Source organism: Dama dama, chromosome 5 (assembly GCF_033118175.1).
Source record: "Dama dama isolate Ldn47 chromosome 5, ASM3311817v1, whole genome shotgun sequence".
Lineage (NCBI taxonomy): Eukaryota > Metazoa > Chordata > Mammalia > Artiodactyla > Cervidae > Dama > Dama dama.
Window position 1 is genome coordinate 106,853,550 of NC_083685.1, and position 142,556 is coordinate 106,996,105.

The 142,556-nt window shown below is 44.6% G+C and overlaps 4 protein-coding genes and 1 long non-coding RNA gene across 19 annotated transcripts; 3 read left to right on the forward strand and 2 right to left on the reverse strand.

Annotated features, from left to right (window-relative positions):
• Positions 1-7,345: 7,345 nt before the first annotated feature.
• On the reverse strand, positions 7,346-17,467 carry LOC133057353 (uncharacterized). The gene is made up of 3 exons (XR_009693005.1): positions 17,348-17,467; positions 11,636-11,864; positions 7,346-10,407 (listed from the first exon to the last, which is right to left on the reverse strand). It is a non-coding gene; the product is annotated as an uncharacterized LOC133057353 (long non-coding RNA).
• A 379-nt stretch (positions 17,468-17,846) lies between these two features.
• On the forward strand, positions 17,847-88,145 carry ZNF652 (zinc finger protein 652). 4 transcript variants are annotated; one of them, XM_061143785.1, is made up of 7 exons: positions 17,933-17,979; positions 55,498-55,594; positions 59,015-60,185; positions 63,354-63,501; positions 63,835-63,950; positions 64,407-64,551; positions 71,832-77,986. In XM_061143785.1, exons 3-7 carry the CDS (start codon positions 59,283-59,285, stop codon positions 72,341-72,343), a joined length of 1,824 nt encoding a protein of 607 aa, XP_060999768.1. In that variant the 5' UTR covers positions 17,933-17,979; positions 55,498-55,594; positions 59,015-59,282; the 3' UTR covers positions 72,344-77,986. The 4 variants fall into 4 exon arrangements, with proteins under 4 accessions (XP_060999771.1, XP_060999767.1, XP_060999768.1 ...); XM_061143788.1 differs by lacking the exons at positions 55,498-55,594; positions 71,832-77,986 and adding an exon at positions 87,713-88,145 and having other exon boundaries at positions 17,847-17,979; XM_061143784.1 differs by lacking the exon at positions 55,498-55,594 and having other exon boundaries at positions 17,847-17,979.
• A 29,251-nt stretch (positions 88,146-117,396) lies between these two features.
• Positions 117,397-123,536, forward strand: PHOSPHO1 (phosphoethanolamine/phosphocholine phosphatase 1). 9 transcript variants are annotated; one of them, XM_061143793.1, is made up of 4 exons: positions 117,397-117,576; positions 118,965-119,063; positions 120,852-120,962; positions 122,609-123,536. In XM_061143793.1, exon 4 carries the CDS (start codon positions 122,616-122,618, stop codon positions 123,486-123,488), a length of 873 nt encoding a protein of 290 aa, XP_060999776.1. In that variant the 5' UTR covers positions 117,397-117,576; positions 118,965-119,063; positions 120,852-120,962; positions 122,609-122,615; the 3' UTR covers positions 123,489-123,536. The 9 variants fall into 9 exon arrangements, with proteins under 9 accessions (XP_060999776.1, XP_060999781.1, XP_060999775.1 ...); XM_061143792.1 differs by lacking the exon at positions 117,397-117,576 and adding an exon at positions 117,603-117,738; XM_061143791.1 differs by lacking the exon at positions 117,397-117,576 and adding an exon at positions 117,621-117,871.
• Positions 123,537-124,714: 1,178 nt separating this feature from the next.
• Positions 124,715-134,202, reverse strand: ABI3 (ABI family member 3). The gene is made up of 8 exons (XM_061143789.1): positions 133,854-134,202; positions 129,402-129,569; positions 128,291-128,467; positions 126,742-126,827; positions 126,456-126,551; positions 126,171-126,295; positions 125,502-125,639; positions 124,715-125,193 (listed from the first exon to the last, which is right to left on the reverse strand). Exons 1-8 carry the CDS (start codon positions 133,968-133,970, stop codon positions 125,030-125,032), a joined length of 1,071 nt encoding a protein of 356 aa, XP_060999772.1. The 5' UTR covers positions 133,971-134,202; the 3' UTR covers positions 124,715-125,029.
• Positions 134,203-134,421: 219 nt separating this feature from the next.
• On the forward strand, positions 134,422-138,780 carry GNGT2 (G protein subunit gamma transducin 2). 4 transcript variants are annotated; one of them, XM_061141108.1, is made up of 3 exons: positions 134,422-134,815; positions 136,504-136,609; positions 137,069-138,780. In XM_061141108.1, the coding sequence occupies exons 2-3, from the start codon at positions 136,526-136,528 to the stop codon at positions 137,192-137,194; spliced, it is 210 nt and encodes a 69-aa protein (XP_060997091.1). In that variant the 5' UTR covers positions 134,422-134,815; positions 136,504-136,525; the 3' UTR covers positions 137,195-138,780. The 4 variants fall into 4 exon arrangements, with proteins under 4 accessions (XP_060997091.1, XP_060997093.1, XP_060997095.1 ...); XM_061141110.1 differs by having other exon boundaries at positions 134,422-134,633; XM_061141112.1 differs by lacking the exon at positions 134,422-134,815 and adding an exon at positions 135,317-135,339.
• The last annotated feature ends 3,776 nt before the right edge of the window (positions 138,781-142,556 follow it).

Sequence of the window (142,556 nt, forward strand, 5' to 3'; positions counted from 1 at the left end):
AACTAAGATCCTGAAAGCCCCATGGGACAGTCAAAAAAAAAAAAGAGAGAAAGAAAGAGTGAGTCTTCCCTGATGGTCCAGTGATTAAGAATCTGCCTGCCAATCCAGGGGACATAGGTTCGATTCCTAGTCTGTGAAGATGCTACAAACTGTGGAGCAAGTAAGCCCGTGTGCCACAGCTATTCAGCCCATGCTCTAGAGCTCATGAAGCAACTACTGAGCCCACAGGCTACAACCAGAAAATGTCTGCCTGAAGCAATGAAGACCGAGGGCAGCCAAAAATAAATAAATCACTAAACAGTTTTTAAAAAAGAAAAAAAAAAAGGTGAGCTTGAGATGGCTGGGATAGCCAAGAGGGGCTTGGAGATGGAGGAAATGGTAGTTCAGTGATGGAAATGAGGTGCAGTTGCAGAAGACTCCCTTTAGACTGAATCAAGCAAGTTAGGACACGAAGCCAGAGGCCATGGTAGACACCGGGGGGCTGCTGGGAGAGGCGCGGAGGCATGTCAGAGGGATTGACACCAGAGGGCATGATACCAGAGGGGCTGACACCAGAGGGGCTGACACCAGAGGGCTGATATCAGAGAGGCTGACACCAGAGGGGTTGACACAAGATGGGCTGTTACCAGAGGGCCTGACACCAGAGGGCTGACACCAGAGGGTTGACACCAGAGGGCATGATACCAGAGGGGCTGACACCAGAGGGCTGATATCAGAGAGGCTGACACCAGAGGGGTTGACACAAGATGGGCTGTTACCAGAGGGCCTGACACCAGAGGGCTGACACCAGAGGGTTGACACCAGAGGGCATGATACCAGAGGGGCTGACACCAGAGGGCTGATATCAGAGAGGCTGACACCAGAGGGGTTGACACAAGATGGGCTGTTACCAGAGGGCCTGACACCAGAGGGCTGACACCAGAGGGTTGACACCAGAGGGCATGATACCAGAGGGGCTGAAACCAGAGGGGCTGACACCAGAGGGGCTGACACCAGAGAGGCTGACACCAGAGGGGTTGACACAAGATGGGCTGTTACCAGAGGGCCTGACACCAGAGGGCTGACACCAGAGGGGTTGACACCAGAGGGCATGATATCAGAGGGGCTGATACCAGAGTGGCTGACACCAGAGGGCTGACACGAGAGGAGCTAATACGAGAGGGGTTGACACCAGAGGGGCTGACAGGGCTCCCTGAATCCTTAGCTCATAGCTAGAAAACCACAAAGTATTAATATCACAGTTTCCATTGCCTGGTTAAACAATGTTTTGGATTATATTATCCAACTTGAACTAAATTAATTTCACAAAATGGACATGGGAATTAAAATGACTCCTGCAAAGGCGCTGCAGGTTAAGGATCTCTGTAACTCAGCAAGCTCCAGCACACAAGAAAGTGGCCCCACTGGTGCTTCTCACAGGAGCTCTTGGTCAGCCCCATCCGGAGGGTAACACAGGGACAATCTGATCAGGTCTAACACAATGATGGCCACCGAACTTGCTTTATAATTTGTAATTATCAAGGTCACTGTTTGAAATGTGAATTACACTTCCTACCATTGTTAAAAACAGACCTCACCCAAGTGTATTTTGTGTCTTGAAATACAATGATAGTGGGTTGTGTGTATGATTTGTAAGTGATTGAACTTATGTTAAGGGTGCGTTCTCAAAATTTATTACTGATGAGATGTAACTTCTCAGTATGAGAGCTGTCATCTCACACAGGCTTTGATTTGCGAGAAAATGCTTAAGTCATAGGTTCCAGGTTCCAGGACATGAACAGGTTTCCTACTTTATCAGTTCCACACATCTGAAATGCTACATCTTACATTTACCTCTTAGAACAAAGGATGCTTGTACTCAAAGTGTGGCCCCAGTGGTTCACTTTTTCATCGCCTTGGTCCTTCTCTTCCTTCTGGAGATGAGGGAAAGATTAGTTGAGCTCCCTGGAGAAAAGCATTAAGTAAATATAAGGCGTTGCCGAAGTTACATTACTATTAATATTATTCACAACACTAAACAGGCAGCAGCAGTGAACGCTGCTCCAAGGTGTTCTCACAAGGATCCAGCTGAGAGGGTTCTAAACATATCCAACCACTCATCTCTTTACAACACTTGAATCTAGGGGTCCTGCTGGTGTATAAGTCCCATGGGGCATAGAGGCTGCTAAGGTTCAGAAGCCCCAAAGGGATGGGATTGCTATTCTCTGAGGAGGGAAGTGCTCATCTCCTTTGAGCCAGAATCCAAGACCAGACTAGACCAGACTGGTTAAGGAAAGCCTTCCACCTATTGGCCCAACACCAGGGAGCTAATGCCTTCCCCAGCCACTTGGGTACCTGCATCCCACTGCCCCTGAGAAAGCTGGGGAGAACACACATGCATACAATTTTATGTCAAAATAACTACTTTTACTTTTTCAAAGCACATTTGTGTGGGGAAATTAATAGGGTGGGGATGATTATTTCCCACAATTTATGCCCAACACGCTTATCAAGCATGTGTTGTGTATGCAGGGTGCTATACAAGGCACCAGGAGGACCCAGAGATGGAGACTCCAGCACATCAATGATTCAGTGAGCAAATTGAGATCTGCACATACCACGGTACAGGGCAGACCCAGGGGCTTGAGGCTCAGACAAAGAGGAACAAGCGTTCTAAGGTGGGTGAGGAGTCAGGCATAGTCATGGAGGTGATGTCCCTGGCTTGGACCTCAAAGGCTAGGAAGTCCTGACAAGGTAGAAACAGAGCAAATGACATTCCCAAAGAAGGACAGAAGTTCTGGAATGGGAAGGCATGGGATATGCATGACCAGCAGAGAGGAGTCACCCCTGGCTGGCATCTAGAGAATGAACAGTGGGGTTGGAAAAGTGATTTAAAACCAGATTTTCAACAGCCACATGTTGGACTACAAGATTCAGTTTGTCTGCAGTGAGCAAGGGGCAGGTGAGGTAGTGGACACAAAATGTTGAAATCAAAACAAAACTCGTCCAGGGTCCTATGGTGAGTTAATCTGTGGCCCAGCCAGGACTTGAATGCAGATTTATATTGACACAGGCAAAGCTCCTAGACCTGACGCTAATCAGACAGAAATGGGTCTGTGGGAAAGTGCTTCAGGCCAGGGATGGCCAGATGCTTCTCTGGGAAACCCAGGAGCCTGAGTCTCCAAGGAGGCGGGCGTCCTACCTTCGACAAGTGGGTCTTGTCGAGCTCACTCTTCCCATGGGGCTTGAGTGAGCAGGTAGCTGGACTGCAGTCCTTGGGAACCCACATAGGTTAGGCTGGGAATGGCTGAGTACGGGATCACTGCAATAAAATGAAGGGAGAGGAGCCCTCAGAGTGTCTCGGGGTGTGGGGAGCACAGGGCGTGGGCCTCGCATTCCCGGGTAGTTGAGACGCCACAGCTGATGATTATCATTATTATTCCTGCTCTGGCTTCTCTGAGCTTTCATCCTGTAGGACCCTGCCTTGCTGGCCTGGCGTCACCAACTAGCAAGGCCTCCTGGGGCAGGGCGGGGCGGGCAGGTCTTGGCTGCAAGGGAACACAACACTAGTTTGGGTTTCTTCCCCAGTGAGACCAGGGAACTAACTCCCTAACCCTGGAACCAGGGGCAGACTTTCTCAGGGGGGAAACTGAGGCACGGAGCCAGGGAATGATTTGACCAAGATCCTGGGGGTCCTCACTCTCCTGGCCCTACTCACCAGACCAGGCTTATCCTTCCCCAGATGAGGCAGGTCCTGTCGGCCTGGAGGAGAGCCAGGGAAGGTGAAGGTGTGGATGCCAGAAGAGAGAACTGGGTCTGGGCCAGGACAGCAGAGCTGGTACCCTCCTTGCCAGGTGCTGCGGGCGTCATGAGGTCAGACTCCTGGTTTGGCGTCTCTCTGGAAGGTTCCTCCTTATGGGTGGATCAACCCAAGCCCCTGAGGGAGGCCAACGCCACAGATGCAGACCTGCAAAATGCCTGGTTCTCTAGAATCAGACACTGCATTCAGCACCGGGAGAGGAAGAGCCCGAGTCTCATAAAGATGGGCCAGGCCAGGGGTGGAGGGCCAGAGGAGGCTCTGAGACAGGGAGAGGGGCGTGTGTGCATACACACACGCGTTCGTTAAGGCCAGGCTTCTAGCAGTGGCATGTCCCTGCCTGCCCAGAGGAGATCGAAGAGCACAAGATGTGAACAACAATCTGATGACTGGGTGGGGGGCTGAGTGGGATCTTATTGGCAGTGGGAGCCCCCAGGAGAAGGGAGGGAATGGCCTGATCAGTTGAGGCTAAGATCCAGCTGGTGCTGTCCACTGAGAGAGCGGTGAGCTTTGGGAACGTCTTCTGGCTTAATGCAGAGGTGGGACCCCAGAGGGCAGGCTGAGAAGGATGAAGAGAGGATGGTAAATGCAGCTGTGGAGGCCTCCACGAGCTCTCGCGTCCTCAGTGACTCCCAGAGCCAGCCAACTACCCAAGCACTCATTGTGTGCCGTCTTGTCCGACTCTTGGCGGTCCCATGAACTACAGCCTGCCAGGCTTCTCTGTCCACGGGATTCTCCAAGCAGGGATACTGGTGTGGGTTGCCATGCCCTTCTCCAGGCGACCTTCCCGACCTAGGGATTGAACCCGCGTCTCCAGTGGGTTGGCAGGCAGATTCTTTACCACTGAGCCACTGGGAAGCCCATTTCATTCATTATCAAGCATGTATTAAGCAGCTATGATGTGTCAGGTGCTCTGCTCTGAGCCGTGGGTTTGATCCTTAAGCCATGGCCTCTGCCTTCAGAATAAAGACAAATCTTCCTACTTGGTTTCACCCCCCACTCCACGTAGTACAATACCAGGATCCTCGGCTGAGTCCTGAGGCATCTTCCTCTTTGGCCATTTTTGACCATGACTGCACTTGCTTGCTTCTGTTCCCAATGCCAGCTGTGAATTCACTCAGGAACAAGGCTCACTAGAATTCCTACCACCTTCTTGACACTCACCTAGCTAAAATATTCACCCTTCAGTCACAAAAGTCATCTCTGGAGCTTACAACTATGGTTAGACTTCTTCAAGAAGATGTACTTGTTCTTCAGGTGACCCTACCCTCTTCCAGATCAAATACAGCCTGCAAAGTCCCCACTCCCAGGGGTCACCTATGGTTGGGAAAGATTGAGGGCAGAAGAAGAAGAGGGTGTCAGAGGATAAGATGGCTGGTTGGCATCACTGATGCAACGGACATGAACTTGGGTAAACTTCAGGAGATGGTGAAGCACAGGAAGGCCTGGCGTGCTACAGTCCATGGGTTTGCAAAGAGTCAGGTACAACTGGGCAACTGAACAACGACAACACAGCCCCCACCAGCTCGCCATCTCCTGTTGGTGACCTAAAGAATTTGCAGAGGTTCCCTGTTGCTTAGTAGATACAACTGGAACATTTAGGAGCCCTCCCACACAATTCTAGCTCCTTTTATTATAACCCAAGGGTGTCCCTTCTCACCACCAGCACACTCGTCTTCTAACTCAGTAGCTGAGAAAAAGCAAAGAGCTCTTTAAGGGAACCACTTCCACATTTATAGTTGATTTATTCAACAAATATTTACTAACAGTCACTCTGTACCAGGCACTGTGATGTACTAAGACGGCTCTGATGATGACTAGGGCAGATATGCCTCCTGTCCTGGGGGAACCCATGAACAGACAGGACAGACACTAATAATGAAAACAGAATGGGATGTGTGATCAGACTGGATGACCATCTAGGGTTCCTGAGAGTCTGGGCATCTCCACTGTGGCTGCACAGATCACTTTTACTTCCTGCCTGGATTATTCACAGAGCAGAGTGTGCTTTGCTGGGGAGCAGTGGAGAATGTGCCAACAGGATGTCTAAATGGTAAGAGCCCAAAGACATCAGTCCCCATTCTGTTCTCCCCCCTCCCTTGGGGAGGAGGTCCCGCCCTCCTTGAATTCAGTCTCCTAGGGAAGTGACACAGGAAGCAGGGACAGAATTAAGAGCTTAAGAATTCCGTGTCCAAACAAACCATGAAAGTGAGAAGGGCTGCAAAAGACACTTCCCAATTTCACCGTGCTGGGAAATACCAGATCCTGCCACTTCTCCAGAAAGCAGCCACTTTGTTAAGGGTGAAATTCACTCTCCTCTGTCCTCTGACTACATCGCCCATGAGAGGTGGTGACGCTGCTTCATTTTGAAACTTGTCCATGAATGAAGGCTCTGAGCTCTTATGTAGTTGTTGGACGTTGAGTCAGTACTTAACCACTATAATTGGCAGAAAAGTCCTCCAACAATCTAACCAAGACGAGACACTGCATATTCCACTTGGCTTGCTTGTCCACTGCTCTCTGTGGAATGGGGAAAATAAGGAAAAGTTATGAAGTATCCCCTACTCCTAATGTTTTCAGAAAACATCTATAAAACTGACAAAAGTAAAAGGGTTTCAGAGCTGATGACCGTCATTCTCTGTAAAGGTCAGGATCCTGTGCAGAAACTTTTTTAGAGGACGTGATGGTGGGGTAAGAGGGTGGGGGCAGAGAGCTCCCATATTCTTGAATATAAGCCTACTGGGTGCTTCCCCGGGGACTTCTCGTGGGTGGGGGTCTCCCCATTTGGTGCCTCTATCATCTGGTTGTGGAACTGGAGTGGGCCCTAAGAATGTTCTGGAGGTGGTGGGTGGGGTGGGGCTGGCCTGTGCAAGGCAGCAGTAGAGAGTTCCTTTTTAGATGTGCCTGGCAGAAGTGAAAGTGGCGTGAGCGCTAAAACAAGAAAAGCATCAGAAGAAAACTTTCAAAGGCTGCTGCCCTAAGTCTGTGGGGGTTTCCTAAACCAACAGGCGAATCCCTACATTAGAAAGTTTCTTTCCCTCCATCTTTCCTGCCTCCCCCCTTCTTTATTTCCATCCTTCCTTTTGTTTCTCCTTCAATGGAAACACCTTCTTCCTCTCTTCCAGCCTCAATTCTACCATCTTTTCAGGTCAAGCTAAAGGCTAACCTCTTTCACACACCTTTCCCATCCAGTCAATCTCCGGCTGTCCACTCCTTTTCTCTGAATCGCTTGGTATGACTACACAGTGTCTGGTGCTCCCCAGCTGTTTTGTCTACAAGTCTTCTTTCTCCAACCAGGTTGAAAACGTCTAGAGGGCAGGGGCCATTCCTTACATTTATTTATTTTTTCCATGTATTTTTATTAGTTGGAGGCTAATTATTTTACCATATTGTAGTGGTTTTTGCCATACATTGACATGAATCAGTCATGGATTTACATGTATTCCCCCTCCCGATCCCCCCTCCCACCTCCCTCTCCACCCGATCCCTCTGGGTCTTCCCAGTGCACCAGCCCCGAGCACTTGTCTCATGCATCCAACCTGGGCTGGTGATCTGTTTCACCCTTGATAATATACATGTTTCGACGCTGTTCTCTCGAAACACCCCACCCTTGCCTTCTCCCACAGAGTCCGAAAGTCTGTTCTGTACATCTGTGTCTCTTTTTCTGTTTTGCATATAGGGTTATCGTTACCATCTTTCTAAATTCCACATATATGCATTAGTATACTATATTGGTCTTTATCTTTCTGGCTTACTTCACTCTGTATAATGGGCTCCAGTTTCATCCATCTCATTAGAACTGATTCAAATGAATTCTTTTTAATGTCTGAGTAATATTCCATGGTGTATATGTACCACAGCTTCCTTATCCATTCGTCTGCTGATGGACCTCTAGGTTGCTTCCATGTCCTGGCTACATTCCTTACATTTTAGAGTCCCTCAGCCCAGAGCTGGGTATCTAATAGGCCTTTATTGAGACCTCCACTTGCCCTTTACTTCTCATTAAACATCAGAGAATTCACATGGGAAAATAAAAACAATAAAAGTGAATAAGCCTTCATTTGGGTGGCGTTGTCAACCATTTTACACATCAGAGAACTCCTACTGGAGAGAAGCCCCGTATCTGATGCGTCTGGGGGAGAGCCCTCGGGTGAGTCTGGAGGCTTGGAAGGCTCATCTGACTCAGTGTTCTGGAACTCAGTTACACAGAACGTGACGTGGGGAAACCTTCGCTCAAGAGACCCAGCCTTGGCGTGCACATCAGAGAGAAGTGATGAATCCAAAGAATGTGGAAAAACCTCCCCCAAGACCTTTACCAACCAACATCAGAGGATTCACCCGAGTCAAGAGCAGGGTAGATGCGGGGGATACAATAGGATGCAAAGTGGCCACAGCTCTTCGTCTCTGATTCATTTCTCAGCTGAAAAAATTGAGACTTGGACAGGAAGCATTTTCTACTGTAGGTACAGCTGGAATATCACAAAACTTTGTTGAGTGCTACTTTTTAAAGAAAACTTGAAACACTTCCATGTCTGATTTTCTTTGTCATTATTTCTCAGCAGGGAAGGGAAGGGATGACATCCTGAAATGCTTGTTACTGATGGTGAAATGGGGTTGGAGGGGCTGCATCACGGGTGTAGGCACAGGTCAGGATATGAGTTCTGTTCTCTGGGGACTCTTCTTTGATGTGCTGGGGACCATGCTAGGTGCTAAGGGAGATCAAAGCTGAAAAGAGAGGTCCTTGCCCTCAAATAGCTCATAACCCAGGAAGGGAACAGACGAGTTCTTACAATCTGCTTTAATGGGAGTGAACATGAAAAACAGCAGAGGCATGAGATACAGGAAAGGAGTCCCATGTTCCTTCGGGGGAAGTAGGATAAGCCTCACAGAGGAGGTATTGTTTTTTTTTTTTGTTTTTTTGTTTTTTTTTTTTTTTGAGGTATTATTTTATAATAGCTGAGACATAAAGGGTGAGGAGTTTGCCAGACAAACAAGTGAGGAGAGAGTGTTCCAGGCAAAGGCATAAGGAAGGGTATGGCTATTGAGGATCATGAAGCAATTCAATCTGTAAAGAATGGTGAGGGTGGCACAGGGGTGGGGTGGGCATAAGCTAGCCAGGCAGTCAGATGAGGGGAAGATAGCATGAGGCCCCTGAATGTCCTGCAAAGCAGTTCAGATTTCCCCTTAAACAATGGAAGCTGAATTAGTTTCCTACTGCTGCTGTAACAAATTACCACAAACTTGGCAGCATAAAACCACACAGATTTATTATCTAACAGTTCGGGAGGTCAAGAGCTTCACTGGGCCAAAGTCAAGGTGTCAGCAGACTGTGTTCCTTCTGGGGGCTCCAGGAGAAAGCTCTTTGCTTATTCTAGTTTCTAGAAGCTGCCAACATTCCTTGGCGCTTGTCCCTCTCCCATTTTCAAAGCCAGCGATCACAACATTCTGACCTCCGCTTCCTGGTCACTTCTCCTCTGACTCTAATGTTCTTGCCTCTTGTTCTTGTTCTCTTCTAAAGATCTTTGTGATTAGATTGGACCCACTGGATAATGGGGCTTCCATGGCAGATGGTAAAGAGTCTACCAGCAATGCAGGAGACCCAGGTTTAATCCCTGGGTCAGGAAGATCCCCTGGAGAAGGAAATGGCAACCCACTCGAGTATTCTTGCCTGGGAAATCCCATGGTGTCCATGGGGTCGCAAAGAGTCAGACACAACTGAGTGACTTCACTTTCTTTCTTTCTTTCTTTTACTGGATAATCCAGGTTAAGGTCTGCATTTCAAGATCCTTAACTTAATCCCATCTGCAAAGTCTGTTTCACCAACATAAGGTAATATATTCACAGCTTCCAGGTTTAGGATGTGGACATATTTAGAAGGCTATTATTCTGCTTATCACAGGAGCCATTCCAGAATTCTGAGCAGAAGCGTGAGGTAATTGGAGTGTTGGGTAGTACAGCACCATGGTTGAAAGAGCAGCAGTAGGCATCTGACCTCTTGGATTCAATCCTGACTCCATCATGAAAGACTTATGTGACCTTATGTCACTTGATGCTGGGAGGGATGGGGGGTAGGAGGAGAAGGGGACGACAGAGGATGAGATGGCTGGATGACATCACCGACTCGACGGGCATGAGTTTGAGCAAACTCCGGGAGTTTGTGATGGACAGGGAGGCCTGGCGTGCTGAGATTCATGGGGTGGCAAAGAGTCAGACACGACTGAGCAACTGAACTGAACTGAACTGAACTGGTATTACTTCCTACTTCATTTCTCTCTGTCTTTGTTTCCTCATCTGTGAAATGAGGACACCTACCTCTAAAGGTATAGTCGGAAGGATTCAGCACACTAACAGAGGTGCAACACTTATGACAGTGGAACGCACTCAATAAGCTGGGGACATCTTGGTGCTCAGTACATGTTAAGAACAGCAATCTGACCAGGAAAAAGACTGCAGTCAATGCCTTGCAGAGCAGAACGTAGCTTCCACAGGACTATCAAGACGATAGGAAGGAGGTCTCCAAGCTGCAGGGGATTCTATGGCACAGAGGAATCACGCAGGCCCTCTGAATGGCAACACGTTGCTCAGTGGAGCTCTCAGCTTCTTCCTGTCTGCTGGCAAAATGAAATGAGCGATAGGAGTTGCACCAATCTGTTCCTATCCTTAGGTGGGGTTCCATCTGTGTTGGATAATATTAGAGTGGAGGTGATACTTTGTCTTAAGTTCTTCCCTGAGATCCATGGAACAAGTGTTTGATTTGACACGGAGCCAGTGAAAGACCTGGCGATATCTCAGCCACATACCCAGTGTGCCCATGAGTGTGTTTCTGAGTTGATGGACAACTGGTTTGGGGCCTCTTCTTCCCTATCTTCTCTGTCCCCATTTTCTGGTACCAATGAACCTAAGCTATAAAAAAACACAACTCTCCTTTCTGTTGCTTTTTTTCTTTATGGAACTCTAAAGGAGCAGTTTTGGATTGCCTAGAAGTTTACCTGCAAATGGATAAAATACAGGACACCCAGTTAAACCTGAATTTTTATATAAACAATGAATGATTTTAGTATGTCTCAAATGTTGCTATATGTTTAGTAATACTTTAAAAACCAGATTATTTGATTAACCAGAATACTCTGTTCCCTAAATTCATCATATAACACTTTATGTTCTTTGATGTAATCTACAAACGAGATTGGTATTCAAGCCCTGAAAGTTCTCGTACCTTCTGCAGGTAGACATTCTCTGTACTAACACAGGGAAAGGAGGGAAGACTGTTTCCAGAGGGATGGCAAGGGTGCAAATAGTAAGGACTGGTCCCTCTTATTTCTCTGATATGAATGGTGATAGCTGTGATTCAGTTTCTTCTTCTGCCCAACTCTGAGATTCAGAGAAGCTCAGTTCCTGTTCCATATCGCACATGCCCTCTACATTAGTGGGGAGGATCATCCCTGCTGCTCCAGGACCCAAGGGTGACCAGGACACCCATTTTGCTTAAGTATATTGAGATTATATTGCTAATAAGACTATATTGCTGTCTTTGATCTGGACTAGGATAATGATGATGACTCTCACCAACTACAGGATGTAAGTGAGAGTCTGTCTCTGGATTGGGTGTGTATAATTCACAGTCACTGTTATATAAAGCACATAAATGAAAGAATAGCTGAAATCTGCAAGGCTAGTCACTGTTGACACTAGGTTTGCTCAAGCTTTGGCTCTCAGGCTCCATCCCATGTAACTCCTCCAATCTAGAATGACCTTCCTTTTTTTATTCACCTTGAGCCCTCTAAACTTCCGTCTGTGGCGGGGAGTGGGGGGGTAAACACCTGAAATCTTCCAACTTACCTTGTTTGCAGGCTGAAGCTCAGCCCTGCCACCAGTTAGGACTTCAAGCAGATGATCACTTCCAGGTCGCTCCCTGGTCATCTGCAGCCACTCTCCACTGCAGCATATTGTTCAGCCTGGTGCCGTCAGGTGGGACTTGAGTTTTCACATCCAAGTTGTTTAGACGTGTTGTGATGGCTGGTTTCTACATTTCTGTACTCACTCCCATTTCAGCATCATTTCAGAAACTCTAAGTAAATGCAAAAGGTTATAACACTTTATGAAACAGGAAGGAATTTTACCCCCTCTGGATGTGAACTGACCCACCCAGCTGATGGCAGGAGGCCTAACCACACAGGATTAACTGTGTTCTCTAGCACCTGCATTACTTCTAGAAAAAGTGGCCCTAAGGGGCCAGAGGAATTAATGACTTAATGCCTACAAAGCTCTAGGAACAACTTGCTGCAGATAAGGCCTCATTATCGTTAATTGTTGTTATTATTTTTGTTATTGTTGTTCTTAACCCAGCTCCTGTGAAAAGCTGCCACAGCTCTCTCAGTGACCTCAGGTCAGGGGTTTAATGAATACCTCTTCTGACTGCCAGAGGCCCCAGGCACGGTGTTCCCGCCCCCACATCCAGGCTCCACCTCCTCGGAGCTCCGCCTTCAGGGTCCTTGCAACCTGGCAGATCTTCCCAGGCCCTATCGGAGGGACCCCATCATTCTTCAGTCCCGCAAACACTCCAGCTCCCGCTGCTCCCAGCTCCAGACACCCACATCCCCTTCGCCACCTCTCCCCCATGTAATCTCACACACCTCTCTTGACCTTGTCTCCCCTTTCCTGCAGTTTCCTAGCACCCCCAACACATTTCTTTTGACTCCCAAACTGCCCTCCAGAGCCAAGGCTTTTGAGGATCACGAAAGTTAAGAGGGGGTTCCCTGAGCCCTGTCCTTCACCCTTGCGTTCCCCACGTCCTACACTGCATCCTAGGTCTCGCATCCCACCTTCGTGAGACCTTCAGGATTGTTCCTCAGGTGGCGAGGCCGGTTGGGTGGGTTGGCTGGTTTAGGGTTACAGAGTTTGGCACTAACTCACAGCCCCGTGCAGCTGCCTTCTTTAATTAATTACTTCCAATTTTTGAAAAATCATCTCTTCATTTGGACCTCAGTGCATGCCTCTGGGGCACATGTCACATCAATTACACACAACAATTAAGTCTGCTGCCTAAAGAAGCTGTGAGCCTCTTAAACAACTCAAACACAGTTCGAGCCTAACTGCCTTAGATCACTCAGCTGTACATGGCCCTTGAGGCAGAACCCCCAGGGGAGGAATCGAGCTGCAGCAGTCCACGTGGGAAAGGAAGATGTTCTCTTGTTGTGGGTCCCTGCCCTGGGCCACCCACGCTCCCTAACCCCAGGGTTCCTCTTGGCCTTTGCTTAAATAGTCAGGAAGCTCAGGTGGTTTCTCTAGGGTAGTAACAACCTCTCTCAAATTCCAAAGCCCACCTCTCTACTGTCCTAATTGGCCATCTTGCGTGGATAAAGATGAATCCGAGGCCCTCACACAACAGGATGGGGACTAAGTTAATCTGTCCTTCCACCCATAGAGATGGTAGACACAGACTTAACTAATGCTTTCACAATGGTTTGGATTAGGAAAACGGTCACAGATGTTGCTTGAGGGTAGAGAGAATTTCTTAATGGTCCTTGATTCCCACCTTGCATGACACACACTTGGTAGATATTTCAGGAAGGTTCATAGAATGCTGAAGACAGAAAGGGGAAAGAGCATGCAGTACATCCACAGTTTTCCACCTGCAAAGAAAGTAGGCAGATGGGACTGGCCTAAAACCTTAGCCTCATTAACATTGTCCTTTCTACCCAACTGGAATTAAACAAACAAACAAACACATTAGAAGGCCAGGTAAAAGTGGCTTTCCTTATCTATTTAACTCATTTCTTTATTGGCATATGTGAGTCGCCTGTGAGTCTTTTTGTCCTTTTATGTTTGCCAGAATCGCGGCTGGCCATTTGAGTCCAAACTTCCAGAGAGCAGAGACCACATGTGTTCCATTTGCTTTGTATGGTATCCAGCAAAGGGCTGCAGTACAGTATCACAGACAAGTCCTGGACTTGGACCCTAGAGACCCAGGATTTCATTCTGGCCATGTTACCCTTAAAATCTGGACCTTGTTTTTAATATACTGTTTTGAAAAAATTAGCAGAAACAAACATTTTCTGCCCTTCCTACCTTCCGGTGTTGAGGGAAGAATTAAGTGAAATATTGTAAAAGAAAGATTTGTAGACGTTGTCACATAAGTGTGCTTTTTGAAAAAAAATTATATGGAGAAAGAAATGGCAGCCCACTCCAGTATTCTTGCCTGGAAAAGTCCGTGGACAGAGGAGCCTGACAGGCTGCAGTCCATGGGGTTACATGACTGAGCATGAGGGTGGAGGGAGATGGATTGATAGCAATAAACTAGTAAAACTAAAAAAAAAAAAAAAAATTATAAAATGCCTTTTGATGATAAGGACACCAGAGTAATTGTGACCCAAACTCTGAGATGTTTCAGTTGGAGAAGCTGATGTGTAGAGACCACAGCTGTATGGGGCTCTGAACCAGATGATGGTCCCAGACCATGCTGCAGCTAAATCAGCTGAGATCAAAGTGGCCAATAGCCTCAAGAGCCTCCCTCATCTTTGTCCCCAAAGCAAAAGAGCTCCACTCACATACCTGACCTTTTAGTGCATTCTGGCATTTGTTTTAACTTTTCATTGGAATTTTAGTGGGGGTGGTGCAAGTTGAGAGGGCACAGAATGAAAGCGCCCATGGACCTTATATACACATACACACAAGCGCACACACACAAGCCCCTTGGCAGACAAGCCAAGAGTCCAGCTTTCTGGGTTGTCTCTAGACATTATCACTTGAGAAAAAAGTGGCTACCAAAGGGAAGTCCAGGACCACTGTATCCATTCTGTAAAAGGGGCAAGTTTCCTATAGTAAGGGCTTCGAGATGAGAAATTGGATAGTAACTCTTAGGAAAGGAATGGAGTTACAAGGTATTAAGGGACACAGTCAACTTTCTAAAGGAGAATCCTAGGTATTACATCTGAAAGGCTCTAAGAGCCATATAACCCCCTCTTCTTACAAAACCTCAAAGGTGGAGCGATTGAGCAAAGGTCACAGCACCACAAGTATGAGGGCCTAGGAAACCCCGAACAGAACTCTGGCCCCAAGTCTGGTGCAATACATGGGGTAACACTAGTCAGTGGGTAGGCAGGGAGCAACAACCACTGCCCCTCCACGTGGAAAGAACTAGTACTGACTAGGGCTACACCCCTGGAAACTTGGGGAGCAAAGAAATGCAGTGAATAGGGAGCTTGTACCAGGCTGTCCAGGTCACCTTATAGGAGCCAGATGGCTCTGCTGCTATTTAAATTAAATCTGTAAGGTTTTCAGAGCTGTCAAAATATACAGAACTTTTTACTAAAATTTTTAAATAAAAAAAAAAAAAAATGGTGGGGGTTCCCTGGTTGCCTAATGGTTAGGGTTCTGGGCTCTCACTGCCATGGCCCTCGTTCAATCCCTGGGGAACCAAGATTCCACAAGCTACATGGCATGGCCAATAAAAGGGTGGGGGCAAAGGAGTTTTGCTGGTTTTGGCTGATGGCTTTAATGAGATAGTGAAGAATTATCCAGGGCCAGGAGACCAGGATAACAGAAGTCTCATTTTCCAATTAGGCCAGATGTGGGTGCTAAATATTGCCTGTAATGACTGCTGACAGCACTTCTGGTAGGTTCTCAAGGGGGAAGAGTTAAGGGGGAGCAGAGGAACTGGGATCACCATGCCAGGCCCAAGGCCTTCCAAAGTACCTGTCACCAAGGCTTCAAATACACTGGTCAAGTTCCAAGTGCCTGGAGAGAGCGAAGAGGGAAAAGACATGAAATAAAGGAGATACGTAAAACTGAATATTAGAACTATTATCCCTCACATGGTGAGGCTACTTGTTTTCACTCCATGGGAAAACGCAGCCATTTCTCCAAGAAGGCCTGTTAAACCCTTTGAGAGGACAACATGTTGGGAGTCAGAAGACTGAGTGCTGCCTGCCTCCATTGTTGACTGGGCTGGGTGACTTAGGCTGAGCCAGTAGACACACCTTGGCTTGAATTGCCTTCATTGGGAATAATACCAGTTCTGCTTGCATCATGGGGTTGCTGGAAAATCTGATAATGGATATAATCTGTCTGCAAAAACCATAAAGCACTCTTCAAGTGGAAGGTGATAATATTACTATTCCAATGACTAGGAGCCTTTCATGGGTAGAAACTCCTAGAGACCTGGTTCTTCAGCCATCACTCTACATATCCCTCTTTCAAGAGGCAGAATTGGAGAAGAGATGGAACAAATGTCCAAGAAGGCAAAGTTATACATCTCAGTGAGATGTTCTAGGCTCACTGGCCTCCATGGATGCCAAGGTTTTTCTCACATTGAATCTTAAGTTTTTCCTTTTACTACTTATTCTTGTTTTCTCCTGTTTTTCTTGAAGATTTTCTCTCACCTGCTTCAATATGACATTATTTTTAGTGTTTATCCACTGAAGACACTCACTATTGAAGAACATGACCCAAAGTTGCTAAATTGATCCCTGGAGTCCAAGTGTAATAAAAACGAAGCATCTGTTTTGAGAAGTAGCCAAGGATAGAGTTAGCCCTGGAACCCTTTTATTTATAAAGTTTCAATCTCTTCCCTTTTCCCAGACTCAGGTCATTTTATTCCCTACAGGAATTTTTGGGGGTGCAATTTTTGGAGAAGTAGCTGCATACATATTCATTAAAATGTTGAGAGCTTAGATTTAGTGCAAGAACATTTATTAAGTGTAGTGTAAGGATAATAAAGAATTCCCATTAAGATAAAATTTGGAAAATAGCAGGGAACTTTGGTTTATGGTGGGAAAGGTCATGACTTGGTTCTACTCCACTGGAGGCCTTTACTTTGCCTGGTTCATTTCCCCTCCCTGTACTCCAAGCACTTTCAATTATGGACAGCTTCTCTTGGCGATGAACTTGGATAAATGCTACCTTGTTAGCTAATAGTACCATTAATTATATTAATGATTAATAGCTAATTAGTCATGATGCTGTAATGCTTAAATGGAGGCTTCCTTTCTTTCGGCAGCTCCATATCTCAAGGACAATCGCGCACACGCGCGCGCGCGCCTACACACACACACACACACACACACACACACACACACACACACACACACACACACACACTCCCCTTCCCTATTTTTGGCCGCAGAACAAGCAGGGTTCTAAATTTGTTTTTCTGACAAGTCTGGGCGATCTCTAAATTTCTCGTTTTTATTAGCTGTCCCATTCATCAGACAAATAACCCCCTACTGCTTACATTCTGTCTTTTTTATTTGTCTTCTGTCATCCACACCGCCCTTCAGTAACAAGGGGGCCAGAGTCAAATTGTTTTTTGATTGTTTACCTTATAAACCAAAAAACCTCCTTGACTTCTACTAAATCTCGCTTGGACCTGCTTTTCTACTTTGGCCCCCTTTCTGAACTTCACTTTCCCTAATCTTAACCCGCTCTCTACTTCGTGGAACACCCCCAGTCTCCAGCCCCAAGCTCCCTCCTACTCTACATTTCGGCTTCCTTTCAGCAGCCACGCCCCCAGACCCAAGGAGAGCGTCGCGCACGCGCACTCCACGCCTTTACCTGGGCGCTCGGCAGTGGGCGGAGTAGGGGAGGCGGGGGTGGAGCGGGAGTCGGCGGTCGTGTGGGAGGCGAAGCGCTCACAATGTGGCAGGAGGGAGGAAAGGTGCGCCAGGGCCGGCCCCGAGGGCTGCGCATGCGCGCCGCCGCGCCCAGCGGCCGGGATGCCAGGGGGCGGGAGGAGGGAGGTGTCGGGCTCCCTGTTGGGCGGGCGGGCGGGCGGGGAGGGGGGGGGCCGGCAAGGGAAGGGGCCGCGGGCGCGCGCGCGCTCTCGCCGCCGCTCGCCCTCCCTCTCTCCCTGCCCCCCTCTCTGCACACAGAACCACACACGCACACCCCCCCTCCCCTGCCTCCCTCCCCGCGCGCCGCCCGCCCCGCCAGCCCCGCTCGCCCTCGCGCGCTCGGAAGGGAGTCGCGAGACGTCGGAGCGGCGGCCACGTAGCGCTGCGGCGGCGGCGGCGGCGGCGGCCGAGGCCGGGTCTGCGGAGCGGCCCTGAGGACAGACGTTGGGCAGGGGGGAGGGGCCGGCCCGGCCGGCGGTTGTTACTCGAGCGCCGCGGCTACAGGCCCCCCGCCGCAGGGATGGACCGCCGAGGCGGCGGTCGGGGCGGCGGAGGCGGAGGCGGCCGGCCAGGGTGAGTAGGGGCCCCTGCCCCCCACGCACACGCCACAGTCGCGGCTGCGCCCCTGGCAGCAGCCCTTCCTCTCTGCCGCCCGCCGAGCCGACAGGGGCTCTGGGCGCCGGGTTAACCCTTCGCCGAGGCAGCTGCGTGCACTAGGCCGGAGCAGCCCCCATCCGGCTGGGAGGCCCCGGGCGCTGAGCTCTTCTGGCCCCGAGCCTGGCTGGAGGCGCCCGCTTCTGTCCCTTCGCCCCCTCTTTCTCGGACCCGGGCTGGGCTCCAGTTTTGCAGAGTGCGCTCGCCCGGAGGCCCGAGGGGAAGCTGGGGTTGCACGGGGTAGCGGGCCGAGGGAAGGTTTGCACCGGTCCTCCTTCGAGCATTCTCCTGCTCCGCTGCTGGTGGCTTGCACCCACTGCCTCCCCTGCCCTGCGGCTGCGCCCAAACCACCAACCCCCGGGAGTATTGTGCCGCCTGAGATAAAAATGCATCTAAGTGTACACCCGCCCAATACTCACCCAGAGGGTAATACAGACCTTTCTCCACCCCCACCACAGCCTCCCCTCCAATCAGGCTCTGCTTAAGATTTTTAGATGGGAGCCACTAAAGGTAGTGACACCCCCGTTACATCTGCACAGAACATGTTCATTGTCGAGGAATGTCTCCTCCAGAAATGAAAAATAACCCCTGCTTCACCCTGGAACACTGTCTTCACGATTTAAGATCCCGTCTGCCCTTCTTGAAGAGGGCCAGTCTTTGATCACATCTAGCACATCCCTCCCCCACAACGCGCGCGCGCACACACACACACACACACACACACACACACACACACACTTCCTGATTGCTGAACAGTCCCTGTCATCGCGAATCCATTGTCAGGAATGGCTTGTGCCAATCAAAGGAATGTGCTTTTGCCTTTGGAGAAGGGTGCTTTCCACAACCATGTTCTCAGGATGTTGCCGTGTGAGTCTGTCTTTGATTGTCCTCAGGTTGCCTCTGTGTTCAAGTATCATCTTTCCAGTGTTTCCCCTATATACATTACATCTCCCGTGGATCCCCAGTAATCCCTGAGTGAAGGGTTTTTTTCCCCAGCTAATTACGTATGGTGTGTGGGAATTTCATTTTTTTAAAAATTTCGTTTGTTTTGTTGTAATGTTTAACATCTGTGGTCAAGGCATAGTAAATATATAGGGTAATATTTTGGGACGAATGTGTTTGTTTTCTTTTCCAGAAATGGCATGGTCCGTATTGTTCTGGGAATGGCAAATAGCACATGCTTTGTTGACAACATGTGTGTGCTTAGGGAATGAAGAGCTGCAGTGGCTGGCGTGTGAGAGTGTGTGCCCTGAATGCTGGTTGTGTTCCCATGTAGGGCTGATTTGAGAGTGGTGAGCTATATACTGTGTGTGATAGGGCTGGCAGGCATTTGAGATGTTTGTATCAGGACTGTGCACATGTATTCAGATAGATACTGCCTTTAGTATAATTTTGTTGAAAATGTACACTGCTGCGTTTTCGGGATTCTGAAAATGTCTGTTTTAGTGGTTCCTAACCTCTCTTTGGATTTATGGAAGCCTTTAGGACCCTCTTCCAGGGGAAATAGACACTCATAATTGTGTATGCAGTTACCATCATCTTGAGCCTGGTCCTGGGCCCTGAGGTTAAAAATCTGTATTGAAAGGACTTTGAGTTTTGTGTTTTGCTTTCTTCCTTTCTTGAGGATTGGCATTACTTTGGTCCTGAGCAGTAAGCAACAAACTAGATGAAATATGCATCCTCGTGTTTTGTTCTTTAATTACAGTGAGTTAGGTATTTGTATGGTATCATTTCCCTGCCTTTCAGTAAAGAAATGTATGTGAGAATTTCAGAAAAAGTTAAAACTGGAGTCAAAGTAACTTGTCTAAATGTGTCTAAATGTGCCTGGCACTATCTTCTAAATGTAGCAGATTTCAACAGCAGAATCAGTGGTCTGTTTTCTAATGCCTATCTGGAATCATTTTGTGTTGTTTGAGGTTGATCTGATCTCTTAAAAGAAGGCCTTATCTTTCCCATGGTAGAGTACCTGCTCTGTGAAGATTTTTCAGCTTTATTAAATGTGATTTCATGTCTTTTTTTCAGGGTGATATTACCATCAGAATCATCCATTTTTAAATTTTGTTTTAATGGAAGGATTTTAATTATAATAAGGAAATTCAGTCTCCATGTTTAAAATCTAGAACTAGGTATGAATGTTGCACCATTCTACAATAAGCAGGGCATAAATATTAACTATTCTTGTTTAAGTCACCCTGCCCTCAGCCTTTGCCTTTTGACCATATCTCAGTCAGGAGACAGTGTGTGATAGTGTTATGATGGGCAGTGAGATAAAAGAAACAGGTCCCCAGCTCTCCAGGAGCTTGTAATTCTGATAATATTTTTCGCTTACAAAATCCTTTAGGACTTTCATATTTTTGGTATTTTGGAGTTTCTGAGAGGCTAAGGAATTTATGGTATTAACAGCATTTTGGATGGCAAGGGAGCCTTGGAATCTTGCATAAAACCTGTTTCATTCACCTGAAGGATAGCATTTATTCTAATAATTATGCAGTGTATCCTATGAAATTTCAAAGCATGCTGAGATTGCAAATATTGCATTTTTATTATCTAATAAACATGATTGAGGTGGCATATATTGCAGGTTATATATTTTTTTTCATGTCATGCCTAAAGTTTTACTGTCAGAAATTATTTGCCTATTGTAAGCCCAAGGAATTTCACAATTGCAAATATGTTACTTTTCTGTCTCTGTAGTATATGACAAATCATTAAAATCTCAGGGGACAGTGTGCTTCCTTGATTTAACATCACAGAACCTCTTCTAACCAGTCACTTACCTAGGTAAACACCCACACACCACAAAGCAGCTGATCATATAACTCATATGGCTGTGAGAACAGCATTCTCTCTGCCAAATTCAGAGCTTGGAAGCTGGAAAACAATTGCATAGCAGTGAAACCCGGAGTAGTGGTGCCGGCAGCTCACTCTCATTAACACAAACAGCTTGCTGTAGTTTTTTCAACGCTCTTCTTCAGACACCCTTCCCTTAGGAGGTTTCAGATCAGCAGCTTCTACTCAAGGGAAACAGCACCTACTTTCTGCAACTGTGGCCTCAAGATCTGATGCGTGACACCCAGAGCTGTTTCCATTTCTGCTCTCAGTATGGGAAGTAATCTTGTAGTGTGGTAAGAAAATACTTTTCAAGTCTGTAGAAAAAAGTTGATTAGTAATGCTGATGTGATTTTGTTTTTGAATGTCTGAAACCTTTCGAAGAAGCAAACTTGTAAAAGTGAACTGTTTAAAAAACAAATCACCCTTTTCTCAAGAGTTTCAGAAAATTTCACCAAAATGTAAATATACTCTTGAGTTTCATTTCCCTTGTTCTAAAAAGTCAGTTGAGAGACAACCAGAAGCAAAAAAGAACTCAACTGGATTCTCTCGTATTTTGAATCATAGCCTTTGGAACTAAAGGTGGTGACTGCATTTCCTCGCCAGGAATTCCTGAGTCTTAACGCTACTGTTTTAGGTATGATGTTTTTCTCATCTGTTATCATCATTTCAGACAGCATTTTGATACAATGATTTTGATAAGCAGAATTTATTTTAATAAAAGTTAGTTGGTGTTGGAGTTAGTGACTTTTGCTGAGGGAGGATCAGGGAGATGGTTCTTTGGAGCCAGGCAGAACTAGGTTTGAATAAAGCTCCGCTGCCTTTACAGCATTGGACTCGTCACCTTGACCTCTCTCTAGCCTCAGTTTCCTCATCAGAAGAATGGGGTTTGTTATGATATTAGAGGTAATATATGTGAACTTCTGGAACACAGGCACATGTACACATTCAGGACTCAATAGTAGGACAGGAGTGATGTGGGAGTGAAACTACTGATCATTTTGGCTTACAGGATTTAGAAGTCTGGTGCTGCTATCTGCGTACTTTAATTTGTGCCAATTTGAGATGAAAAAATTGCAAATATTTAACTTGGTGCATACCTAAGTCTTGCAGGTGCACCGTGCTTGTTGGAACTTTGATTTGTTGCTCTATGGCTGGCTGAACTTGGTAGAGACAATAAAACTTAGCTCCAAATTCAACAGTGTTAACCCACAGGCTGTGCTTGTTTTAAGCCTTTTCAGAGCTTACGTGGTGAAAGGGGTGTTTTAGGACACTAATGTAGCTCAATGAGTTCTGTGTCCAGAGTTGAATCACGTGCAAAGCCTTGTGTAAATTTTCATGGTTAATGCAAGTCATAAATGCTTGGTGGAATCAGTGAAGACATCAGATGCTTATTTTAGTTAATCTGTTTGTTTATGTAGCAGTTATCTTTGATATTTGAAAAAACTTATGAACATTTTTTTCTTAAAAAATTCTCAAAAAAAAAAAAACACAACAAATTCTCATTGTTCTTCTGAGGTTTTGATCATGAACTGTTATTATTAGGCTATAAGTTTGAGTGCCTAAGGCATTTTTGCTTTAATGGGTGAAGAAAAGAAAAGTAAGGTCCCTTACCTGTCAAATTTGATCAGCTCTCCACTTTAGACCTATACCTTTAGGTTGTGTATATAGTTCCCAGCATTGTTTTTAGTCAAAAAGGCAAGTTTATGGTAAAATACATTATTTTTTTTTAAATGGCAACCCACTCCAGGACTCTTGCCTGGAAAATCCCATGGACGGATGGAGGAGCCTGGTAGGCTACAGTCCATGGGGTCGCAAAGAGTCAGACACGACTGGGCGACTTCACATACATAAACATAGTTTAAGATTCTAGTTACTTTGAAAAGTAGTTTCAGGGAACATATACAGTTTTATTCAATACACAGAACTTTTAAAATAGGGTTTCTTGAGTTCTATAGAATTAAATTATTCTGTCATTTTTGCAGACTATCACTATGATAAGTCCATAACCCAAGAGTTAGCTAGAGACTTTTCCAATAAGGTAGGGACATCAGTAATGCATTAGGAAATAGCTCAAGGGAATCTGCTAAGCCTTATTTTCTTTTATCATTGAGCCACTTAGGGGTTTGCCCATCAGTGGAATCAGTCACTAGTATTGGATTGCTGATAAAGAGGAATTGGCAAGTAATGGTCTTAGACTCACCTTAGACTTTGCAGAACACTTGAAAAAAACTTAGCCTTGGCCAGAATGTGTAACAGCAGCATTTATACTTTGTGAACCCACTGACTAAATAAGGTTTAGATGATTGAGTTAACATAATTTTTTCTCAACTATAATATATTTTGCTAAGTAAACTTTTTTTTGGAAGTGGTGCTGTTTGTTTGTTTTTTTTTTTTTTTCTGTCTAGTTTGCTGGAGTCAAATGGCTCAGTAAATGGCTTGTTGCTTTTGTCAGTTTCTTGATACGCCAGTTGGTATGTGGTGAGAAGGGATTGTTGGAAGAGAATAAGAATGGAAATAATGCAAAGAATGGCTCCTGAGCATGATTTTTGGTCTTTTCCATGGATGTAAAGACCATGGTATCAGAATTGTGACTCTACCTGGATTTCGCCAAGATAGGCAGTGTGGGTGATTCCTTTTGACTGCAATGCTAGTGTAGAATATAATCTTCAACACATTTATACCTTCAGCTTTGTGATTTAGATTCAGTTCGGGGGATTCAATGGAATATAACTTCTTTTTTTAAATAATCTTTTTAAAATTTTTTGTTTATTTTTTGCTGCGCCGGGTCTTAGTTGCTGCCTGTGGGCTTTCTCTAGTTGCGTTGAGCAGGGACTGCTCTAGAGTTGTGGTGCATGGGATTCTCACTGTGGTGATTTCTCTCAGGGAGCAGAAGCTCTAGGTGCAGGGGCTTCAGTAGTTGTGGCGCACAGGCTTAGTTGCTCCACAGCGTGTGGGATCTTCCTGGACCAGGGATTAAGCTTGTGTCCTCTGCATTGGCAAGTGAATTCTTAACCACTGGACCACCAGGGAAGTCCCAGAATATAACTTCTTAATTATACTGTGTGAGCTATAAAATGAGATTTATAACTAGGCCCTTATAAATTGTTTTTACCCTTTTGAATATATCATTTTAATATATCTAGAATAACATCAGTGGCCTATGAATATTGAAATGCAAAAAATAGTACAATAAAGTGCTGTTTTGTTTCTTGAGGGGTTGGCAGGGAGAGCACTTGTGACCTCAGTTTTGTAGATAAATCTGGTTTTTTTCCCCCAGTTCCTCTTAAAACTATGTCCCAGCTGCCCATGGAGTTTTCCTATATTAATATACTAACAGCTGGAGTTTGAACAAAAAAGATCTTAATGACCTGGATAACCACAATTGTGTGATCACTCACCTAGAGCCAGACATCCTGGAGTGTGAAGTCAAGTGAGCCTTTGGAAGCATCACTACAAAGATAGTGGAGGTGATGGAATTCCAGCTGAATTATTTCAAATCCTCAAAGATGATGCTGTTAAAGTGCTGCACTCAATATGCCAGCAAATTTGGAAAACTCAGCAGTGACCACAGGACTGGAAAAGGTCATTTTTCATTCCAGTCCCAAAGAAGGTCAATGCCAAAGAATGTTCAAACTACCACAGAATTGCACTCATTTCACATGCTGGAAAAGTAATGCTCAAAATCCTTTAAGCTTGGCTTCAACAGTTTGTGAACCAAGAAATTCCAGATGTACAAGCTGGATTTAGAAAAGGCAGAAGAATCAGAGATCAAATTGCCAACATCCATTGGATCATAGAAAAAGCAAGAGAATTCCAGAAAAACATCTTACTTCTGCTTCATTGACTACACTAAAGCGTTTGACTGTGTAGATCACAACAAACTGGAAAATTCTTAAAGAAATGGGAATACAAGACCACTTTACCTGTCTCTTGAGAAACCTATATGCAGGTCAAGAAGCAACAGTTAGAACCAGACACGGAAAAACAGATTGGTTCAAAATTGGGAAAGGAGTATGTTAAGGCTATATATTATCAACCTGCTTATTTAACTTATGTGCAGAGTACATCATGTGAAATGCCTGGCTGAATGAATCATAAGCTGGAATCAGGATTGAGGGGAGAAATATCAATAACCTCAGATATACCGATGACGGCACCCTTATGGCAGAAAGGGAAGAAGAATTAAAGAGATTAAAGAGCATCTTGATAAAGGTGAAAGTGGAGAGTGAAAAAGCTAGCTTGAAACTCAACATTCAAAAAATTAAGATCATGGCCTCTGGTCCCATCACTTCATGGCAAATAGATGGGGAAGCAGTGGAAACAGTAGACTCCAAAATCACTGCAGATAGTGACTGTAGCCATAAAATTAAAAGCCACTTGCTCCTTGGAAGAAAAACAATGACAAACATAGACAGTGTCTTGAAAAGCAGAGACATTACTGTGCCTCTAAAGATCTGTTTAGTCAAAGCTATGGTTTTTCCAGTAGTCATGTATGAATGTGAGAGCTGGACCATAAAGAAGGCTGAGTGCCAAAGAATTGATGCCTTAGAATTGTGGTGCTGGAGAAGACTTTTGAGAGTCCCTTGGACAGCAAGTAGACCAAACCAGTCAATCCTAAAGGAAATCAACCCTGAATATTCATTGGAAGGACTGTTGCTGAAGCTGGTGCTCCAATACTTTGGCCATCTGATTTGAAGAGCCAACTCATTGGAAAAGACCCTAATGATGGGAAAGATTGAAGGCAGGCAGAGAAGGGGACAACAGAATATGAGATGATTGATTGGCATCACCAACTCAATGGACATGAGTTTGGGGAAACTCCAGGAGATGGTGAAGGACAGGGAAGCCTGGTGTGCTGCAGTCCATGGGGTTACAAAGAGTCAGACATGAATGAGTGATTGAACAAGAGTTTGAACTTAACCTTGCCTGAAGCATCTTGAGCTCTTCAGTTTTCTTCAGCATACCAGGCATATGCACTAGGCATACAAAGTCATTTAAATTAACTCAGTAAGTGTTTAGGAAAATCCTAAATCCTTATAGTAAGAATTGGATACATAAGTTAGTGTATATTCATGCAATTGAGTAAATTTTATATGGCTACAAAAAAGAATGAAGAAGTGATATATTATTGTGAAAAATCTCTAAGCCATATGTAAGTGTAATACAGTATGTACTCATTTGAGTATGGCTTATAAGATTCACTCATATTGTGTGTAACAATACTTCATTTATTCTCATATAATATTTCATTGTATACATACATTATAATTTATTTCTCCATTCTACCATCAAGGGACATTTGGATTGTTTCTGGTGTAGCTGTCATGAGTAATGCTGCTGTATTCACTATATTCTCTTCTGTACTTAAAAAATTTTTGATCCTTGCACGTGTATACTAAATAATTTTTCTAATTTAAAAATTATATCATTTCAATTTGCTAGTTTCCTCCTGTCAGATTGTGGTAAACAACCTATACACTTATGCATCCATTCCAACTTGTAAGGAATTGAAACTGTATCCAAAAGGTAGTTTTTTCTGCCTTTCAGAAACTCCTCAGCCTTTTCATCACCTCAAATGGAAAGTTAGATTTTTTTCTTTAAAGATGACTTGTGTCTCTAAGGTCAGGTGGTACAGAGTCCTAAAGACATGTCCACAGGAGCCAGCTGTTGCAGGGTTGGACTCTTCTAAATCTAGAACTGGTGTTTATTTAATTCTCTGTAACACTGTTTCTCAAACTTCTGGACCATGATCCACAGAGAGAAGCAGTATGTATGTGCATGCCCACATGTATTCCCTCACATGTGTTCCACCACCTACAACTGAAACAAAGCTCTAGAAACAGTACTTAGCCTTACCATCTGTGAGATAGTCTGTTATTTTACACTGTTTCGTTTGTAAAAATTGGGTTGGGACAGACAGTTTGAAAATCACTGCCCTAAGTAGAACTTAACAAAAAGTATTTTCTTGAAGTTGATGCTAAACAAATGCTTACTGGATTAAATGGGGATGGGGGGAGTGGTAAAATGAAAAGCTGTGCTTAATGGTATGAGTTTGAAGTGTTAAGAAACGTGGCATGAAGGAAATCATCATAGTTATGGCTTTAGTTATTGCATTATTGTTGTTTAGTTGCTAAGTTGTGTCTGACTCTCTTGAGACCTCATGGACTGTAACCCACAGACAGGTTCCTCTGTCTGTGAGATTTCCCCAGCAAGAATACTGGAGTGGGTTGCCATTTCTTTCTCCAGGGGATCTTCCTGGCTCAGGAATTGAACTTGCATCTCCTGCAGGCAGATTCTTTACCGCTCAACCTCACCAGGGAAGCCCAGTTATTGCATAGAGTTAATTCTTAAAGATTAAACTTTGGAAAGGTTAAAATTGAATTCTTATTTTGCCTAGCATTTAAACTATGTTCTTCTAAAAGATGGGATACCTATTATTGCTTAATACACACACACATACAGTCAAGCACTGGCTACTTGTAGAATTGAGTGGACTAAGAAATGTATAAAAATACATATAAACATACACAAATGTAATAAACATACACAGCATGACCTTTAACACAAAGTGTGGTTTAAATAACAATTTACTTGTGTAAAATGGTTATAGAATAAAAATACATCAAGGACCCAAGGGTGAACTTTTACCTCTGTGTGAAAATCAGACTCTGGGCTTGGACTATATTTCAGAGATAGGTCTGTCAGAAAAGCAATCATCAGAACCTGGTTGAATAGAAGGACAAAACTTAAAAGTTACTTGGTTGGAGTTGTCTTTCATTTCCATACCCAAAGTTATGTATACTGTGAATATGTCTGTATTTTTCTTTATTTATCTACCATTTAATCCTCATATAACCCTTTGAGGTAGGTGTTATCATCCCCATTTTTCAACAGAGAAATTAAGACAAAGGGAGGTTATGTAACTTGCCAAAGTGAATGTATTCTTTTCTTGGTGTTGAGATTTTTTAGGAAAAGACTCATCAAATGATTTTATTTTAGTAATTGAAAAATTAGTTTCAAAATTAAATTTAAAAATCCATAAATATTTCTGGCTTTTAGAAGCCAGAGACTATGTAAGTAATTTCGTTAAATTGTTATTTAAAAAAATATATTTGGGCCATGCCACGTAGTGTGCAGTATCCTAGTTCCCCGACCAGGGATCAAATCTGTGCCCCTGCAGTGGAAGCCTGAAGTCCTAACCACTGGACCAGCAGGGGAGTCCCTGTTTTATTTTTTAAATTAATGTACGGTAAAATTGATATTTTGGCATGTGTACCGTTCTTTGTATCAGTGCCTGTATAGATTCATGTTACCACCACCACGTCAAGATACAGAACAAGTCCATCACTCAAGACTTTCCTGTAATCCCTTTGCATTGGTACTCTCCCCCACCCTCCACTCTGGCAACCATTGATCTGTTGTCCACCTCTATAGTTTTCTCTTTTGGAAAGTGCTCTGTAAATAGGATCAGTAAGTATGTAACCTTTTGAGACTGTCTTCCTCCACTTAGCATAATGCCTATGAGATTCATCCAAGTTTTTTGGGTATCAACAGTTTGTTCCTTTTTATCACCAAGTAATATCCTATTGTGTGGGTATACCACAGATTGTTTATTCATTCTTGAAGGACATTTGGATTATTTCTAGTTTGGGGTGAATATAAATTCTCATTTCTCTAGAGTAAATGCCTAGGAATGGGATCCCTTGATGATATGGTGTGTGTGTGTAACTTTGTAACAAACTGCCAAGCTGTTTTCCAGAGAGAGTGTGCCCTTTTGTATCTCCACCAGTAACACACGAAAGTCTTGTTTGGTCTGCATCTTTGCTGACACTTGAAATTGTATTTTTTATCTTCACTGTCCTAATGGGTGTGTGTGTGAAAGTGTTAGTCACGCAGTCATGTCCAACTCTTTGCAAACCATGGACTATAGCCCACCAGGCTCCTCTGTCCAGGGAATTCTCCAGGCAAGAATACTGGAGTGGGTATCCATTCCCTTCTCCAGGGCATCTTCCCGACCCAGTGATTGAACCCGGTTCTCCTGCATTTCAGGCAGATTGTTTACTATCTGAGCTACCAGGGAAGCCTGAGTCCTAATGAGTATGTAGAAATAATTCATTTTGACACTTAGGACCAGAATCTGGGTAATAGACCAAGCTGTGCCATCAACTAGCTGTTGACCTTACCGGAACCATTTAACATTTTAAAGCCTCATTTTTCTTTGCATCTCTCATATAATAGAGAATATTGAATATGTTGTAAGTTGTCTTGCAGCTCCCCAGTTCATTGGTATGGAAGCATAAATCCTTGGCAACAGGACAGATTTGCGTTGCTTGTGCAAAAAAATCTATTGACGGAGCTAAGCTAAGGTATAAACACTATAAACAATATATGTCTATTTGTAAGTAGACTCTGTGTGAAATAACTTGATATTTATAACTGTAATTTAGCTCTAGCTAAGCATTATAATACTGAGATGTGTCTGTCATGTCTATAAGCCAAAATTACATTACCTAATGTTGCAGTTAATGTTGACAACCTAGAGTCTTTGGCTAATGTTGGATGTTTTCATAATAGAACTATTTCTCAGCTTTCTAGGGCTATTGTTTACAGTAAGTTCAGTAACAAATATTTTACCATTTTCAGTCATGAACAGGGGATCATTTTTTTAAAATTACGTATTTGGGTACTTAGTGTCTTACTTGAGTGTGAAACAAATTGCTTCTATAGTGTTATGAAGAATAATTTAATTATTTTTCTAAAGAATTATACAAGCTTATCCAAAATTATTTAAGTACAGAAAAATATGAAGAAACAAAAGATCTCCTTCTTCATCTTTACTCCATCCTAGGTATCTCTCAGTGTGAGCATACATATGCATAGTTGTATGTGCATAGTTTTATGTAGTGGGATTGCATAATTCCATTCCCACATGTACTTTTACTCTTATTTTTTCTCATGTGGACATATTTCTGTTGTCGATTAATATAAACCTACATCATCATTTGAATGACTGTGTAGTATGCCAGAATCTGTGTGTATCATTATTATTTGTGTGTGTGTGTGTGTGTGTGTGTGTATCATTATTTATGTTTCAAGTTTTTGTTATATTAAGTAGTGCTATGAAATGAATACCCTTGTATACATACCTTTTTATATTTGTGTTATTATCTATTAATGAGGAGTTCTTGATAGCTGGGTCCAAAAATATGCACACTTCACACTTAGGAAAATAGTGCTGAGTTGCTCTAATGAGTTGCTCCATAGTCATATAGCATTCTGGTCTATATTGGCCAAACCAGCTGCTGTCAGAAGTCTGGTTATCTTGGCGTTAGCCAGTTTGGGATTTAAGCCATAAAACATATCTATACATGTTTGTAGGTGGATCCTGCTGGAAAAACTCAGTCCATTTGGTAATTGATAGTCATTACCAAGTAAATCTGAAAATGTTGAAAAACATCAAAGTTAAAAAAAGCAATTAAAAAAAAAAAAGCAGTTTTTTAGGGAATTCCCTAGTGATCCAGTTGTTAGGACTCTGTACTTCCACTGCTGAAGGCCGCAGTTCAGTCCCTGGTTGGGGAGCTGAAGTCCTGCAAGCCACGTGGCATGGGAAAAAAAAGTTTTAAAAGCCTTCACTTTTTGTAAAGTAATTAGCTTCCAACTAATAAAAATAAATGAAAAGAAAAAAAAAGTCCTCACTTTTGAGAAAAACTAATAAAGCAGTTTGTTTTTTTTAATTCAAAGAAAATCTTTTCATTAATGTGGTTATACCTCAATTTGTACTACCCCTGTAAGCTCTCTTTTTTAAAATTAAAAAAAAATTAAAATTTGGAATAATTTTTCACAGAAAAGATGCGAAACAGGTACTTTTTTTTAAAATTTATTTTAATTGGAGGCTAATTACTTTACAATATTGTGGTGGTTTTTGCCATACATTCACATGAATCAGCCATGGGTGTACATGTGTTCCCCATCCTGACCCTCCCTCCCACCTCCTTCCCCATCCCATCCTTCAGGGTCATCCCAGTGCATCAGCCCTGAGCACCCTGCCTCATGCATTGGACCTGGACTGGTGATCTATTTCACATATGATAATATACATGTTTCAATGCTATTCTCTCAAATCATCCCACCCTCACCTTCTCCCACAGAGTCCAAAAGTCTGTTCTTTACATCTGTGTCTCTTTTGCTGTCTCGCATATAGGGTCATCGTTACCATCTTTCTAAATTCCGTATATACGCGTTAATATACTGTATTGGTGTTTTTCTTTCTTACTTCGCTCTGTATAATAGGCTCCAGTTTCATCCACCTCATTAGAACTGATTCAAATGCATTCTTTTAATAGTGGAGTAATATTCCATTGTGTATATGTACCACAGCTTTCTTATCCATTTGTCTGCCAATGGACATCTAGGTTGCTTCCACGTCCTGGCTATTGTAAACAGTGCTGCGATGAACATTGGGGTACACGTGTCTCTTTCAGTTCTGGTTTCCTCGGTGTGTATGCTCAGCAGTGGGATTGCTGGGTCGTATGGCAGTTCTGTTTCCAGTTTTTTAAGGAATCTCCACACTGTTCTCCATAGTGGCTGTACTAGTTTGCATTCCCACCAACAGTGTAAGAGGGTTCCTTTTTCTCCGCACCCTCTCCAGCATTTATTGTTTGTAGACTAAAACAGGTACTTGTATATCTACCTCATTCAGTTCTCTCTTTTTTCTTAAGATGAATGTATATGCATTTATTTCTTGGTTATAAAAAGAAAGCCTTAGGTTAAAATATATACTTAAAAATGTTACAGTAACACAGTACAACTGTCTATAGAAATATTATAAATGCGATTGATAATCTTAAATAACTTCATAGTCTTCTTGTGGTTTATGGAATAATGGTAGAGTTTAAGGTCCAGTACTTTTAAAGGTTTATTTTTGTTTTTTCTATGACTGTGTTTCCGTTTCCTAACCTAATTCTCATACTGAGAGTTTACCTAACAGCCATTAAAATAATATAATTTAGTCTTTCACATTACTATGAACCAAATTGAAAACAAATTATTACTTAAAAAGCAATTACATACCAATATTTCTGAGCTTATTACTTGTTATACATAGATTTAAAAAGTTGAGTACTTTATATTAGAGAAATGAATCTGTAATTATTTTTAGCTAAATTCATTGTTCTCTTATAGTTGTTAGAACAGGTAAAATAAAATGGTAAGAACATTAAAGTTGGTACATTTTTATTGTATATTTGGCAAACTGAAAATTAGCATTTGAAAATTACTTCACTGTGTTGACATTTTGTTCACATTTAGTTATAATAAAGGTAGAATATGAAAATATTCCCGATGATTATATCTTATGGATAAAGTTGAAAATCATATAAACACAAAGCATAGTAATAATTATAACATTTGTATAGGATTTTGGACATGACTTTGAGCAGTCTCCAGGAGATAGTGAAGGACAGCAGGGGAGCCTGGTGTGCTGCAGTCCATGGGGTTGCAAAGAGTCAGACAACTTAATAACTGAACAACAACAACAACAAATAGGATTTTGAGATACTTTTCTCATATATTAATTCTTTTTTAAAAACTTTAATTTAACTCTATTTTTGTTGAAGTATAATTGATTTACAGTGTTGTGTTAGTTTCAGGTATATAGCAACGTGATTCAGATATTCATCTTTATTTTTTTTCCAGATTATTTTCCCTTACACATTATTACAAAATACTGAATATGGTTCTCTTCATCTAGTTATGTTATTGTCAAAGTCTTACATACACCAAGAAACCAGTGCTGGTACATTACTATCAGCTTAACTCCAGATTTAGTTCAGATTTCACTAATTTTTCAACTAATACTTTTTTTCTGTTTGGAAACATCCTAAATCAAGCTTTTAAACTCTGTCCTTAAATAAGCTTGAATATCTGTTCATAGATTAATTTTAGTCATACATTGTACATTTGTACCATGTATAATGTATCTCTATATTTGTCTAGATAAATTTAAAGTATCTTTGATGTTGTTATCTTTGAAAGTTATCTTTTGATGTTCACAGATGTCTGCCCAAGGCTGTATTAGGGTAGATTTGGAGGTCTTTTTCCCCCACCCTTCTTGTGACCATGCAGAAGCATAATTTATAACATGAATAAGTATAGTTCTTGCACAGTGATACCCTTTTCATTCCAGTTACAAGTCCCTATCTCCAGGAGCACATAGCTACCTTTTGTTTTACTAAGAAATTAACTTGTGCCGGATGGTTGCATTGTCTGGCTCTGAGAGAATATAAATATTAAGCGGTTCTTGAAAGAGAAAATGGTGCTGGTTTTGCAGCAGAATACCATTTATAGGTCAGTCTTCATTCCAATCCCAAAAAAAGGCAATGCCAAAGAATGTTCAGACTGCCACACAATTGCACTCATTTCACATGCTGGAAAAGTAATGCTCAAAATGCTCCAAGCTAGGCTTCAACAGTATGTGAACTTCCAGATGTTCAAACTGGATTTAGAAAAGGCAGCGGAATCAGAGATCAAATTGCCAACATCTGTTGGATCATAGAAAAAGCAAGAGAATTCCAGAAAAACATCTGCTTCATTGACTACCCTAAAGCCTTTAACTATGTAAATCACAACAAACTGGAAAATTCTTAAAAGAGATGGAAATACCAGACCACCTTACCTGCCTCCTGAGAAATCTGCATGCAGGTCAAGAAGCAACAATTAGAACTGGACGTAGAACAATGGACTGGTTCAAAATTGGGAAAGGAGTACATCAAGTCTGTATATTGTCACCCTGCTTATTTAACTTAGATGCAGAGTGCATCATGTGAAATGCTGGGCTGGATGAAGCACAAGCTGGAATCAGGATTGCCGGGAGAAATATCAATAAGCTCAGATATGCAGATGACACCACCCTTATGGCAGAAAGCAAAGAGGAACTAAAGAGCCTCTTGATGAAAGTGAGAGGAGAATGAAAAAGCTGGCTTAAAACTCAGCATTCAAAAAGCTAAGATCATGGCATCTCATCCCATCACTTCATGGCAAATAGATGGGGAAACAATGGAAACAGTGACAGGCATTATTTTCTTGGGCTCCAAAGTCACTGGGGAATGGTGACTGCAATCATCAAATTAAAAGCCGCTTGCTCCTTGGAAGAAAAGCTATGACCAACCTAGGCAGCATATTAAAAAGCAGAGACATTACTTTGCTGACAAAGGTCCATTATAATCAAAGCTATGGTTTTTCCAGTAGTCACGTATGGATGTGGGAGTTGGACCATAAAGAAAGCTGAGTGCCAAAGAATTGATGCCTTCAAACTGTGGTTGGAGAAGACTCTTGAGAGTCCCTTGGACTGCAAGGAGATCAAACCAGTCCATCCTAAAGGAAATCAACCTTGAATATTCATTGGAAGGACTGATACTGAAGCTGAAACTCCAATATTTTGGCCACCTGATGCAAAAAACTGACTCATTGGAAAAGACCCTGATGCTGGGAAGGATTGAAGGCAGGAGGAGAAGGGGACAATAGGATGAGATGGTTGGATGGCATCACTGACTCGATGAACATGAGTTTGAGCAAGCTCCGGTAGCTGGTGAAGGACAGGGAAGCCTGGCATGCTGCAGTCCATGGGGTTGCAGAGTCAGACATGACTGAGTGACTGCACTGAACTGAACCATTATAGATGGGGTACTACTTGGGTATCTTTCACTGTTCACTTGCTAATGCAGAGAATCCCTCCTGAGGCAAACTGTGGCATCCAAACTCACTCTATTTAAATAATTTATTGAAACAGTTTACATTTTGGAAGAGGCAGAAGAAATTGGCAACATCACATGGGTATGGATTTTTAAAAATCACTTTCCTCCCAGCTTAAACAAAACTGTTGAATGTTCTATTAGCTTGCATGTCCTTTTATAAGTAAATAAAAATCTTCCTAAGCATTCTTGGAAACAAAAGTGGTAGTCAAGAAAAGCTTCATGAAGGAGATAGGTACTTTTGAACTAGTTCTGCAATGGTGCTTAGAACTTTATAGTCATATAGGCTGTTGTGGGGTGGAGTGGTGATGTTCTAGGTGGAAACAATGACATAACCAAAGGTTTAGAAGAGGAAAAAGTCAGAGTGCACTTTAGAAATAGCATGATGACATTAGGTGGGAGAGAAGGATTTGGGGAGCCAAGTCTGAAACAGTCAGTTGGGTCAGATGGAGGAGGGCTTTGGAATGCTTTGCTAAGGTATTGAACTTTATTCCAAGGCTCTAGAAACCAATAATGGTTTTGTAGCTAGGAAATGACATGATCCAAATTCTTTAGGAAAATGTAGTTTAGAAAATCTCTGTGTAAGGTGTTTTAAGAGAAGGAGGCAGAAAGACTTGTAATGTGTGTATGAGTTGATTAGGGCCTGAACTCAGAGGTTATGTTAGCAATTGGAATAGGGAGGACATGTCAGTTTTTAAAAACAGGACTTGTTGGTTCATTAGGTATTGGGGTAAGGTAGAGGGAACAGCCCAGAATGAACCTGAGGTTTGGATCCTCAGTCAGAAACTACAGCTGCTTCATTTATTTGGACCTTCCACAAAATTGACCATAAAATAAAAACTTAAAATCAATAACATCCTAGAACTGAGGAAAATTATGTAGTCTCCTTGTTCTAGAAACCATAAAATGCAGCTTAGAAGTGACTCAGGATAGAGAAAGCAAACCAGGGAAGGAGGAAGGTAGTTTTTCATTTAACAGTGGAGAACCGTTGCTATGGCTTGTACTTGCGTCTGATTTTTATACGGTGAAATGGTGTAGGCCATTTTACTTACCGGCTTTCCTGATGGCTCAAAGAGTAAAGAACCCACCTGCAGTGCAGGAAACCTGGCTTCAATACCTGGCTCAGAAAGATCTCTTGCAATAGGGAATGGCAACCCACTCCAATATTCTCGCTTGGGCTTCCTAGGTGGCACAGTGGTAAAGAATCCGTAGGAGACTCAAGAGATGTGAGTCTGATCCCTGGGTCAGGAAGATCCCCTGGGAAAGGAAATGGGAACCCACTCCAGTATTCTTGCCTGGAAAATTCCATGGACAGAGGAGCCTAGTAGGCTACAGTTCATGGACTCACAAGAGTTAGACATGACTGAGCAACTGAGCACATAATGTACTTATGGTGATAGCAACCCCACAGCACTGACTGAAGATGAGAATCCTGGTGACCTCATAGTACCACGGATTTAGAAAATCATCTAAAATTGTCTTCTGCTCACCCATAGGCCTCTGTTTATAAGCATACACGTACTTTGTTTGGCTAATGGTTTCTTAGTTGGACCTGTGTATATGAAGGTGACAGAATGTATCGTGTAGTCCATCAGCTGGAGAACACATGTAAAGCAGCTTTAATGCCAGTTCTTAATAAAACATTGGCTATGCATGTAAGCAATATAGACCTAAAACCTTACTTGTAGCCCCAGCTACATAGTAAGTTCCACATGAAGATAGAAGTTTGTAGTTCAATTTTATTGTCCTTTCATTGAAAAATTAAAAGTTGACTTAGTGTATACAATACAGTAGTGTCTACTGTCTAACCAGTCTTGACTGAGTGATGATCTTACTAGGCAAATTGTTTTATTCGAACATATTTAACTTTTTTTTATTATTCTGTGTTAGCAGAATAATTTGGAATTAAAGTTTTATTGTATCAAACATATACCATATTTGGTACATTTTATATTATAGTTTTTAGAGATGTGAAATTTAAGTTACGGAAAAGAAAATGTCATAATGTGGGGGATTTTCAAACTGTATTTTACCTCTGTAATTCCTTAGTTTAGTCATATCAAAAAGTTAATTTAGAGTTAATTGTAGTTATAAAATGTTTTTTTCTCCACTGAGCCACCAGGGAACCCCAACAATTACTAGCACATGGCTAATCTTGTTTCATCGGGCTCCCCAGGTGGTATCGTGGTAAAGAATCCACCTGCCAGTGCAGGAGATGCAAGAGCCGCAGGTTTTATCCCTGGTTCAGAAAGAGTCCCCAGAGTAGAAAATGGCATCCCACTCCAGTGTTCTTGCCTGGAAAATTCCATGGACAGAGGAGCTCGGTGCGCTGCAGTCCGTGGGGTCACAAAGAGTTGGATGCAGCCAAGCACACACACAATTTTGTTTCATATATATCCACCCTCACTGTAATTCCCTCTCTCCAATTACTTTGAAGTGGTCTAGATGTCATATTATTTTTATATATGAAAATTCTTTTTTAAAAAAAACAAATACCATTATACTAAAAAAAACTTCCAGACCGTCATTAAGTAATCAATGTCTATACTTCCCAATTGACTCATAATTGTTTTTTCAGTGTGTTTTTTCAACATTTAAGATACAGGCTAGAATGTTGAATTAAGGTCCAAAGAAAGAGTGATTGGCTAGTATGTCTATTAAATCTCTTTAAATACATAGGTTCGCCTTCCTTCCTTTTTCCTTTTCCTTGGAATTTTTGTTGAGGAATGCATGTCATTTACTGGATAATCTTCCATAGTCTGGATTGTGCTGACTGTATCCATGTGACACATTTAACATGTTCCTTGGTCCCTTTTTATTTCCTGTAAATTGGTTTTTAGATCTATAGACTGGATCAGATTAACGTGCAGTTTTTTTGTGGGTGTGGGGCAAGACTAATAGGTGGTGGTGTATAACTCTACCAGGAGATGTACAGTGTTGGTTGGTTGTTCTTTGGTACTGATCAACAGCCACTGATTATCATTGTTTATATCTATTAATTCATTATGGATTGAAAAATGATACAGAAATAATTTCCTCTTCAATTAGAATACTTCTATAAAAAGAAATTTCCCCTCAACAAATATTTAATTTCCTTGAGGTACAGATCTGATAGGAATGGCAAGTTGAATGCTTGACTCTTATCCTTCACTAACCAGTTTTCAGAAGAATGAGCTTGTTCTTCTGGCATCCCCTAAAGGTAACCAGTGGATTTAAGCATATTTGATGTGTTTCAGTGCACTCTGTTGCTCATCACTGTTGATAACTCAGTTGTCCTGTTTTTATCCATTAGGAGCTTATCAGGCTGGCTTCTGAGTCTTTTGACACAACCTTGGTAGTCTTTGATAGCTTCTTTGCTTTCCATTATGACAAGATGTTTCAGACTTAGATGTTTCCTGTCCTGTTTCCTTTTATTGGGAAATATCTGGACCTCAGTATGTTCTCCGTACTGAGCTAGACACAGGCTAGAATGCTGAAGTAGTATTTCAAAAAGAACTACCTGATCTCAAGGGGCTTATAGTCTTTAAAGTTTTTATTTTTTATTCATTTGGTTTATTTACTTTGCATACATTTTGGTGTGGTACAATCAGATTTTGATTTTTGCTTACTTGATTGAAGCAAATCTTTTATTTTATTGTATGATAGGTATATATCAGAATGAGATGAAAGTCTAAAATAATTTTTTAAAATTTAACGTGTAATAAAAATTAATAGAATGACTTTAAAAAGATAAAACCTGGAAATGATACACATTTTACAAACCTGTTGCCATGCAGGAACAATAGTATGTTTGTTTTTTGCATAAATATGTAACCATATAATTTATTGTCCAGACTGGGAGATATGTGAGAGGGGCATTATTAATAATTACTCTGGGAGAAATAGGTATAAATCAGGACTATACCGCCACCCTGTTTATAAACTAATTGGCAATATTGTAAGCTTCCAGAGACCAGGGATCATATTAGCATGTTAGTAGTTATGTCTGTGGTACCTCACATGTGGTAGGTGCTCATTAAATACTTGTTGAGTGTTACTGAATATCTGCTGGTATTTTGAGGCTTGGTGTAGATTTAAGTGTTTTTTACGCTTTGTTAAATTATGTTTGCGCTTTCTTCCAGCTTTCATCAACACTTGTGTCTAAAGGATCTTATACATTGAACCTGAATAGATTTGATGAATTCATTTAATTTTTAAGTTTAGGATCTGATGTTCTGTTTATTTCTATAGAAATAATACATGTTCATTGTAAAAATATTAGAATATGTAGATTACCTCTTTACCAGCAACTCTCACCTCCACTTCCTCCCCCCCCAAAAAAAATGTCATCTAACCTTTGATTATGGGCTTCTCCAGTGGCTCAACAGTAGAGAATCTGCCTACAGTGCAGGAGACTCAGCAAGAGTCTCTATCCCAGGTTCAGTCCCTGGGTGAGGAAGATTCCCTGGAGAAGAAAATGGCAACCCACTCTAGTATTCTTGTCTGGGAAATCCCATGGACAGAGGAGCCTGGCAGGTTGCAAAAGAGTCAGACATGACTTAGCAACTAAAGAATAACAACATCCTTTGATTGGATTTTAGTTTAAGGGAGAAAAGAGCATAGCAATTATATACTCAACTACTTCTTAATTCTCAGAGTCCCTCTCACTCACCATTTAGCCAGCAGACCCTAATTTCCTCTATTTATAAAGGAGACTTACACGCATTTGACAGGAACTTTGTAATTCTTAGATTGATGTGGGGTTTTGGTCGGGGGAGGGGGGAGCTGGGGAAGGAGGAAGCAGTTACTTGAACAATAGTTATGTGATTAAAACTCTCAACGTTTCTTAAAAGTATTGTCAAAAATAGTTGATAGAAATTTTGCATTGATGTGAACCAGTGTGAAAACACTTTGATTTTGGTGAGTAAGGTATATTTAAAGATATTAACAATAAAAGTCCACATTACTATTTAAAATATTTTCTTCAGCATAAACAGGTGAAGGAGAATCTGTCTTGGTCATATGTCCGTAAGGCTTTGACTGGGCAACCTGCTTGGTCATATTGGCTTGCTTATCTTGATCACTCATTGGATTTGGGTTATGATAAAAGTTATTTAAAAAGAAAAAAGTAGGCAAATAAATATTCAGGTTTTTGACTGATTACATCTACTTATAGCACATATACTGTGAAGAGCTGTGGTTTTCTTTAGATTAAGAAAAACATCATATAAAAATCATCCCCACATAAATGTTTCCTCTGCCCACTCATTTGTCTGCAAGCCAGGAGTCTGTTCGTTTCCTCTTGGGCTCGGTGCCTTTGTTGTTCATAAGCTCATTTTCTAGACATTCCAGTGCAGTTAAAATATAAATGTTTAAAGTGTGTATTGTTACTAATTAATTTATTTTATACCCTCAAAGTAACCTCTCTGGCACTTATAGGGAGACAGTGCCTTGGAACAGGTTGTTTGCTCAGAAATATGGATGTTTGGAATTTTTGTCTTACTGAAATATGCACAGTCATTCACAGCTCAATATAGAGAATCATGTTTGGGGAAAAGTAATTAAGAATTCTGTGTGGAAAAACCTTTGTATATTTGAACATCTTCACCAGCTTTCTCTGCTCAGGTTACCCCTGACCAATTATTGAACCACAGAGCAAATAGTGAGGAATAATTTTGTGTGATGCTGAGGGATTTTTGCTCCTCACAAACACATTGTTAAATTGCCACATGTTTTATGGGTTGGCCTTGAGTTAAAATTTTAGTGTTTGGTCGCCAATAACTAGCATAGGTTTGTCAGTATGATACATGTATATGTATGCATGTTTGTATATGTATGTGTTCGTAAGGAGTCTGCTTTTCTTTCCTTAAACTGAACTATTGAGATATGTTTGACTTTTTTTCTCCACTGCTTTACCTGTTATATGGCATTTAGTGAAAAAAAATCTTTCTTGAAAGTTGCAGATCCCTTGAGGGCAACAAACACTACACTCAAAGTGAAACTAGGTTACTGCTTCTGCAACATGCAGTGGTTTGTATCAAAAGCTGTTTTGGTCTTAACTTTGAAATTATCCCTTTTTCTTTGAAGTGGTCATATTTTAATTTGGAGCGGTTTTAAATTTTAGAAGTTTCTGAAGTGAACATTAAAATGTTTTAGTATTTTTTATGTGGTTGTTGTACACAAGTTTATAGAAAGCTTATCTCTAGACAGCATATTTCTTCAGTAAGACCAAAGGGAAAAAATACTTAAGATTTGAGAATGTATTAAAGACTGAAAGTGTTTTAGGAGCGTATTCCAAATGGTTTTAGGTAGCTGTGTTATAGATTTCCTTAGCTTTTAAAATATCTGAGCTTTTATGATTTAGTACCTAGTGTTTTAATACTGGAATTACTGTTTTAATATAACCAAGAGATTAGGTACTTTTCTACTTTTCATTTATTTACTGTTACTACTTATTGTGGTAGATAGAGTTTTGTTTTGTTTTTGGTTGATATGTTCTGAAATGAGGTGGAGATTAAGTTTATGACTTTATCATAGTTTTTCTTCTGTATATAATTTTTTAAAGCTTAATAAACTAACCTATTATAATGAAATTCTAAAATCTTTTCTTGTAGTGGGTTCTTTGTGGTAAAAGGTGTCCCTTCCCATCAGCATTTAAACACACTCAAATCTCTCCCGTCTTTGAAAACCAAATCAAACTTTGTGTGTTTTTGGAGTCCTGTTTCAGTTTCCATTCCTTAGCTGCCATTCCCTGCTCCTCTCAGGACGAGCTGGTTAGTTGAGTCGGCCCCATGGCTAGGAGTGGAAGCTCTAGAACTCAGTCCGGGTCTGAGCACTCCAGCATTACACAGTAAGTCCTGTACATACGAACCTTCAAGTTGCAGACTTTCAAAGATGCACACATTTCGCACGTCCCGTCACGTAAGTTAGTTCGCGTGTCTGGTGTCCATGTGGCCACACATTGTGGTGTGCGTGCATCGTTCACAAGCGGCTGCGCTTTTGTGTGCTTACTGTACGTACTGTGTGTAGGCTTGAGATGTACCAGACTGCATTTCAAGCCCAGGATGTCCTGAAGCAAGCGTAAAAGCAGCAGTGATGCAGCTGGTCCTGCTGTCCTGTACTATAAGATTTAAACTTTTTTTCTTTTTTATGTTTGTTTTTTATGTATTATTTGTGCAAAAAGTATTATAAGCCTATAACAGTATAGTACTACATAGCTGATTATGTTAGTTGGGTAGCTAGGCTAACTTTGTTGGACTTAAAAGCATATTGGATTTCCAAATGTGTTCTCAAAATGGAACTCATTCGTATGTAGGGGATGTATTGTACTAATTAACTCAAGACGCCTGTTTTTCCAGGGAGAAGGAGGCTGTGGAAGGACAAGGGGGCCTTCATGTTAAGGAATTTTTCAGCCACTAAATTCAGTGATCACTTTTCTCTGTTTTCAGTTCAATGCAGTCACTCAGTCGTGTCCAACTCTGCGAACCCATGGACTGCAGCATGCCAGGCTTCCCTGTCCATCACCAACTCCCAGAACTTACTCAAACTTATATCCATCAAGTCAGTGATGGCATCCAGCCATCTCATCCTCTGTCATCCCCTTCTCCTTCTGCCTTCACTCTTTCCCAGCATCAGGGTCTTTTCCAATGGGCCTGTTCTTCACATCAGGTCTCCGTCTTACTCAGTGTTTTTAGCAGTATTTGATACAGCTGACCAGTTCTTTCTTGAAAAAAAAAAATTCTTTTTAATCTCTTGGCTTCTGTGTGTTGCAGTTTAGCTTCTTCATTTTACCTCAGTGTTAATTTTTTCACTCTTCCTTGTTTTTTTCTCCTCTGCTCTTCAGTTCAGTTCAGTTTAGTCGCTCAGTCGTGTCCGACTCTTTGCGACCCCATGAATCGCAGCACACCAGGCCTCCCTGTCCATCACCAACTCCCGGAGTTTACTCAAACTCATGCCCATCAAGTCGGTGATGCCATTCAACCATCTCATGCTCTGTCGTCCCCTTCTCCTCCTGCCCCCAATCCCTCCCAGCATCAGGGTCTTTTCCAATGAGTCAACTCTTTGCATGAGGTGGCCAAAGTATTGGAGTTTCAGCTTCAGCTTTAGTCCTTCCAGTGAACACCCAGGACTGATCTCCTGTGCTCTTAGAGTGCCCTAAAGCTTTCTTTTCTCTATCTATGCTGTCTTCCCAGTCCTCAAATTTAAATTCTTTCTGTATGCTGCTGTCTCCAAAATATGTAACTCCAGTCCTGACTTCTCCCCTGATCTTCTGTCCAATTGATTACTTGATATCTTTGCTTGAATGGCTAATTTGCATCTCAGACATGACCATATAAATTAGGATGCCTTAGATATGGAAATTCAAATTGTCTTAAGTCATCTTTGATACTTTTCTTTCTTTCCTTTTTGGCAGCACTGGGTCTACATTGCTGCACGTAGGCTTTCTTCAGTTGCCGTGAGCGGCAGCTACTCTTCATTGTGGTGCACAAGCTCCTACTTGTGGTGAATTCTCTTGTTGTGGACCACAGGCTCTAGGTGCATGGGTTTCAGTAGTTGTGGTGTGGGCTCTAGGGTGCACGCTCAGTAGTTGCGGCACACGGGCTTAGCTGCTCTGCAGCATGTGGAATCTTTCCAGACCAGGGATTGAACCTATGTCCCCTGCATTGGCAGCGAATTCTTATCCACTGTACCACTAGGAAAGTCCATTACTTTTCTTTGTTTATCCTTCACATCTAATGAGAAAATCCTATTGATTTTCCCTTTTTTTTTTTGGCTCTCTGCCACTTTTAGTAATGCCTGTATCTCTCAGCCCTATAGTCAAACCCTTCCATTTTCTGTCCCTGCACTAACCACATTTATAAGCTTATAACCCCTGGTAACATCTCTTTGACTGGGCCTGAATATGCTGTGCTTCTTCATGATGACAGCCTCACTCTCCTCAGCCTGTGTTTTCATTTCCTCTCTGCTTCTTGAGATCCCTCCATCCTCCAGGACCTTGCTCAGATCTCATGCTCTTCATGGGGCCTTCCATAGCTGTACATTCTACATCTTTCTTGCCCTTTTAAATAGTTATGTGGTGCTTTTAAAAAATACCATTTGTTTTATTGGGCAATTGTGACTTGTTTTTTGTTCTTGCTCTCCAAACAAATTTAAGTCTATGAAGGTTGGGGTCAATACAGTAATGATTTGAAGGAATAAATAAATATCTTCTCTTTATATTAGACTCTTGGTACTTTGTGTGTAGATGACAGATGTGAATGAAGAGTAGAGTGCTATAATTGGACAGAAAACACTTAGTGTATAAACACATTTGACCTGTAAACTTTGCCTTTAATAATCAGAAAAAAAAAACGTTTCTCTCCTTAGAGGAAGAAAGGATATCTGGGCATTCACAAATAAGCCCTATGTTTGAGTAGCAGCAGTTTTGGTAGAGTCCTGTCACTTCCAAGACTGTGACTCACTGGATGTCTCGTGACAGTTCTTTAACCATAACTCAGTGTGGTTAGGGTTACAACCCACATCCCAGTATCAACCTACTCTCTATATTCAGCTGTACTTCCCAAAAGAGAAGCAAGAGCCATTGGCTCAGTTTGCTAACGCGTGTCTCTACCTTTTTGACACAGTTGTGGCATTGCTACCTGGTTTTGTTTCACTCAGCCTACAACTTATTTTTTTTAAGGACCATTAAAAATAAGGTAGCAATGGATATGGCAGGTATCTGAGGCTTCAATAGATTTCTTCTACATCCTATTTGGCTTGTTGTCGTGAATGCCTTCTGATCAAGGCTGAGGATTGAATCATCCAAGGAATGGTGTTAAGCATGGTCATATCTCTCTCTACTCTGAATAAGTGTGGTGGACCCAGTGTTGGTTTTGGAATAAGTTACCTACACTGTGGTTCAGGCTATGGGCCAGTCCCATCTAGTGTCATACTTCCTTCAAGACTGTAGGTAATACATACCCTTAACTCAGGCATCCCCATCCTGAGATTAATAAACTAATTTTAGTGTTCAGAAAGTCAAATAGAAATTATGGTAAAAGCTGGAGAGCCTAACCGAAAATTAAGGTAGGCTATTTTTTTATATTTGGTTAGTACAAAAATTTTTTTAAACTATGACTTAAATGCAAATTCCTAAACACAACTTTTAAAAACAATACTGCATGCAAACATGGAAGGGGCATCATGAGAGTGGCAAGGGGAGTATAAATGATAGCCCTTCCTGTTGAAAAGATTGGGGTTAATGTGCAGCATTAGATGACCAGATGAAATAGGCAAGAGAATGGAAAGAAATAAAGAGTGCAAACAGTAAGTGTCACTGGTGGAAGGGATGCCCTTAAGTATGTAGATGAGAAATCTGAGGGTTTGAAAGGTAAAGTAACCTGCCCAGTGGTATGGAAGAGCCCAAAATAGTGCCAGTTTAAATCCTGTGACCTTAGTACTGTGGGTGGTTTTAAATTTTCCACTCAGTCTCATTGCATCACTCCTGCTAAGAGTCCAGTTCATCACTTATGACCTATCGAGTAAATCAATAATGTCATTTTTATATAGAATACCTAATTTCATCTTTTCTTTTGGACCATCTTTGAAGTATTAGTGTCCACATAGCCCAGTTCATTTCATTTCATTTGTTTTCATTCCAGTCCCAAAGGGCAATGCCAAAAAATGTTCAAAGTTCCATACAATTGCACTCATTTCACATGCTAGCAAGGTAATGCTAAAAATCCTTCAAGCTAGGCTTCAGCAGTATGTGAACTGAGAATTTCCAGATGTACAAGCTGGATTTAGAAAAAACAAGAGGAACTAGATATCAAATTGCCAACATCTGTTAGGTCATAGAGAAAGCAAGAGAATTCCAGAAAAACTTCTACTTCTGCTTTATTGACTACACTAAAGCCTATGACTGTGTGGATCACAGTAAACTGTGGAAAATTCCTAAAGAGATGGGAATACCAGCCCACTTTACCTGCCTCCTAAGAAACCTATATTCAGATCGAGAAGCAACAGTTAGCACTGGACATAGAACAACAGACTGGTTCAAAATTGGGAAAGGAGTACATCAAGGCTGTATATTGTCACCCTGCTTATTTAACTTATACACAGAGTACATCATGCAAAATGCCGGGCTGGATGAATCACAAGCTGGAATCAATATTGCCAGGAGAAATATCAGTAACCTCAGATATGCAGATGACACCACCCTTATGGCAGAAAGTGAAGAAGAACTAAAGGGCTTCTTGAAAGAGAAGACTGAAAAAGCTGGCTTAAAATTCAACATTCAAAAAACGAAGATCATGGCATCTAGTCCCATCACTTCATGGCAAATAGATGGGGAAACAATGGAAACAGTGACAGACATTATTTTCTTGGGCTCCAAAGTCACTGGGGAATGGTGACTACAGCCATGAAATTAAAAGCCACTTGCTCCTTGGAAGAAAAGCTATGACCAACCTAGACAGTATATTAAAAAGCAGAGAGATCACTTTACTGACAAAGGTCCATATAATCAAAGCTGTGGTTTCTCTCAGTAGTCATGTATGGATGTGAAAGTTGGACCATAAAGAAGGCTGAGCACTGAAGAATTGATGCCTTCAAACTGTGGTGCTGGAGAAGACTCTTGAGAGTCCCTTGGACTGCAAGGAGATTGAACCAGTCAATCCTAAAGGAAATCAACCCTGAATACTCATTGGAAGGACTAATGCTGAAGCTGAAGCACCAAAACTTTGGCCATCTGATGCGAAGAGCCGACTCATTGGAAAAGACCCTGATGCTGGGAAAGATTGAGGGCAGAAGAAGGGGGCAACAGAGAGTGAGATGGTTGATTGGCATCATCAACTCAATGGACACGAATTTGAGCAGACTCCAGGAGATAGTAAAGGATAGGGAAGCCTGGTGTGCTGCAGTCCATCGGGTCGCAAAGAATCCAGCATGCTGAGCAACTGAACAACAACAACAACAACGAGAAAACATAAACAATCCTTTGTCTTTCGGTAGGTCAAATATCCCAACCCAGGGTGGCTCAGTGGTAAAGAATCCACCTACCAGTGCAGGAGACTCAGGTTCGATCCCTAGGTCAGGAAGATCCCCTGGAGGAGGAAATGGTAACCACAAATGGTATTCTTGCTGAGAAAATCCCATGGACAGAGAAGCTTGGTGGGCTATAGTCTGTGGGGTCACAAAAAGTACGGCATGACTGAATGACTGAGCAGGCATGTATGCAGGTCAAATATTTAAATTCTATAATTTCCTGGTGTTGGCCACGCATCTGAATACTGTGATTGTTATTTTTGTAAAGTATCATGAATGAATGTAATGAGAGAATTTCTTGATTTTCATTTTCTAAATGAGCTTTTAATTCAAGTTCACAGTGATCTAGTCAACATACATGTAGGCCTCTCATGATGGCTTCCATATAGGTAGCCATGGTATGAACATCTGTACCTGCTAAATAGGTCTCAATTCTAACTTAACATGTTACCTTTAGGAGTTTAAGAAATGTAAGATGCACAAGGCCTTTTAAGTCTAATTTTTCTCATTCTCATAGGCAGGATATCAACTAATAATGATTAAGGTACTCATATTGATAGCCATTTTGAAAATGGGCTAGTACATTAAATGCAATAACTGTTCTATAAAACAATCTTTGGTCAAAGCTAGACTGAGAATTCCAAAAATTATGTCTTTCGTTGTTACATTCTTCTGATTGTTTTGTTTTTTCTAATTGTTTTTAATGGCACTGAGAGTGTTCATGTGTCCAGGACTTTATTTGTTTTTATTGGGAAAGATAACAGTAATACAGAACTCTTACTCTTCCTTCAAAAATAACTCCATTGTTAAATTATATTTCTCCTGTCTGTAGATAACATTTATGAATTAAACTGAATAATGGGAAAGATGTTGTGAAAATATACTGTGATCACCCAGGTCCTGCAGTGTAGCCTACTTAGTGTTTGGTTTCTTTGACCCTAGGGAGTTATTGGTGAAAGTTAAGGTTGCTTAAGCCGACTATGTGATGAGTAATGCACTTTAGTTTTTATTGTCTTATATGGAAATGTGGAGACTGTTGATGCTTGAAGGTAATCAGGTAGTACTTAGGAAGAGTACCTCTCCCTTGTCCTCTTCTTCTAGCTTCACTTGCATATCACCAAGGAACACAGTGACAGTCTCATTTAAATGCATATGTAAGAAGCCACAGTGAAATTTTATTTTTACAGAAGGTTTGTTTAAAATCGGAGGTGACAGGCATTTCTCAATTTCATCTCTTATAGCTAATGGATTAAATGGACTGCTTAAAAAATAATTATTTGACATATTAAATTTTGCTAGATAAGACAGCATTAAAATTGGTTACATTTTTCAACTATATAAAATACAGGCATCTGAGAACACTTTGTGACGTTTATCTAAAATATGGTTCAGTGATATATATATCATTTGAGGTTTTGTTTGTTGTAAAGTTGCCTTTTATGTGTTGGTGTTGGTGTTGATAACTTTTCTAGTGTAACCCAGATCAATTTTGTGAGCACTTTTAGAAAGCAGGCACTTAGTTAATGTTTAACAAATGTATGATAAATGTGCTTTATATAATATGTAAAGTATCATGTAAATGTGTATAGTTACCTCCACTACTGTGTATGTTTCATAGATTAGAGAGTAGAATTTACCAAGTTTTGCAGTTTGTTTTCTTAACTTCCATCTTCCAGATTGGCAGATTAAGACATAGATTAGTAAAATATAAGGGTTGACAATACCAAAATTTAGGTTAAAAATGAACCCTGGTTATCAGTCCCATCATGAAGCCTGTTTGATCATGCATTCTTTACCATAATAATATGGCTTTGTTTTAAAAAAAAATATGGCTTTGTTTTATATAAAAGAACAAGGACAGAGGGGTCTAAATGATTCTTACTATTTAAAATTATGTAGCAGTTTATCATCGTAAGTAGTTCAGACCTCTGGTGTACACCACAAGGTAAAGTCATCCTTCAGTATCCATGAGGGATTGATTCTAGAACTCCCATGATACCAAAATCCAAGGATGCTTCCTTGTATATAATGGTATATAGTATTTATATAACCTGTGCACATCCTCCTGTAGGTATCTCTAAGTACTTATGTTACTTGTACTAGGTATACACAGTGTAAATGCTGTGTAATAGTTGCCTGGGTGCTGCAAGTTCAAGTTTTGCTTTTTGGAACTTTCTGCAATTTAAAAAAATTTTTTAATTAATGTATTTATTTTAATTGGAGGCTAATTACAATATTGTAGTGGTTTTTGCCATACGTTGACGTGAATCAGCCATGAGTGTACATGTGTCCCCGATCCTGAACCCCCATCCCACCTCCCTCCCCATCCCATCCCTCAGGGTCATCCCAGTGCACAGGCCCTGAGCGCCCTGTCTCTTGCATCGAACCTGGACTGGTGATCTATTTCACAAATGGTAATATACATGTTTCAATGCTATTTCTCAAATCATCCCACCCTTGCCTTCAAATATATATATTTTTAATGTGAGGTTGGTTGAATCTGTGGATGTGGAACCCCTGGATAGCGGGCACCAACTGTATACTGAAAGGTTTCTTAAGATTTTTTTCACCCAGTTTTATAGACATGTAATTGACACACAGCACTGTATAAGTTTAAGGTGTGCAGCGTAATGATTTGACATATATTCATCATGAAATGGTTACCATAAGTTTAGTGAATATCCATCATCTCACATAAGCACAAAATGAAAGAAATAGAAAAAATTTTCCTTATGATGAGAACTTTTAGGATTTACTCTCAGCAACTTTCATGTATGATGTATAGGAATGTTAATTATATTAATCATATTGTATGTTACTTAACTATTTTATAACTGGAAGTTTATGCCTTTTGACCACCTTATCCAGGTCCCCCTCCTTCCATGCCCTGCCTCTGGTAACCACAAATCTGATCCTATTTTCTGTGAGTGTGTTTGTTTGGTTTTGGCCTATAATTGACCTAAAACATTATGTTAGTTCCTGGTACTCAGCATAGTGATTCAGTACTTCTATGAATTTCACCACAATAAGTCTAGTTACAAATATGTCACCAAACAAAGATATTACATAATTATTCACTATATTCCCTACACTATACATTTCATACTCATGATTCATTTATTTTGTAAGTGATAGTTTGTGCCTCTTTTTTTTTTTTTTTTTTAGTTTTTTTTTTTTTTAGTTTGTGCCTCTTAATCTTCCTCACCTGTTTCTCTTCTGCCCCCCATTCTCCACCCCTCTGGCAACCACCTGTTTGTTTTCTGTATCTGTGACTCTGTTTCTGTTTTGTTTTGTTTGTTTACTTGTTTTGTTTTTTAGATTCCACAAAGTGAAGTCATATAGTGTCTGTCTGACTTATTTTACTTAACATAGTACCTTCTAGATCCATCCATACTGTTGCAAATGGTGAGATCTGATTCTTTTTCATTGTTCTTGTTTAGTTGCTAAGTCACGTCCAACTCTTTGGTGACCCCATAAACTGTAACCTGCCAGGCTCCTCTCTGTCCATGGGATTCTCCAGGCAAGAACACTGGAGTGGGTTGCCATTTCCTCCTCCAGAGCATCTTCCCAACCCAGGAATTCAACTCGCGTCTCCTGCATTAGCAGGTAGATTCTTTATCACTGAGCCACCAGGGAAGCCCATTCTTTTTCATGGCTGAGTGATATTCCTCTGTGTGTGTGTGTGTGTGCGTGCGTGCATGCACACACACTGTATCTTCTTTATCCATTCATATATTGATGGGCCCTTGGGTTGCTTCCTTTTCTTGGCTATTGGAAATAATACTACAATGAACATAAGCATTTTCTTCAGCTGATTACCCAGGAGTAGAATTGCTAGATTGAAGGTAGTTTTATTTTTAATTTAATTTGAGGAATCACCATACTGTTTTTAATAGTGGCTGCTTTCACAGATTGTTTTTAAGGAAAAAACAGGACATGGTAAGATTTCACTTATTTTAGGCCTACTGAAAGTAGAACCTGCTGTATTGTGTGTGTGTGTGTGTGTGTGTATATATATATATATAAAGATTTTAGTGTGAACATGAGTCTTAAACTCAGTTTAATCACTAAGTAGGGAATTAATTATTTCATGAAGAATGCATTCTTGTAAAGAACTCTTTAAAAGTTGCCATTTGGATATTTTAAATTTTAGTCTGTACTAATATAAGATTTAGAATAAAATTGTGTTTTCATTTTGTTTTTACACTAATTCCTAGTATTATCTTATTTTCCTACTTCAGTTTTTTTCTACTTCAATTTATTTACATATTTTAAATTTATTCTATTTTGCTTAATTGTATATTTGTTTTGCCATGTATATGTTGGGCTTCCCGGTTAACTCAGCTGGTAAAGAATCCTCCTGCAATGCAGGAGACTCTGGCTTGATTCCTGGGTTGGGAAGTTTCCCTGGAGAAGGGATAGGGCTACCCACTCCAGTATTCTTGGGCTTCCCTGGTGGCTCAGATGGTAAAGAATCCACCTGCAATGTGGGAGACTGGAGGAGGCCATGGCAACCTAGTCCAGTATTCTTGCCTGGAGAATGCCCATGGACAGGGGAGCCTGGCAGCTACAGTCCATGAGGTCTCAGAGAGTCAGACACGACTGAGCAACTGAGCAGTGCACATATGTATATATTTCAAAGACATACTGAAATATAGGTCTATAGTTGTTTGTTATGATATAACTTGACCCCTAAAACACGACTCTAATTACATTAGTTCCTTCTTGGAAAACCTGTGCTCTGTCTTGTCATCCATACTAACTACAAACTCTTCAGCCCTGGGTTTAAGGTCTGTCACTGTATGGCGATAACTCCCCTATCTTGCCATCTCTCTGTTGCTCAAGCTCTATATTCTAGTAAAACTAAACAACTTATACTGTCTCTTGTTCAAGAGGATACCTCAATCTTAGCCCATTCTTATTTCCCTATGCTAGAAATGACTTCTGCCTTCATTTCTGCCAGTCTGAAACCTGCCTGCCTTTCAGGTTTTCCTGAAATGTAGTATCCTTCACAGAACTTTCCTGATTTTACCACCTGAATGCAATTTATCTTCCAAACTTTCAGGTTTCTGCTTTTTTAATTCATAGTAAACATATAGTTAGTAGTTGTTAAATAATTACTTGGCCATCCAAAGACTTTGAGATTAGTTGTTATTTGATAAATGTGTCACTAACATACTTTCCCAGTAAGAAAGAAATGAATAGCCTTAAGCAAGAGCAAGAAAACTTTGACTAAAACATCAGACACTTGCTATCACAAACCCATCTTGTCCATTCTTTCTAATGAATTATTTTTCTAAAGAACTTTGCTGATACATATTTACCTCTCCCTCCTTTTTCCTTTCCATTTCTTGGTGGTTTTAGTTTTGGCCTGAGCCTTGTAGGTAGCTGTGTACTTTAGAAACCTCTCCATTTGGCAGGACCAGGGTCTGGCAGCACATGAGTGGTTTGAGCTTTGGAAACAGGTCAGGGGCCGTGGCTCCGAAGGAAGTGGAGTAAGCAAAGCAGAGGTGCCAGATTGATACACCTTACAAGACTGCCTTTTCAACTTGAAAAGACTCATCCCAAATAGAATCTTTTTAACATAAAAGGAGAATGCACAGGTACATATTTTAGTAGGGAAAAAAAAGTTAAATTTGTTGAAATTAACTTAAAATTTTCAGGGAACAAAGTAATTATTTTCCTTTTAAAACTAAATTCAAATAAACACCCTTGAGAGCTGCATAAACTTATTTTGTAGTCCACTTGGGGGGAAATGGCATTGAAAAAAGCACGTTCTGGAAGCTGTACTTTACTATCTATATATATGCTGACATATTTTGTAACTTTAAAAAAAAATGTATTTTCTTCCCGATAGCTGGTCTAACTTTCAGAGTACCAGGACCAACTGCTTCTCAGCTTGTGTACCCCTGACATACACACCACATTTCCCCCAAGTTATATACATTAATTATAACAAAACACCAAAGAATGACCCACTGTAATTTATTTTATGACACTTTAGAAAATTATCTTTAAGAACTGATGGACTTATGTTGTTTTAATACTATAGAACAGCTTTAAATGTCAGTGAAGGTTATTTCTCATTTGCCTCTTCTGTCTATCTTTGGTTTCTTAGAGCTCAATATATTCACTTTGTCTTCTTAAAAGCTAAGTTAAGATGGTTTGGAATAGGTAAGTTAGAACTCTTACGCTATAAGTAAGGATAGAACTCTGTCCTCAGTTACACACGAAGAGTTGGATAATGGAACATGGAAGGTTTTAATTTCCCTAATGTGGTTTTGGATTTTTTAAAAGTTACTCAGTTGTGCCCTTATGAGATATTTTTAAGTTTTCTGGAAAGAAAATTCAGGAAGATTATCATCAAAACTCAGACAAGGGAAAAGGTGCCAAAATCAAATTAAGAAAGTAAAATGTGAGCAGAAGCCCCATATGTATTTCAGAGTGAACCATTAGACTGCCTCTTATATTGTAACAGTGTCATTTATTGATGTTTCTATGAGCTCTCCTGATTTTATTAGTAGTGAGATGTCACTTTCAGTTTCATATGGGAATCCATATATGTGTTGCTGATTTTAGTAGGTAAGTTGGTGATGGACAGGGAGGCCTGGTGTGCTGTGGTTCACGGGGTCGAAAAGAGTCGGACACAACTGAGCGACTGAACTGAACTGTGTGTGACTCTTTTGCAACCCCGTGGACTGTAGCCCGCCAGGCTCCTCTGTCCATGGGACTTCCCAGGCAAGAATACTGGATTGGGTTGCCATTTCCTTCTGTAGGGCATCTTCCTGACCCAGGGATCGAACCTGTATCTCTTGTACTGCAGCCACCAGGGAAGCTCCCATATATGTGTACATCGTTAAAAATAGAAAAAAGCAAAAAAAGGAGGGGAGGGGTATTCCCTGGTGTCCAGCGGTCAAGATTCGGTGCTTTCACTTCCAGGGCCCAGGTTCAATCCCTGCTCAGGAAGCTAAGATTCCACAAGCCATGCAGCACCACTCCCACAAAAAAATAGAATAAAGCCCTTTAAGTCTAGTTTTTTTTAAAGAAGGAAAAGTCTTATTTTCTAACTTATTAAGTACAGAATTAATCTCATTATCTTTCTGATTTTTTAACTTTCACCTGGCAATTCTGCCCGTCTAGCTTAAGACTGAAACCATTGATGTATGTATATATATTCATAAAGAACTGCATTAGCCATGTTGTGTTACATAACAAACCATGTCCCAATCTGGTTCACTAAAACAGGGAAGGAATTTTTGTTCTCACTTCGTGGCCATGATAGATCAGCAGGGGAGCTCCGCTTGTGTCACGCCGTGATCCAGGCTGATGGAACAACCAGCCACCTTTTTGTACTCTACTGGTCATCATGCTAAGAGGGAAATGAAGTCCAGAGGGTTTCTCATTAGCTCAGAAGTGACTCACATTGCTTATTTCACAACACGATGGTCCCATGTAACTAGGCAGGGCCAGGAAACATAACATGCCTATGCCAGGCAGACAGCTGAAAATATTTGATTAATAGCACCATTCTTCTGGCCACCAGTTAGTTGATCTACTCTCACATGGGAAAAATATACTCACTTCCTCCCCAGGTAGGGAAACCTAAGTTCCTATCCAATCATGGCATTAAGCTTGAAGTCCAGGATCTCCGAGCGGATGCAAGGATGTGATCCTGGTGGTCTGTTCGTGAGGAGATGATGCATAGTCGTCTCTACATAGGGCCCAAATGTTGCTCTTTTTGATCCATAGACTTAAGAAAAAAATTGACAAATGATTGGCTGCCCTCACAAACAATGTACAGTGGTGACTAGTGGCAGGATGATAAAAAAAACAAAACTCCCATTTGAAAAGGGGAAGAACAGGAGACATACAGCAAATACTGCAGTCCCTCTGAGCAGTCATTGAGGGGACCCCTCCAGGGATGGTGAATGTTCTTGATGAGATCCCGAGTTTGCTCCTTAACTCAATGGTCTGCTCTTTCTTTGCTCCCTGGCTTAATCTTCTTGATCCTCCTTTTTTCCTGTTGTGTTCCTTTGCTGTATCCCAAACGGACAATGAGGAATATTCCCCCTTAAAGGGATGAACAGCTTTTTTAATCCACCTCCTGCCATGGATGCTTGGGAACGCAAAGATCATTTCTGGAAGTCTTGAGTACTTCCGTGGTGGTCAAGTGGTTAAGATTCTGCTTCCACTAAGGAGGGCATGGGTTTGATCCCCTGGTCAGGGAAATTCTACATGCCACATGGTGCGGCCAAAAAGAAAGAAAACGTCTTGAATAGTCGCAGCCTCTCAAGCGTAGGCTGGTGGTCCTTTTAGCAGTATAACCTTCAAAAACTTAGTTGGCTTTTTACTTATTTGTTTCCAGTCAGGTCCATGTGCCCTAGCCGCATCCACAATTCTTTCTAACCATAAGTTCATAGATTTGTTGTGTGGCTCTGCCTTATTGGTCTCATACTTCTTTCTTGACTTAATTTTGAGTACTGGTATTTCTACTATAATACCATATATGCTTTCCTGAATTCTGCAGAATTGCACACGAAAATAAACAGGGCTTATGGGAAAAAATAGGATTGTGCAGACTCAAAATCTGTGGACCACTGTAACCAGTGCACTAGTAAAAACAAGGTAATTAAAATAAAAACAATAGCATATTAAATCTCCACTGGCATATGCAGTCAGCATCAGTTCGCTGAAACTTTACAGACTCAGTCTCTGGAATGCTTGTTTCTTCCTCTGAGACTTTGGGCTCTTGAAGACATTCACTTACAATAGAAACTAATTTCATTACAGTAAAAATTTGATCTGTGGTGTGGTGTATGAATCAGCAATCAAAAACTTTCTTCTTTAAACACAGGAGGAGAAACATACATCCTCAGCTTCACCAGATATAAAATGGAAAATGCAGTGGTTCATGAAGCAGCTAAATCAGCCACGACTTGCATTAAAGGAAGGTACATAAGTGGGATGTTTAGCTTCTTGGCGTTTTCATATATTGCTAAGGCTTTCTTTTAAATTTGGGAAAGCTTTTTCCTTGCTACTTCCAACAAGAGAAAAGTGCATATAAACCAACTTAACTTCTGTGTTATATTGACATCATTTCCTTATTTACTAATAGCATTTGAACTAATTCACATCAAAGCAACATGCTTGGTAGCAAAACAGACTAAGAGGCTGTTTTGATGAGAGAACCCCTCTTCAGTCTTTTTTTAGAAATGCTGTTTTATTCAGCAGTACCTTAATCAGTTGGGAGGTTTTATCAGTGGTTGTAAAGGCCAAATCTTTGACTTGATTCTTGACCTCAAGACTGGACTCTAATCAGCATTTGTAGCTCAGAGACCTTCTCAGTTTGGGGTTAAGCACTTGATTGTTCTGACCCCACATGGAAACTGATGAATTCTTTTCTGAATTCATCCAGTAATTTGTTAAATACAGCCAGCAGTAACCAACACAATCTCTTAATGGTCCATTTTCCCACTAGAGCTATAAATTCTCAAGGCATATTAGCTCTCTTCACCACTGCACACTATGAGCTGCTATCCTTTTAGCCTCTGGTAAGTTTTTCCTTACCTCCTTCTCCCTAGCTCCTTAGCCTTCACCATATACTTTAGGTTTTTTGATGAGACAGTACCACACTTCTGGATTCCACCTGTATCAGCTAGGAGAGACCCAGGTTATGCTGCAGTAATAAACAACACAAGATCTCAGTGGCTTTGAAAACATGTTCTCCCTCAAGTTAAAATACAAAAGAATTTTAATGATTGCTGCACTGTGCATATCCTGTGGGTCATTTTGTTACTCAGGGTCCTAGGCTGATGGCAGCCATAGCAGTCATCACTTTGAGGGTTGCTGGTCGCTGTCCCAGTGGGAGGGGAGGCCTGGAGGGTCTCATGTTGCTCATCCACGTGTCACGTCTACTCATCGGTACTGGCCGGAAGTAGTCACGCGGCCCCACCCGACTCCTGGGGAGGGCAGAGTCAGAGAGTACAGCCCTGTCGTGTGTCCAGAGGGCTGAGGGCCAGGATATTTGGGAAGAGCACATTAATGACTACCGTAGAGGACATCCTTTCATTTATTTTTCTTCATGATTTTGTTCTACTCCTATTTTTTGCTGGTTAATTGAATTTTGCTGTCCCTCTTCCCTTGCTTAATTTGAGATAATTAATGTGGGTAAGTTTTATTTACTGGTACTTGTAGTAGTTTACATTATTTCAGAAGTTTGGGCAATATAAAATAAAGCTACTGTGATTTTCCTACTTAAAATACAAGGTACAAAACTGATTAAAAAGCTATATGGTTACAGGAAGAGTTGAGTTTAAATTATTTTGGAATGTCATCTGTCATAGTAGAAATAAAGCTTTAGAGTCAGGCAGGCCTGGGGTCAAATATTGCATCTGTCATTTAACAGATATGTGATCTTAGACAAATTATTTAACCTCTCATAGGCATAATTTCCTCTTTCATAAATACAAAGAAGTGTGTATATATATATATATATATATATATATATATATATATTCAGATGTCAAGTAAAGCACGGTGGCATTTATCGCTGCTCCTTTCTGAAATTCTACTAAAATGAAAGTAAAATATATTTTTTTAAGCTAATTAATTTACTTATTTGGCCATGCCACATGGCTTATGGAATCTTAGTTCCCCAACCAGGATTGAACCCAGGCCCTTGACAGTGAAAGCATAGCATCCTAACACTGAACCACCAGGGAATTCCCTAAAATAATTTTTTAGACAATGGAAGAGAGACAGTAGCAGAGGAATGATAGAAATAGTTGTGAATTACTTATTATAGTCATAATAATGTAAGCAATAAACACTTTATAAGAAAGTGATACAACTATATTGGGAGGATGAAAGGAGAGTTGAGAGCATTAAGGTAAGAAAACTATAGTGGGAGATAAGTGGTAGTGTCTAAAATTGGGGGGAAAATAGTCAAGCAATAGAAATATCATCACAGGGATTTCCCTGGTGGTCTGGTCGTTAAGACTCTACCCTTCTACCGTCAAGGGCCCCATCTCAACCCTTGACGGGAGATCTGAGACTCTACATGCCATGTGGCACAGCCAAAAAAAAGAAAAAGAAAAGAAACATAATCACATTGTTTAGAAATATAAAAGTAAATACAGGGGGAAAGGGAAGCGGAACAGCTAAAAGAAACACTTTTGTCTGTGGTAAAGGACTCAGATGGGATGAAGTAGGCAGAGGGTGGCTGCTTTTGTTATAAACCTTGCAGTATATTTGATTTGTAAAACTGCGGATGCTTTTTTTTATTAGTGATTACTTTGATGAAAGATTTAAAATAAGTTTAAAAATCAACCCCAAAGTTTTGTAGTGGGCATTAAATAGAAATAACAAATAATGAGCACCTTTACAGTGTTTGTGCACATAGCAGGTATTCAGTAAGTACTAGTTTCCTTCCTTTTGTTAATTAGACAGGGTATGTGCCTGTAGTTAATATTTATGTGACTCAGAAGTTAAGTGGTTGGCTAAGCAGCAATGTGAGGTACGTCACAAAGCAAATTATGCACCCTTCTCATCTTTTTTTTTTTAATGGATGATTTTATTTTTCCTGGAACCATATCAGCTTTATGGTTATTGTTTCTTAGAATTTAGACTTCTGTGCAGCTGACACATGAAAATCACCTGGCTATTGAGTGAATCTAGAGAGCTATGCATAGAACAAATTTTAAAATACGTAGCAACTTTGAAATTAATAAGCCTGAAAACAATGATATCTATACCTCGATTATAAATTATTTCAGGCCAGGGATATCTCTCTCTCTCTTCTCTTGTTATGTCAGTTAGCTGCTTTATTTTTCTGGTCCACAGTGCCTAGACCACTACTACCTTTGTTCCTTAAGCTCTCACTGTGATGGATGGTGGTGTCTGATGTTGAAAAGAAAGCCAGCCAGCATGAGGTTCTTGTGTATTTCATGGACCTCACATACTGTGTATCTAGACTGTAAACTCCTTGTGGACATGGACCATATTTTCTGCCATGTCAGTATGTCCAGGATAATGACTGCTATGCAAAAAGAGGTGTTCACTAAGCATGATTAAGTATGTAATGAATACTAGCTAGGTGCTGGTAGTCACTGTACTAAGCTCTAAGGATGTCTCAGTGAATGGGACAGACAATGACTCCTGCTGTCTTAGAATTTACCTTCTAACAAAATGTGTGTTGAATTCTTGTTATGCAGTAAAATTATGGCCCACACTGAAACCATTTGAGCAGGATAAAGAATTGTATATATAAAGAGTTTAATCATTTAAGGTATGTTTGTTGTATGATGTCAGTGCATGCTATAAGAAGGAAATAAGAAATATCTGATCTTTTTTCTCTTTGCTTTTCTCTGCAGATAAGATGCTCCAAGTCACTTGCAGCTCTCTGCAAAAGGAAAATCACTAGTGCTCTGCTCTTGCCATAATACCAAACCTTTTGACTTATGCATTGGTGCTGCAACACACTGGAAGAATTGCACACAGGTTCCAGGAATACCTTCCCCCACCCCCCCCCCGTTTGAGTGATTCTTCATTGGATGGAAAAAGATTTGAGTCTTAATAATTACCCTGTTTTAAGCCTGTTCTCTATAGTCTGAACTGCTTAATAAATTAGGCCACTTACTAATGAGCCACACAGCCAGTTCTTGTCAGGAGCTGGTTGAAAACCGTGCTGTGCACATAGCAGGAATGGCACAAGAAGATAGCCGTCGTGGTCAAGTGCCATCTTCCTTTTATCATGGTGCCAACCAAGAACTCGACCTGTCCACCAAAGTGTACAAAAGGGAATCAGGAAGTCCTTATTCTGTGTTAGTGGACACCAAGATGAGCAAGCCACATCTCCATGAAACAGAGGAGCAGCCGTATTTCAGGGAGACAAGAGCAGTGTCTGACGTGCACGGTGTTAAAGAAGACCGAGAGAATTCTGATGACACAGAAGAGGAGGAGGAGGAGGAAGTCTCCTACAAAAGGGAGCAGATCATAGTGGAGGTAAACCTTAATAATCAAACGTTAAATGTGTCTAAAGGGGAAAAGGGTGTCTCTTCTCAGTCCAAAGAGACTCCTGTTCTTAAGACAAGCAGTGAGGAGGAAGAGGAAGAGAGTGAGGAAGAGGCCACGGATGACAGCAATGACTATGGAGAGAATGAAAGGCAGAAGAAAAAGGAGAAGACGGTGGAGAAGGTCAGCGTTACACAGAGGAGAACCAGGAGAGCTACCTCTGTTGCCGCAGCTGCCACTTCCCCTTCTCCCAGAGCTACGAGAGGTCGTAGGAAGAGTGTAGAGCCACCTAAGCGTAAGAAGCGGGCCACAAAGGAGCCCAAAGCACCAGTCCAGAAAGCTAAGTGTGAAGAGAAAGAGACTCTGACCTGTGAGAAGTGCCCCAGGGTGTTTAATACTCGCTGGTACCTGGAGAAGCACATGAACGTTACTCATAGGCGCATGCAGATTTGTGATAAGTGTGGCAAGAAGTTTGTCCTGGAAAGTGAGCTGTCCCTTCACCAGCAAACAGACTGTGAAAAAAATATTCAGGTAGGTCTTATCACCAAGAGGGCAAACTTTCCAGGATAGAACCTGGCTGTTTCAGACTCACCTGGTATCTGCCCAAGAGAATAAATACAATAGAGGCTGAAGGGACAGTTTTCACCAATTTATCTTTTTTTTAAAGCCCCTGCTTTGGTATTTTCAAAACCAGGCTTAACATTTTCTTTCAAAAGCATAAATTTAACCGACGCTGGACTAGTGGGAACCCAGGTCCATTGGAAAGGGGAATCTGTTATAGGTGATTGACAAGGAGGTAAAGTCAACACCGACTTGGCACTGAGATTTACTCTTGTAAGACATGTAATATAGTTCATTCTGGTGTCTTCGCTGTCAAGGTGGGAGATATCAAGTAAAAGTCAGGAGTAGAGAGAGGTCCTTTTCTAAGGTTTGAAAGGATGCCAGGTCCTAGTGCAGCTATTGGGGACAAAAACCATAATGACTCAGACTGGTGGAAATGGAAGATCTCCAGGAGTGAGTTTGCTTCTAAAGCAGTGGAGAGATGACAGCACTAAATTTGTCAAGAGGCTAAGCTCATGGGAATATGCAAACTTTAAAGGAGGCTGAGCTGATTGAAAATATTGCCTACCTGGTAGGCAGCAGGCTTATATAATGCTACTGTGTAGTATTAACATAACAAAACATGGTATTCAAACCAGGTTGGTGTCTTGAAAGGACTGTATTGTGATAGGTTAAGAGGTGTGCTAATTATATCATGTTGTGTGAACTATATTATGTTGAGCTATGTTGGTTTGCACATGTAAGTGCATATTTATGAATATGAACATTCATGAAAGGTAAGTGTATTAATGTCTCCAAAAGATGTGTAAAATAGACATTTCTCGTACCATACTTAAGCTGAACTTCTTGTAGAAGATGAAATCATTTGGTTTCAGTGTGTTTCTTGGAGTACTCCTGATTTGGAATATTCCTTATTTTGCATTTTTCTTTCTTGTTTTTAATCAGCAACTGAAAGCATTACTTTAAAGAGGTTTTTAAAAAATATAAATTAGGGGCTTCTCCACTGGCTCAGTAGTAGAGAATCTGCCTGCCAATGCAGGAGACATGGGTTTGATCCCTGATCCAGGAAGATCCCACATGCCACAGCTAATCCCGTGTGCCACAACTATTGAGCCTGTGCTCTAGAGCCCCAGAGTCACAACTACTAAGCCCATGTGCTGCAACTACTGACACCCTTGTGCCCTAGAGCCCATGCTTTGCAACAAGAGAAGCCACCACAGGGAGAAGCCTGAGCTCTGACTGCAGCTAGAGAGTAGCCCCCGCTCTCCACAACTAGAGAAAAGCCCACGCAGCAACGAAGACCCAGCGCTGCCAAAAATAAAGTATAAATAAATATATGTGTAAATTATATTTGCTAAAAATTCTCTGCATTTTGATTCATCAGATGTGACTTGATCTCTGACATACTTGGTAAATAAAAGAAGACTGAATCATGGCGCCTGTCATTCAGTAACTACTGGTGCCGAGGCTTGGTTCTCAATTGGTTGCATCAGTTCAGGCCAGAGGAAGTGCGATGCTGTGCTGCACCCTAGGGGTCAAACTTAGTTCTGTAATGATTCATTGCTGAAAAGGTGTCTCTTGATCTGGATCTTTGTGTAGTTGTTTTTTGTGTTTTTTTCTTTTAACTTTGCTTCATTAAGTACAGAAGGAGCTTTCTTGGTGGCTCTGCTGGTTAAAAATCCGCATGCCAGTGCCTGCCAGTGCCGGAGATGAGGATTCAATCCCTGGGTCAGGAAGATCCTTTAGAGGAGGAAATGGCAACCCACTCCAATATTCTTGACTGGGAAATACCATGGACAGAGGAGCCTGGCAGGCTGCAGTCCATGGAGTCCCAAAGAGTCAGACACAACTTAGTGACTAAACAACAACAAGAAATGCAGAAAAGAAAACATTTAATAAGTCCTTTTTTTGTGTGACTGTATTCACTGTTCCGCACTGTAATTTCATTTAAATTTATAATTTAAGTTTTGTGGATTTTGCTGAATGAACTCGTTTTGCATTTCTAATTCTGATGACCTAATAACTAGTAAAAATTAAAACTGTGCTCTACAGAATGAATGGCTTATAGGGTTTGTCTGTCCTTTCCTCCAGCAGTATCCAGCTAGAGGCTTATCTCTGTGACTCTTCTTGGTCCTCATTTCCTGAAGTGACAGTGTGTTTAGAGATGTTTATTAAATTTTGCAGCAAGTAACAACTTTTTCCCTTATGTATTATGGAGTCTGATGGTTACCTAGAACTTCCTAATACTGTTTTTAACCAGAAGTATTTTATTTTGATACATGTTATGATATCTTAGACTAGTCATGATACCTAATATAGGGCAGTAGGTGGATTGCCTGTGTCTCCTACAGATGCCTGTGTGGGATCTGGATCTGAGCTCCTCAGGAAAAGGGAGGATGCCAGCAGCTGAGCGGTTATGTTAAATTCTGCCAGAGGGAAATGTTTAGTAGAGAAAATTAGGAAAATATAGTAAAATCTCAGTAGTTTGTATTAAGGGAAACTCTGAATATGTTCGCTAAGCTACAAAAATATTGTTATTCTTCTGTAGATCTATGACCATTCACGTATGCTTTGTTTTATCTTGCTTTTATGTTAATTTAAAATTAGTTTGTATTCTCTGGTAAACACATATTAACTGCATAGTAACCCATGTGTAGGAAACAGCTGCTTACAGTAATCCATATTTTACAAAAAACAAAACTTGAAGGTTCTTTTCAAAGGTACAATACTAATTTGATAAAAGCAGTCAATTCTTTGATATTAGTGGAACTTTGTATTTCTTTTTTGTCTTACTTTTTGCCATTGTTTTCATACTCCCAAAGTGTCTCTAAAAAATTCATCTTAGGAAATGGAACATAAAGATGTTGGTTTTGAAATCTGGACTTCATGGAAAAATAGCCTTTGTTTGGATTCTGGTCTGTGCCACAAATCTAAAGCACGCCCACTTCATGGGACTTCCCTGGCAGTCCAGTGGTTAGGACTCTGCACTTTTACGCTGTGTCCTGGGTTCAGTCCTTGGTCGAAGGAACTATATAATAACTGCAACCCATTCATCTTGGCCAGTTTCAGCTGCTGGGCCACAGGTGAGGCGTCTGGAAACCCCTATAAATAAAGATTGTTTCTGTTTATCCTGCTTAGTGTGTTTCCTGTAATAAATCGTTCAAGAAACTCTGGTCCCTTCATGAACATATCAAGATTGTCCATGGATATGCAGAAAAGAAATTTTCCTGTGAAATTTGTGAGAAGAAATTCTATACCATGGCTCATGTACGGAAACATATGGTTGGTAAGTTGCTTTTCTCTAACACCTATAATTTTCCCTTGTTCATTGGTGAGTTTTATGCTTTGAATTGGGCAGGATATGAGAAACTGCCTTACTTGAATCAGTTTTGACTTGTTGAAACCAAATGCAACATGTCTTCAGTAAGCATCACCAGATTGGATGGTAGAGTCTTCCACACCCAGGTTTCTTTTCAACATTGTTATTCTTTCAACTTCGCTGTTACAGCCTCACAGATTAAAGCGTAGTAAATGATGTCCTTACAGTAGAACATATCTCTTTTCCAGTTTGAGCCTTTTGGTGAACTGATTTTGAGTATAAGTGCATTCTGTGTTGCAGCACACACAAAAGATATGCCATTTACCTGTGAAACCTGTGGAAAGTCATTCAAACGCAGTATGTCCCTCAAGGTGCACTCCTTGCAGCACTCTGGAGAGAAGCCCTTCAGATGTGAGGTAAGGCCTGGGCTGCCCACCAGGCCCAGGGGTGGGGGCTGGCTTGTGTGTGTGTATTCCTGGTGAGCCGTGGAAGAAAGGCATGCGTTTCCACAGAACCATCAGACCTGTGTGCTGAGCGCTGTGTGTTGTTAGCTCACTGCTGGGTAAAGAGCAGTCATTTTTAACACAGTGTTGACTTTCTTAGATTAGGTTAAAATTGGGACTGACAAGTGATGAATTATTTTCCATTTCTCACTAATTCAGAGAAGTTGGATATACTTCAGTGATAATTATTTAGGAAATATCCCCCTTTATTAATAACTCAGCCTGGAAATACAAGCAGAGCCAAACATTTGGACACAAGTAGGTTCTATTCTGAGTATGAAAAATAAGCCTGATCTCAGACTGTATAGGGTGGGTGCAGGTAAAGCTGCTATGCCTGGCATTCAGAAGTCTCCACTGTGTCCAATGCAGAACTGTGACGAAAGGTTTCAGTACAAGTACCAGCTCCGCTCCCACATGAGCATCCACATCGGGCACAAGCAGTTCATGTGCCAGTGGTGCGGCAAGGACTTCAACATGAAGCAGTACTTCGACGAGCACATGAAAACACACACTGGTAAGGAATTCTTGAGAAAGGTACAGATGTGTCTCAGGCACTTGCTAATGATCACCTGTGAGTCTGTTTACTTAAAATTCTAAACCACAAGCCTCTGCATCCTAAGTGCAAATGCCGCTTTACATAAATCTGATATTGAACAATACAAATTTATAATATTGAAAAATTAGGCTTTTATCAATTTATTGGTTTCAAAAAGTATTGTTAGTGCCTTTTAACTGTGAGTTCCTTCAAGGTGATGGACTCTGTATTTGGGGCACAGGATCTTCTGAAATTGTATGAAACTTATTTTGTGTATGTGTATATGTTATTTTTCTGAGGAAAGGAGTCTATGTCTTTAAAAAATGGAGGGTATTGACTGCTTTTAGCAGAATACCCTCTCAGTATTCTTAAAGTTTGATTGGAATTGATTTACCAAAATTCACTACTTTTCATGAACATAACCATCAACTGAGGTTAAATAATGTTTTAACTGCTTTATGTTTTCAGGGGTATATGCTTCATAACATAGATTTGTCTTGTAAGCATTTGATCACCCAGCCTTCAGAGAGCTAGTTAGAATAACAGCCCAGTGTAAACACTGAGGCATTGTATCTCCATCTCATCTTGATGCTCTGGAATTAGATGTCTTTGTACAAACTGAACAGTATGAAACATTTTTCAAGCTTTTAAATAAAATCTAATCACAGAATTCTAGGTTTTATTAGTCTGCAGAGTAGCAGAGCTAGAAAGAACCACAAGAGATTATCTTGCCTAGCCTGCTTACAAGTGGTAAGGAAATTCTGTCCATGTCTGGATCTCTGTAGTTCCCATTTCTGTATTTAAAGTCCAAGGAAGAATGCCTGCCTGATGGGCTTCTTTCCCCTTCGGAGCAGAGCACCTCAGATTTTAAGGAATAAGCTAGAGGAAAAGTCATGAGAGAAGTTAAGCTAGAGGAAAAGTCATGAGAGAAGTTTAAGTAAATTGCATTTGAAAAGGTAATGCTAACTTTGAACCTAAGCAGATAGCAGTATATATCAGAGTATTTAACAGATTCTCCCCTTAAAGTCTGGTGGTTCTTGAATAGATTCTTAGTTCTGAGTCAGTTTTAGGGCACAGTTTTTTGTTAATTCAGCAGGAAACTGTTCAGCAGAAAATAAGTCTTTTTGATGGCAGAAGCTGTTTCACACTCACAGACGGTGCTTGGCACATAGTAGATGCCCAGTTAATGTTTGTCACAAGACTAGAAGGAACGTCCACCGTGTAAGCCTCTGCCTCTGTGCTCGCCTCTTCTCTGCCTCTGTGCTCGCCTCTTCTCTGCCCGTCTCCCTGTGCTTCTTGCTCCCTGGACTTTCTCCTCTCCTTCTCCTTCTGTGCTGCTTCCTCTTTCTTCTTTCTCCTTTGTCCTTCTTTGTTTTTTCAGGCCCTTAAATGTCCAGAGTATGAAACTGAAGTGTATATTTCATATTATATATTTAATGTATTCTTCTTTGACCAGATAGGCAACCTGAACATTTCCTATTTCTTCTAAAGGAATATAGCCACCTATATTCACTGAAATGTTTATTCTTCTCATTAAAAGTGGTAGTACATACTTACGAAAGTATATTAGAAAATATGAAAATTGCAATGATCTATAATCTTATCAGTGAGAGATCACTACTGTTAACATTTAAGGATATATATTTTTTAAATTCTGTAATTTCTTAACATATATAGATACTGTGAAAAACTGTTTATATATTCATATATATAGTAATAAAACAAAAATTGGGTCTCTATGCTCTATTATAACCTACTTTTATTTTACTGTATTGTGTCATTAACAGTAATATCATTTTAATGGTTGTATAATAGTCCTTATAAATTTGTTGTAATAATAGCCATCATTTATTATGCACATATATGCCAAGTATTATCTTAAGCACTTTACATACATTATCTCATTTAATCAATTTAACCTTTACCACAGTCCTGTTAAGGATATTATCTCCATTTTATTTAACCAGTTCCCCATTGGACATTTAGATTTTTCCAATTTTTCTACTGTTATTAATAGTACTGTGACAAACAACTTTCTGGCTAACACATCCATGATTATTTACTTAGATAAATTCCTGGAAATGGGATTATTAGGGCAAAGGGATGTGTGTATTTTTAAGACTTGGTGGTATGTATTGCCAAATAGCTGTCCATATACACTCTTAGCAGCTGTGCATGAAAACACTCATTTTCTCAACCCTGTCCAATGTAAATAAAATAATTGTTGAATTAATAGGTGAAAAATGGTTTCTTTTTGTGTTAATTTGTACTTACTTGCTAAGTAAGACGGAACATTTCTTTCAGTACACTTGTTGGGTATCAGTATATTTTCTTTTCTGAATTGCTTGTGCCTTTTTTGTATGCATCCTTTCATTGCAGTGTTTGGCTTTTTCTTATTGTTTGTGGTAGCTCTTTATATAACAGCTCTTTGTATTATTTATGTCCCCTGGATCTTGTTTAACAGCAGTATTAAAATGCTTCCCCCTGGTTTTTCATCTGCCTTTTAATATTGTTTATGATGCTCACACTGGGAAAGCACTGCCACTCACTAGCAGTGTGACCTCACCTGAATTATGCGACTCCTGTAGGCCTCTGGTTCCACGGGTATCAGTATTAAATAAGGATGACAGTAGTACCTTAGAGAGGACCCAAGAAGGGTAGTTTTTACAGAAGAAAAAAGATAGCTCTTTTGCGGCTGGTTGGACCACTTGTAGAGTGTGTTTTGGTGGGGATTAAGGCCATTGCAGGAACTGACATTGACTGGGCTATTTCTTTGCAGTTAAACAGAAGTGAGGCAGATCTTATCTAGGGAAGCGACCAGCCCTCAGGCAGGGTTTCCTGGGATGGTGTGGACACGGGGTGAGTTCAACATAGAATAATTGCTGATTCTCCTTATACCAGGCATAGTGCTAAGTACCTAGAGATACAGGATGAATTAAGGCCTGGTTTTTGCCCTCAAAAAGCTTATAGTCCACTGATAGTAATGATGATAATAATAGTAATAATAATAGTAATAGTAGCACTAAAATGCATTGAATGTTTACTATGTATCAAATACTGTCCTAAGCACTTTCCTCGAATTTTTAACTTATCACAGTAACCTATTATTATCTTCATTTTTCAGATGAGGCTTAGAGAGTAAAGAACTTGTCCAAGGCAATCTGACTCCAGAAACACATACTTAGTTATTTGATACAAATTTAATGAAGCAAGTAAAAAAATGGAAGGATACACAGGACATCATGAGGGCAAAAAGCACCATCCCAGAGTCTGGTTCTCAACTTGTAGAATTTGTCAGTGTACCCAGTCAGGATCAGAGGGATTGATCTGTGCTAAATAGTCTTTGTGTGTGTGTGTGTGCTAAATAGTCTTTTTGTGTGTGTATGCTAAATAGTCTTAATGATATATTAATAAAATTGCTAATTTACAATGAAAAGGCTGAATGATAGGTGGTTCAGAACTCTATGTTCTTTGGTCAGAATATTCTTTGCCTAAAGTAAAATTTATATTAGTTGCTAAATTATAATCACAAGATTGTCAGGGACAGGAAATTATAGGCAAGGAAGGTAATCGACTGATCTTAATGGTGAGTCCCAACCTTCACTGAATTCAAGAAGTCATCAGTTCCATGACAAAGCTAAGTTTATATATCACTAAGAAAATGCTACAAATTAAAGAACGAAATGCCATCGATTGTTATGGTATATATCAGTTTCACAGATGTCAATATGGGAGGGGAATGCATGTCTTAGAATTAACTAATATTTATTTATTGATGCTAAGAATCTACTCAGTGGGGTTACTGTAGTGAACAAGGCTAAAATAGTCCCTAGGTTCACAGACCTTATTGTCAGGTTAGGGTGATAGACAAGCAAGGCCTAACAGTGGTTTGGTGATGAGAGCATAGTAAGTATAACTAAATGAAATTGGCTAGAATTTGACGAATTAGGGCAGGAGAGGAGACAGGGAATATGGTAAGACATGATACCTGAGAGCAATAAGCAAGTATTGGATCATAGGATAAGCCATGTAGAAAAGTTTGAGCTTTGTTCTAAGGACAGTTGGAAGTCCTTAAATGGTTTTAAGCAGAGTGTGACAAAACTGTCTGAAAGTTCACTCTGGCTACACAGTGTGAAGAGTGGATTGGAGAGTGGGGAGCAAGAATAGATAAGGTGAAACCAGTCAGATGGCTGTTGCAGTAATCCAGATGAAGGATTGTAATCTTATGGTAGGCCAGATATATAGATATACAGATTTCTGATGCTGCTCACACGGATATTCTTAAGCAGACTAGAGTGGTTATGTTTATTGGCCAGATCACTTTTTCCTTTGAACAGTGCAGAAGTCAGCTAACTAGCCAAATTGTTGCTCTTTTTTATCTTCCCTGCAGATTCTCTCTTCATTTATATTGTGTGTTCTTCAGATCACTATAATATTATTTCTTACAATTAGGTTAGCTTTATCTGTATGTAACAGTTAGGTCACATCATAAGATGTATTGATATATGTGTTTCTAGTTACCTTGATGGACTTAGATGTTAGTACCTCCTCCAGCCACCCATTTACTAGCATTTCCTTAAAATAGGACATTGTACAGGTGGTTGATTTCAAATATTATATTTTTATTTTTCCTTGTTTCAGCCTCATTGTAATCTTGCCTTGAGGTTTCAGGGAAATTTTATCATCAGTCATTAGCACAGTTAAAAGATGGGGTCTAATAAATAATGAGAGTTAGAGTTACATGAGATTGTGGGTTTATGTCTTGAACAGCAAATGTGGAAAATTTGGTAGGACCTCAAGAAATGGATAAAAGATTAGAAAGTAGTAAAAAGGACTCATTTAAATTTGACTGCATGGATTTGTGGTAGACCAATTCTAACAGTTTTTGATCTATCTGTGGCAAATCATTATAGCCTGGAAAACTACAAATGAGATATGATTAGAGAGATCCAGTATTGGACCCAGGTTTGAACATGTAACAGAAAGTTACATGTCCATATATTTAATAAACTTTCGGTGAGTAACATGTATAGTGAACCAACGAAGTGATTAGTGAAATGGAGAGTGTTTGCCTGTATTAGATTAATAATCAAAGATTAGATCCTTTGGCTCTGGTTCCATATGGCTGTTAGGAATGAAGAATATTAACTCTGGAGAGTCAAGGAGGAAAGTGTCAAGGGGATTAATAGGTTATCAAATAGGTGTGCTTTTAAAACATTTTATTATACAAATAAATCATGTTTATCTTAGAAAACAGGAAGTACATATAGGCATAAAAAAGAGAATAAAACAACCCATTATCTAAAGATAATCACTTGTAACATTTGTTGTGTTTTTCCATATTTTCCTGTATGCATTTTGATAACACATGCACATATTTTCATAACTTGCTTGTTTTACTTAATAGACTACAGATAATAGATTATAGATTTTCATGTTAACAATTACACTTCTATACTTTTTTAAATATTGTTCTTAATGACACTCTCCATTAGATAAGTATACCACAGTTGATCAATTCCATTTCACATAGAATTTTAAGTTTTTAATTGGAGGAAATGGATTAAAAAGAAGGAAAGCAAATGGGTACAGAATTTATCTAGAAAGATGAATGTGAATCACAGTGAAGAGTGGCAGTGATTGAATAATGAAAGGTAGGAAGATAAAAGAAATACTCTAGTCAGCAGATAGTACTGGTAACAGTGGAGAACACTGGTCTGTCCTGACGGTTCAATTCAGTCTTCAGGAAGTGAGGACAATTCTGGCTTCCATGGAAGGAGGGCACCAGGAGATGTCCATTTTCAAAGGCAGAGAGAAGAAGTAAAGACTGCAATATGGATAAAGAGGTGTTTGCCAAAGGGTTAGAAGTTTCAGAGTGGAGGAAAACAGTAAGAAAACAACATTCCTTTGTGTGTGCAGGAAGGCACAACGCATTGGGGTGTAAAGTGCTGTGCTTTTTGTGTCTGGAGCCATTCTGCAGAATTTTCAATCCTGCCTCTCCGCCAGCCATAGAACCTTTAGCAAGTTTCTTAATTTCCTCATCAGTAAAATAGGGATAACAACATACATCCCTCGTAAGGCTGTCAGGATCACCAAAGGTTAATGAGATCTTAGAACACAGTAAGTAATACTGCATATTAGAACAATATGCAGTAGCTTTTATTTATACTGAGTAGAATAAGGACATCTATTAGAAAGAAAGGGAGCAATGATTGAAGTGAGAGCAAACTCTTGTAGCAGAGCTGCAGTAAAGATAGAAGCTCCGTACACTGAGCATTGATGAACAAGCACATGGTCACTGACGCACGTGTGTACAGGTACTTCACACCGTACCACAGCATTCTGGATGAAGTGATCACAGACATATATGCTCAAACATCATTTTGTTTCTCCCAAACAGTAAGGAGGGAGAGGGGCAGGCAAACAGCATAGAATAAGCAGTAAGTCCGCTATGCAGTAAATCCAAAGGAAAGCTTAAAAATTAATCCCTTAGAACCCAAACCCAAGTTCCTCCCCAGGCGCACTTAGAATTACGGGGTTTTGTTTCCTTTTTGAGTCCCTGTCCCAAAGGTTCTCCACCAGGAACGGTAGCCTGCCTTTCAACCCTCCCCACACCCATGGGCATTTGGAAATGGTATGGGGACATTTTTGATGGTCAGAATGTCTTGGGGGCATTTAGTAGCCTGGAGCCAGGACTCTGAGTGCTCTTCAGACGTGCAGACAGTCCCATGTGGTAGAGAAAGCCGTGTTGTAGGGTGAGTCAGTCCAGTATTTCCCCAAATACCAGAAAGTAAGCCACGTGCTACGGATTAGGTACGAGTAGACATAAGGAGACTTATTTACTCCATGGGACATTTTCAGCAAAGTTCTACTTTGGGTTGGAATGTCAGAAATTGCTTACAGATCAGCCTGCCTAGCTTAAAAGCAGAGATTCCTCTGTGGGCTTGGTCCCCCTGAGCACAGGAAAGCCATCTGACCACTTCTTCCTATAGGATATGGAAGCTCACTTTTGTAGATGTCTTTTTTTTTTTTTTTTTATCTTCTTTTAACCAAGCCCCAATGGTAGGTTGTACATAAGTTTTAGTTGTGTCTGCTGTTTTTTGTGAAGTCCCCACTTCGGGGGACTCTCTTATGACTATTAGAATATAACATGCAGTAAGGGAGAGGAGTGGGAACCTCCTTATTTAATGTGAGGGGTAGCTGGAGCACATACTTACCGCCTAGTGTTAATCATGTCTTTGTGTCTGTGTTCATCTCAGGAGAGAAACCCTTTATCTGTGAAATCTGTGGCAAAAGCTTCACCAGCCGCCCCAACATGAAGAGGCACCGTAGGACTCACACAGGCGAGAAGCCCTACCCGTGTGACGTGTGCGGCCAGCGGTTCCGCTTCTCCAACATGCTTAAGGCCCACAAGGAGAAGTGCTTCCGGGTGACCAGCCCCGTGAACGTGCCGCCTGCTGTCCAGATCCCACTCACAACCTCCCCAGCCACCCCAGTTCCTTCTGCGGTGAACACCCCCACGACCCCCGCCCCTCCCGCCAGTATGAACCCTGTCGGCACTCTGCCCCCCCGGCCCATCCCGCACCCCTTCTCACACCTTCACATCCACGCTCACCCTCACCACCCACACCACCTGCCCATTCCCCCCGTCCCTCACCTCCCCCCGCCTCCAGCTCTCTTTAAGAGTGAGCCTTTAAATAACAGAGGCCAGGGTGAGGACACGTTTCTGCGGCACCTGGCAGAGAAGAGCAGTGCAGCACAGCATCACTAACATCCATCTCCTTAAGTGTGTTCTCCACGAGTCACGTGCCCCGGTGTGAGCTTGCAGAGAGGGGGTTGGTGAGCATTTCTGTAGCTGTCAGACTCTCAGCCTCCACCAGGAGCTTTGTCATTGTCTTGGTGAATCAGCACATCCGAGGGAGTGAACGAGAAGACCTTGAGCTCACGGAGGGAACTGTCATCTAAACCAGGGAACCACCGAAGTAAAGCCCAATTTGCTTGCATTTTCTGGTGACTTTTATAAATTTCAAATACTCAGACTTGTGGAATTTTATAATTTCATATCAGCTGATGAGGTATGCTTGCTTTTATATCCTGGACTTCTCCTCAAAGAGGGGACAGGCCTGGTTTCCTTTGTACTAATCGGGAAGGCTGTGAGATTAATCCAGAGCATTAATTGTATCACTGTGTATCGTAAAAAATTATTTTCAGCTTTTGGTGCTGGCTTCAGAGTTGAGCTAGCTGTGTTTCACAGTATATCAAGCATTATAGAGAAAGACAGAAATTTTCTTCTTTGTGTAGCTCTCCTAATGCACTCTTTATTTTACTACAGAAATTATTTTAGAGTTTTTGTATAGACTTCTTTAGTAGTCTGTTTCTAAAATGAAATGTATTTCAATAAGCGGTGTAATTTTTTCAGTGTAGCTGGACCTATGTTGTAAAATAGAAAAAATTTTTATAATCATCAAAATGTGATTCTTAAAGATGCATATAACTTCTATAGTTCAAAGTTATTCTTACATCCGTACAACTCAAAGGTGCTTCAGAAAGTAGATATATCTCAGAGGGTCTCCAGACCAAGTTACTGCAAAAAATGAGGTTTTGCTTTCAGAACTTGACGTAAGTCCTTGGTAGTTTTTTAATCTCTGCTTAACACTTGGGGGGGTCTGTTAGGCTTATGGACATGCTCTGTCCTCCATGTTCTGTTTGGTTCAGTTAGTGTGTTAAATGGAATGATTTGCAGGGGGTTGAGCCTTTTCCAGGGAAGTCACCTGAAGCTGGCCTGTTTTGAAAATCTGAGTCAAGCTGTATACCATCAAGAGGAGGAAGTTGGGGAGGCTGTTTGAGCTCAGTCACGTCTCACTTCCCTCAGAACTGTGTTCAGATTCAACCTTGGTGGGATGACAGATTGAAGTCTCCTGCCACACTGCTCATTTTGAGGTTGCTTTGTTTTTCTAGAATTGTTGTGGAAAGATAAAATAGTACATTAAAATCAAAACATGATGTTGCTGATAGTGGCTGAGAAATTTGGATAAGAACACAAATGGGTTATGACTTTTAAAATGTCTCTTGTATCAGTGGATATAGTCACAACCTCAAGCTGTTCAACACAGTTAAAATTGCAGTGAGGGAAAGAAAGTGACATTTTGCCGCCCTGTCCTCTGCAAGTAATTACCTGGTAGCAGTCTTCTTGGTGATAAGAAGAGCCAGTCTCTAATTTGGGGCAGGTTTGGAAGCGTTTGGGTAACTTATAAAGAGCATGGTCAATCGGGGGTTCATTATAGGAAAGGTTGAGAAGAAGGGCTAGCAGATTATTTTTAACTGATCACATTTATCCAGACTCAGTATAGCTAAAAGTTTTGTAATTTTTCATGTCAGTGAACTGAGTTCCAGTGCGAAGTCTACTTTCTCTCTCTCTTCCTTCCTCAGTTTTTTTAATCTTGAAATTTCTTCATTTTTCTTTCCTCGGGCTTTTAAATCTTTGCGTGACTCAGAACCCTGACTTTTATTTATTTTTTATTTTTAATATTAAGTGTGCAGAAATATTTGCAGCACTTTTCTGGCTTATTAGCTCGGAAAAACTGTGGTAGGAAAAACTGGAACTCTCCATTGAGGTTAAGTCCCTATTTTTAAAATACTGCATTCTCTGCTAGCTTTTTGGTTTAATACTTCCAAATTTTTTCTTTCTGATTATCGCCTTTGTCTTCTATAGTGAGCATAGCAAAATTTGGAAGTGAGGCAAGAAAGTACCTTCAATATCATACTTTTCTCCCTATTTTTGGATGTAACTTCTAAAGAATGCTGTTTTAAATGTTTGTATACATTCTTTGAACACTCAAGTACCCAAACCAATAAGAAAAGCTAATTCTTTATTTATGACTGCTCTATCTTTAGTGGCTGCCTCCCCTTACTTCCACAATTTCCATTCCATGACAAGTTTGTGGGTATACACCTTTGTGTGGACATACCATTTTTTCATGCCCAAGCTTATAATATTAAAATGATTTTTAAGATGTAAATTGAGCTTAATTAATTGGTTATACCTTATTTTATTCTAAATAAATTTACAGTATTGGGCTGCAGTTCTGAATTCTAACTGGAGACTTACAGAATCAACCATTTTATGAGGTGTACTATAAACTACACACTGGAAAATTCAGGTAGTCATATTTCTTTTTTCATTCAAGTGAATATAGCCATAAGAAAATATCTGCTATGTAGGAAAACCAATACTAAGCAGAAAAATCACTACCACCCTTAATGGAAGCCAAAAAAAAAAGATTTTAAAAAATCAGCATTGTCACACAGTTCTTAGTGAAATGTATTATGGAACAACCTGGAAACTTTTCCCCTAGTTAAGTATACCTTCCCTGATTTGGGGTTTGTGGTCTTCAGGAAAACTGCTCGGAGCATATTGGCTGTTCATCAGTGTCAGATTACGTATACCTAATGAAATGCATTGAGAATATTCATAACAGTGTTTCTGAATAGAACTGCAGGATGAAGCCTTAAACATTTATGTGCATCAGGTTTAACACGCTTAAGACTCAAACTCAGGGTTAAAAATTTGATTGGGATCCTTTACTAAGATAAAAGTTGTGTTGTGTGGTGTGTTCCCTCCCACCTATAGTACAGCACCCTGTGACTTCTTCAGAAATTATTACCTATTTGTTATCTGTTTATGAAAAAAAGAACTCTGGAGGAATTTGAGTTCTCAGCCCTTATCTGTACTTAAATTTTAAAGACAACAAAGGCCACATTTCAGCATTAATATAGATATCAAATTGAGGCTGTTTTTCATGACTTAAATTTTACTGTCTTCAAAGGCTTGTACCATTGCTAGAATTAAGACTTACTTAGAAATTCCCAATTTGAGTTGATAATTGCTTTTTAATTTACTTTTTACATTTTTTCTATTCTTTCGCGTAGATTTGTCATTCAAATATAAACTCTTCCTTAGCCTTAATGAAAGGCTGCTTGTTGCTTTCTCAGATTGAGAGGGGCAGGCTTATACAGAGTTAGATTTTTTACATTTGAATGAGGAAAATAAGATGAGCAGTTTAAAGCATGTGGCTTCCTTTCCATGCATATTTGTGATTTGATTCCTGTTTTTAGCAGGCAGGGAAGTCTCCACATAAAACTTCACTACATAGTTCACAGTAGCCTTTACAAATCAGTTACATATACTTTTACAGTCTACCATTTACATTTTCTGTTCTAAATTAATGACAGCATGGACATTACCATAGTCATACCATCTTTCTTAAACCAACATTGATTGGAAGAACATTTTCATTGTGGTTAGAATGTTCCCTGTATACACTCTATATGTATGGTTGATTGTCCCTTGTATTCTAAAGGCAAAATACTCTGAAGAGATGCTTGTAAACTTTTTTTTATTTTCTATTTCTTGACTTTTTTTTTCTTTCAGTTTTTATGTTTGTTGAATGGATATGCTTGTTTAGTTTAATTTTTATTTCACTGGAAATTTTAAGAAAATCAAGCAGAAACAGAAATTCATTGCAGATGTGTGTGTATATATATATATGTGTGTGTCTGTGTGTGTATTTACCACATCTTGAAGATTTCAGTTAGTGAAATACAGAATGGTGGGTGGGACTTTAATGTCTGAAAAAAGAGAGAAAAACTAAAGTTAGAGAAACCTTTCTGTTTGAGCTACTGTATAGAAGAGACAACTTTTATTATTATGTTGCTGACCAACATGATGAACATTTTGATGCTATTCCAGATGGTATGGGAAATATTTGATGAAAAAGGGATAAATTACATTTAGGAATTTTATGAACTATGTCCCATTACAAAAATCAACTCACTTGGATTTCTTCAGACTATTAAAATTGAGCAAGTAAATATTGGGTTTTAATTTTCCTTTGCCTGAACCAAGATAGGAAATTTCCCAAAAGATCTTTCTTTCTTTCTTTTTTTTCAGGAATGAAAGGTCAGCCATTAAGAGATACTGGCATTATTATGTACTAGCAACACCCTAGCTAACCTGCTTCTGTCATCTGTAGCATTTGTGACAAGTAACAATGACCTTCCAACCCTGGACACTACCTCGATAAAGCAAACCAGAGATCCTCTCTAGACTTTCTATGGAAGCCATAAAAGTTGCCATCAAGATATCTACTTTCATAGTTCTGTACTTTTATACTCTCTGGACTTTTTATAGACTTTGTGATCAGATCTTTTTGTCTTAGAGGATAGGTTTTGCAATATTCAAAGGAAAATCACACTCCTTGATTGTCCCAGCTTTGAAGCTGTAACTCAGTACTTTTGTTTAAAGAATTAGATAGTATACCATTTATCATTTGCAGAATTGCATATCCAGAAAACAAACTTCTCTTCCTTATCCCCTAAGTAGAAGCTATACTATTGTCAGAAACTACTTACAAAGTGGATTTCAACCTTGTTAGACTCTGTGTATAACTTGGTAATATATGTATTGTCACAGTGCTCCTGGAGTTGTTTTCAGTCTTCTTACGACAGATTAGTGAGTGTCCATCTCTCTAATCTCTCTCACTGCCGCTTCAGTCCCTCTCACTCTGTTCTCGAGTGCCTTCAAAAAGCCAGCATCCTGGAACATTCTTTTCCTGATCTGAATCCTACCTCTGATTATTTCATCCTCCACGACTATTGGAACGCACCTATATTCCAGTTGATTTGTCTCTACCAGCTTGCTGAAACCTTGGGTGTGAATTTTTTATGCATTTCTGTTTTGTTCCCCCATTTAGATTACACTTTAAACTTTTATTTATATCTTGTTTCTCCATGTATTACATCTCTAGTGATGAAATATTTTATCCTTATCTTACTCCTCATGTGTTTTTCACCAGAAACTAGATGTTCCTTTCAAATTAAAGGTCATTAAGTATCTCTTCCGAACATCTTTTTCTCATCTTAGTCTTCCTGAATGCCTCCCCTTTCTGAGTAAGGGATCATGAATGCTGCTTTTGCTATGCCCTCTTTCTATGTGCTCGCTCTCTTCTAGAAACATTTTGCAAGGTTGTACTCATAATTTTATTTTAGTCTAATTTCAAATTGCTCTCTGGGTTTATCAGAAGTCCCTTACTGATTTTTGATCTGCCTCTTATCGTATCCCTCAAAAACTTCCAGTTACTTTCTCTTCTACTGTTCTCATCTAATTAATTTTTAAAATATTATTGATACATAATATATGAAGGACGTAATAAGAAGGAGGTTTCTTTGTATTCTCCATGTGATATGAGCACCTTATTGATAAAAACATTTTTAGTCATTGGCTCACCTTTCACGGTCAACACTGTAGTTTGTGCTGTGTACAGGTCTCTTGCTCCCTTTCAGTTCTCCTCCGAAACTGAAAACAAATTCAATTCTTTCAAATAAGGAAATTAGATTGCTTTTTTTTTTTTTTTTTTTAAGTAAAAGAAGGCTGTTAAGTTGAGTATATTGGCCTTAGTCAAAATTTTTCCTTTCTGACTTGAAATGTCATGTCTGTTTCCTTAAAGTTAATAATTCTAATACTCAGGTTTTCAAGACTAACTAATATCCACATGAAGTGGGAGTCTAAGAAGGCAGCTGTTTATAAATTCTTCCTGCTTTTTATCTGGTGACAGTATGTTATTGATGGGATAGTGCAAAATTGTGAGAATGCTTATGTTTGGTAATGAATATGTTCTAGACATTTGAAGATTTCAATGGCTGTTTTGAATGGGAATACTAGTTTCCGAAATGCAAAAAGTTGATTTCTACAGAAATAAGTAACAAAAGTTTCTTGTTGTTTTAAATCTTTTTACTTTACTATGCCTTGGTAGTCCCCATTATTGACCTAGAAGTTTGCCTCTTTTATGTAGTAACTTTCTACTGAAAGCAACCACTCTGTATATCTGGCTTTTCTCCTGGGACTCTCAGGCAGTACAACAGTGGCAGCGATGGAGGGCTCACACTGAGGAGCCACATCCCTGAGACAGACTTGACTTGTTTCATGTCCATGTCTGTGTGAGACATTTGGCACAGGTAGCTAAGGATCTTTGCCCCGGAGAAGTGTCACCTCCACTTTCTAGTTTCACACTATCTGAGCTTCCCTGATGAGATCCGGGATGTTACAAATTACTTGAAAATAATTTGGGGGACAGGGCAAGAAGGGGTAGGAGCTGAATTTTCCTTCCAAACTTGGAAGGCAGTCTGGTACTTGTGTTGTTGGGTTTGGTCAACCAAAGAGCCTGTCTCTGTAGTGGATGCGCCAAAGAGTCCCGTTGTTTCTAAATATCCAGCTCCCTTCTTACCTGCCTTTTACGGGTGGAAAGGGACTGTGTCAGAGACTCCAACTCACTTCTGCATAGGACTTGAGGCTATGTTTAACTGCATTTGAAAGCTCATGGGGAAATACTTCACTCTCTTAGAATCTCTAACTTGACCTAGAAATACCTTTTCTATGCTTGATCATTCAACTCCTGAGACTTTTTCCAAAAGTGAAAAGAAAGAAACTATGTGGCATAATTTTGGTGTTTCCTGCTAGAGTTGTATCCCCAACCATACATTTGCAGCCTCAGATGAATTCTAAATCTTATGCAAGTTTGAGTATGCCTTTTCCTCTTTTCTTGACACGGGCAGTTTGATTCTGCTCCACCAGCAGTACTGGCTTTGTCCACAAGGGAGCAACAAAATACTTCAGCTTCTTTATTCTCACCTTCTAAAGCAACGTCCCACTTTAAAGTCTCTTACAGAATATCCTTTCTTGACTCAATATTTGTTTTCAGATCTTGGTTTTCAAGACATTTCCCCATATTACTAAGTGCTCAGCCTTAGGGAAACAAAGGTTGATGTGTGGGTCAGGTGTCATTGTTGGTCAGGCATCTGAATCGAAAGCCAGAACCTTCCGTTGAGGGATCTGTCCTGTGCTAATTGCAAAGCAGGAAGGCCACCCTCCTTACTACTGCCTCCCAAATCCCACCACCAGTGCAGGGCCATCATGCCTCTAAGAAGAAGAGCGGCAGGGATAACTAGAGTACGAATGAGGAAATGCTTCTTACCTTCTCTGCTCCGAGCACATGTCTGTTATAGCAGGGAGCACGTCATCGGGGTCAGCTCTGCATCCTGACCTGGGGGAGGTCTGCTACGGCTTCCACTCCGCCCAGTTAGAGTTCAGCTCAAGTCCCCTCTGTGTCAATTATTTGTCTTCAGGCTCCTAATCCTCGTCAGCTCTCTGATCACACGGTTTGTTTGTGCTTATAGCGGCGTCTTCCTCACAAGACGCAGGTCAGTTATCAACCAAGAGGAAACCCCAGACCCTAACTATTTAGCATGTAGAAGTGGGAGGTATTTGCACCTGAAATGACCTTCCAAACGGGTGTCTGCCTGGCCCTTCTTCCCCAGCCAAATCTGACCCTGAGCATTATAGGTAGACAGAGGCGTCTGCTTGTAACTCCATTTGATGAAAAAGAGAACTGAAGCTGTGATTGGTTTAGGTGACGGGGCCAGGTGTGACTTGTTTGTCTTTATTTTTGTTTTCCCTGACAGTACTGAAATCACTTGCACTTTTCCTCATTTCTTAAAGAAAAAATCCAGTTGGCTTGCCAGGAGTTGTTCAGCGTTAGGTTTACAGAGCTTGTTGTTGAATGTTGAACATTTGTCCAAAGGAGTTTGACGAAACAGAAGCTGCTTGGTCCCTGTTCTGCCTGCTAGGTCATAAGGATTAAGGCCATGTGGCTGGGGTACTTGTGTCAAGTCCAGAAGAGGGCAGAGTCCCTCTCCTACCTCTATGAGGATGCAGTCGAAGGTCAAGTTGGACTCATGTAGGGCAGGTACCTCTCATGCTGCAAAGAAGTTTAGAGGAGTCTTCAGTTGGGGAGGTGACAGGTAATGGGACAGGATCTCATAAGATGGGAAAGACCCTGGGGAGGGAGAGCTGCTCGGCCCCAGGGAACCCTGGTGAGGGGGAACCAAGCTTCCCTCCCACGTCTCCAAACGTGCCCAGCTTCCCGGAGTCCTCTGTATTCCAGCATCCTGTCAGATCCCTCAATGTACTGATTCCCCCCCTCGTGTTAACTATACCAATATTATTTTTTTAGCAATTGAAATGCACTTTTTTAATTTCAACTCAATCATGATTTTAAGTATAAAAATTTATAGACTGTTAAAACTACTTTTTTGTGTATTTTTAACCACTTGATGTAGCATTGTCTATTTTATTCTTGTGAGACTCTGGTACAAGGTGTGCCATTTCGTGATATTTCCAAGATGCTGGGCCTTTGGATCTGTACGGTAACCAATTTAATGCTAATGTTCACAGTAAAAAAAAAAAAAAGTAGCCATATCCATTGCGTGTCTTTCTTCACTTCATTTCTTCCTTATCCTCAGTTGACAGTCTTCATAACACACTGTCCAGCCCATTAATCCTGCTGACCTCTGTATGAAGGGTAGCATGTTTTCACGGCTGCTGGCCAAAGTTAGAGTGATTAGTTCTCTCTTTTCTCTGCTGCCTGGCTCAGTGCTGATTGGTTTCAGTAACACTACTCTGTCTACTGAGCAATAATCTGAACCTATCCTAGAAAACAGTGTTTGAGGAAAAAAGGATCATGATTGGGTTCTGAATCAGTCTGAAGAAAAAGAAGCCAGATGGAAAACACTTACAAAGCACATTCAGTGAAAAGCAATGATTATAAAATGTGGTACTTGGATGAGGCTCCCTTCCCCATTCATTCATGCATTCATTTGTCTGCTCCACAAATGTTTATGGAGTGCCTAACACGTACTGGGCACTGATCTGCCCACTGGGGGTTCCACATAAACAAGATAGTCTCTGCTCTCATGGAGCCTGTGTTCCAGTGGAGGAAATCCAACAACAAGCAAGTAAATAATTCTCCCAACACGTGAGCTGTTAACTGTAGCCACTGGAGGAGCAACCATTTTCTGCCAGGAGCCTTTCAGCTCAGGATGCACCCTATTTCATTCAGATTAAGGATTCCACTGAGGGAGTTAAGCACATAGAAAGCAAACCTTGTTCAAGGTTCCTTTTGTTTAAAACCTCTTAGAATGGAACATAACTGCCCAAATCATAGAATTGACATTCTTATTTTCTATCATTTTGTAACTCTGACTAAATACTGATGTTAACACACCTTTTTCATGAATATAAAGTAGATAGCCCCTGACGCCAGCATATACTAAATCAGTGGCTTTCAAACTTTGGCTGTGACCCATAGTAAGAAATGTATTTTCTCATTAGTTGGCTATCCAATATATATATTGATGAGTTTGTTTGTATAAGTGAATTAATTCAAGAAAAATATCCACTTTGATTTTTCTATTTTTTAAATGCCGACCTTGAACTACAAAGTTAATTTTAAGACCCACTAAGTTCTGCCTGCAGTTTGAAGAATCTTTCTAAAGCAGAGTATATGTGTATGTGTATTATTTTATCCCAACAGCAGCCTGAATTCAATTTCATGTAGAATCTGGTTATTTTAACTGGGTCTTCCAAAATCTTAAGTCTTACATGTTTCTATTTCTGATCGGGTCCAGACTTTGAAGCTCCTAGCACAGATCAGCCATTGCTCATTCCAGTGCCCTGCAGTGAAGACAGGTCAATCTTGGGCACACTGCAGTCCTATCTTGTGGGGCTTCTAACCTGCTGCTTGTACCAAGGTAGCTAGAACAACTTTCTTGCAGTGTCAAGGTCTCCATGGTAAATGGTAATAATAGTGATCCTTGATGAGCCATGCCTCCTTGTGTCCATACCCTTTTGTAGTCTTGGCCTTGCCTCTCTCTCCATTAAGCTCCCAGTAGGCACTTAGTGGCCATTCTCAACTACCTTGAACCTGGGCTGTCTCATGACTTCTTTGAGCAATAGAATGTGAGGAAGTGATGTTGTGGTTCAGGCAGCAGCAGCCACCTTTGTTTTATTGGGCCATGACTGAGGTAACTCAGGTGAGACCACTGACTGGCAAGAACTGCTGGAAACAGATGTCCCAAGTGTCCCTGTCAAGATTCCAGGCCTGTGGGTGAGGGCATCACAGACCTGTCAGCTCAGCTAACACTCCAACTAAACACCTGCTTAAGAGCCCAGGTGATGCCAGCACAATAACTGCCCAGCCAACTCAGAGAATCATTAGAAATTATTTTTGTTAGAAACCACTAAGATTTGGGGTGGTTTGTTACACAGCAGTAAGATAACTTGGAAAAGCCCTAAGATTTAAGTCTAATAGTTAAAACAGTTAAAACTTAAGTCTAACAATTAAAAGCTTATAACTCTGCAAGTACTTTGGGGGGCATGACTAAGTGATCGTTGTAGCTCATTTGTAACCCTGCTACTTCTATTTCTATTCCCTGCTCAGCAACTATAAACTTGCAAAGGAAGGAGGGGTTTCCTCATGTCCATAGCTGATTTCATCAAGAACACAGCCAGTTCAAAATTCCCTTCTACCCAGACTGCTGGCCTGCCTTCTGTGTCCCCAGCCTTTTTCCTGAGCTTCCTGAGTTAGGAATTGCCTGGGTTTAGACTCCTCTGATTGGTACCTCTCACTCCCAGCCCCTGCACCTAAAGCTGGTAGCCCCCAATCTAGCTTTGATCTTTGCAACAATTTTGACGTTCCTAAGAAGTTATTAATGGAGACAGTATAAGAATTAGAAACACATAGATTTGTGTGTGTCTACAAAACTGGACTCTCTTTTTTTCTCTCCTCTAACAGTCACTTGTATGGCTTTGAGCAGGTTATCTAACCACTCTGTGCCTATTTCCACATCTGCAAAGGAAGATATTAATAGTAGCTCCCTTAAGGTCACTGAGGATTAAATAAAACCAGACAGGTAAAATGCTCAGCTCAGTGTTCGCCAAGTAGTATTTGTGACAGGTGGTCCCAGTGACCCCCACCTCCTGATATTTGCACCCCATGCAATCCTCTCCCCTTTAGTTGGGCTGGATTCAGAAACTTGCTTCTAAGGAATTGAATATGACAGAAATGATGCAGCTTCACTTCCAAGATTAGTTACAAGAAGACTTGGGAGCAAAGAAAAAGGACTCCGGGTCGTGGTCTCTCCCTCTTTAATCACCAGCTGCTATGTCGTGAAAACACTTAAAGGCAGCCTATGGAGGACTTGCCCAGGAACGGAAGCCTGCCAGCAACCACGTGAGTGAACTTGGAAGTGATCTTCTGAGGCCTGCCAACAGCCACATCAGTGAGCTTGGAAGCGGGCTGTCCAGCACAGTACAGTCTGGAATTGACTTAGCTCAGGCCAGCAGCTTGGTGATCCTGAGCCAGAGACACCTGTCTAGGCTGAGCTCAGATTCATGACCAACAAACGATGAAATGATACCTCTGTTGTTTTAAGTTTGGGGGTAATTTGTGCAACAATAAAGAATTAACACAAAAGTATAAATGTTGTCTATTAGCAGATAAAGAAAACAATAATTGCAGTAGGTGTTGTAGTGTGCTTTTCCAAATTCTACCCCCCAAGCACCCCCTGCCCCCTCCCCCACCCCACTGCCACCACTTCAGGATCCCGGCTCTCATTCTCCCAGTCACTCTAAAGTTTTTGTGCCTCAGCTTCTGAGTCTCTCCAGGATTGCTCTCAGCTGAAGACAGCCACCTCCCCCAAAGTCACACCTCCTCCCTTCCCCAAGGGCAGCCTACATCCAGTGACTGGTTGGTGCAGAGGTACAAAGACCTGGACTTGTTGCCTCAGGGTGCACAGTTTTAAAGAGCTGCCCTCTCCTGACCTCCTGTGAGATCAGCTGAGTTCTTTGCTTGTGAATACATCACAGTTCAACTCTGCCCAACTTGACCTCTGTCCAGTCCTTCCTTGAAGACTTTCCAAGTTTTATCTGGACCTGACCTAATACAGTTGGCACTAGGATTGGCTCAGGGAAGCAGAGTCAAAAATGGGATTTTGGACCCTTGCTGGGCAGCTGGTAATGAAGACACCATCACTAGTGATAGGTGGGACAACTGTTCAAACTGTCACTATTGGTGACCCTATAGAAGGGAATGCGCTGGGCATGGGGGTTGAGGGGTGCGGTTGTTGGCTTTTGAGAGGCGGAATAAGTACTAACTCTAAAGACAGTGGAATCTGAAGGCTATTGGTGAATGCCATTGATGCATTGGAGTAAGATAATGAATGGCTGAGCCTGCTTAATGACCAACTGAAGACAAGTGTGAAAGCCAAGGGCCTTGTGTTGTTTCAAGCCCCCCCCCCCCCCCCCCCGCAATTTGTGATATTCAGCAATAGAAAGTTAAAATATGTGGTACCTGGAAGCAGAGTACCAAAACAAATACCCAAAAAGGTGGAAATGGCTTTGGAACTGGGCAGTGGGTGGAGGCCGGGAGAATTTTGAGGGGCATGACAGAAAAGACCTAGATTGCCTTGAACCGACTCTTAGTAAAAATATGTACATTCAAGATGCTGCAGGTCAAACGAACATGAGGAAAATTTAGAGATCCTAAACTGCCTTAGAGAAAGCCTCAATCTCCATGAACAAATCATTAATAGAAACATAAATTTAAGATGCTGACAGGGCACAGACAGAAGTGAGGAATATGTTATTGGAACTGGAGAGAGGGTAATTCTTGTTATGTAGTGGCAGAAAACTTAGCAGAATTGTGTCCAGCATTATGTGGAAAACAGAACTTATAAGCGAGGAATGTAGATACATAGCCGAAATTCTCTAGGCAAAGCCTGGTTTCTTTTTGCTAATGATAGTAAAATACAAGAGGAGAGAAAGAAATTAAGGGAAGAATTGTTGAAAGGGAATGGAGACAATGATTTGGGAAATTCTCAGCCTATCTAGATTGCAAAAGATACTAAAATTCAGAAAGTGAAAGTGAAAGTTGCTCAGTCGTGTCCGACTCTTTGGGACTCCATGGACTGTACGGTCCACGGAATTCTCCAGGCCAGAATACTGGAGTGGGTAACCTTTACCTTCTTCAGGGGATCTTCCCAACCCAGGGATGGAACCCAGGTCTCGCGCATTGCAGGCAGATTCTTTACCATCTGAGCCACCAAGGAAGCCAAATGGCTGCCAAAAACTGGCCTAAAGAAAAGCCCTGTATGTGGCTATAAAACCTTTTGCTGAAACTTCAGAAAGATCCATGAGCCAGTCACCAGAGATCAGGGGTTGTACTAGTTTGCTGGGGTGCTGCAGTTAAGTACCACAAACTTGGTAGCTTAAATAACAATAATGTATTGTCTCACAGTTCCTGAGATTGAGGTGTCAGCAGGGTTGGTTCCTTCTGAAGACTGACCGTCTGTTCCACGCCTCTGTCTAGCTTCTTGGGGGTTGCTGGCAATCTCTGGAATTCTGTGGCTTGTAGAAGCATCATCCTGATATCTGCTTCCATCTTCTCATTGCATCTCCGTGTGTGTGTGTTATGTGTGTGTGTGTATTTCCCCTTTTCCTAAGGATACCAGTCATACTGGATTAAGGGTCCACCTATTCCAGGTTGACCTCATCTTAACTAATTACCTCGGCAGTAACCCTATTTCCAGATAAAATCACATTCTAAGGTACTGGGAAGTAGGATTTCAAGGATGAATTTGGGGAGAACACAGTTCAGTCTCTGTCATTGTCATAGATCTCAAGCAAACCAGGGGTCCTATAGGGAGCTTAGGGGTTGTTGCTCCTTAGCCTTCTCAGCAGAAGCCAAATGTAGAGAAGGAATTATTCCAGAAAGATGTGTGGGAGAGACTTTTGTCTCATTAAATGTTTGGTTAATCCCTGTGCAACTGATGCAAGGCCCACAAGGTTCTCAAGAAATTTATACCCACAGGGAAAGAGACAGAGTGGAAAATGAGAGAAGGTTTTTGGGTCCCCCAAATTTCACTGGCAAGAAGCAGGTTGATAAAACATCTCAGCTGAAAACATGTGCTATCTTTCATGAAAAATGAAGAATAGGGGATCCAAGAGCCCCAAGGGCAGAGTCAAGAGCCAGTTGTCCCAGGCCTTGAAATCTAAGAGCTTGCTTGATTAGATTTAATGACTGCTTTGGACTGATGACATTTCCTGCTTTTTGAACCAGAGCCTGTTATTTCTTTAGTTTCATGGGTCGGTAGACGGAGAATTGTGCCCAGGAGCTGTACTTAGTGGGTTTCTCAGTAGATTCATCTGCGCCTGATTTAGACGATAAAACTTTGTACTTTTGAGTTGATGATATTTAGATGAGATTTTGGACTTTGAATTGATGCTGTAATAGGATGAACCCTTGGGAATTTTGGAAGGGGTTGAGTATATTTTGCATTTAGGAGGAATGTGAATCTTTGGGGACCACAGGATAGACTATAGAAGGCAGAATTCTAAAAATGGCCTCCCAAGACTCTATGCCCTAATCCTTGGAACCTGTTAATATGATGAGATTCTACCCCCATATTTATGTTATATACTATGGCACAGCTGACCTGACACCCTAAGCAGAACCTAGTCCAGTCTGCCCAGACTCCTAAACCACGTAACTGCATGATACTAAGTGGATATTTTTTAAAGCAACTCTTTGTGGTCTTTTGTTACACAGCAATAGAAAACTAATTGCCTTGGCAACATATAAGGACAGATCCTCATTTTCTGCAGTCAGAAAGCAGAATAGCTGAAGATCAGGTCCAGTTTTTAAATGTAAGAGTAGCAGAATTCCAGATAAAGTTGAATTCTCATCCATTGCATGTCTACTATGACAAGTCCAGGGGTCTGGTTGGGAAAAGATGTAATGGGGACAACTGGGCCAAGGAATCCCAGGTCTCCCTGAACCCCCTAGCTCTGCAGAAACAGTTCACCCCTTCCTGGAAGAAACTAACATCCCCCTCTTGCTTAAAAAGGATGCAGAGACCTCTGCCTTGTTATAATGCATACCTCTCTGGGTCTACCCCATCTCTACTCCTGGCTACCAGACCAATAACTGGGATCAAGTCACAACATAACCTTAGCAGGGAAGTGCTGGCCTTGCCAAAGGAAGAAAAGAGTTGCACCAGTTGTCAATTTTCACCTCTTAGTTCCAGAAATACCCTTCACTGCCTGCTCTATAGGAATGGATCTGAGCCCTTTACATGTTTCTTCTTTGCCAGCTGGCATGATGCTAAGTTTCAGCACTAGAGGGCCATGGAGAACCTTTGCAGGAGCAAGGCACTTTCCTTCCTAGTTCTCATGTGCCACTCTTGGCAGGTTCCTGCAGCTTCTCCAGCTCCCACCTTCTGCAGCATGGGCAGCTTCCATGTCCAGTTCTGGTGCAGGACAGTCAGCAGCACCCAGCGGCCAGCAACCTTTCCCAGCACTCCTGTCAGAAAGTTTCTTGGTGGACTGACCCAGGCAGCCTGGAGGACAGATTTGGTGAGTTTGCAGGGCCAATTTCCCGCTCCACCTGCTCAGCACCACAGTGACTTCTCTGCCATCCTGAGAGTCATGACTCTGTCCTCTAAACAAGATCTGGATCTCAACCCTGGGCTGGCCTCTTCCTGACTGCTCCATCCCAACATTAAGGGTAGTGGCTTTTCCTTATGTTTGCTGCTCTATACTCTTCTCAGTTCTCTTTGTTTTTCACTAGCCAATCATTTATCATTCCAATTCCCTATTATACTTCATTATTCTACATATTAAAGTTTCCATGTCCAAATTACAATGTGATTTCTGACTCCTGATTGGACTCTGACTGATTCAGACTCTATATTCTGAAGTTGTAGGACCTAGCCAGTATGTACTGACAGAGCCAGGACAGTATTATGATCAAGATCAAGAGATATAGAGTGGTGTAAGGTTGAATAGGTGACAGTTTATTGATATGGGAGCATTCTGAAAATGGACCCTAGCAAAGATTCCTAGCAAAGCCTTCCTCAGCGATCAATGCAAAGAAATAGAGGAAAACAACAGAATGGGAAAGACTAGAGATCTCTTCAAGAAAATTAGAGATACCAAGGGAACATTTCACGCAAAGATGGGTTCAATAAAGGACAGAAACGGTATGGACCTAACAGAAGCAGAAGATAGTAAGAAGAGGTGGCAAGAATACACAGAAGAACTGTACAACAAAGATCTTCACGACCCAGATAATCACAATGGTGTGATCACTCACCTAGAGCCAAAAATCCTGGAATGTGAAGTCAGGTGGGCCTTAGAAAGCATCACTACGAACAAAGATAGTGGATGTGATGGAATTCCAGTTGAGCTATTTCACACCCTGAAAGGTGATGCTGTGAAAGTGCTGCACTCAATATGCCAGCAAATTTGGAAAACTCAGCAGTGGCCACAGGACTGGAAAAGGTCCGTTTTCATTTCAATCCCTAAGAAAGGCAATCCCAAAGAATGCTCAAACTACCGCACAATTGCACTCATCTCACACGCTAATAAAGTAATGCTCAAAATTCTCCAAGCCAGGCTTCAGCAATACATGAACCATGAACTTCCAGATGTTCAAGCTGGTTTTAGAAAAGGCAGAGGAACCAGAGATCAATATCCGCTGGATCATCGAAAAAGCGAGAGAGTTCCAGGAAAACATCTATTTCTGCTTTATTAACTACGCCAAAGCCTTCGACTGTGTGGATCACAATAAACTGTGGAAAATTCTGAAAGAGATGGGAATAGCAGACCACCTGACCTGCCTCTTGAGAAACCTGTATGCAGGTCAGGAAGCAACAGTTAGAACTGGACATGGAACAACAGACTGGTTCCAAATAGGAAAAAGAGTATTTCAAGGCTGTATATTGTCACCCTGCTTATTTAACTTATATGCAGAGTACATCATGAGAAACGCTGGGCTGGAAGAAGCATAAGCTGGAATCAAGATTGCCGGGAGAAATATCAATAACCTCAGATATGCAGATGACACCACCCTTATGGCAGAAAGTGAAGAGGAACTAAAAAGCTTCTTGATGAAAGTGAAAGAGGAGAGTGAAAAAGTTGGCTTAAAGCTCAACATTCAGAAAACTAAGATCATGGCATCTGGTCCCATCACTTCATGGGAAATAGATGGGGAGACAGTGGAAATAGTGTCAGACTTTATTTTGGGGGGCTCCAAAATCACTGCAGATGGTGATTGCAGCCATGAAATTAAAAGACGCTTACTCCTTGGAAGGAAAGTTATGACCAAACTAGATAGCATATTTAAAAGTAGAGACATTACTTTGCCAACAAAGGTCCATCTGGTCAAGGCTATGGTTTTTCCAGTGGTCGTGTATGGATGTGAGAGTTGGACTGTGAGGAAAGCTGAGTGCCGAAAAATTGATGCTTTTGAACTGTGGTGTTGGAGAAGACTCTTGAGAGTCCCTTGGACTGCAAGGAGATCCAACCAGTCCATCCTAAAGGAGATCAGTCCTGGGTGTTCATTGGAAGGACTGACGCTGAAGCTGAAACTCCAATACACTGGCCACCTCATGTGAAGAGTTGACTCATTGGAAAAGACCCTGATGCTGGGAGGGATTGGGGGCAGGAGGAGAAGGGGACGACAGAGGATGAGATGGCTGGATGGCATCACTGACTCCATGGGCATGAGTTTGAGTAAACTCCGGGAGTTGGTGATGGACAGGGAGGCCTGGCGTGCTGCGATTCATGGGGTCGCAAAGAGTCAGACACGACTGAGCAACTGAACTGAACTGAAAGATTCCACAGGAGATGGTGCTAATATACTGCTGCTAGGACGGCTGTTGGAAATGGGGAGAGAAAATGGCCTACACTAAGAGAGGTAGATAAGCTGAAATTGCTATGGGAGGCTCAAAGAAGTAGGCATGCTTGAGTGGAACATACAATGAAGAGCTAGAAAATTCAACAGATAACTGTATTCCACAGGAGGACGTGAAGCACACGTGCCTTTTACCAGAGGAATTAGAAATCTCTGGTGAGAGGGAGACCATGGCTGAGAAGCTCCATGTGTCTGTCCTCTGCTGACCAGAGTTGATGGTACAGAACTAGACTTCCTAATAGCAATGGGGATGCTAGGATCCTTACATAATGGAGGCAGATGGTAGCACTTAAACATCAGAGGCAAGGTGGATTCAATTATAATGAGTGGCTATGTCAGATTTGGGGGGCAGGGTAGCTGATCTGCAAAGAGTTGCAGAGATGATTAATAGAACATGGCAGGAGTGACAATCTCCATTATATCCACACTAAATTCACCAGTCTGGCCTTTGCGAAAAACAGACAGGGCTTCAAGGATTAAAACAGGCTTCACTGCAAACTCAACAAATGGTAGCTCCATTGAAACTGCTGTGTCAGACTTGGTATCTTTGCTAAAGGTAACTGATACAGCCTCAAGTGTTAATACATGGTTTATGGCCATTGACCTAGTGAATGGCTATGACGGTCAGAGAAGCAGAAAAAATTTACATTCACTTTTTATGAATAAAAGTATATTTTATAGCCTTATTCCCCCTACCCTCCATCTGTGTCCTCTCTCCTGCCTCTGATATAATATAGTACAAAGGGACATGACTGGACATCCTGAAAAGCATCACATTGACACACTACATTGATGACATTATTAATCAGACTGCAGGGCCAAGAAGTGGCAAGTATTTTGTAGGCTTTGCTAAGACACGTGTGCTCTAGAGAGTGGAAAATTATCCTTAAAATCCCAGGGCCTACCACATCAGTGAAATGTTTAGGGGTCCAGTGATCTAGGTCATCCGTGCATGCATGCTAAGTCGTTTCAGTTGTGTCCGACTCTTTGCGACCCCATGGACTATAGCCCATCAGGCTCCTCTGTCCATGGGATTCTCCAGGCAAGGATACTGGAGTGGGTTGCCATGCCCCCCTCAAGGGGCTCTTCCCTGACCCAGGGATCAAACCTGTGTCTCTGATGTCTCCAGCATTGGCAGGTGGGTTCTTTATCACTAGCACCACCTGGGAAGCCCCCTAGGGCATCCATAATAAAGGACAAATGGTTTCATCCTGCACCTTCCAACTTAAAGAAAGAAGTATAATGCCTGATGGGCCTCAGTGGGTTCTGGAGGCATCTTTCCATACTTGACTTCAACTCATGTAAATGGTGGCACAAAAGGATGCCAACTTTAGTGGGGTCCAGAGTTTAAAAGAGTTCTTCGGCAGATCCAGGCCATGGTACAAGCAGGCCTACCACTTCATACATTAGGGCCATACAACTGTGGCATTAGAGGTATCTGTGAAATTATGTGGCGCTTATAGCAAGCCCAAATAGGAGAATTACATAGACATGGGGTCTTCTTGCCTGGAAAAATCCCATGGACAGAGGGGCCTGGCGGGCTATAGTCCATGAGGTTGCAAAGAATTGGACACAACTGAATGACTAACACTTTCCTTATGGGATCTGGAGCAGATCTATTCTATTTGCATAAGATCATTATAAACTTTTTGCAAAACAGCTTCTGGAATGCCACTGAACCCTGGTATGAACAGAATACCTGACCTCAGCTATCAGTGTTCATGCAGCCAGAACTTCCCATCCTGAGCTCAAGTCTGTCAGGTTCACCAACTCACAAGGGGGCTGAGCAGCACTCTAAGATGTAAGGAATATATTCAGGGTTGAACTTGAGCAAAGACAGAGGGCACAAGTAAAACATACAAATAAGCTACACAAGTGTGGCCCAAACCCCCATGTCTCCCACCACATGGGTACTTCTCCTCTAGTTATCCATGTGTGGTGGATACATGGAGTCGGGGGTGAGGGGCCCTCTATGATCATTTGAAGGAAAAGCTTGGTTCACAGAGGGTTTGGCTTGCTGGACACACTCTGGGATAGATTAGTGTTACATCGTCACCCTCTCTGAGTCATCCTGAGGAAGAGCAATGAGGGAGAATCCTCCATGGGCAGAGCTTTGGCCACCCATGCCAACATCCATTGCATGTGGAAGAAGGAGCAGCCTGAGGTAAGAATATGCCAGAGACATGCACAGGCGCAAATGGTCTGACTAGTTGTCCAGGGGCTTGAGAAATAGTTTGGATGATCAGGAACAAAGAAGGATGGTAAGGAAATATGCAGATGGACCTAAGGGAATGGGCGTGAAGTGTGAAGATCTTCACAATACACATTAAGGACTATCCCAGACATCCACCATGTCTACACTCTACATGCCAAGTAGAACGAATTGTTGGGCCAGTTGACATTAACCATTAACACTGATCAATCCAGTGCTCACCCAGTGGGCACATGAATGGAGATCCATGAGAGCAGAGAATAGAAGTTGTAACTGGGCCAACTAGCATGGACTCCCACTCACCAAGATTTATCTAGTTACGGCCAACAAACTCTCTCTAAGAGGCCAATGCCGTGGTACAGATACAGCACTACCATTCCTCAGAGAAATCAACTAGCCATTTGATAACAGGTTGACCACACTGGATCCCTTCTACTCTGGATGCAGCAGCAATTAATCTTGACTGGAATCAACACATATTCTGGTTATGTGTTTGCCTTTCCTGCCACAGATAAGTTAATAGGGACTGATCAACTTGACTAGGCTATAGCACCCTTATTCAATCAAACACCAATTCAATCTAGGTTTTGCTGTTATGATAGTTAACATCTATTGACTTTAAGGAGATTCTTCTCCATAATTTGAATGGGCCTCATCTAATCAAGGCTTCCTTGGTGACTCAGTCAGTAAAGAATCTGCCTGCACTGCAGGAGACCCAGGTTCGATTCCTGGTTCAGAAAGATCACCTGGAGAAAGGAATGGCAACCCACTCCAGTATTCTTGCCTGGGAAATCCCATGGACAGAGGGCTACAGTCCATGGGGTCGCAAGAGTCAGACACAACTTAGCGACTAATCCACTACCATCTAATCAATTGAAAGGCCTTAAGAGAAACAGTGGGGTTTCCCTGAGGAAGAAGATATTCCATTGTGGACTGCAGCATCAGCCCCTGCCTAAGAGTTCCAGACTGCTGATCTGTCTAATAAACCATGGACATGTCTAGCTAGCCCCCACAATTGTATAAGCCAGTCCCTTGCAATATGTCTCTAAAGCTATAGGTAGACACAGATATATCTCCTACTGGTTCTGTCTCTCTGGTAGAGCCCTGGCTGGTTTAAGGCCTGTGCAAGCATCACTATCTGAGGGCTTACTAAAAAAGAAAAAAAAAAAAAAAGCATGAGAGTGGACAGAAAGCCTCTAGCCCCCAAATCACCAGTTTCCAGGTAACCCATAAGTCCACAGCTCACCTGTCCCAAGCACCTGCTGCGGTATCCATTAATACAGATTTGATGTTAAAGACAAGACTAAGGAAGAAGAAAACTATTCAGGATCATAACTCTCCAGGCTAATAACCACAGATGGTAGCAAATTGCATTTGGCAGTGTTATCAATGGATGGATAGAAACGGTAACCAGAGAGTGTGGCCAGTCTGGGAGGGTGCACTCACATTCATCCAAAGAAGACTTTCATTGAAAAGTCTCCCCCTTGAGGAAATGGGCAGGTGCTGAAGTTGGGGTGAAGTCAGGTGACCCTGCAGGATGAATGCAGCATGACCCCCCATAGCCCCTCATGTATGAAGTGACCGGATCAAGCCCTGAAAGGGGTCAGAAGCAGAGGCATGAGAAGTTGACCAGTCAGAGTAATGAGAGATGCTCCTCTGGAGTCAGGAATATTGGACCAAAAAATAAGAACAGTCAGCATTCAGCGTTTGAAAATTACTTTTCTTGCTTTCCGGTTGTGACTTTGTAAAAATCAGTTTAGGAAGCCAGTGATCTGCCTTGACTGATGCTCTGATTTCACGACTGTGTTTGTCTTCATCTCATGCTGGGCCCATGAAAGGACATTCATCACCACAGGCCAACCCAGTGGAGGGTTAAAATCAGGGAACTCACTGGGAAAATGCCAGCCCAATGCGGGCATGGAGCAGCAGAACTTTTAAAGAACAGGAATGCATGCAGGCTTAGGTAAATGATGGTGGCTTGGGTTAGCAAATAATATTCCAGACAATCTCAGACCACAAAATAGTGCTCACCCTGGAAAGCTATAAAATTAGAACTTCAGACATTAGCTAGTTACCAAATTAAGACCATTTTATTTACCTTCCTCGCCCTCAGGGAGCCACATCTTTCTGTCCAGGTCGGCACCGCAAGCAGAATGAATAGAATGATGTCCTTGGGGGTAATGTGACATGTTTGGGTTGGGCCTACGAAGACCATACTGGCTGTCTTCAGTGAACGAACAGAGCCCTTGTCAAAGAATTCGGTTTTTTCCATCTCTTTATGATCCAAGTTACCAGACCCTACGGAAGGGTCAAGGAGAGAGCTGGGAACTTCAGCTCAGGAGAGCAACGATGGAGCATCTGAAAACTCCACCATATTCGGGGACCCATTCTAGAGAATCCTGAGAGCTGCCCCATCTGTTGAATCACATGTTGCGAGAATGACAGGAGAGCAGGATCCATCAAGGCCACCTAACAAGCAACGGGCAGAACCGTCTCCAACCCCTCTGCCTCCACGTCTACCTCCCTCCCAACCAGCTCTCTTACGATCACACGGCCCCTCTGCCTGGCCCTGAGCTCACCCTCTGTGCTCACCCAGGCCTGGGCCCCAGACTCAGACTCTCATCCTCCACTTTTGCTCTTGTGTTCTAGACTGATGTGCAGGACCGTCACCAGGAGACATTTCCATAAAGTCAGACACGTAGGTTTCAGTTTCTGAGTCTGAGCTCTCTAGGACTAAACTCCATGTTTCATAGTCCCTGGAGTCTCTGCCCTCATTCTATAAGTGAGGAAACTGACTCCTGGAGAGAAGTGACCAATCAAGGCCACACTGCAAGTTCATAGCAGAGCTGACCCTTGGAAGGTCAGTTCCAGAACCTCCCTGGAGCACTCCTTTCTCATCCTTCCACTTGCATGTTGATGTTACCAAACAATGCAGGTGAGTGTGCCCAATGCACAGTAAGGCCAAATAATGCTAAAATGTTGGAGTTTGGATCACAGAAAGGTTTATTATAGGGCCATGCAAAGAGATGGGTGACTCATGCCTTAACAACCCCAAAGTTATTGAAAGCTTTCATCATAGCCCTTTTAAAAGTAAAAAGTGAGGGAGGGGTGTGATTAGTTGTTGCAAATTTCTTGGTATCAGATCCTTTGTTCCTGAAGTCAGGTCATGGTCAAGTAACGATGTAGCTGTAAATCTCTACCAAATGAATATTATTCTCTGTCCTGACAAGAAAGGGCCAGGTCCCAAGACACAACTTTTACCCTCCAAGGTCCCCATCCTGGTTGAGAGGAGGCAGCTCTCAGCTGGCAGCTTCCTCAGGGCCAGGTCCCCAGACCTTGCCCAGTTGTCATTGCTGAAGGAGGCAGGTGCCCAACCCAACTGGCCCTTAGGCTCCTCAGGCTGCCCAAAGGCAAGGAGACAAGGTCCCACAGACTGCAACCCAGGCAGACTGCCACTGCTATTAGGCTGCAGAGACAAGGATGGGGAGAGGTTCACTGCTGCCTCAAGGCCTGGGCCAAGGCTAGTGGGTGGCCTTGGTGAGGGCTCTGGACACAGAGCTCTGTGTCCCTATAGGACACAGTCCCAAGCCTGTTCTCTGAGCCCCCCAGCTCACCCACTGGCCCAAGGCCAGGTGAGCAGGAGGGCCTTGGGAGAAGGCCAGGATCTGCCTCTTATTTCACTCCCCGCCTCACAACCACCACCCTACTGTTGTCTGAATCTCCTCACTGTCATTTCTTGACTGTTGATTGCCAGTGGGTGGGGCCTATTTGAGGCACTGACCAATGACTGAGCAGGACCCGTTGCCTGGTAACAGGGTACCAGTGATGATGCTCAGCAATGGCTGTGAGCTATGGCCTGCACTCACCGCGCTCTGTTACATTGGTATTTCTCTCATTAGAGTCTTTCAAAATAATATGAAAATTCTAATCCATTCATATTTTAAAGTAGAGGAAGCAATATAGAGACTAATCCAAAACAGCAACAGATTCCAACTTCATTTTTACTAGACATTCATTCTTTTTTTTTTTTTTTTAGATATTCATTCTATAAGCGTGTGTTTAATGCGGCATGTTGCCATTCTGAGTTGGGTTTGTCTTATGCTAAGATATTTGCATCTTTTGAACACCCATGCCAGAAGGCAGAGACCAAGGGGTCTGGGAAATAGCTTCTTTACTAGTAGATAAGCCACAGTCAAATAATCAAGAGTCTAATGCTCAGATTCAGCAGGTTATCCTTGTGGTGCCTAGGAGTAGAAAGAGAAATGGAAACTACCTCTCCTTTCTTTGCCTAGGAGAAATGGAACAACTTGACCATGGTTTTCCTCCAGGAGATGCCAAGGTTTTGAAGGCTTCAAATCTCCACTGCTACTGCCTAGCACAGTCCATCTGTGAGGCTGTCTATCATTTCCTCCTTCTACTGCCCAGCCACCGCTGGTCTTCTGATGGATACTGGATCAAGGGTGAACATAAGAATGGCTTTTCCCAGACTGTTGCCTTGGTGCCCCTTTTCAGGCTGCTAGGAATTCAGGTCTCCAGCTTCCCTACCAAGTCATCTCAAGATAATAGAAACAAAGACTTCCCTGATGGCCCAATAGCAAAGACTCCACACTCCCATTGCAGGAGTCCTTCTGGGAACTAGATCCCCCATGCGACAACGAAGAGTTCACACACTGCAACTAAAGATTCCACATGCTGCAACTAAAAAAAAAAGAACCTTCATGGTGGTCCAGTGGTTAAGATTTACCTGCCAGTGCAGGGCACACTGGCTTAGTCCCTGGTCTGGGAAGATTCCACAGCCATGGGACAATTAAGCCCATGTATCACAACTAGAGCCCACGAGCCGGAGCTAGTGAACCCGCACACTGCAACTACTGAAGCCTGAAGGCCTAGAGCCTATGAGCCACAACAAGAGAAGCCAGGGCAACGAGAAGCCCATGCACCGCAATGAAGAGTAGCCCCCCTCGCTGCAACTAGAGAAAGCCCGTGTGCAGCAACAAAGACCCAGTGCAGCCAAAACTAATAACTAACTAAATAAATAAAAAGTAAGAATAAAAGAAGATCCCATATGCTGCAACAAAGATAGAAAATCCTGCTTGCCTCAGCTAAGACTCAGTGCAGCCAAATAAATAATGAAGTAAATAAATTAAAATATTTTTAAATAATTTTTTTTTAATGATGACAGAAGCAGTAACCATATATGTAAAGAACACCAGCCTAGAAAACAGGTCCTAACTCCAGCCTCTATCACAACCTGCCTTTCTGGGCCAACTGTCCGTCCTTCAAAACCCAGCTCAAGCACCACTTCCTCCGTGTATGGGCTTACTGTGAGCTTTTGAAGGAAGAGAATTGTCTGGATTATCTCATCTTTATAGGTACTCAATATACAAATAAATAATTATGGAATTGCTCCAAAATGAGAGGGTAATCTTGAAGAAAGCTTCCTTATTTAAGAGTCTATGATGACCCCAACCCCACTTCAGGAGTTGGGCCCCAATGCCTGAGAGGCACAGAGAGGTGAAAGACCTAGGATCCTTAAACCCTCAGACCAAGCATGCTCGATCCAAGTGTTCCAACCCAGCTGGTCTCTGACAAGTTACCTCTCTGAGAGGTAACCCCAAAAGTCACCTCTAGGGCACCGATGCAGCAGTCTGGGAAAGTACATGTATACATCATGTACACAGGCATGACAGAGATCTGGAGATTAGACATGCCTCTTCCCCCACCCCCGCACCCCCCGCTGTGGGCATAGATTAGTCATCTGAAAGCATTTTGAGGTCTGTCATCACAGTATGAGATGAGATGGTGTTTCTTTAATAGGTGAGAAGATGGAGCATTTCCCCAAGGGGATGGAAGGAGAAGAATCTAGAGGAGTTGAGTGATGTGCTGAACCACACACATGTTGAGGGGTGATCCGGGTTCTCAGCTGACACTCTGTTTCCACTCTGGGTTTTCCTAACCAAAGAAAATCTCGATCAGGTTAAGGTTTCAATCTACTGCAGCACACACAGCTGGCCATTTCCTCTCTGAGCTCTTTGGGGGCAGGGCAAGGACCTAGGAAGAGCTACTCAATACTTTTGATGTGGGACTCACATACAAAAGGTCCTCCCTGATGCGGTTTGAAACACTGCCATGGTGTGCTTGGATAATAGCTAAATTAGCCCTTCATAAAGACTGGGAATGAAGGGACGTCTAAATATAACTCTGGGACACAGTTTGAGAACTGCCTGTGGGTAGAATGCAAGAACCCCATCAAGAAGTACAAGATAGAAAAATCAAACCCACCTCCCACTCCCACTTTCCCAGTTGTGGGCATTTTTTAAGTTAGAGAAAAAAAACAGGCAGTAAGAGGTCAAATCAGGTCTCTGGACATCTCCACTCCTTCCAAGTGCCAGAGAAGAAAATGCTATTGTGTCTGTGAGTCCAGAGCAGGGGAGGGGGTTGGGAGGGAGGTGTTGGACCGCTTTCTGTTGCCAGGCGGCAAACATCCAGCAAGGTTGTGCAGGTGATTTGTGGAGTCAATGGGTGAGACCTTCTAACACTCTGGGCCCCTGGAGACAGCTTTTATTAGAAATCTTCAAAAAAAAAAAGAAAAAGAAATCTTCCATTTTTCTGGCATTTCACTAATTTAGCCAAGCCACTCTTGGCAAAAAGTCTGACTGTCCTTAGCCCCAGGGTGGGTGTGATTTAATTTAATGTAGGTAGGAGAGTGTTGGAGAAAGAGCCCTGGGCTGGGCTTCGAAAACGTAGGTCCCAATTCCGGCTGGGTAGTAACTTACCTTGGGACCTTGACCTTGACCTTGAACAAATCAGCCCCCTTCTCTGAGCCTCTGTTTCCCCAGCAGTAAAACACACAGGTTTGACCTTAGGCTCTCTCCACCCTGCTCCACCAGGCAATGCTATCCTGCAGTGAGTTCTACGATTGGTTAATCTGAGCAGACAAAGTGTTCCCCTTGGGGCAGGCGAGTGTCACCCAAGCGCGAAGGAACTGCTTCTGCTCTGGAACCCCACCGGGGGCAGCAGAGGCGGGGTGGGGAGCCCAACGGAAGTCTTTTGAGCCCCTTCCCCGTTGGTTTCGGCCCCCAAGATGCCAACTCAAGTTGAGCAAGTGTCCGGCGCTGACAAAGGGGGCCAGTGACGGACGTGCGCCCTGCGACCGCGAGCTGCCGCCCCGGGAGCGCCACGTGTGGCTGGGAGGCGCGCGGGCACCCCGGCCCGAGGAGCGACTCGGGCCTGGCGGCCTCACCCGACCCAGAATGTGGCGCCGCCGGAGGCGTGGCCGGAGTCAAAGGGCCGCTGCCAGCCGGAGCCTGATGCCGGCCCCGCCGCAGGCCAACTCGTCCTTCCTGGACGTGACACGCTCCGCTCTCCAGCGACCGCGAACCGGGAAAAGCCGGGGACGCCCGGCGAGGTGGGGTGGGGGCGGCCATGGCAACGGGTGGGGGCCGGGAGGGGACGCGTGTGCAACGCTGCTCACTCCACGTGTCACTGCGCGGCCCCCGCCGTCTGAATAGCTGTTCTGTCTCGGCAGGTCCCCGCGTCGGCTGCCGATTGTTTAACTCCCAGACTGGCTGGCTCTGTTGAATTTCCAGACGCCTCTTTGGGACAGGTCCTGGGGGAGGGGGACGGAATCTGTTTTCAGGAAAAGCCGGGTACAAATAACCTTGCCTCTGGTCTCTTTAGATTCTCTTGCCATCTGCGCCTGCGACTTGGCGGGGACCATAACTCCCTTTAAGAGATGGCAAAACTGAGGAGAGAAGCCACTTGGCCAAAAACGCATTGCGAGATACAACTAACAGGAGAGATTTCCTATCCCTCCATTGTCAGTTTCTGGAGTGAAGCTCTGGAAAACCCTCCTTAGCAGGGCTCAGGATCGGACAGGCCAATCTCCCTCTTTTCCTGCCTGCAACCCCTGGTGAGGGGATGGCAGGCTTCAAGGATCTAAGCTGGGAGGCAGGGAGGACCTAGGTCCTGGCCCTTGCTTTATGTTCCCTGGCTTCCTTTTACAGGATGACTCCATTTTCCCCCACCTTGTCTTCACTCCATCAGGGTGGGAGGCTAAGGACTGCTCCTATTTTCTCGTTAATAAATCTGATTAAAGACCATTTAAGAGTTCTAACTCGTGGTACTCGGGTAAGCTCCTTCCCCATCATGAACCTCAGTTTTCCCACCTATATAATTTTTTCCAGCACTAATATTCCAAGATTCTAATTCACATACTTTCTCTGATATAAAGAAAGGGTTAACTTTTCTTCCTTTTCTCCACATCATAATTCTACTTATCTCCCTAGCACCAGGGCACATAGTAGCACTCAATAAAAGGCTAAAAATAAGTATAAAGGGAGGCTTCCTTGGGGGCTCAGTGGTAAAGAATCCGCCTGTCAATGCAGGAGACAGGGTTTGATCCCTGATGGAGGTCCCACATGCCCTGGAGCAACTCAGGCCATACACCAGGACTCCCAGCTCTAGAGCCTGGGAGCTAACTCTTGAGCCCATGTGCCGCAACTATTGAAGCCCACACGCCCTAGAGCCCATACTTCACAATAAGAGAAGCCTCAACAATGAGAAGCCCATGCACCGCAACTAGAGAATAGCCCTGACTCACCACAACTAGAGAAAAGCCCACACGAAAATGAAGACCCCGCACACAAAACTAAATACATTTTTTAAAGTATAAATGTAAAAATAAATAAATAAATAAAGTATAAAGGTATATCTTTAAAATTTTTATTCATTTATTTATTTTGGTTGTGCTGGGTCTTTATTGCTGCACAGGCTTTTTTCTAGTTTCAGGGAATGGGACCTACTCTCTAGTTGTGCACAGACTTCTCATTGTGGTGACTTTTGTTGCAGAGCACAGGCTCTAGGACTCCAGGGCTGCAGTAGTTTGTGGGTCCTGGACTCTAGAGCACCAGTTCAATAATCTTGGCACACAAGCTTCGTTGCTTTGTGGCGTGTGAGGTCTTCCTAGATCAGGGATCAAACCCTGATGTCGCCTGCATCGCAGGCAGATTCTTCATCACTGAGCCAACAGGGAAGCCACATTTTATATATAGTAGTATGTATATGTTAATCCTAATTATCTCTCCTACCCATTTAGGAATTTTTTAAAGCCATGTTTGTCAAGACCTGCTCTATAGATCACCCGAGTCAGAATTTCAGTGTCTGCTCCTTGGGTCACAGCCATTAGAGCTGGAGAACATTGGTTTGAAGAATTTGACATTTATCATCCTCTGGTTGGAAAGGTATTTCCATATGTTAGTATTTCTAAATGAGGAGACTGTGGCCAAACCTGGTCAGCTTCATATAAGATCTAGAACCAGAGTTTCCAACACTTTCATCTACACCAATGTTTTACAGACTCTGAGTGTGTGTGTGTGATTAGTAGCAAATCTTTTTTCAAAAGGAAATCATACCTGGAAGCATATATGTAAAGAAAAGCAGAGCTCCTCCTCCTGGTGAAGTGGGGTGGGTAGGGGGTGTTTAGCAAGCTTCCTCTACCTTATTGCAACCCCTACAGCACCTTCTTGGAACCCAAGGGTTGAGAGACCACAGTCTCATCTTAGGTGACATCCTAGAGGAATGATGTTAAGAACTTGGTGTTAAGATGGTCAGATCCAAGGTGGGAGAACCCTGGAAACCCCCGGAGTCTGGTAAACCCCACCAGGCTTCCTCACATCCCACAAACCCATGAAGGCAGTTTAGAGAGAAGGCTGCTTGGAGCCCCATTGTCCCCAAGAAGAGAGATAACCTCCTTTGAGCATCTACATCTTGATCAATTCGAGTATATTTATAGAGACCTCTCTGTTAAGTCCAGCGCAATAAATTCCAAGCAGTTTAAAACTAGTTCCTGCCCTCCCATTGTTTTCAATGTAGCTGGGGAGAAAAGACATAAATAGAAGTGATGACATTAAGCAGGTATGTGCCGGTTCGGGGGTTAAGGGAGGTGAGCAAGCAGGTAAGTCATCTCTCTGGATTTGGGGGAGCTGGAGGAGGCGTGGGGTGGAGAGGTGGGAGGAACAGCAGGATACTCCGCCAGACAGGGGAGCTAGATCACTTTCCCAGCAGACACGGTCAGAGTCGTCAGAGTCCAGGAAGCGGCAAATCAGGACGTGAACCCTTAACCCCAGCTGATTTAAACTAATTGGCTTGAGGGACTTGCGTTAGAGTTTAGGGCTTTACAGCCAAAATGTCCATCTTTCAAACCTGCTTCTCCATAAATAGCAACTCTATTCTTCCAATGCCCCCCCGCCCCCCGCCCCGCCCCGCCCCACTGGCTCACCGGACTCTCTCACAAGCCCTGGCCGCCTGCTGCTTGTTCCCTCTGCCTGAAAGCTTGTCCCCAAACATCTGCACAGCTGGATCCCTCACCCTGCCCCACACGTTACCAGCTGGGTTCCTTCCAGCTGTCTTTGAATAAATATCACCCTTCCCTCCACTCTCAATACCCTTCCCTGCTTTATGTTCTCCATGGCATATCTAGCTGGCCAGGATTCTGGATATTTACATATCAGTTGCCTCTCCCATTAGATGTGAGCTCCATGAGGGCAACATGTTTTGTGTCCCTGGTGACCAGAATAGCACCATATACACAGTAGGTAGGCAATAAGCATTACGTTGAATGGATGAGTGGGTGAATGATGGTGAATGATTTCCCCTTAAGGATTCTCCATAGAATCCTCCCAAGCATGGAGAGGGCTGCTCACATGAATAGGTCCTGGGGCAGTTTCACCAGGAGCAGTCATTGAGAGTGCATCGTAAATCTCAGCAGAATGTGCAGGTGCCCAGTTGAACCAGCTCCTCACAGTGAATGACGAGGATCCTGGGCGGGCGGGGAGGAAGACCTGGTCTTGGGAAGAACCACCACTGGGCTTGGGAGAAGCAGGGGGAAAGCTAGGTCACCATAGACCCTGAGCCAGAGTCCAAGGGAGAGAAGGCAGTCATGTGTGAAGCGAGTTCGGTGAGACTGGTGGCCAGGTGTCCCCTCTTATTCCTGGACTCAATGCCCTTCACCTGCCCTTGACTCCTGGATGAATCAGCAAGTTTCAGCCTCTGGGGCTCGTTGCCCCACTTCCCCCTGGGGCTGGACTGGAGGATCTTGCACGACATTAAGTAACACACCTGGGAGGGCAGGGCAGAAGACTCAGGAAGCCGACAGCAGCCTGGGTACAAGGGTCACCCAGGGCCAAGCCTGGGTCTCCGTATGGAGATCCCAGCCCAAAACACAGCTGGTGCTGAGAACTTGGGGGTGGGGAGGGACCCCCATCTCAGCTGTGATCAGCACTGGAGGAGAAGCAGTTGAAGAAATGCAGTTTCAGAGCAGCAAATCCTCATGGAAAATGAAAGTGAGTGTGCCTTGCTTTAAGCCACCACTTACAGGAAAACTAAATCGCTACCAAGGATAAACCAAGGGCCAAGTCCACATTGTAAAGAAGGACTCCTGGACGTCCCTGGTGGTCCAGTGGTTAAGAATCCACCCTCGAGCTGCAGCTACTAAAGCCCAGTGCTCTGAGGCCCATGCTGTAATAAGGGAAGCTAGCATAATGAGAAGCCCACATACTGCAACTAGAGAATAGCCCCTGCTAGTCGCAACTAGAGAAAACCTGTGTGCAGCCATTAGTAAAAAAATTTTTAAAGAAAAAAGGAAGGATGCTCCTTGGGGATGGTGTGCGTGGGTGAGCTCCCCTAGTGAACTGGAATTGTTGCCTTTAAGACAATTCAACTTCCCAATAATAATCATTTGAAATGTGGCGTTCTCTTTATAACCTGCCTTTAAAGCTCTGAATACTTTTCCACATATATATTCTCATCTGATTACCAGAGGGCCCTAGGAAATCCCCATTTTACAGATGAGAACAGAGAGGCCTAGGGTGGGTAAGCCACACAGTTTGGCCAGGTTTTCAGACTTGAAGATCTTTCCAGCCCAGCATGCCGTCCACGTGTGATTCCTACAACAGTTCTGGGAGGCTGATACAAAACAGGAAGCTGTGATCCACACAAAAGAAGAAAAAACCCAAACCCAGTGGGTAAAGGCTCCAACCAGATTTCTGACTGAGCCCAGACTTTGGAGTCAAATAAGGTTTCCCACTCACTAGATTTACTTAGCACCTACTTGACCTCTGTGAGCCTCAGCTTCCTCAGCTGTAAAATGGGGGTGATAATACCCACATCACTTAAGCGATGAGGGTGAAGTAAAGTGATGTATGTCATTGCTTAGAGCCATGCCTGACACATAGCTGCTATTTTGATGCCTGTCATTCTTGTTATTTTTACAGTATCTCACACTTCTTATGTGAAATATCCAGAGAGACGTGTAATGGAGTCTCCTCCAGGGGCGAGCAAGATGTCAGTGCCCCCCAGCCCCCATTCCCAGGTTCTCCCTCCTCTCATGCTCTCACCCCTTTCAGAAGGTCACACGGGGCTGATTCTCTCCCAAGCCCCAGAAGCCTCCCTGCCACTGCCCAGCCCACCTCATAGCGGCCCGCTGCCTTGGCCAGGGATGAATGGCATCCCCCAGGGCCCGGCTGGCGTGTGGTCACCCCGCCTCTGCCTGCAGCAGGGCCGGGAGCCCGGACGTGCCTGGCAGGCAGCCAGTGCTTTCTTGGTAGGATGCCCCACCACTCCCTCTGGGTCCCTCTATTCTGGGAGCTGTAATTTAGACAACCTTCCCCGCCCCAATTGCTATCTGTGGCAACAGTCACCATTCCCTCAGGCCCTGCCCACCGCCACTAGACTGCCTTTTCATAAACAGCGCCTAGGCTGCCCTGTTATCTCGGGCGCCCGTGGCTCTGGGGAGGAGGCCCTGCCACCCTGGAGATACAAACGACCCCTCAATCCCGGGGGGGATCCCGGCTCATGCGGGCAGAGGAGGGACGGAACCCTCACCCACCAGAGCCCAATATAGCGGCCCTCAGAGCTGACCCTGTGGTCTGCTGGGTGGGTGGGGTGCAGAGAAGAGGAGAGCCTGTCATTACACCCCCAACACCATGGGGACTGGGTCAGCCTGGGTTGAGGTCTCCCCAGAGGCTCCTGCCTCAGCTCATGCTCAGCCACAGGGCCAGGAAGGGGCGGGCGGTGGGTGGGGAGCAGTCAGTAACGGTAGCAAAAGTGATGTTTCTAAAATGCAAATGTAAACAAACAAACAAAAAAATAAAATGCCCCGTGGGCCTTAGGGATGAAACTCTCCACACTCTCTGCCTTTTCTACCACCTCTCTCACCTCAGGAGTTTTGCACTAGCTCTTCCCCTGCCTAGACACAGTTCTTCTCTTCATCTAGTTCCTACTCATACCACAGATCTCGGCTTAGAGGTCACTTCTCATGGCACTTTCCCTTGATATCACATACACGCTCCTCCTAGGTCCTCCCCTTGGACTCAGATGAGAGTCCCTCCCTGGTCTGTCTCTCTCCCTTGGTGGCTGTAACGCTCCCAGGGCAGGAACTCTGTCTTGCTCAGATTGTTTCCAGCACCCAGGCCAGTCCTTCTGTAGAGTAGGTGTTCAGGAAAAGTTTGTTGAAAGAACTCATTGATGAGCAAAGGGATGGCACATATCTGCCCTCCAAGATGAGTGGGTCTCTTGGGGGCAGGGGTATTACTTTGGGCCCTTCATTCTCCCAGAAAGTCCCTTCTTCAGGGTTCTGTCGCTTTGTCCTCTAAGTATACCTTCAGGCTTGCTGCACTGTCTGTCCGTCCTGATCTGGAAAATACAGTTGCTATGGCCTTGGGCCTGCCAGGGGGGAGCCCCAAGGGACCATGAAGATGCACTGTGGGATAAGGCAGACATCCTTCGGGTGAGAGAGAGGAAGGCACAGAAGAAAGGAGTCCGCAGGCCATGGGTCACTTACAAGCAACGTTTCTGTTACTAAGAGGCAGGGAGGCTGTGCTGGCCAAATGGGCAGAGTGGGTTCTTATTTTGGCACTTTGTGCTGTGATTCCTCCAATCATGGGCTTCCCTGGTGGCTCAGCTGGTAAAGAATCTGCCTGCAATGCAGGAGACCTGGGTTCGATACCTGGGTTGGGAAGATCCCCTGGAGAAGCGAACAGCTACCCACTCCAATATTCTAACCTAGAGAATTCCATGGACTGGAATTCCATGGGGTCGCAGAGTCAGACACTGAGTGACTTTCACTTTCACTCTTCCAATCGCAGACTTTGCACTTTGCTTGCTCCAAAGACAGACACTGCAAAGAATTGCCTACAACTACAGTAATGAGGCTGGAGTAAGATTATCCTACATGTTCAGTTCAGTTCAGTTCAGTTCAGTCACTCAGTTGTGTCTGACTCTTTGTGACCCCATAAATCGCAGCCTGTCAGGCCTCCCTGTCCATCACCAACTCCCGGAGTTTACTCAAGCTCATGTCCATCGAGTCAATTCTACATGTTAACCCCCATTAATTATTGGAGGATCTTTGAAATTTGAGTCTTTCTGCATCCAAATTGTATCTCCTCCATCATTTCTCTAACCCTGAAGTTTCACTTGAGCTTGTCCCAGACCACCAGCCTAGGAGGCTGGGAAAATATGGGCACTGTAGCTGCTTCTACCTCCTGGGAGCCTGAGACCCACTCCCAGGTATACAGCCACAGAGCCAAGATCTAGGGCCCAGGCCTTTTAGAGAGATAACAGTGGCAGCTACGCACACTGCCTCCCTGCTCCTGGAGGCTGCATGATGAGTGACCAAAGCCAGGCCTGGTAAGGACAGTCAATCTAGTGGTGAAAAATAGAGTGTGAACTCTGATAGATCCATATTTAGACATGAGTCCACCTCAGGGTCTTTACACTTGCTGTTTCCTCTGCCTGATGCTCTTCCCCTCACGTTTTTCTAGGTCTCACTCCCATGGGTCTTTGTTTAACTGACCCCTTGGCACTTAGACCTTCTCTGGCCGCCCTATTTAAAAGGAACCTCTTTGGATTTCCCTGGTGTTGCAGTGGTTAAGAATCTACCTGCCAAAGCAGGGGACACCAGTTCAATTCCTGATCCAGGAAGATTCCATATGCAACTTAGTTCCAAGGTCAACTAATCCCATGTGCCACGACTACTGAGCCTGAGTTCTAGAGCCTACTCACCACAGCAACAGAAAGCCCACATGCAGCCAAAAATAACTTTTTAAAAAATAAGTAATAAATAAATAAACTAAATGGAAAGCCCTGGACTTTCCTGGCGGTACAGTGGTTCAGATTCCACTCTTCCACTACAAGGGGCACAGGTTCGATCCCTGGTACCTCTGGTCGGAGAAGTTTCACATGCCACACAATGGGGCAAAAAAAATAAAATAAAGTTTAAAATTTTTTAAAAAGGAACCGCCCTCACTCCCACCCCATTTCCCTGCTTTGTTTTTCTCCATAGCACTGTGCTGTGCTGCGCTTAGTCACTCGGTCGTGTCCGACTCTTTGCAACCCCATGGACTGTAGCCCGCCAGGATCCTCTGTCCGTGGGATTCTCCAGGCAAGGATACTGGAGTGGGCTGCCATTTCCTTCTCCACTCCAGAGCACTGCTGCTTATCTAACATACAGCTTCCTTTTCTCCCTCCTTCCCTTTTTTCTCCCTCCCTCCCTCAACCCTTTTCTTCCTTCCACTGTCTGTCTCCTTTCTACAGAATGTAAGAAACACATGTACAGATATATCTCTGGCTTAGTTCTCTATGGCTGTGTAACAGATGACCCTAAATTTTTAGCAGCTTAAAACTAGTGTTTATTATCTCCCACAATTTCTGGGAACCAGGAACCCTCACAAAATTGCAGTCACCTCAAGGCTTCGCAGGTGGCACTAGTGGTAAAGCACCTGCCTGCCAATGCCAATGCAGGAGGCCTAAGAGACACATGTTCTATGCCTGGGTTGGGAAGATCACCTGGAGAAGGAAATGGCAACCCACTCCAGTATTCTTGCCTGGAAAATTCTATGGACAGAGGAGCCTGGCAGGCTACAGTTTATACGGTCACAAAGAGTTGAACACGACTGAAGTGACTTAGCACAAGGCCTGACCGAGGCAGAGGGTTTGCATTCAAACTGACTTGTGTGATTGCTGACAGGCCTCAGATGTGCGCTGGCTACTGGCCAGAGGCTTCAGTTCCTTGCCCTGTGGGTCTCCCTATAGGACTGCCCATGACTTGGCACCTTGCTGCCACAAAAGCAAGTGATACAAAAAGAGGAAGAGCAAGAGAGTGAGCGAGCCCCCAGGAGGGAAGCCACAATCTTATAGCCTATATTGGAGGAGACGTCCCTTTGCTTCTGCCCAATGCCACAGGTCACTCAAGCCATCCCTGGGGCTGGCCACCAGGAAGCCAGCATCACTGAGGCCATCTTGGAAGCTGGCTACCAATCTCCAACATGTCCTCCACACAGAGAAGATGCTCAAGAAGCAGTTGTAGAGTTAAAGAATGAAGGTAGGAATGATTTCAGCAGAAATCTATTCTCATGGGGAGCTGAGAGCTGTGACCCCTGCCCCATCCCTGAAGGGTCTGGACCACATTGAACTTCCCTCAGCTCCCCACTCTGTCCCCATGATGCCCTCTTACAATTCAACTCCACCTCTTCCCAGCCATGTGACCCTGGGCAGGCTCCTAAACTCACGAGCCTGTTGTGGAGATGAAAAAAGAGGAGTGTTTAAGCATAGTAGTGTCTGACTCACACAGTCCTCGAGAAATGTGGCCATCATGGGCAGCACTGTGTGTTACTAATACCAGTGGTGGGGGGTAGGGGCGGGGGGGAACCAAAGTATCTCCCTAACGTCAGGAGCAGTTTAAGAACTGGGTGTGCATGTGTGTTTCTATATGTTTACTCTTCCAGGAGAAGTGGCTCAACGGAGCTGTCCAGGGTCTCAGTGCCGAGGATGTCATGTGGTCCAGATACCAGGTTTATCACTTGGGCCAGAGATGGTCACGTGATGGGGCCTTAGTCACCCAAACAAGTAGGACAGACTGCTGAGTACATGGGCTGCTGTCCATTTACGCGAAGTGAAAGTTGCTCAGTTGTGTCCGACTCTTTGCAACCCCACAGACTATACAGTCCATGGAATTCTCCAGGCCAGAATACTGGAGGGGGTAGCTGTTCCCTTCTCCCAGGGATCTTCCCAACCCAGGGATTGAACCCAGGTCTCCCGCATTGCCGGGGGATTCTTTAACACCTGAGCCAGGAGGGAAGCCCTTACACTAAGTAGCGTGTGTTAATACCAGAGGTGTTAACCTCTTTGCAGGAAGGGGAGAGCAGGGCAGATGGTGTCAGGAAACTTCTGGGAAATTTACATTAAAAATGCACCGTGGCACATAAACACACAGAAAGGGTATGTAATAAACTCAGGCCAATCACCGATGGACCACAGATTCAAAATGCTAGCTTTGGACTGTGGTCTTCTTGAAGGCAATGAGAACCTTGTGTCTCCTGATCAAAGGAATAAATACACAAATGAACAAAAAAAAGAAAAAAAGTGTGAACTGCCCCAAAGGTGGGAATCTTGGAATCTTTGCTGGTTAGCAGTACATCATCCCCCTTGGTATAATCGTCTCAGGACAACTGGTTGGCTTCAAAAGATCTAGGTTCAAGTTTTGCCTTATCCACCCTACTGACTGTATGACCTTGAACTTGTCACCTAACCTCTCAGCCTCATTTTCCTCATCAGGAAAATAATGTGAATTACAGAGAGTCGTTTTTCTTTTAAATTTAAAGAAATTATTTATATTTTGGTCACACTGTGTGGCTTTTGGATCTTAGTTTCCCAACCAGGGATCAAACCCATGCCCCCTGCAGTGGAAACGCAAGTCCTAATCACTGGACCACCAAGGAATTTCCCAGAGAGTGTCTTAAAGCTCCAAAGGCCGATGAAGAGGAATTCTTATTTTGGGTGCACCTGGATTTAGGCAGTTCAGTTCAGTTCAGTCGCTCAGTCATATCCGACTTTTTGTGACCCTATGGACTTGCAGCATGTCAGGCTTCCCTGTCCACCACCAACTCCCAGAGCTTACTCAGACTCGTCCATTAAGTCAGTGATGCCATCCAACCATCTCATCCTCTGTCATCCCCTTCTCCTCCCACCTTCAATCTTTCTCTGCATCAGGGTCTTCAAATGAGTCAGTTCTTCGCATCAGGTGGCCAAAGTATTGGAGTTTCAGCTTCAGCATCAGTCCTTCCAATGAACATTCCGGACTGATTTCCTTTAGGATGGACTGGTTGGATCTCCTGGTTGGATTTAGGCAAAAGGAACCAAAAAAAAGTTCCTATCAACCCTCCCTCAAGGCCTCCGACTCCCATCAGCACAGGCTTGCCTTGGGGTAGGGAGATTCCAGGGTGGGGCAGTTTGCTCAGAGGAAGGTGTAAAAACAGGCTGAGCTGCCAAGCCTGTCCTTCGTTAGCAAATTCACAGTCAGCTGGCCAGGTTGCAACACAACTGAGGCAGCTTGCTTTGGTCTTATTCCAGGCCTAAGGCCACACACACCCTACACCAGTAGAACAGAGGGGGACTCTTGCAGTCCTTCAGGCAAAAAGTATTTATTGTGCAGCTGCTGTAGATCTAGGCCTGTGCTCGGTTCTGGGGATACTGTGGGAGCAAACACACCATGGCCCTATCCTTGTGGAAGTGACCGTCTGGTGGGAGGCAGATATTAATCAGTCACCCAGGACAAGCTCAGGGTGCTCTAGAGATGTAGAATGGGAGGTCCTGACATCAAGGTGGGAGGAGGGATCGTGGCCATGACAAATTTTCGTTTAGAAGTGACATACTGTGAGGCTGCGCCATGACAGGCAGCTTAGATTAGGAGTAGGCCTGGTTTCCCCGGGTAACATGATTATCAGGCCACCTTGGAGCCAGCCAATCAATATACGCCTAGCAAACAAAAGGGAACCTATCAGGGAAAGCTGAAAAAAAGCCCGCGAACGCCCAAGTTTGAAAAAAGCCCTCGAAGGTTTGGGCCAATAAGATTACTTTGCAAACAGGTAACCAATCCGCTCAAGCCAGCCACCAACTGCTTATGCGCACCCTATAAATTTGGGTAACCGTTTGGGCCCGGGGCTCTTTGACCCTGCACCACTGTGTTGGTTGCGGCAAGAGCCCTGACTCGAGTCAGCAGTAAACTTCCCTTTCTTTGCATGTTGCATTGTCTTGGAAGCCTTCTCTCTTCCCGCTCGGGATTCGGACACCGGGCATAACAATACGAGCTGAGCTCTGAACTCAGTGAAAGACCATGGCTGTGGTGGAAAGAGGCTACAGCATGGGCAGAGGGCCTGTGGTAGCACATTTGAAAATCTGAACTAAGGCTCAGGGTGAGGAGGTGTGTGTGTATTAGTTGCTCAGTTGTGTCTGACTCTTTGCGACCCCATGGACTGTAGTTCACCAGGCTCCTCTGTCCCTGGAATTCTCCAGGCATGAATACTAGAGTGAGTTGCCATTTCCTTATCCAGGGGATCTTCCCAAGCCAGGGACTGAACCTGCGAATGCTGCATTGCAGGCAGAGTCTTTACCATCTGAGTCACCAGGGAAGCCCAGTGTGAGGAGGAGAGGGATAAAAGAACCAACCACGGACATGAGGCAGAGACTAAATCACTTTGTTCTCTTTAATGTGACATTTTGCAAAAACGAAGAGACAGGAGTTTCAAGGTTTCTGAAGTTGCTCTTGAGAAACGAAATGAGAGGAAATACCCCAGCAAGTGGGATCTGAGTCAGATGGCATGGACTCCCTGGCCCAGAGGAGGCCCTGTGGGATTATTTTGTCTACTTCACCTGTAGTGGGGGGCTGCCAGATAGGAGAAAGAGTGTTTGCTCATTTACTTCTCTCCCCTGTTGCCCCTGCCACCTTACTCCCCATCCTTCCTGCTAAGTAAAGGACAGCTCTATCAAGGTGAGCCTGTTGTATGGAAAGGGGGCTGGGGCTGGGGAAGGAAGTGGGGTAAATGTTACCTGAAAAGCTGATTTTGCCTCTTGGCTGGTGAGAAGCCAAAGACATAACTAAGCCAAAGAGCAGGAGAAAGAAGGATTAATTACGTGCAACCAGTAAGGAGAACACGAGGGATCTTTCCCAAAGCAGTGTCTCACTGAGCAGCAAAATTGGAGTTTTAAGCTAATGGTAAATGCATATTCTTGAAGGGGCTTGGGTAACATGCACATTCTGGAAGGGGCTTGAGCAGAGGAGATTCAGCATAGAATTCAGCAAAGGTGGACAGAGCTCAAGCTTTAGTTGATAGAAGTCGGAAAAGATCAACAGCATCACTCCTTTAGACCTCAGCATGTAGTTAGCATTCTTCACCTGGGTGGGGGCCTTAGTTACTGCAGAACTCAAAGGCACAGATCAAGATTGTTATGTATATTCCTTAAGGAGGAATTAGATCTCTTTTATCTCTGAGCTATTATTTCTTGTTATCACTGTTCCTTTGTTTCTGCCCTTAATCTCAATGACTGAGACCTGTTTAAGAGCATGCATTAAAAAAAAAAAAAGAGCATGCATTGTGACCAGACTTAGATCACAAAATGGTCTAAGGTCAAAAATGGCCTCTCTAATGTTGAGAAAGCCAGGTCTGATTCTCTTTCTCCAGGGACCCCCTACCTATCTGCTTACAGAAAGATACAGGGGTAGAGAGGTGTTCTAGGGTATCTCCAGGCTGTTCAGGGAAGGTAGAAAAGAGAGGGAAGGGGACAGCCAGCAGTAGCCAAGAAACAGGAATTGGGGTGGGCCAGGGAAGGAGAGTGGTCAGGATGGGGCATCTCTGAGGGATCCTAACCCTTGATTATGAGTCTCTTCTTTTTCTTGGAGGCACCTCAGGTTCCAATTGCCTTACCTGCTGAAGGACAAGACAGAATGGCCTGACAGTCACAAATAGAACAGATCTGCCAGTTGTTCTCTGACACTCCTTTTTTTTTTCTTTTTTGGCCAGGCCACATAATACGCGTGGCATGCAGGATCTTGGTTCCCTGACCAGGAATGAAACCCATGCCCCCTGTGTGGAAGCACGGAGTCCTAACCACTGGACTGCCAGGGAATTCCCTCTGACACCCGTTTGGAAAGAACTATTTGCTTGTCTGGGTCTTCTCTGTAATTTGTAACTCCTGGATGGCAGGGTCTCTGTCTTGTTTTTTTTGTTTTTTGTTTTGTTTTTTTCCTCTGTCTTGTTCTATGTCATATCTCCCAGTACCGGACGTAGATATTTACTGAATGAATGAAAGCACAAGCACGGAATACTGTATTGAAGTGGTGATTTGAAGAGCAGGAGTCAGCCAGCAGCTACTGATGTAAACTTACTGAAGATCTGGGCCTTGATCTACGTGATCACCAGATTCTTCCAAGGATGGGGGAAGAATCTATAGAAGGGCAACTCAAAACTCAAGAGACTTTTAATGCAGATCATGTAATGTTCTGATTAAGAATAGAGACTGGCAGCTGACTGCCTGGGTTCAAGTCCTGTTTCTGTCTCCTAGCTCTATTGACATAGGACAAATTACATACCACTCTGTGCCTCATTTTTCTCATCTGTAAAAAGGGGGAACTAACATCATAGGCTTGATGTGAGAAGCAAGAAAGCTGAGGCTTTTGGAACACTGCTTGACACACAGTGCACTCCATCCATGTCAGTAATTGTTGTCTAGGAAGGAAATGAGACACCTGGAAAGGAATCTCTCCAGCCCAGCCCCAGCACAATGCCTTAGACACTGAGCACCTACAATGCCTGAATGGGGTCACGCCCAGTGGCTTCTTCCACTGAGCCCACTTGCATCAGTTGCCAGATCCCCGAGTGCCCTGTGCCTTCTGCAGACAGAGAAATGCTGACCTGAACATCGGGGTTGACCACGATGATTGGGGTTGCTACACAGTGTCCTTGGGCAAGGTGCTTTCTTAATGTGCTTCTGCTTTCTTATTTGTAAGATGCAAATGCTAAAACCCATCTGCCAGGATTGATGTGGGGATTATGTGCCTGGCACCAGTTGGTGCCTGGTGTCTGATGAAACACAACTCTCCCTGTGGTGATCAGCTCCTCTCTCTGGCCTGTGCCCCTCCTGCCCACCAAGCCGACCAGAGAGTCAGAGGCCACATTCCTGGCCTTCTGACCTCCCCAGCTCTACCATGGAAGCCTCCAGCAAGAATCACATCCTCTTTGTGAGGACCAGCTGGAAAGCTCCCTCCCTGGCTGCCTGAGTCAGAGTTCATCAGGGACTTTTGTCCCTGTCACCTCAGATGACTCCTGTCCCCACAAGTTCTCTGCCAGATGGACTAGCCTGAGTTCTAAGCTGAAGGAAGTTCTGCAGCCCGAACGCTGAGCAGAGGCCTCAACCTGCTGGGGTCAGGGATAGGGTGGGGCAGCAGGTAGGAATTCCCATTTCTTCCATCCCCATCTTTAGACACATGACTGATCATACAACTTGCTGACTCATTGGCACAATGAGAGGAGAAAGTTTAAAGAGAAATAGGCTTGTGTCCTGAAAATTTTAGTGCAGGGAGAACTAGGAATTTCCACATTTATTCCACAAAGGCACTTTGCAGGAAACCCCCATGAGCTTTGGTATTCCCAGCTACTCACCATAGAGAGGAGTGATTTGTCTCTACTTTCTTGGCAGAGTAAGTTCTCTGTCCATCCCTCCCCCAGCCCCAGCAGTGAATTTGGAAACAAGATTAAAAGGGCTAATTGCATCAAGAGCCTCCTGAGAGCATGTGACCCTGGACAAGTCATTTGATCTCAATTTCCTGTTGTAAAGTGGGAATAAATCTGAAGGGACTCTGGTGTGAAGAGTTAAGGAGGGAACACAAATGGAGCACTAACATTGAGACAAGAACACAGCAGGGGACTTGTTTCATCCAATAACAAATATCCAAAGCCTACGGTGCCAGGGTCTATATGCTAGGGACTAGGGGACATTAATAAATAATATGAACTTGGTCTCCTAATGTCTCCTGTAGGAGAAGTAGGGTGGCACACACTAAATGAGAAAAGATAGTGTGGGGTGATGATTAAGGCAACTAGGTTGGAGGCCCAGCGCCACCATTCACCAGCTGGGTGGCCCTGGACTAGCTCAACTCTTTGTGCCTTGATTTCCCAACAGTAAAGTAAGCCATGCGCCCACTTCACAGGGTGGTAACGATTCCATGAATTGACACATGGAAAAATACTTACGTCACTTGAAAACTCTTGGTGGGTGTGGAGCCACTAGACACAACCAAGCCAAAGAGAGGAAGAAGGAAAGATTTATTACTTACAGCAAGCAAGGAGATCTTTCCCAAAGCAGTGTCTCTCTGATCAGCAAAATTGGGGAAGTTTTAAGCTAAGGGTACATGCGTTCTTGAAGGGGTCTGTCTGGTATATGAGTATTCATGAAGGGGCTTGAGCAGAGGAGATTCAGCATAGAGTTGGGGCAAAAGTCAACAGAGTTCAAGCTTTACTTGATTGAAGTCTGAAGGCTCAACACCATCATTCCATCCTCCCCTGGGTTGGGGCCATAGTTCCTGCAGGACTCAGAGATATGTATCAGATTGCTATGTATCCCTTGAGGAGGAACTTGGACTCTGTTTTATCACTGAACTATTTTTTCTTGACTGCTTTTCCTGTGTTCTTTCCTTAAGCTCATTAATTACTGAGACCTGTCAATGATAATCATTGTGGCCAGGCTAAGATCACAAAATGGCTTAGGAAAAAGTGGCCTCTCAAAAAAAAAAAAAAAAAAAATGGCTTCTCATGTCAAGAAGGCCATGCCTCATCTCCTTCTCTGGGGCCCCCCTACCCCACGTGCTTACACTTGTGGCATATATTATGTGCTCTGTTAGTACACATGTGGTCAGTATAATAAAAGGGGCTGCAGGATGCATAACAGGGCAAGAGATGATGTCCAGGCTGAGCTCCTTCAGCAAATGGGGTGGGTGTGGTCCTGAGGAGGAGAGGGCCCCAACAGGAGAGCAAGAGAAAAAGGTGAGGTGTGAAAACAGGGGTGTGAGATGAAGTGAAGCAGCCAATCAGCTGAATGAGCTGGGACACTGGGAGTTACTGGCAAGAGTTTCAAGGGTCAGGTTTGCAGCTTTAAAGCGTTTGTTTCCTTTTGTATATATGGAAGCATGGCACACATTTGTCCTGTTCATCAATGTACACCGAGCCCCTGGCACAGAGATGATGGTACTCCCTGACTGACCCTGCTACCTCTGTTTCCCAGCCCTACCAGCTCCCAGATGACTCAGGCCCTTTGCATTTGCTCCTTCTCTTCTTCCAAGAGTGGAGGCAGGGAGACTAGGGAAGACTGAAGTTAGACCCAGCAGGCACGGGGGTGCCCACCTTCTTCCTAGCTAACACAGTCCCTTTGTGACCCCGTCTGAGCTAGCTGTGCGGGGTTTTGAACTCAATTTCTCCTGCTGTCAACATTCAAGCGTTAAGTGCTGCGACCTAGTACTATACCGGGTTCATAGGGTGTTCTCAGTAAATTTCTTTCCTCTCTAAACATGATCTCTACTCCTCACCATCAGGGTGGGAGGGCATAAGGGTGGAGCGGGTGTGGCTGGGAAAGGACTCAGGAAGCGAGGAGAAAGTCGGGGTTTTTATTTACAACACTACTTGCAAAGGGGCAGAGAGTCCGGTCCCCAACTCAGTGTATACAGGATAGGAGAGCGGGCAAGTCCGCAGTCCTCTGTAACCTGTAACCGGGGCAAGGGTCCCAAGTAGCGGGGCGAAGTGACTCCGCCTGGAGGGCAGAGGGCACCCAGCCAGCCCAGCTTTGAGCACACGGGAGAGGCACTGCTTTTCCTGGGCGGGGTCAACCGAAGCCTACCCTCGGGCTTAGGAGCGCAGAACAGAATGAGGGCTGGAGGTGGGGGCGCATTTTTGCAAGTCCCGGGGATCAGAGCTCTGGAGGCGGGGGTGGAGAAAGTCCACTGCCCTGGCACCTCCAGGTGTGTGGGCGGGACTTACGTAGAGCCCAGCAGCGGCTCTAATGAGGGTGCCCCCCACCCACGCTCCTCTGAAGGGATGCGCTACATCTTCACCCTCCTACCGTTCCCGGCGGCGCCCAATCCCACCTTCGCTCGCGCTCCGGGAGCCTGTGGAGCAGCCAGGAGGCGTGGCCTACCGGCGGCCCGCCCCTTTGATGTGCTCCGACGCCGCTGTGATTGGACAACCGCTTGTGACGTGCGGAGACTGCGGTGGGCTCCGGTGCTGCGGCAGCCGCAGCGCCAGCCGCGGCTCCGGCTCCGGCTCCCGGGTATTTAAAGGGGACGCGGCGGCGGCCCGGGGGGATGGGGGGCAAGTGGAGGGGACGGTCCAGACGCACATCATCCACGGCCCCTCCGGACTGGAGGGACTCGTGAGAGCCGAAGCCCAGAAATCCGGGGGTGGATAAGACACCGCATCCCCTCCAATTCCCGTAAGCACCCCTTGCTCCATCCTGAGCCCAAATACCTCAGCTAGCCCGTGTCCCCCTACTCTTCACACTCCAAACTCAGCCGGGACAGACCTCTGCCGCCGCCGCTTCCCACGTGAGTCCTGGACTCGCCGAGGTAGGGGAAGGCTGGGGTCCCAGCGTGGGGTGGGGGCTGCGCTGGGTCTGAGAGCGCTCCTTCACGCGCGCGTCCGTGGGGGAGTCGCTGGAGCCGAGGAATGAGTTCCTCTCCTACCCAAGGGACTAGGTGTCCGGCTATCGCTCCATTCCCGACACAGACAAGGCGAAGGAATCCGTGCTCCCTTGCTCCCCGCCACCCACGAGTCCCCTGGGCTCCCGAACTGTCCCCCACCCCCCCGCCGCCCCGCACTGGAGCGAAGCACCGGCCAGCTGGATGTGTGCCAGAGTGCCTGCTTTCCAGCCACCTCTAAAAATATCTCTCCCCAGACTCCACCGGCAGCTGCCACCTCCTTGCCCACTGAAGATCCCCTCCTAGCTTGTCTACCCAGGCAGGGAAACACAGAGGTGACTCCTGGTCCTATCTTTCTCACTGGCATCGGAGCTCCAGGACGTCAACCCAGCTGTCAGGACAACAAGCTCACAACCCAGGGGAGTCTCCAGGGCAATAGAGGAAGTTCTGGCTGCAGTTTTCCCAAGAGGCGGCAGAGACCCTTGAGTTCTAGTTCTAATCCTGATTCTGATGCTGTGTGACCCAGGATGTTAGCTTGACCCCTGTGGGCTTTTGTTTTTCTTATTCACTGCTAGTGGTGAAGGAAGGGACCAAGGGAGAAACCATGGTGAAGTTGGGAGTGCTGTCTGGGGGCGGGGGAGAATTCCAATTAGTGGTGGAAAGTGATTTCTAGTGATTGACACTAGGAAACCTGGTCTTGAGCAGAGGACTTGTTACTGTAGTATTTCTGGGATCCTTGTCCCTGCCACATCCTTATCCTGAAGTTTCTTGTGGAACACTGCCCTCTGGACTCCAACCATCCATTAATGGGAATTTTCAAACTTTGTTCCCCTACCCTAAAGGTGTCCTCCCATCCTATTCCCATGGATATAACAGCACTTGTGTAAAAAGGTGCAGGGGTGCAAGGGGCCGGTGTGTGTGTGGGGGGGGGGGGGTAGGGGGGGAAACGCTGGTTTTAGGTAGAACTAGAATATGGACACTCCCTGCCAGCCCAATGAAACCCTTCTGTCCTCTGCTCTAGCCGGCTGGAAAAGCTCAGAGGTCCTGTCCCCCTTTCCTCTGAGAGACTCTATTTGGTGACCACAAGAGGATTCAGTCACTCAGGTGAAAGCTTCCAGAGGTGAGTGACCTCTCTGAATGTCCCAAGAGCGAGATTTCAGTGGGGCCTGGGGTGCCTCTGACTACTATGGGGTGGGGGTGGGGGTTGCAGCATGGCCTTCTCAATTTCGAGGGGAAGAAATCCAGGTTGTCTGGCTTTCTGCTCTGGGGACTAAAACAAACAAGGGCAACTCACCAACAATAAACGTTTATCTAATTTCCCTGAATAGTAGTATTAGATGAAAAGAACCTAACTTTTGCAAGAAGTTTTGAACATGATTAAAAACAAGTAGACTATTCCACCAAATTAAAAAAAAAAAAAAAAAGAACCAAGGGCAAAGCAATGAAAGCTGGTCTCTGTGTGATTCCTGGAGACCCTTTATCTTCATATCTGCCTGGCATGTGTCTGTCCATGTTTGCTTTTACAAGGGGTGTGGCATCCTTTGACCTTTCCTCTTTGGACTCACCTGTCCCCTGGGGGACATGTGATATCAGCCAGGATTCTGGAAGGCTGAAAGTCCGTCTAGATGGGACGTGGGGACAGCCCTCCCACCTCTAACCCCCCAAACATGCCCACCCTTTACCTCACATGCCTCCCTCCCCTTCTCTCCCATTTTTTTGACCTGTGTCTCCTCTCCCAATCCCTTTCCTCTTTCTGCCCACTGCCCCATTCAGCTTTGGCCACAACTAGATTCCTAGACTACAAATTCTTAGGGAAAAGGCTGAAACCCACATTCCATGTGTAGCCAGGGAGTGGGGATAGATGGGGTACCTCAAGATGGAGGGAGCCCTTCCTCTGACTGGTGCCCTGCTCCTGCAAAGTCCCAGTCTCTTTCTTGAGAAGCTGTTGATTTTCCTTGCTGTCCTGGGATGGTCTGGGGAGAGTCACCTTGACAAAGTCAGAGGGGTACCCAGTGTCAACCCACTCTCACCACCAGAGGGCAGCAGCCAGCCAAACGTTTGCTCCTTCCCCTGTCTAGTCTTGCTGGCAGTGGTGGTCCAGATGTGTCCCAGCTGCATCTAGTTTCTCATTTAAAGCCAGGGTGGAGGGGAGCAACTGGGAGTTGTAGGTTTGAAGCAGCATTGGTGAAGCCCCCATGAAGCCAAATCCTGTCCCCAAAGTCACATAGCAAAATCTGGCAGAAATATCAACCTGACTCTTGGCGGACTGCCAGTCTCTAGAAGCACCATTGAGTGAGACAGTCCTAGATCACCTGTGGTACCCAGGGGTCCTAGCCCTCCAGCTGCAGTGGATGCCCAGCCCTGGGCATCTGCCTCTTCCCTTTTGAGGACAGAGGGCAGGCAAGGCTGTGACCAAGTGTTCATGAACCAGGCTTTGCCCAATAGAAACATGGTAGCCTTAGGCAAGTTATTTAATCTCTTGAGTCCTTTTCATCTGCTGAATCCATGGAATTGTGTTGAGCAAGGACAGAATATGAGTGAAGCTGATTTGTAAACCATGATGTACCATACACAAGAAAGGGGCAATGAACATATAGAGAAAAAAACACTGGTCTCAGACTCTGAGATCTGGTTTTGAGATCTGTCTCTGCCATATATAGTGGGTGATGGTTGCACAAGTTGGTTACCCTTTCTAGGTCTTCAGTAATATCTGTAACCTTTCCAGCATCATGATGGATTGTTAAGAGGATGCCTAGCAAGGGCCTTGTGGTCCTTAGCTTATTTGATGGGCTGTTTTTACTGAGTGGTTCCTGGGGCTCAGGAGAGGGGATAGGATCAGGTGGATGTTAGTGGTGGAAACAAAGCCGCCTGACTGGGCACCCTCACATGGACCTTGTATGGTTGTCAGGAGCTCTGGACCGACAGCTGGAGGCCAACAATCCCTACAGGTGGTGCTCAGGGTGATGTACTGACAATGAGCGGGTGTTTTCCAGTTGCTGGCCTCCGATGCCTGTCTAGGGTAAGTGGGTCCCTCCAGGGGTCTCTTAGGATGAGGCCTCAGCTCCATGTTCCCATCATGGGGTGGGAGGTGTCCTATCCAGCCTCTTTTAAGCCTGCTCTCATCTCTATTGCGCCTCCACTAATCCCTGGAAGCTTCCATTCCAAGCGTGGGGCCCTGATGCTTTATATCCTCAACTCCAGGAATCCTGGGCCACTGAAACTCAGATAGATGTTGGTGAGACCAGAGAGTGACTGTAGGCATGAAATTGAAGGGATGATTCTGCTAGGGAGGTAGATAGCCAGGTTCAAATCCCAACTCAGAAGTTAGGAGCCTTGGACCGCCATTTTACAGGATGTGCCAGGCCATAAACATCACAGGAATATTGGAAAGGGAGTTAGGACGAAACCAGAAAGAGGAGTGGTTTCATCTCAACTAATTGGGGTGGAAGATTGAGAGGGAGAAAGACAGCACAATGATACTCTGAAGCTGTGCAGTCTGCTTGCTGTCCCTCCGTGGCAGGGGCAAGCTGCAGAGGGCTTCTGCTGTCCACGTGCTTGCCTTCATGCCCTCACCCTTGCCATGTTGCTCCGCATCCTCTCCCTTATCCCCCATTAACATGAGCATCCCAAGGTCTTGACTTCCTGGAGCTCCCCACCCTCACTCTTCCTATCCCTCTGCCCTGTGCTCCCCTAGCATGACATCCTCCTGGCCCTCTTCTTCCCCACTCCTTCCCCATCCCCTCCACCCCAACCATGCCCCCCCTACCTCTCCTTCTGCTTTCTCAGCCACTGCTGCTCTCTTTCCTCTTCCTTACCTATCTCCCAGGTATGTCGTGGCCTGGTGCGGGAGGCTCCTACTTCCCCAAGTCCCACTGCTTCTCCTGCTGCCCGCTTGCTTCGGACTCTGGCAGAAACCCCATCCGCTGACAAGTTCTTCCCAGGGAATTGGCAAGTGATTAGTGATGAGCTGTCAGCACAGGGCCCTAAAACTCCCCCAGAGAGGCTGTGTCCCCTCCTTGGACCCCTGCCCAGTGCCACCTGGCTGGAAGCAGCTCACAGAGCCTGCCTGGATTTGGGGTGGTCAATCCACCTACCTAGTTCTTCCAAGAGCTAAAATCCAGTTCTCTGGCCAATGCAGAAGCCCAGGCACCTCACTCTCCAGGCCTGGCACTGATTGCCCACATGCCTTGGGTAGTGCCAACAAGTCTTCCCTGGCTTCTACTGTCCACCACAGTCCTACAAGCCATTGGCTCTACATGGCTGAAAAGTGGAATGATGAATCTGCTCCAGTTGAATGAATGAATGAATGGTTTCCCTTGACTATCTTAGGGAAGAGAAGTGGAGAGTCCCTCCCACCTTCCCTGTGTCCACCACCACCAAGGGGTCACTGGAAGTCTCTAGAATGGTCTAGTCCAGAAACCTTCCCAACGGAGTGACCCCTTGGAAGCTGCTCTTCCACTCTCCTGAACCTCGGTTAAGCCCCCATGGCCCCAGATGAGATTAGAAGAAAGGTGCCAAAGAAGCCCTTCAGGGTTCAGGAGGATGGTCCCCTGAGGATAAACCCCAGAGCAGTTAACACAGAAGTGCAAGAGGGTGGACAGGGAAGGCAGGGGTGGGGACGCCGGCGTTGCATAACCAGCTTAACCAGCCTTGGGTCCTCCTCAGGTCTTCGATGTGCCAGCATCTCTGGCCGTGGCCCGCTAACCTGCCTCTCCCGGGCCGGCTCCTGCCGCGCCCCCTCTCGCTTGCTCCCTCCTCCTCCTGCTCCTCTCCCCCCTGCTCCCAGGACGGCGGGATGGCTGCGCAGGGCTCGCCGCGCTTCCTTCTGACCTTCGACTTTGATGAGACTATCGTGGACGAAAACAGCGACGACTCGATCGTGCGCGCGGCGCCGGGCCAGCGGCTCCCGGAGAGCCTGCGTGCCACCTACCGCGAGGGCTTCTACAATGAGTACATGCAGCGCGTCTTCCAGTACCTGGGCGACCAGGGCGTGCGGCCGCGAGACCTGCGCGTGGTCTACGAGTCCATCCCGCTGTCGCCCGGCATGGGCGAACTGCTGCAGTTTGTGGCCAAGCAGGGTTCCTGCTTTGAGGTTATTCTCATCTCAGACGCCAACACCTTTGGCGTGGAGAGCGCGCTGCGCGCCGCCGGCCACCAAGGCCTGTTCCGCCGCATCTTCAGCAACCCTTCCGGGCCCGACGCTCGGGGGCTGCTGGCGCTGCGGCCCTTCCACTCACACAGCTGCGCGCGCTGCCCCGCCAACATGTGCAAGCACAAGGTGCTCAGCGACTACCTGCGCGAGCGGGCCCACGACGGCGTGCACTTCGAGCGCCTTTTCTACGTGGGCGACGGCGCCAACGACTTCTGTCCCATGGGGCTGCTGGCCGGTGGCGATGTGGCCTTCCCTCGCCGCGGCTACCCCATGCACCGCCTTATCCAGGAGGCACAGAAGGCTGAGCCCAGCTCCTTCCGCGCCAGCGTGGTACCCTGGGAAAATGCCACCGAAGTGCGCCTCCATCTGCAACAGGTGCTGAAGACGTGCTGAGGACGCGGCCTGCAGGGGGCGCCCGGCGGGAAGGGGGCCAGGGGGCTGGGGACAGGGAAAGACAAACCTAGTTTTATTAGTCCCTTTCCCTTTCGTTTTGGTGGGTCCCTCCGGGAATTTCCGGAATCCGGAGCGCGTCCGTTTGGGGGCTGGAGGAGAGAGTTCGGAGCTGTCCCCGTCTATGCAGTTAACCCAGCTTGGCTGTCTCCCCCAGTTCCACTGCAAGCGAATTCTAGAGTTTGGCCCCACCAGGGTGGTGCGCAGACCCAAGCAGGCAGCAGTGTTTTCCAAAAATCTTGCCCCTTCCCAACTTGGGGGAAGGGGTTGCCTGGCAGGGTAGAGAAGGAACATCTCCCACTGTGTTGCATTAACTGTTGCCTTGGGCCGCATGATTTCCTTCCCCTAGACTTCTGTCAGGGGGACCCAGGTCCTGAAATTCCTCCCCCGGCCCCTTCAGCCCCGGACTCCCCGCGGAGAGATGGTGCTCTCCACCGACGCCAGTCTCAGGCCTAGGTCTTGCTTTACCTTCTGTGACCCTACACTACACTCCTGCCTCCCCCCACGCACGCTGTCAGCGTCCCCACAGGAAGAAATCCCAGAGGGAACAATCGCCTCCTGGTGGTGGAATGAGGTAGCACACTGTCCAGGGCTCGGGTCCGGCCAGCCAGGGACCTCAGAGAACGCGACGACGTCTCCTCCTCGCACCCCAGCCTCTTCTATGCAGCAAGAAACCAGGGACTTAACCAAAGTCGCCCCGCTGACTGGACCCTCTGAACCCCTCCCCTCCCGTATGGAACAGAAAGCCATGATGTTTTAAAAGCAGAGCCAGTGAAACCCAACCCCCTCCTCTTTTGGTGTTTCAGAGCTATAAAGAAGGTAAAGGGGCAGAGGTGACTGACATCTCTCGCGCCGCAGTCTGAGGGATGAGGGTGAGATGATCTCTCAGAAAGCCCCACTTAAGTGAGGGAGCTGGACCCCACTCTTGGAGGAGTGTCCAGTTAGGGGAACCAAGAATGACTGCATAAAGCAAGGAACAGGCTAAAGAGCAGGGTGCAGCGTCTTCACAGAGCAGCACAAGGGTCTCATGGAGAGGGCTCAAGCTGGGAGGAGATGGGAGATATTCCCGGTTAGGGCAGGCAAAGTGAGTCATTCAGCGGGAGCCTAAAAACCAGGTTGCCTTTCAATCTTTCGGCACACCCCGCCCCCCATCCTGCAGGGCAATCATCAAGAGGCCACCAGTTTTATTCCAAGTTGGCACCTGCAGCTGGAGACCCTGTCTTGCATGGTCCAAGGGTCCCCTGTGGATAAGATCACCAAACACCTTGGTTTCCAGTTCTTTCCTGTCTCTAGCAGGCTTCTGGGTACCTCTCCCAGGACCCCCGCCCACTGCAATGGGGGGGTGGGGTGGGGGGAAGGGACAGACAACAGTTAACAGCCCAGAGGTGTACAAGCCTGGTCCAGTCTTGAGTGAAGCTGGCTTTGGTGTGGGACTCAGGCTTACTCAAGGCAGTGCTTGAATCAGCATTGCAGAGACCAGGCTGTCAGCTGATGGGCTCCACATAGTTCCCAGGGAAGAATCCAGACCCCTCGGAGCAGACACCCTCACACCATCCATCAGAGTAGCGGCGGGTGATGCAGATAACTGTGCCCTCAGAGAAGGAGAGCTCGTTGTCCTTCTGGCGGGTGTATGGGTACAGTGTCACCACTGGAGGGAGACAGGGGAGGGTGCCATGAGATGTGCCTCCTGATGCAGCCTGGGATGCTGGGGCCCACACTGCACTCTAGGGAGCACCAGGGGGACTGGGGCAGGAGATGCCTCCTACTAAGCCCTGGGCTCCTCCCCAGCTGAGCTAATACTCAATATCAGGCCAGCTGCTTTTCTCTGTGGGTGTGTGGGTGGGGGAATAACAGAGTCACACCTTTGCAAATGGAAGGGAGAATGGCTCTGGGCTAGAAGAGTGGGGGGAACCTGACCCCACAATCTGTTGTCCTTCAGTCCCAGGACTCAAGTACCTTTCTCCAAGTATGCATCAGGGACCCAGCTGGGCTCTTCGGACCCAAAGCCCGGTGGGGGTGGAGGTGGCAGCTCCAGATCCTCTATATCCAGGGGTGGAGGAGGGGGCAGGTCGAGGGGCATGGGCAGCTCTGGGGCTGGGAGAGAAGCAGAAAGGCTGCAAGTGTGACACAGGCAACCCCATCCACTCCAAGAAACTTCCCTGTTGGAGAGCAGGGCCCCGGGATCTACCCATTCGATGTTCCCTGCCTGCAGCCCTTGTTCATCCTGCTCCTCCCACAGTGCCTCTAGCAGGTGCTCAGTAAACACAGCAGTGTTGGACAGTGTAGGGTGATCAGACTCTGCCACTTGGCTGGGCAAGCCTTGAGCAAGTCGCTTAATTTAACTTCACAGGCTGTTTCTTCATCTGTTGAATGGGAGTGTGAAGATCCTAAGCGGTCAAATTTAAGCAAGAAAATGGATGAGAAGCTTTGACTTGGTAAAAAGCAGAGGCTAAATTATGTTAGCTTGCTTCCTCTGCTTTCTTACTGTCACTCCTACCTTGGACAAAGTATTCACTGACATAGGCCCAGTTGGATGCAACTGGGGGTGAGATGGGGTGGGAAATATCAAGAGGTGAGAAAATGACCCCTAACGCTGAGATAGGAGGAGGGGGCGGGGCTCCTTACCCGGTGGGGGCAGAGGCAGTTTCTCCAACGAAGGAGGTAGCGGGAAGAAGTCAGGGGCAGCAAGGGGGGGTGGGGGGGCTGCCTGCCCCTTGGTCATGGAGACCCCACCGACACCTTCGGCGCTGCTGAAGACCAGAGAGAAAGGGGCTTTGCTAAATTGGGGGACCACTTCCTAACTCAGTACCCAAACTGACCCCGCCCCTTCAATCACAAGCTCCGCCCTTGTGGTCCGCAGTCTTAATCCACCTTCACGACCACCCCCAACCTAAAACCTGTGGGGCTCACCCAGCCGAGGCCAGGGAGGAGGCAGAGGAGGCCGCGGAGAGTCTGCCGTCGGGCACCACGGGGGGCTGCACGGGCTCGGGGATCCGGGGCGCTCTCCTGGGGTGGGGAGATAGGAGGGGTGACGTCGAGGGAGAAGGCATCAGGCGAGCAGGGGTTGGTTTGGGGAGAAGAGGCAGTTGGAGGAGGAAGTTTGGCTCCTGGCTTGAAGGGGCGGGTGGTGGGGAGTAGTTTCTGGTTGAGGGGAAGGAAAGGAGGGGGGCAGGTTAGGATTGTGGGGAGACCTCACCCTAGGGTGGCGGAGGCAGGAGTAGCAGGCGCCTTGATGCTCTTACGAGACAAGGTCCCGGTCCGCGACAGCTGCTTGCTCAGATCCTGTGGGTGGGGGGGGGAGCAGGGGGCGGGGGCTGACACCCATAGGGGCCTGCAGCAGCCCCCCTCCATCCCGGAGAGGAAATGGGGGAGGGGCAGACGAGAACTGGGAGAGTGGGGAGGACGGAGAGCAAGTTCCGACTTCCACTTCCCAGCCTGCTCTCCCACCCCACCCCCCTCAGTCTTGCTCTTGGCAGACCGGGCCTTAAATCTGCCACAGTCTCAGGCAGACAGGGTCTGCAGGCCACTTCCTCTTGCGGGGCCTCAGCAGCTGAGCCCCACTCTTGCCCAAAGCCTCTGAGCGCTCAGCTTTGTGGGCCTTAACTCTGAGAAACCCCAACTCCAGCCCACGGCTGAGGAGGTAGAGGTTGAGGTAGAAACCTCCCAGCTGTCATTTTCGGGGGCCTGAGGAACTGGCTTTGGGGAGTTCAGGGCAGAGAGGAGCAGAATGTACAGAGTGTACAAGTGACAAGCTGTGAACTCAGGTGCAAGAGAGCACTTCAGTTGGTGATGGAGTTTCCCCAAGAATGGGTACATGAGGAATGATGTCCTCTGCTATCCTCCCCTAGGGATAAGACAAAAGGGACTTGAACTCAGGCATAAAGAATTGAGGCTGGATAAAAGGAAGGACTCACTGGTAAGAGGGCCTGGCGACTGAAGGAGGGAGTGTGCTTTCTGTTTTAGGGGGAGATGTTGTGTTAAGGAAATCAAGGGGCCGTTTAGATACAGGAAAGCAGCCAATCTAATCTGGAATGTTGAAGTGTGGGGACAAGGAATGGATAAAATGGGATTAAGGGTGTGTCCTCTCCCACCTCACAGAAGGAGGTGGGCTGAGAAGAAAATGCCCGTCTTCACCATGTCCTCATTTGAGTGCCTACATCCCCCGCCCTCCCCACCCAACAGTAACTCTGGGTGACTTCAGCACAGTGACCTCAAACCTCCAGACAGAGGAAGTTGCTGTTCTCATGTGGCTGGGGAACCATTCTCATGTGCCCTGACATCCTCCCTCTCCGCTCTTCCCCTTCACACACGCCCCCATCCTGCACCTACAAGTGTGTATGTGTGAGCCCAGATGGCATTCTCAGCAGGTCCTGTGATAAGGGTAAAGGTCAGTTATTAAGAGAAAGGTCATGATGAATTTTGAAGGAAGAAGATGAGCCCCCTCTCCTATAAGGGGGCCCCATGGGGAGCAGCAGAGCCACTTAGGGCGATGGCTTCAGGGAATGAGGAAGGAAAGGGGCTGCAGGGTGGGACAAGAACATGGTCCTGGAAGAGAATTGAGGATCTAGAGAGAAGGGAGCCATGAGGCAGAAGAGGGTGGGGGGACTTCCCTGGTGGTCCAGTGGTTAGGGCTCTGCGCCTCCACTGCATGGAGCATGGACTGGGGAAACAAGATCCCCATGAGGTGTGGCCTTAAAAAAACAGAGTGTGTGCTGTGGAGAAAGAGGAGGGGCCCCTCTCTCTACCTTGATCCCATGGCCAATGTCATCCAGGCAACTGAAGTTGAGGGGTCTCCTGTAGTAGGGCGTGAGGTGAGGCAGGCTCTCAGGGGCGATGATTTTCTGGCCGGGGGGCAGCCGCTGGACAGTGGCTAAGGTGCCGATCTCCCTTCGGGCCACTTTCTCCATATGCATGTTCACCATCTGTGTGACAGGGTTGGAGGTGACGGCGCTCTTTCCCTTAAGACTTTGGGGAGGGGGAGAGGCCATGGGAGGGAGCGAGGTGCAGAGAAAGAGTGAGTTTTGTCCCTAAGGTCGCACAGCATTTAGGTAAAGAGTTGCCAGCAGAGGACGGAGCCACTTTGGAGCAACTTCCGGTGAACGAGAACAAGGGTTATTATTAGCTGAGCAGGGAAAACACAGCATCCTTAAGGGGTGCTGGGAAGAGACTGGGCCAGCTTGGGAGCAGAGGGAGACAACATGGAGGTGGCTGAGAATCGAGGTTGAACCAGCTCTCCCTCTTGGGGGACAATATAAGCAAATCAGCTTCCTCTTGGAATGTTCTTTGGAGAAACCTACATCTCTGAGAGGGTGGAAACTTCAGTCCACTGGGGTGAGAGAAAAAGACACGCACTGAATGTGCGAGTGATGCACAGGCCAAGCTGAAGTGTAGCTCTGTGCGTGTGGTTTATGGGGTAATTCCTTGGCCAAGGATTCAGGAAGGAAGGAGGAGGGTGTATATGCGAGATGGGGTGGGGCTCTGTGTGGTGGTGGCAGTACCTCCAGGGCTGAGAATGACCTTGCCAAGCAAGCAGCCTGACTTTGGGATATTTATAAAGTCACCACCTGTGTTTAGATGAAAACAGGGTCCATTTGCCTCGTTTCTGTGCTATGTAGCCACTGTGATGGGGAGAGCTTGCTTTCTATCATGTAGGAAGGAATTCAGAAAGAGGTCTGCCATCGGGGAGTTCCTGGTCCGAAGAGGCAAGGAAGCTCAAAAAGCTTGGCAAGTGCCAACTTTCTGTGATAGAGGTGGGTGTTTGTGGGTGTAGAGGAAGGCAGGAAAGAACTTTTGCTGCAGAAGATGTCCGGCTGAAGAGTTAGGGGCTGAGGCGAGCAGCCTTTCCCCAGCTCTTACCTGGCCCAGTGTGCTCACGCGGGCTTCCACCTGCCGCAGGGCAGCCGCCTGAAGGTCCAGCATACGCAGGGTGTGTCCAGCCAGGTTGCCCACCTGGTAGGCCACGCTGGCCAGGGCCTGGGTGGTGAAAGCCATGGTCTCCTCCAGCGCTTTTCGCTTGTCGGTGGCCTGAAATACACACAGCCCTGGCTTGTTCCATGGGGTCCTTGGCTGGGTGGGCTGGGATGGGATAGGGTATGAAGAAGATGGGGGCTGAGTTGGGAGAGAGCAGTTACCGTCAGATGTTTGAGGAGGTTTCTGTAAGAATGACGTGGTAAGAAGGACTCAAGGGGTGTTAGGAAAGTGAATCTGCGGCCTTGGGGACTGGATCCAAGGGGAGGATAAGTTACCCTTCTCAGATAGTCACACTGAGGATTAGCCCTACCACCCTCCTGAGGTGATTTTTTTTTTTTAGGGGGCTGGAAAATGGTGAACAGTAGAAAGGAAAGAGGAAGTCAACACCAGCTGGAAGAGATTATTATTGGACTTGAAAACCAACCAACCAACCTCAGGCCCTCATCCCAGACCTTCTAACCAGAATCCCCTGGGCATGCGGCCAGTGAATCTGTACCTTTAAAAGCTCCTTAGGTGACTCCTGAGCTCCTGGCTTAGCTCTGATCTGCAAGGTGGTGTTTGGGAACCAATAATTTGGTCCATTTTATAGATAAGAAGCTGAAGCCCAGAAGGGGTAGAATAAAGCAACTTCTAACTGTAGCCTATATAGTGAAAGTGTTAGTTGCCCAGTTGTGTCCAACTCTTTGTGACCCCGTGGACTATAGCCCCCCAGGCTTCTCTGTCTGTGGAATTTTCCAGGCAAGAATACTGGAGTGGGTTGCCATTCCCTTCTCCAGGGACTCTTCCTGACCCAGGGATCAAACCCAGGTCTCCCGCATTGCAGGCAGATTCTTTACTGTCTGAGCCGCCAGGAAAGTGTAGCCTATATAACCGCGGCCTATATAGGGTCCCACAAGGCTGGCTCCTGTTTTTCTCCTCACCCTCATCCCCTTCCTCTCTCCCTCTCACTCATAGTCCTCCAGCCACATTGGCTATTGGGTCTCAGTTCCTGATCAAGCTCAGATTGCTTGTACCTGAGGGCCTTTGCACTTGTTATACTTCAGGTCTTCAGAGACACTTGCCCTCACCACCCTAAGATCTCCCCCAGCCCACCTCTGTATTGACTCTGTATTAGATTTACTGTTTTCTTCATAGCACTTAGTACCATCTGAAATTTTTTATCTATGTACTTTATTATCTATTCCTACACACACACACACACACACACACACACACACACATCCACACATACTAGAATGTAAGCACTATGAGGTCAGGGAGCTCATCTGTTTTATTCTGTATCCTATCCTGAAATAGTTAGTGCCCAACATACAGATGAAACTTGATGAATATGCATTTGTGAATTAATCAGTGGGTTGAATGCAAACCCAAACACTTGCTGGGCATCTTCCTACTGCATGCCCGGCACTGTGCCTGGTGCTGGCTAGGGCCACACTTCCAGGCAGTGGTGGTGGGGTGGACAGGGAGTGTCTGAAGACTGAAGAGGGTTTGCTTCTCTAGTCATTTGGTTCCCCAGGCAGCTTCCTCATCTCAAGTTGGAACACGAGGGTAGGGGCCAATCCAGGGCAAGTCCGGGGAGAGGCCAGCAGACTGATCAGTAAGGCTGCACCCTGAGGTCTCCTTGTTAAGGGCCCTCAGTTGCTCCCCAGGGCCTGTAGTGGAGAACAGACCTAGAACCTATCTAAGCAGGGTGCTCAAAGAGACCTGGGAGCATCCAGTGTAGCCCAAATGAAACTTGAACCAAAAGGTGGGCCCAGAACCTTCTCCTCTGAGGTGCTTCTCCATGCCTTTCTGTTCCAATCGAGGCTAAGAAATGCTTGTTTGCATCTAATTTACATCTCATCAGCATACATAACTGAGTGCCTTGAAAAGGCAAAGAGATCAATCCAGAAAGAATAACAGGTCTAATTCTAGTTCAAGACTGTCCTTTAGTAGATGAGGAAATGAAGGCCCAAAATGGAGCAGTGACTACTCCTTTGTATGAGCTGGCCTCTCTTATACTCGCCCCTCCCTGGACTGGCATGTGGAATTCATCACTGGATTTTTCCTGTCGGTCCAAACAGGAAACATGTCTGCTTGGGCCCAGCTCTAGGGGTACAGAGCCTGGATGCCTACCGACCCCTGGCTTTGGTCTTGACCCAAAGTCAGGTCTAGAGAAACAAAGGTCTGGGATCCATCTTCATGGCTGACTGCTTATTCATCATGCAAATTACCCTGTCTACAAACTCAGTGGACCCTGACAGAGAACTCTGCAGTTGACCCCAGCCTGTCCTCCCCCATTCCCCAAGGGTTTCCTGACACCTGCTTGAGATGGAGGGGGCAGTGCGAGGAAGCGGGGGAGGTCGTGGGAACCAGGTCTTACTTAAGACTAGCTTTGAGAAGTCATCCAAATCCTTCCTAGGCACTTGCTCCTCAGAAAATCCTCAGAGAAGTCGGGAAAGGTAACTGGTTCTGTGGTCTAGTAGTTAGTGTTCTGCATGAAGGAAGCTGAAATCCAAGGATTCTGACCTGGGTCAGGGCTTCTGATGCCCTGAGGGTTTTTGCAAGGGCTGCTTCACCTCACTAGAATTAACTTTGAATATCTATATTTGTCTTTCATCCATCTGATGAAAGATGATGATGATGGTAACAGCTGCCATTTATCCTGCCCTTCTTAAGGGAGAAACATTGGGCTAAATGTGCTAATACATTATTACGTTTAACCCATGTAACCACTGTGATAAAAGGTATAAGAATCACAAGGTGGAGAAGGAAATGGCAACCCACTCCAGTATTCTTGCCTGGAAAAGTCCATGGACAGAGGAGTCTGGCGGGCTGAAGTCCATGGGATTACATGACTAAGCATGTGTGCATGAGGGTGGAGGGAAATGGGTTGGTAGCAATAAAGTGGTAGAACTAAAAAAAAAAAAAGAATCACAAGGGAAATTTGCCCCATGTCCAGGAGCTGGAAATTGGACTCAGGTCTTTCTGACCTCAAATTCTGTGTGCATACCGTGTGTGCAAGTGAGAACCCATCCAGAAGTGCTTTGAGATGCGCAGAAGTTATTGAAGGAATGGGAAGGAGAGCCTCTATCCTAGTCCATGGGAGGAGCTTGCCTTCCAGTGCTGGGGGAATGCAGCTAGTTCACAAGCTACAGTCCAGCTCAGTTGCAGTACCCCCAGTCACTCAATATCTACAGCGGGAGTAGCATTTTCAACTAGAGGCTTGGGGGGGAATGCTCTGGAGTCAAAGTTGCTTGTTCAAATCCGGGTTCTACCATTAGCTTGGAGATGCTGGGCACGTAATTTAACCTTTCTGAAGCTCAGCCTCCTGGTTGTGAAGTGGGAATGGTCCTCACCTCACAGACTGGGGTGAGGACTGAAGGGGGCGATGAAGGCAGTTCAGGTGCAAAGCACTTTAACTGCTGTTACCATTATCTCTCTTTAATCTGCCATTTTCTCATGAGCATTTTCTCCTTTTATTTTTATTTTTTTTCAACACTGACTCCTACATACCTGGGAGGTCCCAATGCAAATGCAAATAAACTGTCTTAAATTCATACAGCATGTCAGGGAGGGAAAGGCAGAGAGGAGAGGGTTCAGCTTCAGAAGTCAGGAAGGCTAGGCTGATGCCCAGCTCTGCCATTGCCAAGAGATGTGACCTTGGACAAGTCACCTTGCCTCCCTGAACTGCTGTCTCTTCATCTATGAAACAGGAATAATGATACTGTCTCACAAGGCCGTTATAAAGGCTGTCCTCTTCTGTTCATCCAAGCACCTACTCTCTATCCTGGGACAACCCCACAATTTAGAAAACTGTTCTAAAATGCCACTCTCCTTGCATTTTGCTGGTAGTCTGCTGCATGCAGTCATATTGTCCATCCCCCTGCCTCTGAGTCAAACTCCATCTCTTTAATCCAACATAGTGTGACATCTCTCAGCTCTCCCTCAGATATCAGGGACAGAGTTTTCTCTCATCCATCTCAAGTTCAAGACAATGTTTGGAAAGTTCTTCTGAAGTCTTACCTAGAGCCAGCATGAACATGGAATGATGGCACCAACAGGTGTATGAGGACAAGTCTTTAGGCCTCTGGATCTGAGTGAGAGGCTCGGAAGGAGAGGAGCCTGGGGTGAGGCCTATAGCAGGACGGGGTAACACTGCCTTCCCCGGGCATCTCTGAGGCTCTGGGAAACAGGAGGGCCTGGGAGCACGAGTCCGCACTAGAATTTAAGGGTCTGGGATAAAGCCGACCTGGAGTGGGAGGATAGCTCAGCCAACGCCCAGGCCAAGCACCTGTCAGGATGGGCTCTGGGCCCCTGGAGGGGCTGGGGTGCCAGGGCTGCACCCGCTCTGCTTACCTGCACGTAGTTGTCCTCGCAGTAGTCTGCGACTCGCAGCAGGGAGCTGTGGTTGCCCCTCAGGGCCTCCCGGCCCGTGGGGATCTCAAACTCCTGCAGCTGCTGTAGCTCCGCCATGGCCCCCGGCCTCTGCCCAGCTCCCCGGGGAGCCTGCCGGTTTTGCACCTCACTCTGCCCTTGATTGGTCGCTCTGCCTTCCCTCCCTCTTACTGCTTTTGGTTTCCTCTGCGTGAGAGACCCAAACCTGCTAGCAAGAGGCAGACATGCTCATGCGGGGACAAGAGGAAGTTAGTCTCCACTCCCTGGGCCTGTGCCACTCTGTCGCCTGCCCAGAGGAAGGGAGACAAGGGGGGCCCCTTTGGGGGCCCAGCCCCCCAATCCCTCCTAGCAGAGGAAGCCAAGGTCGGGGAGGCTGTGATTGCTCCCTGGGCCTGGAGAGGAAGCTGCAGCGGGGGCTGGGTTGGGAGACAGGAGGAAGGGGGCTGGCCTGCTCTGGGAGGTGGAGATGGATTTTCCACTCATGGAAGGGGAGGAAAGGGCAGAGGGTGGGGGTTTCCTTGGGAAGCTCGGGATGAGTCACCAAGAGACAGGGGACTGGAGGGTGGAGAGGATATGGAGACGGGTCATGCTGGGGGCCCATAGGGCGGTGGTGCCGCAACAATGGAAAACGGCCGATGCAGCAGCCAGAGGAACCAGGCAGGACACTGAGAAGATACAACCAGAGGTCCCCTGAGAAGTGTTATCAAGTCTCCAAAGGGTTACCTACAATGAAGATCTGGTGTACGTACATGTTCTGTGCCTGGTGGAGGCAAGACAAGATGAAATTGACCAAGTGGAGTGTAAGGGACTCAGATTAGACAACAGGAAGGACTTGGCTTTGAGAAGCACCAGGTTTAAATTCCAGATTAACACGTCAGTCATAGGAAGCAACAGTGGCCAGAGCACCGAGCCTGCTTCAGGAGGTATGTGCTCCATTTCCTGAATTCACAAGAGACTCAGACTGGATGATGTCCGGGGTCCTGTCCTGATCTCAAACTCTTAGAGCTCAGAGCTGTCAATGGGACTTGATTCCTGGAGTAAGGGAAGTTAGGGGGGACTCTGGGCCTCCTCCCTGCCCCTCTCACTGGGGAGTCTGTCATTCTAACATCAGGAAAATAAAACAATCCCTCACTGACCACATTGGTCCCTTAATATCTGCTCTTTGAGAGGGTCCCTTGTCACTGGACAGGCGTCAGGCTGAGCAGAAGCTCAATGACTGTTAAATGGGTGGTCCTGAGAGGAGACCGAGAGAGAGATCAGGATGTGAGCACTGTGCTCAGGGACTGCTGAGGGAGACACGTATGCCAGGCTTAGAGGGAGGCATGGAGACAGGAAGCATGGACACAGGTGTCGGCGGTGGCCGTGGTCCCTAGCTGACGGGCATAGCAGCCTGAGTACATTTTCATGGAATGAGTGAATGAAATTTGAGCTCGGAGAACCTTGTAAGGTGAAATGGTGGGGCTTGAGAGAGGGACACAAAGGCTTCTCAGATGAGAGAAGTTAGGAGCTGGTGTAGGACTTGCCTCATTGGAAATAGCCTCAGAGCAGGCTCAGATGTAGGGGAGGAGAGGGCTTGGGAGAAAAGACTGGAGAAGAGGAGCAGGCAGGGCTGGAGGGTAAGAACGGGGAAATGGGCTCTAAGCCAGAGGGGTCACTATAGGAAAGGGGCTGATTGGGGGGGCGCAGGTTGCCTGCAGTTGTGGTAGTCTGGAAGGCTCAAGCTGCTGGATGGGCTTAGAACCTTGAGCCTATGATCAGCTTAGGCATCAGAGATTTGGGCTTCCAGACCATCTGCTTTGTCTAAAGACTTTCAGCTGATGAGGAGCTAGGAGGCTCAAACGCCTTCGTCTGGGTCTTGAAGTGCACGCTCTTTCTTGGCAGGTGAGCGGGTCTGAGGTTGCACTGGACTGGGATCTAGTCTTAGAATTATTGAGGTTAGGCACCAGGCAGGTCTTCCTGATAACCCTGTGATAGTGATAATGATGTGTTTATTATGTGTCAGGCAGTGTGTTAAAATATTCTACATACATTATTATTATTTTCTTAATCCTCACAATAATCATATAAGGTAGGTACCATTATTATACCACTTTGCAGATGGGGAAACGAAGGTTGAAGGAGGATGAGCAACTAAGGTTGAAGGAGGATGAGCAACAGCTTGGAAGCTGCCAAGTCACAATCGGAATTGGAGTCTGGCAGACTGCAGAGCCTTTCTCTTAATCACTAGGGTAGTCTTTCTTCTGACAGGACCTGAATTTTCCTGAAAACCACCTAATGAACTACCTGTGTTGTTAGGTGCAACAATAACTTTGCTTCCCAAATCTGTCTCACTGAAAGAAACTGCTCTTCTCTCCCTTCTCCATGCTCCGATCCCCATTTTTTCCATAGACAGATCTTATCTAAGGGCAAAGACTGTGTGTGCCTCCCCCATCCTCTCCTCCTGAGCCTAGCTCACAGTGGGGTAGGGGCAGGGGCTGCAGTGAGTCCATGGTGAGCGATGAGAATATATGGTGAGCAGGGAAGAGGTTAGACGTTGAGGTATGGGGAGAGTACAGAAGAGGAGCTGGGGGTGCCCAGGGGATTTACAGTCCTGGCTGTGGATGCTTTCCAGGGCCTGGTCTCTCCAGGGCAGGATGGCCCAGGAGCTCAGCGAGAAGGAGCTCTTAAAGATGGAGGTAGAGCAGCTGAAGAAGGAAGTGAAGAATCCAAGAGCTCTGGTGAGCCTCCTCTGTCATTCCCTGCTACCTCTCCTCCATCCCTTTCTGGTCCTCATGGAGACAGGACGCAAAGGAAGGTTTGATGAACAGCAGGGTGATGGGACCTTTCCAGGGCAGTAGAAAGAGCAAGAGGTGCCTCTGGAATGGGCTGGGAGGTAGGCGGAGGCAGGGTTTGATCCCTCAAAGGTGCCCAAGAGAGAACCTCAGAGCCTGGAGGGCTTGGTGTGCCCAGCTCGGTCCCTGGACTGGGCCTGGCCAAATATCCCTCGCGGGTAAGAGTCAGGCTTTCTGGTTCTGGTCAAGGAACTCATTCCCCTCTCACACCTGCCTGTGCCTCTCACCTTTCTCCTCCCCGGCCTCTATCCCCACCCTGCCCAGAAACCTGTTTTCTTGGGACTGAGCAAATCATGAATCCTGAGCAACAGAAAAGGGCTAGAACCACACTCTGCTTTCTCCCAGATTTCCAAAACAGGAAAGGAAATCAAGGATTATGTGGAGGCCGAAGCAGGAAACGACCCTCTTCTTAAAGGCATCCCTGAGGACAAGAATCCCTTCAAGGAAAAAGGCGGTTGTATGATAAGCTGATGGTGCTGGAGTCCCTCACCCTGAATGCCTGCCCCTCCTCAGCCCTCTCCCCACCGGAACCCAGTACCCTGGGATGTGCAGGGAACCAGTGGATGTTCACTCTCTCTTAGTCACAGGATGAGTCAAGATGCCCCGCTGCACTCATCGTGAATCCATTCCCCTGTTCCACTGTGAACTCTTCTCTCCCATTACCTCCATCACCTGCTGGGTCACTGCTGACCCCACCTGGAAGTGCTCCCAGGAGAGCCTCCCTGGCTCAGGACACAATTCCCTGAGAGCCCGGACAGACCTTGGGAAACACTTAATTCTCCTTAAAACTCCTCCTATTCCCCCCTCTGCTGACTACCTAGGAACCAGCATTTCCATCCAGAGCTTCTGGGTTGAGGATTGAAGCTGGGGGGTTCCTTTGCCCCCCACCTCATGTCTGGTCCTGTGGAACTCCTCCCAGTCATTTAGATAACCCAAGATGGCCTGGTGACAAAAAGAGCTTGTAAAGTCATGATGTCATGATTTATTGAATATTACTGAGTGTCTGTTCCATGCTGGGCTAGGATAGAAGAGCAAGCGAAATTCAAGTGGCTCTTATTGTCATGGAATCTAGCAGAGAAGACACGAACCAGTTACAATTAAATCAGTAAGTGCTACAGTGGCAAAGGGGGAGTCAAGGCTGGTGTAGGAACATACAGCAGGGGGACACGGGGACATTCAGGGCAATGAACAAGGTCAAAATGAACTGTTGCAGACAGTTGGGAGGGGAGGGTGACCCAGCAGGGGTAAAACATGGGGCTGGAGAGGAAGATGAAGTCTAATCTAAAGGACGTTGGTGTGAGCTCAGGTAAGAACTTTCTTTTTTATTCTCATTGCAACAGAGAGATGATGGAGGTATTTATCAGCGGATAAATAAAGCAGAAGGCCAGGCTTTGATTAGCATAAGGGAGGGAGGATCCTGCTTAGGGCTGAAAGACTAATTCCTAGGCCTTGTTAGCAAGTAGATTACCGTCTAAAGAAGCCATAGACAGACATTCATGATACAACGTGTTCAGTGCAATGTCAGAGAAGTCTGTGCGGAGTATGAGGGGGACATAGAGTCCAGAATCCAGCTGAGTGGCTGCATTGCATCCTGGGAGAGAGTGAGATGGATGGGCCCCAGGCTGAACAGTTTCTCCCCTGTGGACAGGAATTCCATAATAGCAGAAACTCCATAAATGCAGGATGGTAGAGGAGGCCGGGCCCTGCCCAGATAGGAGATAAAAGACCACATATTCCTCATTCTTGAAATTAAGGAGACCTCCCAGCCTACACATGCATAGAAAGGCTCCTTGGGAAGTCAAAAGAGAGGGGGCATCACCTCATAGTAAGTGATGCAACCACCCATAGGCCTCTTCACTAAAATCTACGTTGGCTAAAAGATGCCCGTACACACATGGGAGGACACGAGATATACCAAACACAGACTCAGAACCAGGCAAAGCAATATGACCGGCCAGAGGAAACCCGGAAGAAATGCCTCACAAGTGATTGAAACTACCACAATGGTGTGACTCTCTCTCTGAGCCCACCATGTGTCTGTCCACATGTACTGTACTCTTTTTTCCTCCTAATAAACACTAATTGTTTCACTACTTTCCATCTCTATGTGGGAATTCATTTCTACACAGCTGATGGGCCAGGGTCCTGTCACTGGCCACTGGTTTCTGGTGGTCTAGTGGCCAGGATTTAGCACTCTCACTGCCACTCCCTGACCTCAGTCTCTGGCTGGGAGCTGAAACCCTGCTTCAGGCTGCTGTAGGCCAAGGCCACCTGAGATGGAGAGGACAGGAAAGGCCTCAAAAAGGAGGTGATGTTTGCAGCTGAGTCCTACAGGATTAAGGTGTAAATGGGTGATATAAATCTGGCTGAAGGGACAGTATTAATGGAAGAAAAGATGAAAAGAAGAAGAAAAGAACAAAGGTTTGAATGCAAACACTCATCAGGTCAGAGTTGTTGGAATGTCAAGGGAAAGGCCTAGATATTTAGGATCTGCTGCTAGAGAGGTGGAGTTGCAGGTGATCAGAAGGTTTTGTTTGTGATACTAAACCACCATATCTGCTGGGAGGGAATTGGTAATGTTTGCATTTAGAAGGGTTTTGACAAGGCTTTTGACAAGATTGAAAGGGGAAAGAGTGGAATCAGAGAGAGAATTAAGGAGATGATTGTGAGCTGTGGGGAGAAGTGGGTCAGGGCAGAGGCTGTAAGTCTAGAGGGGAAGGTGGGGTGAAGGGTTCTTTGGGAAATGAAGTTTTCAGATCTTGACATCTCATTAAGTGATGGGCAAGGGACAAAAAGTGGTCAAGGATACCAATAAGTTTCTAGCTTCGGGGGTGAGCGAGAAGGATTGAAAGCAAGTATTTGCAAACAAACCTAACATAATACATGCATCTGATTCAGAGCTGCAAACTCCCTCAGCCCCTCCCCAGGGGCCCACAGCCCTGGGGCTTGTCCTGCTCCTACCAGTAAGCTCATGGGCCACTGGTCAGAATTCAGGGTCTCCCACGGACTGTCCACTCCTTTCCGAATTCCACAGTAACCCTGCTTCACCATTCTGCAACCTCAATAATAAATGCAGCCACTCCAATACACTCTGCCCAAGAGCAGGAAAAGAAGAGAGGCAAGAAAGAGAAAATATTTAAATACAATACATCTTCTAATTTTTTTTAATGAAGAAATGTTAATATTCTAGTAAGAAGGGAAAAACAGATGGGGGCTACAGTCACATGGGTGTAGATCATCAACTATAGCCTCCTTCTTGGTTGGAGTTCTTGGTTCAGGGGCTGATTTCAACCTTCATTCCTCAGGACTCTGAACCCTTATTGAGGATCCAGGTAGAGCAGTGGTTTCTTCTGCTAGCCTGTGTTACCCAAAAAAAAAAAAAACCAAGTCCACTTCTTGGTCAAGCTAAAAGACATAACTAAGCCAAAGAGCAGGAGAAGGATTTATTACTTACAGCACAGTAAAGAGAACACCAGGGATCGTTCCCAAAACAGAAATTGGAGAACTTTTAAACTAAGGATACATGCACCTTCACGAAGTATCCACAAAAATCCAAGCCTGAGTTAATTGAAGTCATAAGGGTCAGAAAATGTCAACAACATCACCTCTTAGGTTCCAGTTGATCTGGTGGTTGAGCACTTCAGGCTAATTTTTACCAGTGAAACAGACCTGGAAATCTTTACAACTGATATATTATCTTTACTATGGTAACTTCTCTAGCCTGATAACAGTCATTTGTTTTTGCATTCTTCTGTTCCCTTAAGATACATAATTCATGAGACCTGTCCAAAGGCAAGCACTGTGACCAGGTTTAGATCACAAAATAGCTCAGGCCAAAAAGCTCAGGCTTCTCTTATGTCAAGACAGCCATCCCTGGTTTTCTGTCTCTGAAGACTCCCTACCTATCTTCTTATATCTTTACTCAGGGCTCAGTGCTCCAGGGGTTCTCTTGATTCCACCTATACCCTTCTGACCCCCTAAGATATGGTGACAATCATAGGACCTCAAGATCAGTGATGGGCCCAACACCCTGACTCCAGTTTCTGTCTGTTTTCCTAATGCCAGAGGAGCCTTCAGTGGCTGAGGGCAATCCCAGCTTTCACTTGGAAGGAATTAGTATTTTGTACACTGGTGGCAGCATTCCTTCCTTCATATTAGGAAGTTCAGCAGAGGAGAATTTGGTGTTCTGAGGGTGGGTCATTGAAGTAATCTGAGCCACCCCTCTCCAGTTCCATCCCACAGATTCCTGAGCCTTTTGGCTGAAAGGAAGCCCCTGATGGATGTTGTTACTGGTTCAGGTCAGAGTACACCCAGGAGCCTTCTTCACAGCCCATCTTTGGAACACGATGACACCAAACTGGGCCTTCACCAGACCAGTCCTCACTCTGTGAGCCCAACAGCGTCCTGATGATGGACACTTGATGAGACCAGCAAAACCCTAGGGACCTTTGCTTCACTGAAATGGAAGAAGAGGGCAGTGGAAAAGCCAAGCAGGGTGGGTCAGAGGCGTAAGGACTCCAAGCAGAGATGGAATCACTGAAATTCTGATGACTCCGAGGAATAAAATGATGCCAAGCCAGGAAAAGGGGCAGGAGGGATGCCCTTGAACTCCTGATTTCCGGGTCAGCTAACATCAAGCTGAATGATTCCCAAGTTTCAAATTCTCTATCACCTTTCTTCCACACTGCACATTCACCAGAGGCTCCCAGAATGGGATTCCCAGGCATCAGAAGGAGGAGAGGGGAAGAGGGGACAGATGATAGTTCATTCCGGACTCAGCTCCTACGGCTGCCTGCAGCTTGAAATCCTGCCTAGTGGATCAGGCAGCTTCACCTCACCCCTGAATGCTGTCTTCTGGACATCACTCCTGCACCCCTAGGGAGTGGAGTGGGGTGGGGTCTTATCTGCTTGGCATGTTGGGGCCTCAGGCAGAGGGCAATTACCCAATCTGGACCTCAGGGCCTCTGGGAAAGTTAGTCAAAGCCCCTGCTGCCTCCTACCAGTTCCCCACCTGAACCTAAGACCGGCTTTTTTTTTTTTAGACCAGCTTTGTGGGTGTATTATTCCACCTGAGCCGTCACACAGGGCCTCCTGCTTAGGAAGGCCCTTGCTTGGTTTGACACTCTGCTGCCTCCATCTCGAAATTCTTAATTTTTGACTGCAGGTCCTACAGTTTCATTCTGTCTTGGACCCACAGATTACGTGTCCAGTTCTGTGTGGGGAGACTGAGGCCTCCGCCTAATGGAGAAGGCAGGATGCTTATCCAGGAGCAAGGTTTAAAGTAGGGTTTAAAATAGAGTTGAAACGCTCATACTCCTGGCCCTCCTCCACCATCTCTGAGGGTTAGAAGCCCGGGGCGGGCCGGTAGTGGAGGCGACTCTGCGGTTGGTTCTCAGCGTCCCCTTGGCCCCTCTGAATTTTCTCTATCAGACCACGGAAATGGGTGAAGTGGATGACATCACCTGCAGCATCAGAGCTGAGCACACAAAGCAGAGAGGCCAAGAGAGGAGAGAAAGGCCTAGAAGAGCTGCAGACTCTGCCGTGCTGTCTAACCAGATGCAAATTCTTTAAGAGTCTACCTTCTACCTCCCTCACACATTCCTCTGTTTATCTCTTTGCTCCAACAGCCTTGCACAGAGCTACCCTCACCCTGTGCCCTCCACCCCCACCCCTAGGCTGCTGTGTTTCTGTGTGGCTACCTTGCTTACCTCCTGTAAAACCAAGCCAAGACTTGTGGGTTAGCACCAAGGCCTGTCCCACACCACAGGGTTGGGGTGGAGGGCCCTGCTTACCCTTGAGGCGTCAGCTCTCCCCACGGCTCCCCCCACCTGTC

Coding starts and splice junctions, on each gene's coding strand:
- ZNF652 (XM_061143784.1), top strand. CDS start 59,283: ATGAGCCACACAGCCAGTTCTTGTCAGGAGCTGGTTGAAAACCGTGCT. Junction 63,502..63,834: donor TGTACGGAAACATATGGTTG/GTAAGTTGCTTT, acceptor TCTGTGTTGCAG/CACACACAAAAGATATGCCA. Junction 64,552..71,831: donor GCACATGAAAACACACACTG/GTAAGGAATTCT, acceptor TGTTCATCTCAG/GAGAGAAACCCTTTATCTGT.
- PHOSPHO1 (XM_061143793.1), top strand. CDS start 122,616: ATGTGCCAGCATCTCTGGCCGTGGCCCGCTAACCTGCCTCTCCCGGGC.
- ABI3 (XM_061143789.1), bottom strand. CDS start 133,970: ATGGCGGAGCTACAGCAGCTGCAGGAGTTTGAGATCCCCACGGGCCGG. Junction 126,552..126,741: donor CCTGCCTCCGCCACCCTAGG/GTGAGGTCTCCC, acceptor TCCCCACCCCAG/GAGAGCGCCCCGGATCCCCG. Junction 125,640..126,170: donor ACTGCCTCTGCCCCCACCGG/GTAAGGAGCCCC, acceptor CTTCTCTCCCAG/CCCCAGAGCTGCCCATGCCC.
- GNGT2 (XM_061141108.1), top strand. CDS start 136,526: ATGGCCCAGGAGCTCAGCGAGAAGGAGCTCTTAAAGATGGAGGTAGAG. Junction 136,610..137,068: donor TGAAGAATCCAAGAGCTCTG/GTGAGCCTCCTC, acceptor GCTTTCTCCCAG/ATTTCCAAAACAGGAAAGGA.